Source organism: Cryptomeria japonica, chromosome 8 (genome assembly GCF_030272615.1).
Source record: "Cryptomeria japonica chromosome 8, Sugi_1.0, whole genome shotgun sequence".
Classification (NCBI taxonomy): domain Eukaryota; kingdom Viridiplantae; phylum Streptophyta; class Pinopsida; order Cupressales; family Cupressaceae; genus Cryptomeria; species Cryptomeria japonica.
The window spans coordinates 524603553-524747731 of NC_081412.1; the positions used below are offsets into that span (position 1 = coordinate 524603553).

Sequence of the window (144179 nt, forward strand, 5' to 3'; positions counted from 1 at the left end):
TAATTGAGCGCTATTGAGTTAAAAGAGTGCTATTGTAGTGGGGTTTTAGCGCTTTTATAGTTGTAGCGCTATGGTATAGCTGTTTGAGCGCTTGTGATATAGTTGTAGCGCTATTGTTGAAAACTAGCGCTTTTGTTTAAAAAATAACGCTTTTGTCTTAAGATAAAAAGATGCCCCATTTTGGATGAAGAAAATCTCCTGATGCCAATGATTGAGGGATGGCGAGGTGAAGTGGGAGTTGTTTTGAACCAAAGCAGCCTGATGAGACTTAGGTCATTTGTTAGGGTAAATGTCCGTTGAAGTCTAGGTGGCCATGATTGTTTACTTGTTGAGACTCGAAGATACTTGATCAAAGTATCTGATGATAGTCTAGGTTTAAACTTAAGAAAGTTTGAAACAAAACAACTGATGGTGATTGATGAATGTCTATGTGCAGGAGGATCTGCGCGTGTTGCAGTTACGCGAGCGCCATCCTGCGACACAGAGGTTGCGGGACCGATTGACTCGGGCAGAGATTGATTGTATTGCAGCGACTGGTCTTTATGAGGTGATGCACATGCCTGTGATTCGTATGAATCACGGTTTGATCACAGCACTGGCGGAGCGGTGGCACAGCGAGACGTGCACCTTTCATTTTGCTCGGGGGGAGATGATCGTGACTTTGGAGGATGTGTGGCGCATCCTATGGATTCCGATTCGAGGAGAGCTGGTTATCTACGATAGATCCTGGGGGACTGTGGCAGTGCAGAGGATATTTGATGAGGATGTATTTATTGATGATGGCTCCATTGCTTGGGAGGATATAGTGGCACTATATGAGCCTCTTCCAACAATTTTGTCAGGGATTGTGGGAGGACTGCTGTGTCCAGACAGGCGGTCACATGGGTTGGCGGTAGGATGGGGACAGGTTATCAAGATGATGATGACCGAGGGGACCCGATTTGCATGGGGGTCGTGCGTGCTGGCGCACATGTATCAGGAGCTCCATGAGGTAATGTACCAAAGGAGAGGTTCCTTAGCAGTGGGCATGACGCTGCTACACATTTGGGCTTGGGAGCACCTACCAGTGACTCGACCGGTGAGTCTGAGATTCCGTGCGGTGGATCAGCCGTACATGTTTATGTACAGTGGTATGATGAGTCAGCCCCACTTGGAGAAGTTAGAGTGGTGGCGACAGGCATTGGATGACCTGGATGTAGTGATATGGCGGCCATACTTGGAGTGTGAGCCATGGGATGATGACGCAAAGGCACTGCAGTATGTGTTCATGACTCGATTCCTCATTGGGAGGACAACATATCATGTGGAGAGACAGGTGCCCGGGAGAGTGATGAGGCAGTTTGGACGGCAGCAGGGACTGCCTAGTGGATCCGGAGAGTATGCACGGGTGATTCGGGAGAGGTATGCATGGGGTCCAGTGCTACCTTATGATCAGGCACTAGCAGAGTTTCGGACACTGCAGGCGAGGCCATGGGACCTACAATCGAGGGTCATTGATGCAGGGGTTACAGATGAGTACATGCAGTATCGGGCGGCGCACCCGATCCTACGGATATCGGATCCAGTAGAGCCGATCCCAGCTTTTGAGGATGAGAGGGGACGAAGATGGGGGAGAGCAGGAGGTCGAGGAGATGGAGGAGGAGGAGGAGAGGGAGGAGGTGGTGGAGGTGGAGGAGGAGGAGATGGAGGAGGTGGAGGAGGATTGGGGATGCGGAGTCAGCGAAGAGGGAGAGGTGGACTGCCTCTACAGATCTCACATGGACCATTGATGCCGAGAGGAGTGCAGGTAAGCGGGAGGGGGATGGAGAGGGAGATCCTGATGGATAGAGGGGAGGGGACTTCTGGAGAGGGAGGTGTAGGGGAGGCAGCTATGGACACCGGGGAGGGAGCCACTGGAGATCTGCGGGACCACATTATAGTACGCTTGCAGACGCGGATAGAGGATTTGGAGGCAGGGGTGGCAGCTAGGGATGTGCAGCTATTTGCACGTGAGTCAGAGTTAACGGTGGTGCTGCGGGAGAGAGATACTGCAGTGGAGAGATTGGCGGAGCTGCAGGAGAGAGTGCGGATTGGAGCACAGGGGCCTTCAGGGGAGGTGATGAGGGAGATGCGGCGAGCTCAGACTGAGATAGAGTACTGGCGGGGGTTATATGAGTAGGTGGTGCCAGTGAGTCAGCGAGCTCTCAGCTATTCGCAGATGCGGCAGGCGAGATCAGAGCAATCGCAGAGGATGCAGAGCAGTGGGGGAGTGATGGGTCCTTTGAGGCGGGAGAGATCAGGGGATGCAGGAGGGAGTGGTGGTTCGATGAGGCCTCCACGGAGAGATGGATCAGGTGGTGCAGGCACCAGTGGTGGAGCAGGGGGAGGTGTTGGGACAACATCTGGCCAGAGCGGCATTTGAGAGAGCATTCATGCATATATGTATTTGTATCATTATTTTGTGGACTGTATCTTGGATGGCTCTTGGTAGCCGATTTTTGTAGACTTCATTGTACTCTGATATATGAGATGAGATATATGAGGAGAGCCCATATTTTAATGATATGCATTTGATTATGTATGTACGTTTATGCAGGATGATGAGTTTATTGCTTAGATGGATATGTATATATGTATGCATTGATGAGTTGTTCCTTATATGCATATTTGGATGATGATACTGACATATGAAATGCAGGTTTATATATGTATGATTTGTTTAATTTTTGTTGATGTAATGCTTTTATGTATGTAATGCCATAATGATGAGGTATGCCCTATGATGATTTATGAACATGAGATGAGTTATGTGATGGTGTTAATGCAATGGTTGAATGAATAATGTTATGTATGAATATGCATCTAGATTTTTGTTTTAAATGAATGATTATGGATAAACAAAATGTAAAGTACAAATGTTTATATGATAATGTGTTTTAAATGAATGCATATGTATAATGGATCTAAAATGTTTATGAACCAATATTTTTGAAATGAAATTATGATTCTAAATACTTAAATATGTTTTTAAGTAAAAATGATAATGGGATTCTAATAACTGCACCGTAATGCAATTAAAAGGAATATAATGAATGCAATGCGAATGGATCCTAAAAAATAAGCATAATAAGATACTTAGGGAATGGATGAACAAACGCACTTTTTTACTGAATGAATGGATGAATGTATACAATAACAAATGATAAAGGATAATAAAAATGATGATGGATAATCGACACTATATGAATGCCTTATTAAATGATTTAAAACAATCAAAGACAATTTAATCCCATGAATGAATCTAATTGTTTATGATTGATGCAATGATACAAAATGATTAATGAAAACTAAATGTCAAGAAAATGAACTATATGCAAAGTTAAAAATGACATGAATGTTTAATGCAAAATGTAACTAAATGTTTAATGCAAGGTGCAACTAAATGTGAGGATGATGTGATCATGAGGAATGCAAGGTTTGTAAGACTTTGCATGATGCATTGATGATGTATCAGAGTACTCGATCGTGATTGTTATCCAAGACCAGCTTAACTTTCTCAGTTTTGCATATAAAACCTACATATGAATGAGTGAACCGATGGGTGATATGCAACGGAATGCAATATATACAGATGAGATGGAATGACGATCCATAGTGCTTTATTTTTCATCATTGAGCTTTAAAATGTTGTAAGAAAGTACAAGCAACTTGACATAAAGATTCAAGATGACCAGAGTATTTCTTACATGGATTTTATATAGCAAGTTAATACAAGCAACTTGATATAATGGATCAAGTTGACTTGAGTATTGCTTGCGGAACAGACAAGGATTTATCTCCTTTCATGTATGACTTGGATCGTCCTCCTTGATCTTAAGCTGATCATATCCTGAGACAAGTGCATACCGTACTAAGAGATAAAACCTTTATCCAGTTTGGATGAGGTAGGAGGAACCAAAGAAAGAGCAATGTACCTGCAAACAAACAGTATATACATAAAGAATAAAGAATAAGGATCCTTGGTAATGGTTCATGCCCATATGGTCGAGGTATACGATGTAGTTAGCAAGCCGTAGTGATCTATGAATGTATTTTTGCCTATGATCACGTAACTTGGTGAACTTCCCACATAGACACCATTAGTACATGCCCCAGTACTTCATCGGAAATAATGCACAAACAAAACAAAATAATGCTGAAAAGATCCCGATACAGATAAACAAATGATTGTACTCACAAATCAACCAAGTATTTGATAGCTTAACATAATTTTCTTGTCAAAGAAAACGTCATCTTGTCTTTGTTTTGGTAAGGAAGGATGCATCCTTGTTGAAGACAATTTTGAGTGTGTGGTCGATTGATAAATGGTCATTTGTGTGAGTATTTTGTCAATGTTTGTCTTGGTATCTGCACGGAGGAGTATGTACAAGGTGTTGCCATGTTGTTGTGTGTTTTTCGATGTTTTCTGATGTTTTTGGATTTTTGAATTGTTTTGAATGTTTTTGGTATTTTTGCGAGATATTTTTGAATGTTTTTGGTATTTTGACGATTGCTTGAATGAAGAACTTAATGAATCATAATACAATGTAGAATCCACTTCCATCAATAGGTTGAGGGCTTTGCCCCCAGTTTTAGACATGACTATAAACAAGCGGGATGCAAGATGCATGCAGTACTGTCACAATTGTAGATAAATAACAAGCCATGGTTGTGGATGGATGGATGTGTATATGAATGTGATCGTAATGAGCCTGAAAGACAATGGAGCCATAGCCTTTACGAGTGGTGCCTGTTTGTTAGGTTTTCACCATCGTACTTACCCAAGGTGCCACCGGAGTGGTTGTTCACCATTTGGATGCATGATCTTTCTTTACTCTTTTTTTTTTTAATGTTTTTGTATTTTTTTCAGGACATTTTTCTGAATGTTTTTGGTATTTTTTGGTATGCAGGGGAGCCTGATGCTCTATACACCTTAGGTATAAAACCGTTTGAGGTGCATGCTGTTGATTGGATTTGCAAGCGGTTCTCCTTCTGATGTAGCCAGCTGATATGCCCCGGACCCGAATACAGTAGTGACAACATATGGGCCCAGCCAGTTTGATTCAAACTTGCCCTGACGTTCTCTGTTTGGTTGATTGCGAGGATTCTCTCGTAGAACAAGATCACCTACCTCAAATGTACGAGGTCTAACTCAGTGATTGTAGCTTCTGCTCATGCGCTGCTGATAGGCTTTGAGATGGTTGTATGCAGCTTGTCGCTTCTCATCAAGTAACTCTAAGTCCTGAAGACGGGACACTCTATATGCTTCGTCTTCTATCAAATTATGCAAGGAAACCCGTAATGATGGTATCTCGACCTCAATAAGCAAGATAGCTTCTGCCCCATAGACCAATGAATAAGGTGTTGCACCTGTAGGGGTTCGAATGCTAGTTCGATATGCCCATAGCACTGGATTTAGTTGAACATGCCAATCACAGCCGACATCATTGACTGTCTTCTTTAGGATCCTCAATATGTTTTTATTGGATGCTTCGGCCTGACCATTGCCTTGTGGGTAATAGGGGGTGGAAAAGCGGTGTTGGATATGAAACTTCTCACAAAGTTCACGGACATCCTGATTTTTGAAAGGAAGACCGTTATCTGTGACGATGGACATGGGCACACCATACCGACAAATGATGTAGTTGAGGATGAATGAGGCGATCTGCTTGCCGGTGACTTGGGTAAGTGGAACAGCTTCGATCCACTTTGTGAAATATTCGGTGGCGGTAATAATGAATTTATGGCCATTGGATGAAGATGGATGGATTTTACCCAAAAGGTCAAGGCCCCATTGACAGAAAGGCCATGGTGTCGTGATTGGTTGTAGTTCCTGGGCGGGTGCATGTATCAGGTCGCCATGAACTTGGCATTTCTTGCACTTCCTGACAAAGTAGTAGGAATATTTTTCCATAGATGGCCAATAATATCCAGCTCGCAGGAGTTTCTTGGCTAGTGATGGACCACTTGAATGAGTCCCGCAAATTCCTTCATGTACCTCTTCCAAAGCCTTTGTTATCTCATCTTGTTCCAGACATCGAAGGAGAGTACCATCAAGACCGCGTCAGTATAGGGTGTCGGCAATAATGGTATATCAAGCAGTTTGGCGAATGAAGGTTTTTCGTTGGTTATTCGATTGGTTGGGAGGAAGGGTATGGTCGCGGAGATAGGTGTAGAACTCACCATACCATGGGGATTCGGAACCGACAAGGCGACATGTCATCTCGGTTTCAGGGATATCATAAGCGGGGATCCAAAGCTATTCTACCAAGAACTCGTAGCGTGTTGAATGTTGTGGAAGATCTAGGAGAGATGCGATGGTAGCCGTAGCATCAGCAGCGCGATTCTGATCTCTTGGTATCTGCTCAAAAGTGATAGTAGTAAATGATGTCTTTAGACTGTCTACCATTTGCTTATATGGCATGAGTTTATCATCTTTAGTCTGATATTCATCGGTTGCTTGTCGAATGACCAATTGTGAGTCGCCATATACTTGCAGTTCTTGTAATTTCCATTGTACGGCTAACCTGAGTCCTGTGATCAAGGCCTCATATTCTGCTATGTTGTTTGTGCATGGGAATGTGAACCTGTAAGACTTTGGAATGCTATCACCTTGGGGTGTGATAAACAGAATGCCTGCCCCCGAGCCATGCTTAGTGTATGACCCATCAAATTATAGTTTCCATGGATGTGCTGTTGTGATCATGAATATCTCTTCATCTGAAAAATTGGAAATAAGAGGATGATCGCCTGTGAGGGGTGCATCGGCCAACTGATCTGCAATAACTTGACCTTTGATAGCCTTTCGGTCCACATACTCAATGTCAAATTCACTTAGAATCATCACCCATTTGGCCAAGCGACCTGTCAATGCTGCTTTGCTGAGTAAATACTTGAGTGGATCAATCTTTGCAATGAGTTGTACTTTGTGTGTTAACAGATAGTGCCTCAGTTTAGTGGCTGCTAAGATTACTGCTAGGCAAGCTCGCTCAATAGGTGTGTAATTGAGTTCATAGCCCACCAGTGTGCAAGAGATGTAGTATACAACACACTCTTTGCCTTCTGCATTATGTTGTGCCAGTAGTCGTTCAGGTAACTGAAGAGAACGTCTGCTAGACATTTGGCGCCATCATTGCAGGAATACTGAGAATAGTTCACCTGGTTTTTGTTTGGTGTTGCACAGATCAGCCATGGTGATGTCGCGTTCAATGTTATGAGAATAATGAGCTAGGAACTTCTAGATGAGTTCCTCAAATGTTCTAATGCCTCCTGGTAGTCGGGAAAACCATGATGTGGTTGTTCCTCCCAAGCTTTGGGGAAAAAGGCGCATTAGGTAGGTGTCTTCATATGCCACTTCAAGACAAGCGGAATGAAATTCTCTGACATGATCATGAGGATCTTCCTTTCCTCGATATTTTTCAAATTTGGGTGTTTTGAATCCTCTTGGAAAGGGTGGCATGTAAAGATTCCTGTCAAAAGGATAGGGACAGATGTCATTGAGTGAGAATTGGTTAATCTTGACACCACTATGAAGATGTTGGGCGAGAGTCTCGACTTGTTGCCGCAACATCTCCATTTCATTTGGAGGAGGAGGTGGTGGGTTACCTTGAGGAATGTTATATCTGATGGGATCTCTACCTCTTTCCTCTTCATGACGACTTTGTCTTTCTGATGCTTGTCTTAATTGGGCAAGATCAAAGTCAGAGGGGAGTTTGGCTCCTTCTTGAGCGAGTCTTAAGAAGTGAGCATCCACATTGCTCCTGAGTATTTCGTCAAACAATCTATTAAAGAGAGGGTTATGCTGAGCCCTTTCTATTGTTGCAGGAGTGGGAGTACTTGGGTTTTCGTCATCTGCATTTCCTCCAAGTGCTTCTTGAAATTCATTGAGATTTTCCTCTTCTTCTTCTTCTCTTTCTATTTCTCGTTGTCTCGACTGTGATCGGGTTTGAGCCATTTTTGCTTTATGAGTCTTTGTTGAAGTTGTGTGAAAATGATGATGAGTTTTTGTTGAAATGAGAGATTGATGGTTGGTGAATTGTGTTGCACGTGGATCTCTAGCACTTTTTAAGGTAGATGTTACCGAAATTCCTTTTTTTGAATTGCTTGTTTGTTTGAGAAGATTTGATGTGATAAGGTGTAGAGAAATCTGAGATGTGTTACAAATTTAACTACCTAGTAATGAGAGGATTCACTCATGAACTAGTTTTAACCTGCGTAGATGTGTCTCTTAGGATGAGCTTATCCTAGATGTAGAAACAATCTAAAAAGTGATGTGAAGTGTTTGATTTCAAGCAATATCTAAAAGAGAACTTGGAACAATAACCTCTTAATGTTCTGAGAGTTGGGACGGATTGATGATGAAATGATGTATGAGTGAGATGATGGATGAAAATGTTTTCAACTTCAATAAAAACTCTGTGTCACGAATGGGACAAACTCTACCTCTTCTCTTTCAGGTGTTGGAGGTATTTCTCGAGCTGTGTTGTAGGTGATGCAGACGTTTGAGAAGAAATTGGGATTAATCTTTTCTCGATTTTTGTGATAACTCAGAGCTCTATATTGCATAAAAGCTCTGCGGTTCAATGATTCGGAATCAAATTCATTTGTTTTACCTTGAAGGTATAGACGCATGTGATGTAGAAAGACTCTATGGGAGACAAAGATTTGTCGATTGATATAGAAGAATTTCCTCTTTTTGATCGAAGCCTTTGAGCTCAATGGTCTTCTTTTCAAGTTGATATTCTGATGACACTTCTTCTTTCGCAAGATGTGAAGAATGGTCATAAAATTTTAACTCTTTGTTGTTTGTACCTTGTTTTTGATGTTTTGGGGTTGTTTTGACAGATGTTTGGTTGGATGAATACTTTGTTTTTGGGATTGACTTTCTGATTTTTCTTTGACAAGAAAACAAAGCAAGCACACAAACACAAGAATGTTGCCTAAAAGGCACAAATGAGTATGGGTCTAGATTAACCCAATCCTTGGACTTGTATATGACCCTTCCTTTAGATGTATTTTAAGGTGTATTTCCAAAGCCTGAAGTCGGCTCAATTTGCACTTGGTCTTTAAAACGAACACACTTCAAACACTTTTTATCCCTAAGGTCAAATGGCCAGTTGTGATAAATTTAGCCCACATCTTGATATTTCTTCGACTTTGGTACTACATACCTTATGAATCCTGCCGTGGCAGGTAAGGATGTGATATACTAAGTCTTGCACGAGCATAACAAATAGATGATCCCTATGATGGGGGAGTCACCACTTTTATCAAGCCACAAGTGACTTTTCAAAAAGCTATGTTTCTACTCAAGGAAATATGTATGGTGAGTATCTTGGGAGCAAAACCATCTATGCTCTTGCACTAAATTATATCGCAAATATCCTCAATCAATAGAACAGGTGGGCTACTACTTAAAGGTGTTTAGTCATGTTCGATGTTTTTGGACATAAGTTCATTATGCAGTGACTCACTTAAGAGCCTTGTAACTGGTGGTGGGGCCCATTTGTCCTTTCGGCTAGTTACACTGTAGGAACAGCTATACCCAAGGCTACAGCTTTCGCTCTCACCTGATTTCTATAGCGGCTCGAAGGATTTACCGCTCGAGGTCATTCCTAAGAGTATCGATCCCTTGGCAGGCCTCTCTTAAAAAGATAAAATTTGAGTGTTACTAACACTTTTTTCTTACACCTAGGACCACGAGAGCCAAGGGAGAGGATAGTGTGTGTTAAAGGTAGGACCACTCAACTGACTTTTTTGCACAAATGTGCCAAGCACAAAAGACACTTTGTTCTTTTTAATCCATCATTGCAATGTGATCTAACTATTTGGAGGTGTTGCTCCAGCAGTCATGGTGTTCTTTTTAACTTCAAAAAGCAATGTGTTTTGTATTCTAGAATTTGAAATCCTGGTCAACGTAATGAAAACACGTTTGCTTGAAGGAAAAATCGCTTTGCAAAATTTTTGAAACAAGTTGATTGTTATTTTTACTTGTCCAAAAATTGAAGTATGGATTGTGATTTTTAAGTTTGATGCAAGAAAGAAAATTTGTGTGTTGATTTTAAGCACCCAAATAAAGATGAATCCTAACTAGCAATGGAAGTAAATGTTTGTTTTTAAAGTGTTTTAAGAGCACCAAAGGAAAATTTGTGATTTTAGTGATGAGTTTTTAAACCTACAAAAACAATGAATAGTTAGTAAAATCTATGTCCAAAGGGGGGCTTCCATAAGCCTAAGACTTTCAATTTTTCGGTTACAAGGTGAGTTTTACAACATTCTGTTGCAATAGCGCTAGTCTGCGTTTAAACAAAAGCGCTATTTCACACAGAAGCGCTGAAATAACAAAACTGACAGAGAGTCAAAAACGCTAAAAGATCTTCAGTAGCGCTAGAAGAAGAACAGAAGTGCTAGAATAGTGACAAAAGCGCTGAAACTTTTACAATAGCGCTATTGTAAGGACAATAGCGCTAAAAGAAAAAGTGTCAATGGCGCCAGAACGTGTTCAATAGCGCTAAAGCGCAACCTGTGTGACACTTTCAACAATCAAACATGTTTGTTAGAAAAAAAATGAGATGTTTTTGGTGGTTCGATTCACGTCGGGTTCACCAAATGATGCCCTCCTAAATGGCACAAGGTTAGCAAATGATCAACAACACAAAAAAGACACAAAACCGTTAGATTGTTAGCGTTAGTCAATCAAAAACTAATCTAAAAAGGCATATCAAGAGAGATACTAAAAACATGCTAATATATCTAACTAAAGAAGCAAAGATAACGAGGCATCTCCAAATGCCTCTTAGCATGGTTTTGGTTCCTTTCTCCCTTGTTCCTCTCCTCTCCAAGTTCCAAAATAGTGTAGCTCTCAGCAGCTTTTTGCACTATGGATGCTTATGGAGGATTGAGATTGTAGTATTGAGCTTTGAATGTGAAATGAAAAGCTAATACTTATGCTATGGATGCTAAAATGATTTATTTTTAACCAAAATAACAATACATGAGTTAATTATGCTAAAATGCTCTCTTAAAATGCCTATAGCTTAAATGCATACAAGTTTTCAGGATCTGGATTATGAAGAAATGGGCTCTATTTATAAGAAAAATGGAGCAATGGATGGTTGAGATTGAAAGATTCAATCAAGGGTTGAGTTTGAAAGTTGGGGATCCATGTGCACAATTGGCACCAATGAAATGGTGACAAGTGTCAACATAGGGTTGGGTTGAGAAAAGGGGTTGGAGGCATTAAAGACCTGAGAAGACCTCATGGTTATCTAAAGGCTAAGGGTCAAGTCTAAATTAAGCTTACCCACTGGATTAAGAGTTAATCCAAGGATAAACCTTTGTGCAAATGTTTAAGAGATAATCATGGTCAAAGCATTAATGGCCTGATGAGACCTTTGGGTTGGATAGAGGTTGAGTCAAAACAAATGTTTTAACCATGTGGGAGGGTTTGAGTTAACCATTAATGGTTATTGGAGACTTTGGGGATTAAGTGGTTGAAGGTTGAAAGCCTTTAAAGGTTATCAAAGACTTTGAGCCATTTAGTGGTTGAAGACTTGAAGCCTTTAATGGTTATCAAAGACTTTGAGGTTTTGAGAAGTGACTTCATTTTGCTTAGGAATGTGACAATATTTAGGGGATGGATTAGGCTAATTAGAAAGGGGTTAGAAGAATCTAGAAGGGGATTAGATTTTGCAAGTGGATTTGGTGGGTGAGGAAAAATAGGATTTTATTTAAAATAAAAATTCATTTATTCCAATAAATGTGTGCAAGTTGCATTTGTAGGAAAATGCAAGTGGGGGGGGGATAATGATTTAAATAAATGTTTTATTTAATTTATTTAAAAGAGGAATAGGGGGATTTAATTAAATAAATAGATTTTATTTATTTAATTGATTTGTATTTGGTTTAATGAATTAATTAAAATAAATTGAATAATTTATTTAATTAATAGAAGAATGTTTGGGGATGAATTAATTAAATATTTATTTAATTAACTGATGGCTAGTGGATTTTTAATTAAATAAATAGCGTTTATTTATTTAACTAAGCTGGACAGATTTGTGTGACTACAGAAAAAGTAGAGCCCCGAAGGTGGAAATCATTAACGAGTTTAAGAAGTAGACTCTATTTAGTTTTTACCATTAATTTAAAATAATCTAATAGCCCTCTTTGTATTTTGTGAGATAAAATGTACCAACAATTTTTAATACTAGTGGGGCAAAAAATTGCGACCATTGGTTTTCATTGAGGTCAACAATTCAAAAGCAATTTCAACCCTCACAAGCATTACAACTTGTAAGTACAATTTAGCTCATGGAATACAATGAAGGTCATTAGATTATATTTTCAATCAATGGTGGCAACTAAATATTTTTGATATAACCCTAAAGTAACTAATAATTATGATATATTATTAGTGAATTAATTTAAATTTCTACAATAAATTGTAAAATTTTGGTGGTGAATCATATATTGAATATTGTGGTGAATCTTTGAGTTAAAAAAATTAATAAGGGTCACTTTAAAAATTGAAATTATTAGTAATTCCCAAATTTCAAAAAATAACCAATTGACAAATATTAGCCACTAAAAATTCACTAATTGAATACATAAAATTCCTCCTTTAAAAGAATAAGTAATATTGTTATCCCCCATAAAATTTAAACATTTGCTTTTTGCTTTTATTTGACTCCAGTAGATTAGAACTCGGAACCAATAATTGAATACATAAAATTCCTCTTTAGAAGAATAAGTAATATTGTTATCCCCCATAAAATTTAAACATTTGCTTTTTGCTTTTATTTGACTCCAGTAGATTCGAACTCCGAACCAATTCACTTTCTATGACAATATATTTGAAGCATATTTTACATGGGCTAAAACCCTCTGATAAATCTTGGAGCTGGAAAATAGTTCTGCTGATGTACTCTCGCTGAAGCTGCCAATTCCAGGCAGTGAGTCGGTGTAGGAGGGCGCAGTTTAAAATACAGAAATGAAGCGAAAGGGACACATAACAGAAGGGGACGTGGCATTGCTTTTGCGCAGGTATTTATTTTATTCTTTTGGATCAATTGGATAGTCACGCATTTTAATCATCATTTGTCCCTTTTCCAATTTTTTTGTATTCATGGACTTAGTTTTTTTCTTAAGATCGACAATGCAACGAGTCTGCAGGGTTTCCAAACCCTTAATATTATAGACTGTGAGAATCTTGTTAAGTAATTATATAAATATACGAGTTTCGTGCTTTTAATTGGTTCCACCAGAAAGTCTACATAAAGCTTGCAGGTTTTATACACCATCCAGAAACTGCATACAAGATTGGAATGGATTGTGGAAATCTTATAGCCTTGCAGGTTTTGTTTTAGTGCAATATTTATGATTTATTATATTTCTATATTAGAAATAGCAAAAGACAGATTTTGAGTAAATATAGAATTATAACAAAACGTACATGCAAAATTTTGTATTCGGACCACAAAAGGTACCGCGTAAACTAGACAATGAAGAGATCTGGTCTAAGTGAAAATCCTAAAAGAAGGCTCAATTTTATGCCATCAGTTAATTGTAAATCTTCTTTTTCTTTATTTTTTTTTGGAATATTTCAATCACATTGTTGTATATTACAATGACAATATTTTTTCTTCTGCCACTAGATTTGATTTTTCCTTTCATTAATGACAAATTTCTTACTTCTGCCTCTGGATTTGACTGCTCCTTTCATTAATTACAACAATTATACTTCTTCTGCTGGCTTTTCATTGTATGATGTATCTAACTGCTTCGTTCATTTTTCCCTCAATCTAAGGGGTTTGACTAGATACGAAAGCTTGTTACTGCTGCACCGCTTGAATCCCCTTTTTATCATATTATTGTTTTTGTTGATAGAGAAAAGAGGTGCGCGTTTAGGATCCTCGCCCATCGAAAGATAAGTGTTAAATGCACATTGGTGTAGCCTGGACATGTGGCCATCGGCTTCAGCTTATCAAAACAAAGCAAAACAATACATATCGAGGTTTATACATGTTATGAGCATTAGGAAATTACTGATAATCTTAAGAGAATAACTGTGCTGAATAGGTTATAGATTCCAAATGCAATGTAATGCCAAATCAAAACATGTACTCATAGAAACATTCGATTTATGTTGAGAAACCCTTTCAAAAAATTCCAGCAGCAGCAAAACCACTCTGATATATTATCCAAAGAACAAGATTACAATGTACAAGAGATTTAACTTATGCTAAGAGAAATCTTCACCCTATATTAAATCTACATACACCTTCAAAGAATCTGTCCTAAATGTAACATGTACTTTTAGAGGACCTATATCAATGCACTTTAGGAGTTGCTCTCCTTCTTGTGATTAATCCAACAACATTTGGAAACATTTTACAATACCATGTAACTATACATCCATTGCCATGTCTTCTTTGGATCCAGTCACAACAACATACAACTTGCAACCTTCTTGTGTTCTTAGAATACTACGGGCTTGTATTTATAGGCACAAAGCTCATAAGGAACCTGTTGTCATTTTATGACACCCTTGGTCCATTAGTGAGAACCGATTAGAGATATGTTCCATGGATCAGCGCTGCCCCAGTTTGATCCAAGAGAAAACGATGGAATCATGAAGTATGAAGTGTTGTCTTGTCGGAAGTTCCTTTCCCAAGCCTTCTCTTCCTCTCTCTTTCCCGGAACTAAGTTCCCTTCCCTGGTCTCTTGTTCTCTTGCCCCGGAACTTCGGAACCCCAAAGTTCCCAAGTTGCTAGTCTTCCCAACTTCGGTGACCCAGGTCTTCGAAGTTCCTAAGCCTTCTCTTTCTCTCTCTCTTTCCCGGAATTCCGGAACCCTGAGGTTCCGAAGTTCCTTTCCTTGGTCTCTTGCCTTAGAACTCCGGAACCCCGAAGTTCCCAAGTTGCTAGTCTTCCCAATTTCGGTGACCTAGGTCTCCGAAGTTCCTAAGTCTTCTCTTCCTCAACCCCGGAAACCCTAGGTTCCCAAGTTCCTAAGTCTTGAACCCCAAAACTCCGGAACCCCCAGGTTCCGAAGTTCCTTATTCCTCAAACCCGGAACTTCGGAACCCCCAAGTTCCCAAGTTCCTAAGTCTTCCCAACTTCGGTGACCCAGGTCTTCGAAGTTCCCCCAACTTCGGTGATCCATGTCTCTGAAGTCTTCCAAACTTCTTTCCGATTGGCGACACTTCCGGATGGCATGATCGACACTCAAGGCTTTAAATGCTCCAACAACTTTGGTGACTTATGCACCTTCTTTTGTGGAGCCACAGGGGTGCATTTAATGTCTTTGGCAGGATTTCCATCAAGGGAGGTACGGGGCCATGCTTGTTGTGGTGACTTATGTCATGTCTGCATACTCTGACTTTGGAAGGTCAGTCAATCCACCCTTCTCAGAATTGCCTTTTGTGGGTATGGCTAGGTTGCTTGCATGTACAAGTCAAGTGCATGCACTTCTTTGCACTTCCAGACTGACATACAGGGGTCATGATCACTTTTGTAACCATTTTTCTATATAAAGGCTGTTAAGCCTCATTGTAAAGCGTTCTCTCCCTGTTGGCTTGAGCTATTCTATGCTCTCCCACTTCTCTTGTATTTATCTTGCATTTATGCAACTGTAAGTTTGGCCTTTGGCCTTTGAATGAATTGGAATTACATTCTTGCCTTCCTTCAACTTATGCATGTTGTGTATGTTTCCTTCCCTTCATCATAGGTGTATGTTTTGTGGCTCTTCTCCCCATATATGTTGTGTTAACCTTTTTATTTTATGAGTGTGGCTTGTGGGAATCCTTCTCCCCTCTTGACACTTAGCAAATTCTAACCTCTATACATGCATTTGGGTCACTCATGCAACTGAAGTTTGTGCATCTCGTGGGTATTCAGTTGATTCCTTGTGCCATTTCGGGTGGGGAGAAGAACAATCTCTTATCTTGGTGCATCACCTCCTTTGATTTTAAGAATTTCTCTCTTCCCTTTACGTCTGCAAGTTGTTAGGATAGGCTTAGGAGTAAGTTTTGAAGTGTTGAGTTGGTTCAACACCTGCACTTGGACTGAGAAGGAAGTCGACCTTCTCCGGAGATTCAACCCCTTGCACAAGGTCCCACACTTCGGGGTTGTTTCCATGTTTCACAAGGTTGCTGTGTTGATGGCTCAGCAAGGGTGCGAGCTTTTGTGATAACATAATCATCAAGTGATTTTACAATTCAATGCATACAGGCTATGGACCAGAACCCTTCACATTCCTCTTTTATTTCCTTATGTGCTACACATGGCCTCTCACGTCCCATACAAGACTATATATTCCACAAGTGAATCCAAGTGCCCATGTGTGACTCTTGGCATGCCCCAAGAATCTCTTAACATTCCAAGGCATCCCATGTGGCTCTCTTTGCCCCATGCGACCTATCATAGTCTAATGCTTTGTCTCTTTGCTTGTCTTTTGTGATCCCCAACTATGTCTGCAATTTCCATGTTTGGGTTATCGAATTCGGGGGTTTGGGTTTGGGTACGAGTACAAGTTCGGCCCAAGGTTCGAACCCGGGTACCCAACCTTGGCGAACCTGGGTGTTTTCGGCACCTGGGGCATCCAGAAAAGGGCCCCACAAGTCAAAAAAACCATTTAAAAATTAAAAATGCCCCCCAACCCTAATTTCGCCCTACCTTTACTTTTTTTTGGTCATTTCACCTCATTTTTTCAACACAAAACTTGCATTCTCACCATTTTTTTCTCTCCTAGCTGGTTTTGAAGGTTGCTGATTTAGATGCTACAGTTGCACAACTTGCCCGAATCTCTATAGATGAGGCAACTCTTTCACTTGACATAGACCTAGCTAGTGGGAGTGGCAATCTAATGGATTATGGTTCAAATGAAGTTGAACCAAATGTAGACCTTGATGCTTCTAATGAAGATGAATATAGATTGTAATTTGAATTTTCGTTGTGTAACGGCATTTTGAGACTTGGATATTATCATTTTTGCAAATTATTATTATTATTTTTTAGATAAGAGCTATCATTGTGGGGATAGCACCCTTGTATTGCTAAAAGGATCTTACAACAACTGCTTTGGCAGAAAATACTAATCCTATCATATCCTAACACTGCTATCTATCATAACCTAACACTGCTATCTGCAGCGAATGCTAGTACTCCTACCATATCCTATCATTGCTAACTGTAGCGCATACAAACAGAGATACAAAATGTTACTACTGTTCCCCATTGAAGGTCTGCATGATGACCCCTGCATAATCTCCAATGCTGAGTACATTCTCTGTGGCTTCAGCTGAGAACCACTAGGTTTTGGAGTTAGTTATTCTGCGGAAGGGAGCCATATTGCCGTTTTGCATTGCACACCGAAACACCTCCCACGCGTTTTCCCCAAATGTTCTCATCATTTCCTTCAGCTCCTCCCTCTCAATGCGTCTGCGTTCTGTCTCACTGGCATCTGACTCTTGATTCCCATCTTCCTCACTCCCCTCTTCTTCTTCTTCAGAATCTGATGGTAGAAAGTAGCTTGGCTGAAAATACGTCTTGAGTATGCTAATCCATTCACCCTCCAGCAGACTTAAAATGGAGTCTGCAATGTGGTTGCCGTTAACTGGCTTGACAAAACCATTCAGAGCCTCCACCGCTTTTTCCCTGCACTCCATGATGTCAACCAATGGCATAAGGACGGCTTCATAAATCGTGCTGTCACACCAGTGGCGATCAAAGTTTAGTGTGATCCCCACGAGTCCTCTGATAGCGTCATAGACATACTCCTTTGTGACAAACAAACTACGAATTTGCGCGTCCAACGTTTCTTCACAGTTCATGCAACCGATGCTCCCAAAAAAGGCCATGGCTAAGTCGAAGTCTAACTCCTACATGACCTGCTTTGAGAATTTCCTGCGCCTTGCATACCATGCACTCCGCATATACAGAGGCCAATAAATAGAATTTTGCTATGCTCTAGAAGTTTCGACCTGCCTAATTTACCATGGCCCCAAAATCTGCTAGAATCTGACCTTCCATTATTTCAGCCCTTCCTCTGTAGATCGGACCGCCGTCACTGCACCTTTCGAGTATTCGAGCTGCCTAAGAGCTCCACCACTTGTCCTACATCCGCTTCCCTATTTCCAAGGACCATCATCCCACTCCGTCGCATTTCCTTATCCATAAGTCCTTCCTGCACAGGTCTGTAACTTCTGGACTCAGGTCCTTGGGATCGACTGTCACTTTCGCAACCTGTGAATTGACTCCTAGATTTACCAATAGGTCGGCTACTTTATTTCCCTCCCTATGTATATGTGCTATTTCGTATGGTTTAATTGCTTGGAGTAAGGTTCGAATGCGCGACAACCATTTGGCTAGTTCCCAATTTAGTAGCTTGTCATTGGTCACCCCGTTTACGATTATCTGAGAATCTCCTTCAATCTGAACATTGGTCAAACCTTTCTCCTTGCAGAGTAACAGCTCGGCCTCTAGAGCTCTTATTTTTGCCTCATTGTTTGTGGCGTGGCTAATATAGCCATACGTGCCAGACACCACATTCCCCTCCTTGTTTCGAATAACAGCTCCAAATCCAGCCTGTCCCGGATTGCCTCTGCAAGCCCCATCAAAATTGAGCTTTACCCAATTGTTATGAGGCTTCTCCCATCTGACCTCTTTCCTGTTGATTCTATTTTTGGGATAGTGGAATAAAGCATTTTTGAAGGACCAATTCCTTTCCATTTCCATATCCCAATCATTGAATTTGAACTTGCTGACATTCCGTGACCTACCACAGATGACTTCTTCTATGCTCGCCTTAATGTCATTTATGACTAGTTCCACTATTTTGGTCGATTCTTTGAATATCCGCTTGTTTCTTTCTTTCTAGATAGCCCAAACAATCATTGCTGGACCAGTCATCCATAAGACTCCCCACTTAGACCGAGTGGATTGTGGCCATGCGGCAAGGAAATCTTTTAGAGTCATACTTCTAGCTGTATAGAAGCTAACCATTCCTAGGAACCAATCCCAGCAGCAGCGAGCGAACCCACAATTGAAGAGTAGATGGTCCCCTGTTTCTTCCCCACTGTTGCATAGTACGCACCAACTTGGCCCTTGTATGCCTATAGTTTTCAGTCTATCTCCAGTGAGTATTCTTCCATTCAATGCGATCCATAAGAATGCCCCTGCCTTGGGCAGCACCCATTTGTTCCAACATAACTTGCTGGGCCAATTCGGATTCAGAGCTTTATGCCTTTGGACTTCATAGCCCAGCTTCACACTATACTCCCCTGACTTTGCTGCACACCAGATTACTCTGTCTTCTTCCTCTGACACCAATATTGATCTGTTGTAAAGGAGTTCTTCCAATTTCCTACACATCTGTGCATTGCCGATAGTTATCTTTCTCCAAGTCCTCTTGCCATGGAGCTCAATATTCCCAAAATAGCTAGCTACCTGCGAGCCTATCAGAGTTTCGATGGTGTTGACCCAATCTTTATCTTCGAAACAGTTTGCTAGCGGCGACTCCCCGTCCCATGAGTCCTGCCAGAATTGGGCTTTACCTCCATTCCCAATCCTCCATGAAATGTGATTCGTTATAATGCCCCTGCTGTTCCAGAGGAAATTCCAGGTGGGAGATCCCCTTTCCGTGTCTGCTATTGTGAAGATGCGATCAGGATCGGCAGAGTCTAGGTACTTCTTTTGAAATATTCTGCACCACAATTTATTGGGGTTTTTGTACATTTTCCAAGACAATTTCGCTCCTAATGCCAGGTTTTGTAGACTCATTTTCCTCAGCCCTGCACCTCCATCCTCTTTCCGCATACACATTGTATCCCAGTTTATCAGAGGTATCCTCTTATGCTCCTTGGCCCCGTCCCTCACAAACTTCTTTAGTAGTCCATCTAATTTTGCTCCCACTGAATTGGGCACTTGGTAACATTGCATACCGTAGATTGGAACAACGGAAAGTACAGACTTTATCATTAGCAGTCGTCTTGCTTGGGTGAGCCATTTGTTCTTCCATTGTTCCGATTTGATCTTGCAAGAATTAAGTACTTCCTCCCAAATATGTGTTTGTCTACCTCCCATGCTAATTCTGATCCCAAGATACTTGATGGGAGGAACATCGATTTGAAATCCAAGCAAATGCGAGATGCGATTCTGTAATAATCTTTCAGTATTGAAAAAGAAAATCTGCGATTTGTTCACATTCATTACCTGTCCTGACAGCTTCGTGTACTCATCCAATACTTCTTTAATTCCTCTGGCTTCTTTTATTGTTGCTTCGCCAAACAGAATAGTGTCATCAGCAAATTGTGAGTGCGTTATTGGCTCAATTGATCTATGAGCACGTCCGCCATTCCACTGCCTGGTTGACTGCTTGGTTTTAATGAGGTTGCTAAGAACTTCGCCATGAGTACAAAGAGGGTTAGGATAAAGGGTCCCCTTGCCTTAATCCATTAGTAGCTTTGAAGAAGCCACAAACCGCCCCATTTACAAGCAAGGAGAAATTGACCGTGGAAATGCAGAAACTGACACAGTCAATCCACTCCTTTGGAAAACCGTAGCATCTAAGAACCTTCACCAAAAACTGCCATACCACCTTATCATATGCCTTTGCCACATCAAGCTTAATAATCATGCCTTTTGATTTTTCTTTATGGATAGTATGCATGACCTCTGACACCAAAATAATGCTGTCCGCTAATTCTCTTCCTTGTGTGAACTCATTCTGATTTTCTGAGATGAGGTGGGGTAAGATCTTCTTCAATCTATTGGCCATTGCTTTCGAGATGATTTTGTATATGGTGTTGCAAAACGATATAGGTCTTAGATCATGTATTGAAGAACACTCTTGTTTTTTAGGAATTAGAGCAATGACCGTATTATTCATTTCTCTTACAAACTTCCTTTTTTGCCTGAATTCTTCTACTACCACCCATATGTCGTGACCCAGAAAGTCCCAACACTTTTGGTAAAACTCAGCTGTCATACCGTCCGGGCCTGGAGCCTTGTGGGGATGGAGCTCAAAGGTGGCCCTTTTAATTTCCTCTAAGGAGTATGATTCGCAGAGCATTTTAGCTTCCTCCACAGTTACCAACTTCTCAACAAGCTCAGAGAGCCTGTCGTCTACTGCGTCTTCTGTCTGACAGTCATTTCCCAGTAATTTAACAAAGTGTTCAAGTGCCACTTGCTCTAATTCAGCGTCGGTGCTTCTCAAAATCCCTCCATCATCCAAGATTGCATTGATTTTATTCTTATTCCTTCTGCCTTTTGAGGCTGCATGAAAGAACTTAGTATTACGGTCCCCCTTTGCGATCCACAGTGCCCTCGATTTATCTCGCCAGTAGATCTCTTCTCTATTTAATAGTTCTGCGTACTGCTCCTTAAGGAGCTTTTCTTTCAAATAATCATCCCTATCCATCCCTACTAACATGACTCATTTGTTGATTTCTTCCAGTTCTTCTTCTATTCGGAGCTTCTCAGAGAATATATTCTTGAATGAGGTCTTGGTCCAGTGCTTGACATTGTTTTTGATATATTGAATTCTCTTTGTGAAACAAAAGCTGGGGGAGCCCAAAAAGATGTCGCTTTCCAGCCACCATGTTCTTAGTAGCTCAATGAAATTAGGGTCCCTCCACCACATACTCTGAAACTTGAAATAGTTTTTGTTCTTAGGAGCCGTATGGTTAACAGACAAAGTGATCGGGAGGTGATCCGATCCAGCTTGCGGGATGATGCTAGTATCAATTGAGTAACTATCATTAAACCACCATTCCCCCACAAAAAGACGATCCAATCTTTCGGAGATTTTAGAAAAGTTAAGTCTTCTATCAGTCCAGGTGAACTTACCATTCTTCGGAATAACATCCACCACCTGACACTTTGATATGAATTCCCTGAAATCTTCCATTACTCTTGTGCTCTTCCGCAATCCTCCTTCCTTGTCGTCAATATCCATAATTGCATTGAAATCCCTAGCCAAGATTGCCTTCCTCTTTTCTAATAATGTTAGTTGCTCGTGTATTTCTGTCCAGACTCTTAGCTTTTCATCTGTTTTGGTCAGCCCATATATATTAAACAGGGGAAAACTGAAATCTCCTGGCTTGTACACAATGTTACAGGCCATCCCAAATTCGTTGGACTCTAATGGGGACACCTTGAAAACTTCTGGATTCCACAAGATACCCAGGCCTCCCGCAGATCCTCTGGTGTCCTGAAACAGTCCTTCCCATTTATTGCAGTATCCGATAAATTCCACCACCTTTTTGCCCTTTCAATTTGGTTTCCTGAAGTAAGATCAATTCAGATTCTAGCTTGGCCAAAGACCTTTTGACCAAGTGTCTTTTGTCAGGGGCTGTTAAGCCCCTGACATTCCATGATGTGATTCTCATTTCTGTCCAAGGGAGGGGCTACCTCCCTTGGAGTTCTTCATGTAATCCAGAATGCTCACAATACCTTTTTCTAGATGCTTTCTCCTCTCTAATCTGCTTATTGCTTTTCCTGCCTTTAGATCCTTTCGCTCTGCCCAAAAGTGTATTCGCTGATTGGCTAATGCATCTAGGGTCAAGGATATCCAAGATGTCATCTTCTCCTTCTCTGTCTGAATTACTCATATCCGAATCGCTTGTGCATTCCTCGATATTGTTAACTTCCTGAGGTCTTGTTATAGGTGACCTTTCCTGGCTTATATTTATCATCCCTTCTCCCTTATCGATATCTTTTTGATATGGTTCAGAAGGCTTATTTGTGTCAGGGAACGGTATGTTTGTCGCATTTGTTCCTCGCTTTTGCTCATTCATTTTCCTTAACCATACTGCTTTCTCTTTATCCTCTGTCCTTTGTTTCGTGTTAAATGCCCTGCCAACAAACATTCTGCACCTTTTTGCTTGATGAGTTTTGCTTCCACATCTTTGGCAGACAGAAAGTTCTTTTTCAATTTCGATGCCTTGTTTCCAAACTCCATTGGCTGTCCTAAGATTTATGTGAGGAGGGATTTGTTCAACCGCTGCTATTTTCATCTTGGCGTATATGTACGAATTGCTCTCAACAATTCCTTCATCGATCTCCAGAAGGGTACCGAGCGTGCGCCCTATTTTCTCTAGACACTGATCCCCCCAATACTTGACTGGGAGGTTGAATAGTCTGATCCAAACCGGAGTTTCATAAACTGCGAGTCTGGTCGGATTAAAGTTGGGTGTCCAAGGTTGGATGTAAAGTGGTAGGTTATCAAAAAACCAGTTCTTTGAGTTTAAAATTTGGTCCCTTATTTCTTTCTCAGCAAAAATGGCCACAAAAATACCTTTCGGCATAAATTTCACCACCACTTTATTACCCCAGTTCTCTTTTATCCATGGGTTAATGCTGTGCTTAGATTTCTTCGGACCAATGAATCTGGCTATGACTGCGAGATCCTCCCACATGCAATTGTCTTCGATAAATTCCTCTGTTAAATCTATTTCTATCAACCTCGGCGTGTTGCTTTCTTCCCTAGGGCTCTGTTTTGGGATGATGTCCTTATCCTCTGTGATTCTATCATTATTTCCGAGTGTCTGCCTGTCCTCTGGTTGTTCCTTGCTTTTCCCTTCTGCTATGCCTTGCTCGCTGTATTGTGATTGTTGCTGGAAATTGCCTTCCACCGAACGGCCGCCGAAATCTTCCTTCTGCACTTTGCCTTCCGACCCCTGCCTTTCGCACTCTGCCTGTCGCTCCTTGCTCGCCATTTTTTTTTTAATCCATTTTTGCAAATTATGAATGTGATATTATGAGGCATTTAAATTTTTTATTTGTTGGCAATTATGGATTTATGAGTATCACTCTTCTTATAGTTATACAGTTATAGTTATATTTTATAATTCTGATGTTTGAACATATATATATGGAAAAAAAATTCCATACCTGCATACCCAAACCCGTATCCCACACCCATACCCAAATCAGCAACTTAGGGGAAAATCAACTAAATAACTATGTGTGGCATCCAATTCTATGAGGACCACAAACATAACAATATTTAATGTTATTAGACAAGGTTTGAAGTTTGAACACACCTTCATAACAACAACAACAACATTGCAATGTCATTTTTTGAGGTGTAAAAGACACATTTGCAATGATGAGAAGTACTAGGAGTCCTACTTCATGTACAAAAATCCAAATAAATAAAGTGATAAATTTCATCCATGCAGCTCCAAATGAGCATATACCCATTGCATCAACATTCATGGCCTCTATTGGAGCCTCAAATTCAACATCTTGAATAACAACCATATTAGCTACTTCACCAACAATTCAATTTGCCTGCCCTTTTTGACCATGATTATGATCACAATCACCCACCTTAGGTTGTTGGCCTTGACCACGCCTTGTGTCTTCTTGGAACTCCATCTAGGTCAAATGGAGGATGTGGCCAACAGACACTGAAATAACTTAGATATTCTTTTGTTCCATTCAATCATATCCTCTCTCACTTCCAACACTTGGGTAAGTTGTCTTGCAAGGCTTTCCTTCACACCCATGGCAATTAGTTTTGCCTCAAACCTTGGCTGCCATTGCTACAACATGTCCACAAAATTTTTGTTTGCAATATAGGAAAGAACCTCGAGACAAACTCTAAAAAGATGGCTCCACTTAGTTCTTTAGGGTGGGGCAACAATAGGGGGAAGAGGAGGTGCCATGGGAAGGGAAGTTGTTGGGTGCTAGTGAAAGATTGGCCTTGCTCCACTATTAACAATACTGAGGACACAACTGTCCTCAACCACAATCTTCTTCCCTTTATCCTACTCAATAGATTCCATGTCGTTGACCTTTAAGGTATCAAACCTTGACTCAAGGATCAATAATCTTCGAGAGGAGGTCTTACCACCGAGCAAAGTGGCTTCTAAATTCATCTTTTCTTTTCTTGCCTATTTTGCAATCTTCTGTCCATTAGAAGATCCTTAACATTATACCTCCCACAAGAACTTTAGCTTTGTTAAGTTGGGGAGAGAGACATCTTGAATGAAGTACTTGTGAGCTTCACAAATATCAACCAACTCATACGTAAAGACCCTTAAATTATCACCAAAAGGTTGTGAACTCTTCCTCATACATATTTTGTCAAACACTTCGCGTGCTTCCTTAGGTTAAGAGTTTTTCTTTTGCAATTTAGGTATAAATGACATACATTCATTAATGAAAGACAAGGTAAAATTCTGATAATGAAATCTGCAACTGTAATTCTGAAAACAAAGTTATTTAAACAATCCAAATCTGACCTTGTTTATTGTCATGAAAGGCTTCCATACAATTACGGAAGTCTGAGAATGACTTTGAAAATTAATCTGAGTATTCATGTCTCTAAATCTGCTGGTCTGTCATCAGCCACAGTGCTTCAGAAATTACATCATCTATACGAGGGCATTACTGTTCACTCTAGCTTGCAAACCAAATAGAATTCCTGTCATTTAACTGGGACAATTCTGACCTTTTACAAACTAGGGCAGAACTGAAGGTAATCCGCCCCGATTTTTGCACCTTTGAACAGATTTCTGAACATAACCAATGACTGTTCTAAATCTGCACTTCTTCACACATTAATATCTCCAACTGGGCACCTTAAACTCATGCAATTACTTGTAATAATACTAAATCAGAATGTTAAGAAATCTGGAACTGAATATATCTGTTTGCACCATCAATTGGAATTCTCTTATTAGCAGTATTAACCCATAATGGAGTGGCTAGGGTTTGGCCTATGAAGCCTTCAAGAAATGACTGCAACTCTCCTGTAAACATCCAGATGCCTTCAGTTCAGGTTTGCAGATTGCACTCCTTTCTAAATGTCTGCAATAAGATAACAAGGTGGTGGGAACTGTAGCAGGTGCTGTAGCTGTACTGTAGCGGGTACTCTAGCTTGCAACCCTTTGTCCCTTTTCCTCCAAATATGCAAGAATAATATTTATTTCTCCTATATGCCTGAAACCTGCTTTTTGCCTTTTTGGAAAGACTTCCCCAAATTTCTAAAATCTTCACAATCTGACCATTGAAGTGCAACTGTGAATCTTGATATGGATTCACCAAGGATTGAGTTGGGTTTTTGTCCAACCAACCAAAAGACCAATGGGTTTTTGTCCTAGGGCATGCTGAACCTAGAGAACAAGCCCTCCAAAATTCTTTGAAAGAAATATCAAATCCAAGATGTCCAAATGACTTGCTCTCATCTCTTTTTAAAGGTTCAGCTGGATCTTCTAGAAAGGTCTTATTTAACCTCCTTAAAACTATTAAAGTATTTATTATATAATTTAATTGTCATTTAGTTTAAGTTTAGTTTTCTTAGATAGTTTCTATTACAATCACTTGACTTTGAAATTAAAACCATTTTTAAATGCTTTGCATTCACATTGTGATCCTCTTCAATTTTTTAAAACTTGTCATTAAATGCATTCTAGAGTTGCATCGTGGGAAACTCCAAGTTCTATTGCTTAGACATTTGCATTGCATATGTTTTGTCTCTCATTGGCCACATCCATTAAATGACATCCATCGCATTTAAACCAAATGTTTCTCATTAAATGTATATTCATCGATCTTTTGATTTTCATAATTTTGCCTTGAGAGTGATGCAAAAGATATGTCGTGCAATGCTCAAGTGCTAAAGTAATGCTTGCAAGGCATTATCGTTTTGATTCATTGCATTGATTTCATGACTTGCATTGCTTACGCCCATACCTTATATGGTTCTTCGTTCTACGTTTATTTCATGAGTTGTTTCCAAAGTGTGACTTCCTCTTTGTTGCAATCGATATTGATCAAAGCTTTAATGTGTGATGTGTGTGCAAGTAAGACATGACGAGCGCAAAGCTAATGCGTAGGCGCGAAGGCTTCACATGATGCATGTAAAATGAATTATATGTGCGAGAGCTCTGTACGACAAATGTAAAAAGCGATGGTATGCGTGAGAGCTACGCACGAATAAGTGTAAAATCAATGATATGCACGAGAGCTTCACACGGCGAATGCAAAAGCTTTGCACGATAAGTGTAAAATCAATGATATGCGCAAAGCTTCGCACGACGAGTACGAAAGCTAAGCGCGAAAGCAACGCGTGAAAGCAATGCGTGAAAGCAATGTATGGCGAGCGCGAAAGCAATGCACAAAGGCAATGCACAAAAGCAATGCACAAAGGCGATGTGTGAAAGCAATGCGCAAAGGCAATGCGCGACGTGTGCATCTTCATGCCTTAGTCAAATTTTCGATTTTTCAAAAAAAATTCAATTTTTTGGATTTTTGAATTTTTTTTGTATTTTGTATTTTGAAGTTTTTAATTTTTTTTGTATTTTTGTATTTTTGAATTTTAAAGACTAACTCTATTTTTGAATTTTAAAGACACTTAAATAAACGACATCTACAAAGCAAAGAGGGGTCCCTCATTTGCAATGGGGCGATGTGTGAAAATGACACAACAATACCTATGTATGTATATATACATAAGCACACATGTGTGTGCACAGACACATACACATATTTATATTTGTACCTTTATATATATACTATACACATACATAGGTATATGTGTGTAGCAAAAGAATTAACTGAATTTGCTCGATGTAGAAGCAAGCTACCGGCTTATCCCATACACATTAATATGCACACAAACACACACACATGTATATATATATATAGACACACACGATTTATATCTGTGTACCTATGTATATATATATATATATATATTATATAGGTACACACAATATATGTATACCCATGTATGCATATAGACATAAGCACACATGCATGTGCACACAAACACACACACACATATAATACAAATCTATATTCGTACCTTTATATATATACATACATATGTATGTATGTACATATGCATACCATACACATACATAGGTATATGTGTGTGTAGCAAAAGAATCAATCGAATTTACTTGATGTAGAGGTGAGCTATCGGCTTATCCCTCCATCAAATTAAATTAGCCAAAGGTGTTCATTCATGAGCCCATGCAAGAGTTTCAATTAGTTCTTGCCAATATCCACACCAAGAAATAAGAAACATAAATCTAGAAGCACAAACAAGATGCCAAAATAAGAACATCCATGCGTAGAGAGATAAACTGTTCATACCAAAACGATTGTATCCATTAATTAGTTGTGAAGAATTTAACCAAAAATAAATCTCTTAACCATCCCATTAAATAAGTGGAAGACTCATTAATTTGAGCTACATTTCCCTGCCATAAGGTGATATGCTTCCAATTCCAATTTATATGATGCATGTATGTATACATACATACATACTATGTCACAAGGTTTTCTTTTCGACCATAATTTCGGTGAACTTCAAAACTGTCCCAAAATAATTGCTGAAATTTTCCGAATGTTCATTTAATTAAAATATTTTCAAAGCGTTATTTCAACTTATTTTTGGCATTTTTTTTCTGTCTGTGTATGCTTTTTCCACTTGTGTATCTCTCATTTCTTTTATAGTTCCATGAGCAGAGCACAAAGTAGTGGGAATGGGCACAGTCTGTATAAATCTTTTCCAACTGCTCCACCACCTCCTCCTCTCACTTCCTCCTATACAAACACTGATAGCTACTTCAACCATGAAGCCCTCAGATTTATTATTTTTAATATGTTTTTAATATTATTTATCAATATCATGTTTTATTATTTATAATTAAATACAATATATTTTATTTATATATTTTTAATATATAATATTTTTTATATTATGTTTGATATATCTTTAATATTATTTTATGTATTATTTTTTTTTATTTTTTTTGATCGGTGACTGCTTTTGACTGGAGCTTGAACCAGTGGGGCCACAGAGGGGGACCCCATCCCCGAGTACATTATACTGAGGTATCAACACCTCCTAACATTTCTTCCTTATCACTTCGTTCTCCCCTTATCTCTCCATATTTCTCTCCTTATCACTCCGTACTCCTTATCGCTCCGCTCTCTCCTTATCACTCCTAACTCCTTATCACTCCGCTCTCTTCGCACCTACTGCTGCCAGTCTGCATGCGTGGACACCAGCCAACAGGTCCCGTCGTGCACCTCCATGGGCAAACAGTCAGCCAACAAGCCGCCAAACATGGCATGAACACCATGCACACACAACCAGTGGGAATCAACACAAGAAATGGTGCATTCTGCAGGGATTCGAACCGATGACCACCCCAAACTGGAGCTCATGACATTACCGTCACGCTGTGGGGTGAACCCCTATGTATTATTTATTTTAATAATATAAATATAATATTATAAAATTACATATTTTATAATAAAATAAATTACACACACACACACATGCACGCATGCATGCACACACATGCACGCACACGCACACACCTGTACCTAGGGATACAGGGAATGCTGTATCGATTTACTCAAACTTAATTATTTAACAATGTTAAACTATTTTATAATTTTGAGGATATTTTAGTTATATATTTAAAAAAATTATATTTATATAAGGCAAATTTAATCACGTTTTTGTTTTCGACTTGAACCTTGTGACATAGCATACATATATATGGATATGTGTATGCATGCATACACACTGTTTGTGTGCCCTTGCTGTATGCACAGGCATGTATTGGATGCATATATACTCACATGTATCCATATTCTGGAAATGCTGATGTTCCTTCTAGTTTGGGTTCCAACATCTGGCTTAAAGCCATCGATCATGGAGTACTACGATATTAGCTAGGGCCCTGCCTATATGTTTGATTTATGTGTATCCATACACTTATCACTGTTCATGTAACTTGGGATGTAAGTTCTAGTTAGTCAGTTTTATTTGAATCCATAAGCACATCTAGCATTGAAAATCTGGAATACGAGCATGAATAAATGGAATAACATTGGGATGTTCTTTCTAGTTTGTGTTGTTCAAAATCTTGGAATAAGAGCACCAATAATGGAGCAGTACGAAAATTCATTCCTCTAGAGTTCAATGGATAGTCAATTTTAATTGATTCCATAAGCACATATAACATTGAAAATCCCATTGTTTCTGTTTTTTCTGTTTTAGATGGTCCCAAACATATCCTTCTTTTCCTCTCAAAATAGAATTTGTCGTTCTTTAATTTTTCTCATTGATATGTTCTAATTTTAGTCTAGCTTTTCCTTTGGCTTCTACTGCCCGTTGTGCACTTTTAGGGATACGCTGATTCCTGCATGCTGTTTTCTTGCATTAAACCAACAGAAGCCTACTTTATGTTTGTATACAGGTATAACGCTACAACAGTGCTAGCCCTCTTACAAGAAGTTGCAAAATGTGCCAATGTGAAGATTGATTGGAATACTCTTGTGAAGAACACTACCACTGGCATTACCAATGCACAGGAATATCAAATGTTATGGCACCATCTAGCCTACTGCAAAATACTTCCTGACAAATATGAAGATGGTGCTCAGCCCTTGGTATGGTTAACAATTTGAATTTATGTAACTTATTGACCTCTACAATTTCATTCATACTGCTGTTTTTACCCTATTTTCTGGCATATCCTGATATAATTTACTTATATGGGAAGTGATTGCACTGCTGGGAAGTATTTCCTTTGAACTTCCAGTCGGCTTAAAAAATGTATAGCCTTAAATTGCATGGAATTAGTGAAAGATTGAATCCCAATACACTCTAAATCAGCAGTGGCAAATACACTAAATAGTCTTGAGGTAATTTTTGTAAATGTCATATAGGAAGATATACCAATAATTGAAACAGTTATTTGAAGACTTTGAAATTGAAGCCATCAGAAGCAGGCTGGCTACTTAAGAAAACGGTGGAAATGTTGGTGTAAACTTCTAAAGGAAATAGGGAATCAAAAAGGAATGGTATTCAATATGGCAGATGCATCTGAATTTTCTTAGAAATTGTATTGGAATATGTAGAAATTAATAAAATGGTATTAGACATTTAAGGATTATTTTGAAAAGCTGAATTCTAGTGCAAGAAATTTATGGAAACTCCTAGAAAATAGCTGGAATATGCTGGAAACATTTCCTAAGTTGCCAGAAATGTCTAATGAAGTTTGTTGTCCTTCTGGAGGAGTTTCCTGATATTTCTGTTGTGGGGAAATGTATTGGACGATTGCTAGTAGAATAAATTACCAGATTCAGAGAGAAATCAGTATTCTATTGTTACAACATAAGTCACTTGGCTTGAGTTTGTGTTTGGATTTGGTGACAATATAATTTGGAAATGCAATTATTTTCCATAAGTTTTATCATTAAATCCAGCAAATAGAAATAAGCAGAGAGTGTTATAACTTTATGGTTTCTATGAAAATAAAAAATAAAATTTATCAGTAAACATTCAAGACTGAGAAGGTGTCAACACAAGTTCATGCAAATACTTTGCAGTAAAAAGCTATTGATATTTTCCAAGAACTATAAATAGCACATGAGAGAAACATAGCAACAGAAGATGTTAAATATAATCACAATAGCTTCACTCCTTACTGAAAAAAACATTCCACATCCCTAAAATTTGTAAAAAGACAAATCACAGCTTTACATGTTTCTCCAATTCACATAGTTTGACTGGTATTGTCTGAGATCTTGGTAGTTCTTTGTTGCTTCTGTTTTAGAAATTTGGAATATTATCCTGCAAATAGAATTCATTATATAGATAATTTTCAAGATACAACAAAGAAAGTAAACAAAAGTTCTAGGGATTGAGAACTATAAAGTATAACAGAATTTTGGAGAATATAAGCTAATAAGAATCTCAGTTATTAGAACTATCCTACCATATAAGTAATCAAGGCATTTGGATGGTTACAGATAAAAAACCAGAGCACATCTGATGCAACTAATAGACGTACTTGTTGAAGATACCATTCATTGATGAGGCTTTTGTGCATTGTAGAAATTAAATTGAAATCTGCAAATAATTTAGTCTTTAAGGTTATTATTAATAAAAGTTTAGCTCTAAAAATAAAATCACATAAATTTAAAAGGATGCCTTCGTAGAAGAATGAATCATTACACAATCCACAACGGTATCATCAAATTGACCCCCATTAAGTTTGTTTCCTTCGATGATGTAGATGGTTGACATCCCCTTAACAATTTTTTGACTGGGGTGGTTAAGATGTGACTTACCTTCAGGATTCCTTTTACATAAAAGATATATAGATACCCCTTGGTTGATTTCAGTTTTCATCATCATTTCATTTAAATGTGCTTTATTGAGTTGTAGGGGCTAAAGAAGAGAGGAACTTCAACTAGTGAAGCATCTGCTTTCCTATATGAGAATTTTTCAATTTGGCATTTATGTTGTATTTGTAACGAGTTATATGATTATGCAAGGGGAGCAAATCTTTAGTCTTTTGCAGCGACATGCTCCTGTAATCATTTCCACACTTTAAACGAGGACAAATTACATGAATTTGACAATGACCCACTACAAGTTGTAAGAAAGGTGATGGCATTTATGTCCTGATTTTGGATTGTGGCCTTAAATTTTAAGACTTCTTAATATCCTAAGTTGGAATTTTTATTTGCTTTTTGCACTTTCACATCGAACAATGCATGGACCTGTTGGTGTACGTTTTATCATTCACCAAACATTAGAATAAAATATCCAAGGATATTCTATCCTCTCCTAAACAAAACCACTACTTGTGCCAAGATTGCGAGAATGACCTCAAGGCGACTCCAAAGTCTATATGTGCGAACGGCTTTATGTTGGATAGCTTCCTTGGTTATATATGCTGAAATACAAGGGGGACTTACGTTTGGCTGATATTGATCACAAGTTAGGACTTAGACAAATATGACAATGAATGCTCTCTCTTTTTTTTTTTCGTTTTGATTTTCAGATTTGAACTTCAAAAAAAGGATAAAAAGGATAAGGGTTAGAAGTTTTAAGCTACTCCTATGAACTCAAGAGATGGTAAAGACTGGATGAAACCAATAACAACACTTTTTTTCGCCACTCTAGGACAATTACACAAAGCAGGTGCAATCTTCTAAGGTTGTGCTTAAGATTTTTATACTTGTGAATAATACCATCAATTGAACCATATTTACTCCAAGTTAAAGTTAAAGCATCCACATCATAAGCTCAGGCTAACTTTACACATTGAACGAAAATCATCCATCCAAAGAAAGTATGAGCAAAAGTTTCACCAATCTAGACTATCAAATCCTTCATTCATCTAACAACTTTGAAAGCAAATTTACTCTAAGTAAAACTATTCTATTCTATTCTACTGTTGAAGAAAGTATGGAACCATGCAACCACTTAATAACAATAAAACTTCAAAGCAAAATCTGCAAATGAACTTTTTATTGTTCAAGTAGCTCTAAGCAACAATTTCATAAACCTCTTCACAACAATGAAATGAGAGAATGAGAGTTTATATAGAGTTCTTGAAAACAAATGAAAGGCCGAGATCGATCTAAGATCAACTACTGAGATTAAGACAACACAATCCTAGATAGAGTTTCCCAAAATAACACTAGAAATCAATGCATGCTAGACAAGTGGCGTGAATAGCCATTTCCTAGGAAGGCACATCCTAATCTTGTTGATTAGCAGTGTGTTCAATGAATGTGGACACGATCGAGCTGACCTCTTCCATAGTGACATGTGGCAACATATTGATCCTTTATTCCCATCCGTCCAAGTCGTCTGCACAAGCGGCAAATGCAATCTCCCATTCCAGCTCTTGTTTTTGGAAGGCATCTCAGATGGACAAGAATTCTGATACCTTGGTCAAATTTTGCTTCAAGACCGGTCCTGTGATGGTGAAGAAAACCTAAGTTCTAAGTTTGAGATTTTCCAGCCGCATATCACTTTCTCAGATGGTCTCCTTTTCAAGTAAACCAACAGCTACAAGGAGAATTTTGTTTTATATTTCTTTAATCTGCTCGGACTTAACACTTTCAGCCTTTACCTTCTCTAGGACTTCACCGCGTGCAACCAATGCCCAATGCCATGTGCTGAAGTCATATGCGGCTCCTGCTGCAATTATCCTTCCATCAATTAGTTCCTATTTAGGCATGCCTTTCAATACTCTAAGGCACGAGATAACTCTGTCCTGAATATCTTGGAGGTCAGCCCATGCTTTTGCCATGTTTTCGATTCTGGAAAGCAAGAAGGAGGTTTGTCCATATATTAGCATCAATTTATCCATGAACATGGCTGCTTCTTCCCTTTTGCTAGCCATCCACTCGTTTATCTTCTCTGGCTATCACCTTTTCTTCCTCAAGATTTTCAGATTCTCCTTGTGAAGGATTCAAAAGTAGAAGAGCTACTGTGTCGCCTTGGTTTAGTGGCTTGGTCAGGTGCTGAATGTATTCCTTTAGACATTCAATTTCCTTCTTATATTATCTTTTCTTTCTTACCTCTTTATCTATTCTCGCCTTCATGGGAGCAATTGAATTGTCCAAGTCTTCCACCTCTTGACCTTTGGTAGTTGCTCCCAAGTCAAAAGTGGTAATTTGATACTCTTGATGAGTTATATCTTCTCTTGACTTGTTCACTTTTGGTACAACAATCTAAACTATTCGACATCCTGTCTCATCTCTCTGGATTGTGGAAAACTTCCTGGCAGGCTTCTTTGCAACTTCTCCTAATTTGGCCAAGAAATTGGCCGTGTCATCTTCCTCTTCTTGAACTTCCACTGGTACTTTTATTTTGAGTCTTTCTTTCAGCCAATCAGGGATCGTAGGGTGCTCAATGCCTTCCTCCTCCCAATCATTCTCTTCACATGGCATATTCTGGCCCCCTCGAAGAGCGGAAATCATTCCCTCTTGAAATTCATTGCCCAAAATATCCATGTCATTATCTGACTCCAATATTTCTGTGCCTGTAGGAGATGGAGGTTCTTCATCTTCTTGTTGGATTGACTGTACATTTTCCCCATGGACTGGAGAAGGAATCTTTATCTCAGCCAATGACTCATCAATAATCAATACATTGTTAATGTTCGTAGATGCGGCAGATTGAGATGGTTCCAACCTTTGCTTCTTCTGAGCAGGTCCTTTATTTATAACTGTCTTGCTCTTTGTCCTTGAAGAGCTTCCAACTTCTTTATTCTTTTTCCTAGGTTTAGTGCTTTCAATGGATCTGGCATTTTGAGATGCCTCTACATTTGAAGAATACGCTTCTATGTCACTCATCAGGTTATAAGTCAAGGTCATATTCTTTCATCTTAGCCCATGAACCTGCTGATCGACCCACCACTTCAAATACTTGACCACTGGCTGCATTAAGGTGGCCAAATTTGCGTGCTCTGGTTTAGACCATCTCATAGGAGGAAGAGGTGCATTCTCATCAAAGCGAGGCTGAGTGTACTCTCCATTATTTTCCAACTGATCCGGCACATGAAAAAGTTCAGTTGTTCTGATCAAGCTTACTAGTAGTCGGGTCCCGTTGATGTGTTTTTTAGGCACAGTCTAACATAGAATAAAATACCCAAAAGTATCCTATCCTCTCTTGAACAAAGTTACTCAAATGCTGAAGATTGGCTTAAGGATCACTTGAGACAACTCCAAGGTTCATAAATGTTGGATCATGACGTGTGGATAAGCACAGTTGGTCGTTGTGATTGCTATTCCTTCAAGGGGCCTTACACAACTTCTTAGGATATGAATGCTTGATTCTCGAGGAATGGTTTCTCTAACTAATATTCAATGATGCTCTTCCCTACTACTGAATGTTTATTAAAAAAATCGCAAAAGATGAGGGTTGGGAGATGCTAAGCTATTCCTAAGGATAGATGGATGAAAGACGATTCAAGTGAAACTCTACTAGTCTTAGTATTGCCATACAAGAACAACTCCACCAAAGCTAGTTCAATCTTCTAAGGACATTCAAAGATTTTCAAATCGCTACTAAGCATTGACACCATCAATTGAATGCATATCCATGATTAAGCTACAATTGAATTTAAGCACTTTCAATAATTCCAGTTGACCATGCAAGGCGCACTTACAATCAACAAGAGGCTATTGGTATGGATTATGAGTTCCACAATAAATCATATGCAACATTCCATCATTCAATCTAAATACTTAAGTTAACATCAGTGAGTGACTTGAGAGGATGAAAAACCATGCAAGAAGCTTCAAGGATTGAATGGAAACACCATAACTTCAATGCTTTATTAACCCAATAGCAAAGTAGCAACAATTCTTCAAGCCCTTCTCTTATCTCTCTTGAACTCTAATATCTATCTCTTATATCTAATATCTATTTTCTATTGTCTAATAATTACAAATGAAATGAGTGGGGGTTTATATAGCACTCCCAAATACAATGAAGGGCCGAGATCAAATAAGGATCAAGGGCCAATATTTTGCCAACTAAACCCTAATTAGGATTTGATACAAATAAAACCCTACCAAGATATCAACTAGTGAGAAAATGACACGAGTTGGCACAAAAATCGAGGAAGCATCCTCCAATGAGAAAATGAGCTACCACGTAGGATCATAACAAATTGTCATCTAAAACTCTGTTCCCTTTCTCCTTCTCTTTTCTGGCATATTTAATGAATCTGGTTGTCATGCCTTCTATCTTAGTTATTGGAATTTCTGGTAGATTCTTCAACTGTTCTTCCAAATGAATGACTTCCTTAAAGGAAGTGACGATGGAAACTTCCCATTCAGGCTCAAGATCTTCTATCTTGCTAGCAAGTACCATGAATGTATGCATATCTTCCAATTGCTTTTCGGTGATCATTCCATCAGTCCCATGGAAGACAACTTTTATTCTTTCCTCTAACTCCTTGGCGTCTATAATCGTGCTAGGACCAATCTTTCTCTCCAAGATGATTTGTGCTACTTCCACTATTTTATCATGAATGAGATGCATAGCATCTTGAACTTGACTGCATCCGTTGCTAATATCTTCAAATACAATCTTCTTCGTGCGAAGTAGGCTACTCCAACGTATAAAGCTCGGCGTAGGTCCATCTTTCATTATCTTCTCTTTCACCAAAACTTCTCTAGATGTCTTCCTCATTTCTTGTTGGATGGGGATAGTGATGTCTCTAGTGTAGACAAATGTATCAAAGGCCTCTATGAGAGCATGAGTTCCTTCAAGAACTTTTATAACTCTACCAAGAGTCTTCATATGTTTCTTTACTAAGTATATTCACTATCTTCTAGATGGATTTTGCTATTGAATGCTATCGCTCTTCTTAATCACTGAATTTGCAACCTCGATGATTGAATTCGCTTTTTATGCTGACTGAATCCGCCAATCTTAATGAAATTTGCTGCTAAAATTCGCTTATTAGAGAGGAAGGTTTCGAATTGATGTCTAAATGATTGTTTTGATCCTCCTTATATAGGCACTTCAAGAGGGAGATGTGTCTTTTGGGTGAAGGCCGACTTAGTTTTAAGTAAATAAAATCTAAATTGTCTCCCTTTAGATAGCCGACTTACCACTTCAAAAATTTTTCCCCTTTTGAATTTTAAATTATAGTTTTGGCGCCAAAATACGTTTGAATAATGCTTGCGATAGACCAAAGAGGGAATTTGCTCCCAAGGTGGAGCAAAGGAACGTGATTTCGCTCCTCTCCCAAGGGAATGGAAATTCACTCTCAACTACAAGCAATGGCACACAATTTCGCTCCTAGAGAGGAGCAAAGGAAAATCTTTGGTACTTAGTCAAATTTTGCACTTCATTAACTCAAACTTGGGTGTTTTGTTATCCATACAAGTGGAGTCATTAAATCAACTTGAAGAAAACCTCTATAAGCAATTTCGCTCCTAGACTCGAGCAAAGGAAGGAATTTTCACTCCTAATGAGGATCAAAGGAAGTGTTTTTTGCTCCAATCAAGGAGCAAAGGAAATCATTGCACTTTGGATACTTAGCTCAATCTCCTTCAATTTCCTTCATTCCATTGACTCAAACCTTAGTCTTTTAGCCATTCATGTGTGAAAATATGTCAAATCGACCTCAAGGAAGGCCTTAGGAGGAATTTCGCTCCTAAACAAGAGCATTGGAAGTGAAATTTGCTCCTAAACAAGAGCATTGGTAGTGAAATTCGCTCCTACTGAGGAGCAAAGGAAGTAAATTTTACTCCCAACAAGGAGCAATGGAAGAGATTTTCTCTCCTGACAGAGGGCAAAGGAAGTAGACCTCAAACTCACCTCATTAGTTGGGTTTCATCAATTCTTTGCTTTTGCATCATCGCAAACTTTGATTTTACCTTCCTAGTGTGTAGATGTGTCAAATTAGCCTTAAGGAAGGTGTTGGAGAGAATTTCGCTCCTAAACAAGAGCAAAGGAAGTGGAAGTCTCTCCTACCGAGGAACAAAGGAAATAGCTTTCAAATTGAAGTTTCACTCACTTTTCCTCACTCACCTTCATTCTCTCGACTTAAATGCACCAAACCATGCTCATGTAGGGCTCTAGAGGCAAATTCGCTCACAATCAAGGGAAAAGGAAGTGAATTTCGCTCCCAAAGAGGAGCAAAGGAAGCGGTTTTCGCCCTCAATCTTGAGCAATAGAAATGGCTCTCAAACTCACCTCGAGCTTGGTCTTACTAACTTGCACCCTGGGTTTTAGTTCTCATGCATCAAAAGACTCCATTACTTGCTATGAATGTGATTTCGCTCTCAAATAATGGCAATGGAAAGGTTTTTGCTCTCAAAGGAGAGCAATGGCAGTGTTTTTCTCTCCTAGAGAGGAGAAAAGGAAGTGACCTCAATTTGCCTTCTTCCCTCCACTACTTCACCAAAATGATGATGTTCTTAGCTCCTTTTGTGCCCAATATGATGTTAGTGTTGAAGGGTGTGCTCGTTTAACCACAAGCAATTACATAGATCATTGTTGCCTTCCCAACCATAGACGATATACTGCTATCCTCTCCCCCGAGCACTACTTTTCTGTATAATGCAGATTGACTGTATATTCGATCTGCCTCTGTATCTATCTGCTTGTCTTCTACACTCTACCCCCAATGAGGATGAAATTAACTTATATATGTATACCCGTTACGGTGACTCTTCATGAAGAGTTGGCCTCTTTCAAAGTGAGGTGACTTATGGACTGAGTCGGCATAAATATAGAGTCGGCTTTAATAGTTATAGATGATTTCGAACTTAGGAGGTAACTCCCGCCGCTACTAACATCAACAGTTAGAGGCTTCAAAACTCACTTATCTCCATCAAATTTGCTCAAGAAGTGCTCATTGCTTCCAAGCAAGGGCAATGGAAGAAGATTTCGCTCCAATTATGGAGCAAAGGAAGTTGCATCTTCAACTATCTTAATTTGAGATCATTGATCATTCATTGCATTTCTTGCCCAAATTGAGACATCTCATGATGATTAGAGGTGATTCTAATGACTTTAAAGGCTTGAAGAGGGGTTTCGCTCCTGGAAGAGAGCAAAGGAAGTAAAATTCGCTCCAACTAGGGAGCAAAGGAAATTTTTAGGCCCTATCCCATTTCTCATTGGAATACACTTAAGTCACATGAAGGAGACACCTGCATTGTTGATTAGGCTTGATTAAGGGTTTCTCCATCAAACCTCTTTCTCTATTTGCTCAATTTGACGTGTCTTCTTCCTCATTTTGCCACTACAAACATTGAGCAACTAGACTAAAATCCATTCTTATCCACTCACTCAAACTTGCAAAAGAGACACTAGGCTAAGAGAGACTAGGACTTGAAGAAAAGAGGGGGTCCCCATTTTGATGGGGTGATGTTGTGAAATGGTCACAACAGGACCATAGTCTTTTCTTGATGTCAAACTCATCACCAGCATTTGCCCAAAAATCTTCCAGGTCTACTCTATGTCTGTACCTTTCTCCATTTATTGCTCCAATATTGTTGTGAGGGTCATAATCAGCTCTAGATTGGTAGAATGTGAAAAGGTACCATTGCATCTCAAGCCCGACACTCTCAACTGCTTGCGCCGTTGGGCAAGACTCTAGCATATTTCCAATAAAGAATGGGAAGGGAATAGCTGTCTTCTGCTTTGCTCTTTGGAAGCCTTGATAAGTGTCCAACTCTCTAAGGACCTCAAGCAGGACCATTCTATTGGTAGGATAGATTGGAAGTCGGTAAGGACAACCTAGTAAAACCTTGAACTCTTATGTATGTGAATTTTGGAAATTGGATAAACCAAGATCCATACTTGCTTATTAAACTCTTGGCTTCATGAGAAAGCCTCTGATGGGTTCCTTGCTGCAGTGTTCTTTTGATGTACATCAGGAATGCATCATTTACTCGCTTGAAGTGGGTTTTCTCACTAAGCTGCAGCCGCGGGTAACAGTCATAAGATTTGAACTCATTCTCTCCATTGCCTACTACACCTTTGCAAATCAATCCTGTGTATCTGTAATTTCTGCGCAACAAGTAGACAATGTAGGAGCTCATATAAAATAATTTTGTCCTTTCTAAGTTCTTTAGTTGTGCATCTAGATTATCATTGATTATTCGGGACCAGTTGAGCATTTTAACACCTGAGGTGATCTCATCAACAAAATAGTATTACTCTGTTCAGCAGTAAGATGATGTCACCATATTCTTCTTTGAAGTTTGTGCGCAGCAGCTTCTTTGGCACTTTCTTGAGGGAAGCCCTGGGCTTTTCTAACCATGACTTGTTGATATTTATTGCACAAAGGTTAGGCTAGTCCTCATAAAGTCTTTGGGTGTCTTCTTTGGTTTTATATGAGGTTTTGTTATAGTTTGGTATCCCAAACGCTTCTTGAATGGCTAACTCTCCAATATGATCAAGACTCTTCCATCAGGTGCAATGATCTCTCTTTCTTGGGTGTTGTAATGTATGGTGCTTTCAACCATTAGTTCCGCACATTCCATGGCCGGTGGAAATCCAGCTGCTTGGACGATGCCATTTCTCATCATCCGGTGGGCAATAGGTGTTGGTAGGTACCCATTGTGCCCGTACATTCTCTTTTTGAAATCTTTGAAATCTACATGCCCGAGGTTGGTATCTGTGACATTCTTCCATTTTGAATTGATCTTTGATTCCGGCTGCAACCCTTTACTGGCGAACTTCATTTGAACTTTCCTGGAAGGTACTCCTTTGGTGGTCATTAACCTGCAATACACATGAAAATTCGATATTATTTTCGAGAAAATTCGAAGGTTCTAACTCTGATTTTGGACCTTTTTACTTGAAACTTTCACTTTCAGCTTGTCAAAAAGCTAAATATCCGTGAAAAATCAGACTGAAAGTGGAAAAATTTGACTAAGTATTTAGCAGATTTCGAGAAATAAGTGTTTAAGATAGAATCAGTCAAATGTATGAATCTTTTGAACCTCCGGAATTTTCTTTGACTGATTTTGGTAAAAATTTGTCTTTAACTCTGAAAATTCTGTCTTAAACTCTGAAAAAGCACCTTATTCTCTTGAAAATTTTGTCTTCTACTTAGAAAATTTTACTTTTCCTTCAAAATTCTTCCTCCAAAACCAATTTTTGCAACCTCGAGAGAGAGAGAACTTCTTCCAAAAATTGAACTCCAATATCCAAACCTGATAATGAATTTGAAAGTGACAAGTTGAATAGATATAGAGTTGAGGAGTTTGATTTTTAGGAGCTTCCTGTTTTTTTTTTTTTGCTTAGATTCATCGAACTTAGCCTTGTTTTATTTTCTCAAAAATGGAAACTTTAATTCCTCACCCAAGGTGATTTAGCATAGAACCTTCTAAATGTTTCTCTCAAATTCCAAAAGTTTTCAAAACCCCTTCAAAAATAATTCTAAGTGTTGGAAAAAAATTAAAAATAATTCTAAGTGTTTGGACTTATTTTTCCAACCCATTTAATCTTGATTGATCTTCCAATGGTGATCTCATGTGCTTTATGTCAAATTTGCTTATTTCTCTAGTCGTTTTTCCTTCTTCATCATGGCAAGTTGGTTATCTTCGTGTCTAATTCCTATGCCATGGGCGGACTTTTCATCTTGTTTAGCCATCTTCTCTCTAGGGCGGAGTTCATAGTCGATTAGATATCTTTCACAAAGGGGGGTGGACTTTGAGGTTTTCAAGCCATCTTCCAACCTAGGCAGACTTTGGAGATAACTAGACTTTCCAACCTAAGTGCCAAGGCAGACTTTACCCCATGTTTGGACATCCTTCTCTTGGGCTAGGCGGACTTTGTAGTGTGTTTGGATGTGGTTTTAGTCTTGGGCGGATTTTAACTTGTTTTGGACAATCAGCCTTTGATCATGCTTCTCCTTGCTAGGCGAACTTCACATCTATCTTGTCAACCTCCTTGCTAGGGTGGACTTCATGTATTATTGGACATACCTTGGGCGGACTTCACCATCTCTCGGACAAGGCGGACTTTGATCTTCACATGCGACTTCATCTTGCTTCCCTTGGCAGACTTTACCCATGCTTTGGACATTGCTCTTCCCCTTGGGCGAACTTGGATATTGATTAGCCATGTTCTAGGCCAGACTTGACTATTCTTCTGCCATTTCCTCTTGACCATGAGTGGATTTTGCATCATGATGTATAGTGTTGAGAGGGCGGACTTTGCTGATGTTTTGGACGATCAACCTTACCTCGTCCTTGGTGGACTTTGATAGGCCAAAGCAAGGCGGACTTGGATGTTGATAGGCCAAAGCAAGGCGGACTTGGGGTTTGATAAGACATGGTGGACTTCAATGCTGCCTTGACTACATGCTAGGTGGACTATTTGCATGCTTGGGCATATTTTAACTTCTCTTCTTCCATTGCCATGCTCATCCTTAGGCAGGTCAGACTTTGAGGCTGATTGGCCATACCTTTCACCATGCTGGTCGGAGATTGCAGCTGCTTAGACATATCTTTCACCTTGCCTAGGCAGTCCTTGGGCATCATTGGACATTGAATTTCTTTTTTGCCATGCTGCCGTCCTTTCCTCTATTGCCATGTTCAAGTTTTGATCTGCCATGTTGAAGTTTTGATCTTCTGGAACAAAACCCTAAGTCCTTGCTTTTTACACTTGGAGACATAATTTTTTGATTTTGAAGACATGGGCACTGATGCCATGACCCGAGGGACCCAACCCTAGGTCTACTTTAAAAAAAAAAGCAGAAATAGCAAAAAGCAAGCCCAAAAAATTGCTTCCCAGATTGGTCCCAAAGTACCAAAAATAATAAAAGCATAAAAAGCAAAAAAGTAAAATTCTTAAAAAGTAGGAATGTGTCAGAATTGACCCTAAGCAATTGCGATCTTCGTCCTTCGGGCCTTATGAGTTCTTTGGTGATGCCCAAACACTGATTTGAGCAAGAATTCTCTATTTGGCTTGGGGTGACTCTTGGAAAAACTCTTAACTCTAAACTCTTGAAATAGGGACTTATGAAATTGCAACGCTTAGACAAAACCCTAAAAAACAAACAACTGGGGGTCCCCATTTGCAATGGGGCGATGTGTGAAATAGGTCTCAACAGGACCTTAGAACCTTTTTATCACCATGAACTTGATGTGGGCAAGGTGAGTGCACGTGGTGAAAGAGGTTAGATTGATTATTACACAAGAATGCTTGTTGATGGCAAGTCACATAACTCAATGTAGGAATTGATTGAAAAATTTGGAAGTAGTGCAATAATTTATGGTGGCAAGCCTTATTTAAATAAATACAAATATTGAATTTAACAGGGAACTACATAGATTATTGTCAGAAATATAAATGCTGGAAATGAAAGTGATTGTTAATGTTGTTGTGACGTAGCCATCCAAACTTACAATATTTAAATCCACTTTTTAACTTATTTCTGGTGTTAAACTGCACAAATTTTACAATGTAAAATATTACTTTTCTGATCTAAAATACTGATGATGATCAACAGAAATGTTAAACAACAGCAAGTACAACTGCCAACTAAGAAATTAGAATATCAGCAAATGATTACAAATTACCTCAATGTTGATTGTTAGAATTGAACATAATTAAGTTGACAGCTTCTGTAAGTAATTAACTTTAGCATGGTATGACTTCAACAATAAATTTTCATTTTATTAAACTGTTACCTCCCATTGAATCACACCAATATTAAATCGGTACAGCCACCTTTTTAACTCCAAACAAGTGCAGCTAAGCAAAAAAAAGTGCAATGGCTCTTTGTTTGAACTTTGAAGAGTATAGAGGCTGTGATTGGGGATAAACTGTTCCGATGAAACCTTTATTTTCAAAACCAATAACCTTCAGTAATAATAGTTAGCTCTTAATGATAGTGGACATAAATAAGAGGTTTGGCCAGCCAAGGAGATGGTCCAATATAATATAGAAATATTTAAAGTTTTCACACAATAATCTCATTAATGTAGATAATCTGAAATCATCTTATTTAGGTAGCCAAAACTGCACACACGAAACACCAACTGAAATATATTAAGAAAATCTCATACAAGCAAAATACTTGAAATTAGAAAACTTCTTGCAATTGCTTAGCTCAATGGTAATCCTTGAATTTATTCTTTGCCATAGGGTTTTCATTCTTGAATCCATTCTTTGTCAAAGGGCTTTCATCCTAGGGTAGGAAAAAGAACAATGTTCAATCTTTAGAGAAATGATTTTGATAATATGAAAATAGTCTTCTCTCCATTTCTCAACCTCCTTATATAGGCTTTTCAAAGAAACGTAATTTTTTTTTCCTCCTTTTTCAGCAAACTTGATATTTTAAAAGTGACTAGAAGAGCTTTTATAAAATACTAAGTTGCCTGAATCGGGTATGGGAACGGGAATGAGTACGTGGGTATGAAATGCTGGTACGGCAAAAGTATCTTTGGGAGTTGGGTATATTTTCGGTATGCTCATATATATAGAATTAAGTTTAGAATGCCATATACCAATACAGATGTTAAACAAAACCATTACAAATTTCAAATTTTGAAACATAACATACTAATTTAAATTCAGTTTTCAATATCAAAAAGATCAAACTAGAATCGCTAAACATTTTGGCATCTAAAAACACGAACCCCTGATGCACCCACAGGAGATTCATTTCAGAATCTGATTCCGGTAGTTTCGTACCTGGAATTGCCTGAAAAATTCCACGATTCAGCAGCTTAGATAAATACATTATTTTTTGACCCCATTCCCAGCGTCACTTTTGGACCCTCTTTTAAAACACTTTTTAATAATTTAACATAAGTTGCCCTTTTATGAATATAACTTAAGTTCATTTTTCAACAATTTAAGTCAAATTATTAAATTATTTTGTTCGCTCAAAGAGAGGTGACAGATTTATGCTGTTTATGAGGTGTTCAAATTTGAGAAAAAAATTCAATCTTTGACATCATTTGATTGTTAGGGAGCAACTTATAACCTTGGCACAAAATTGATTCATTTGGCTCAAATTATTGCTGACAAAGAATCAAGACTTGGGTGGTTACATGGATTATAAGTTTTTTAAGTTGAGGTTTATTGCATTCCACATCTTTACTTAAGCCTGGGGGGATTAGTGTGAATTCTTCTGGGAAGAGAGAAAATATTGACGAGGTTCTCATGCATGAAAGGAGTCAACAATAATGTACAAGTGAGTATGATAAGATTTTTAGCTTGTCGATGAAGCTTAAACATGAAAAAAAGGGTGGCACATAAACTTACAAATTATCACGATCAATTTTTAGACAATGCATAATAATGTAAACAAGCTGACCTCTAGCCACTTTTTACCTAAACATTATGCATAATGACTATGTTGTTAGTTGGTCTTTTGCTTGAAGAGGTGCAACCTCCATTATTGAGGCAATCATCTGAATTCAAGAGAGCTTTTGGGAATTATGACGATATGAGGGTCTAATTCCCCTATGTTGTTGTAAGCGGTTGCTTTTGTCATCATTTTCAGACAACAATTGAGGTTGACTGACCTAAATTGGGCATAGGCTTGCTCAATTGATAAATATTAAAAAACTTCATTCATAAAGACATTGATATGTGACCATGGCACACGATTGATTCATTCAAGTTGAATCTTTCATTGTTGATCCTCAAATGGGCGCCTACTTGGACTAGAAGGGATCCAATCCCATAATTTTCCTCTGGTTGAAGGATGTATGAATTCTTGGGTCATAAGTCTAATGACCATAATATGCTCTTCTATTATCAATGTCTTGTTATGGATAATTTATCATAATAATACATGGGGTCAGTTATTAAGATTGTAATTATAATTTTTTGTGATAGATTTGAAGGTACTCCAATTAGTTTTCTTTTGCCTATAGCTATATTGTTGAATTTTTGTATTTGTTTACCCATATGGATTGGATACTAGTGATTATGTGGTGTTAAATATTGGAGGGTGTTTATGGGAGGCTTGACTGATTATTTTAGTTCTCTTATTGATTCAGACGTGAAGTTTCAAATAAACTAGATTTTGGTATTCTTTGCGCCTAGGAGAATGTTATGTGATGTTTGGTTTGTTTCCTTGGTAGAGAGGGTGAGGTTGTTATTGGGTTATAACATTTTTCAAGTTTTAGGCTTCAAAGAGGATTTTGAGAGTCAATTGGATTGTGTCACGTGTTGTTATCTCGCTACCTGCTTACTTGCATATTACCTTAGGAAACTTTCTGTTGTAGTCCAATGATCAAATGCATAGGATTTATTTTGTGTTATGTTTTTGCTACTTTTGTTTAAAATGGTGGATTGGCTGAAGAAGCTAAATTGGATGGATAATGTGCTGGGTCCAAATTTTAGATTGAGGAGTTATTTGGCAACGATTGTGGTGTTCTTGGAGTTGACCGTTGATCTTTAACAAGTGTTCATCCAAATTGTGCCATGGGGCACACCTTTGATTGGATTAGACTTGAAAGTTTCGGCAAAATAGAGTGGAAAATGTCCTTGCATTTGGGTTTGTCGTGGAGGATGTTTATGTTAAATATAATAGTGTTCTTTGGAATTGGTTTGTGGTTTCATGTGTTCTTAAAAGTAAGTTCACATGTAGTTAGTTTTTGGAGGGAACAAAGGCGTCCTCTTTTTGCTTTGGTTGCTCAAAAGTGTCTTGGATCCAAATTGTTTCTTCTTGTTTTTCATATGATTGTAGTCCTATTCTTGGCCTTAGAGCATTGCCTTTGTAATTGTTTCTAGAGCATTTCAGACTTGGCAAAATATTATTCCTCAATTTATTTTGATTTTTTGGGTTTGGGTACTCTAAGGCTTAAGCAATTTGCGTTTGTATATCTTTTGGGGCACTATGATGACTCATCGTTAAGGTGGTGGAAAAGTGTAATGTCCCCTACTAGGAGGCTGCCATTTTCCAAATGAATAACATACATCACTATACAGTATTATATTTCTATTTATAATTCTAAATAATATTACATGAATTAGTATTCAAATCACATTAACATTCATTACATTAAGGCCTATCTTAGCTTCTTCCCTAATCCTAACGAGGGATGTGGATTTATTGTCATAGGGCACTGACACCACCTACAAGGAGGCTCCCTCAAGGCCTAGGACTACATCCCTACCCGCTTTGGGCTTACCATCACTTTTGATTGGAGGCTCCCTCAAGGCCCAGGACTACGTCCCTACCGTTTTGGGCTTACCATCACTTGTGATTGGGTTTACTCGCCTTTCCCTACACACACCAACCTATCCACTCATAGGACTTAGTAGATGATTTAAGACTAGGCCACTAATATAATAAACTGTCATGTATTATGTATGCACATGAAATTAAGTATGACTGTCATACATATCGCAGTCTATGTTAATATTACTACTAAATTCTGCATAAGAACATTACCAGGCTTCATATATTAAGCACATCCTCATGCGTACCACCAAGAACAAGGATATTACTTCCTGTAACTTAATAACTGTTCTGATCTGATCTTATCGACGGTGATGTTACTGGATGCTTTGATTCCTTTCCTTTATATCTCTCAATGTGAAGGAGCGTTCACACTGCTTCATCATGTATGCCGTTTGGCAAGAGACACACCCTTTCCACCGTTAGCACCATTTGAAAGAGTGCAACTCTTCATTATATCCGCCGTTTGAAAGGGACACAACCTTTCATGATCAGATCTGCACCTCTTATTTAAATCAGATCTGCACTTTGGATTCCCAAATTATCCCCCCTCAAATGAGGTTCTCTTCTCCCTTTTATATCTCATGTTTGAGGGTCACAACTTTTCATTCCATGTCTTTTGAACATTCATTAACTTAATTAAATTTTAATTAAATTTAATTATATTCTTTTATATTTTAATTTTAATTTTATTTTAATTTTTGTTCTTTTGAATTTTAATTTATTATATTATTTACCATTAAATTCTATTTCAAAGTGGGGACATTACAAAAAGTGGATGCAAAATCAAATTCAATTTGTTTTATCAAGTGGTTTTGCGTTCAAATATATTTTTAAGAGGATGTTGATGTAAGTTTTAACGTAAGTCCTAGACCTAAGTTATTTTCCTCTTTGGTTGATTGTGTTATCAAAGTTGGGTTTTTCAGGTAAGGTTTATCCTTAGGATTCTGTGGTGATGTGGCAAGATTTTTTGTCGTGGGGTTCCTCTAGTTATGAGAGCCAGCATGCTTGATGACATATTGTCTCCTAGCTGGTCATTTCCCTATTGAACATTTAGCCTATATTTCTATGACATGGTAGTTAGAGGTTGGTTGTTTTTATCAACTGAGAAAGGAAGGCAGATCGAAAGTCTTTTTATATCCGATCAAATCAGATTTCAGATCCAATATTGTTTGGTGAATTTTGCTGCTATCTTTTCATTTGAAGGTAGACCTAGAGAAGTAAAGTCCAATTGTGAGTGTTTGTGGACCTAGTTTTTAACAAAGGTTATTTGGTAGGGTTGTGTTGATTTGGTGTTAATTTCTCTTGATGGTTTCCAAGTGGCCTTCTTTCTTTGGTTTGTATTATTTCCAAGATGTCTAGGTTTTCATGATTTGTTTCTTTTGGATCGGGTGGATATGCCATTTGAAAGGGAAATGTGGCTTTTGTTTATTTGGGATGTTTGTAGTGCTTTTCTAGATGAATCTTGCACTACTAATTCTTCCTTTAAATCATCTAGACTGTTATTTTCATCTTAGTATTCAAAGTTGTAGTGCAGCTAGTTTGGATGTCCTTGTGTTGAATCTTGATGCGTTTCTAGTATCTCTATTTGCAAATTGTTAACCCAAAGGAAGTGTAGTTGTTCATAAGGATTGCTAGGGACGATTTCCTAACAAAATGGTGCCATTGTTTGGTTTTCCTTCTTGTTGTGCAGATTTGAAGCTTGGTTTTTGTTGCCTTTGCAAATGGGGACCCCCACTTTTTTGCTTAGTTTAGGTGCCTTAGGTTTATTAGTTTGCGTAGCTTGGCAATAGTTTCTTTAGTCGTTAGCCTTCGCTAGAGAGGAAGATGTGTATAGGCTGAGGTAAGGTTGTCGTCTTGCAAAATTGTAAAAAATGTCATGACTTGTCAAGTTTTACCATGTAGCGAGGTTGTAAGGAAGGAGTCAAGGTGAGCAAATTAGGAAATTTCCTTCTAGGGTTTGATTTTTCACCCTTGGAGAATAATTGTAAGTGACCATAAATTTGGGAATTTCCTTATAAAGTCTCTCCTGTGCATTTTAATTTTCATATTTAGAGGAGAGTGAAATTCTAAGGCAATAGAGTCGGGCGAATTACCTTGTGCATAAGGAAATTTAACATGCCTTGAACGATTTTTAGGAGTGAAGATTAAGCCTTCATCATTTTGAGCGTTTTAAATTTTAGTAATTTTAAGGGGCAATTTTGAGAAGTTAAGTTTGAAATCCTTAATTGAGTGGCTAAACAAGGAAGAGGGAGAAAATTAACCTTCATAAACATGGAAGAAGGTGCGCATTTACCCTCCCAAACAAGGAAGTCAATCAACCTTAAGAGCGAAAGATTCCAAGTCTATGTTATCAATTAACCTTCAAAATCGAGGAAGAGAAAAATTATGGTTGAGTTTTTGGATGCTAACAAAATATACACAGTTGAATCTAGAAACTCAAGCATAATACATCATGAACTGTGGAAATTTGATATCTTTGAAGAGAAAAATTAACCTCCAAAAAGTAGAAAGGAGATGCAAATCAACCTCTGTAAACAAGGAAGAGGATGCAAATTTACCCTTTCAAAGCATGGAAACTTTTTTCAAGAAAAAAACAACAATGAGTGATTTATATTCCTCAACAACATGGACTTCCTACTTAAGAGCGCACCATATTGCACGACCACTTAATGCCTAATCGCCTAAAGAAGGAAGTCAACTTAACAAGGCAAAAGGAGGGTGCGGATAAAACTCCCTAAACAAGGAAGTAAATTCAAATTCTACAAACATCAAAACTTGCTTTATGCAAGTTTAAGCTTCAAAAACATGGAAGAGGTGTGAAGCAATCTCCACAAACAAGGAAATGAAATCAACCTCCCAAGGAAGAAGATCACCCTTGTGCAAAATTAACTTCCAAAATGTGAAAGGGGGGGTGCGAATTAACCTTCACAAACGTGGAAGGCAAGCAAATTAACCCCTTGAATTAAGAATCAAATTTCAAAGAGGAAGAGGCCGACTTTGCAAGGCAAAATGAAAGGACTACAAATTTTAAATTCAAAACAAAGCAAGAAGGTGAAGACTGCTGGATTGATCGATGAGTATATGCGAGTTTACCTCCACAAACGTGGAAGGGGATGCAAGAGATTCAACCTCTACAAGTATGAAAACAAAACGAAAGGGTAAAGAACACTTGAAAATTTCAAGTCTAAAGTTCACATCAACCTCCAAAAACAAGGAAATTTTAATTGCCTTATAAAATTAACCTCCACAAATGTGGAAGGGAGTGTGAATTAACCTCTACAAACATGGAATGCTTATTAAGTGCTGCACATTGATTGGTCACCATTTAAAAGCAAAATCGCTATAAGGAGGGCTTCTATTAATCTTGTTCTAAGTGCCAAACGTGTGGACCTAAATCAAAACACGTTAAAGAAACGGAAATAGGTCCTTACCAAGCATGTGAACCAAAATTTAGGTCCTGATCTAAATGCTAAAACGTGTGAACTAGAGCAAAATGAGGCGACCTGCATTTGAATAAGTTAGGTCCTGACCTAAATCAAAATGGAGGCAAAGGTGTGAAGTTAGGTCCTGACCTAAATCAAAATGTGTAAAGGACTTGTATTAAAAGTGGACTTAAATGCTAAAACATGTGGACCTAAATGATGAAACATGTGGCCCATTCTTCATTGAACCCAACCTAAGACATTGAGTGAAGAAACGTGTGAAAGTGAGGACCTAAAAGGGTAGTGTGTAGATGGTGGTCCCAAACTGAAACGTGAGAGATAAGTAGGCTCTAAAATTGTAACATGTGAAAGGGATTGGTATTAAGGAGACCCTAAAATGAAATTCAAATTAAGGGAAGCCCAAACTGAAACTTGTAGACTCGTAAGGACTGACCTAAAGGCAGCGACCCAAACATGAAGCATGTGGAAGATTAAACATAGGGCTGACTTAAGTCTTACCCTTTTAAAGCATGTATAGATAATGTCAAGACTGAAAGGTTGAAATTACAGTGGAATTAAGTTAAAGAAGGGACCTAAATGGAGTGTGCAAGGTTGAAATTAGGCCTAGGCCTAAATGGGGCATATAGAGGATAATTCCACACTTGAGGAGGTGATTAATTTTGTAGAATTAAATGATTGTTTATGATGTTTCAATTCGAATTATGTCTCTTTTGCAGGTCTGATTGCAAGTGGATAAGGAGTGAAGCAAAAGAAAGGAGAAATTCAACATATGCCAGATGAGAACCAAGTGCAAAAGGATCACCAAGGCAAATCATTAGCAGAAAGGCAGAGAACTTCACAGCAGAAAATAAAGGGGAATTTCATCAAGTTTATACAGGAAATTGAAGATCAGACCTGAGCAAATTTTGAAATGAACTCAGTCAGCTTGTTGGGTGAATTTGTAGATCAAGCATTAAAGGCAGGTTATCTGGCAGACTTTTAGGTATAGAAAATCAGATTTAAGGGGAAGAAGTTCAGAAATGAGATTTCTCATATCCATCCCTGGAGGTGAATTTCCAGAACTTCTAGATGTCTTTACCAGCTTCTAGAAAGGGGGATTTGTCAATGTTGTTTTGCATCAAAGGTTTCATGCAAAAAGGTGGATGTATTTATGGCAAGCACAAAGAACTTTATGAAGTGAAGAAAGTGCAATTACGACAGAAAGTGCAAACACAAGTAAAGGAAATCAGGGAATCAAGTGTTAAGGAAAGAATTTCCTCCTAATGCCTAAGGAAATCTGCTCGAAGATGGATAGTATGAGGAGATCTACAACGTGGTAATCAATAAAGTGGAACTCATCAAGGAACGTTTGAAGGAAATCAAGAACTATGCCAAGAAAGAACAAATTCGAGACATCATGATAATAAGGGAAATGTTATCGCAATCTTGAATTTCCTCGCAATCTTGAATTTCCTCCGGAAATTCAAGAGTCATTGCTAGTACAAGGAAGTAATCCGGGAAAAGGAATTTCAAGATCAAGGAAAATCAATGAGGAAGATGTCAAGAAACACATTTGCAACATGTTCCACTATTCAAGTACATCAAGGGAAGAATAAATTTTTGGCACAAGGATGATAGCAAAATCAAGGACTATCAAGAGGGAGGAGTCAAAATATCCAAGTAAAATGCGAAGCATCACAAGGAATTCCAAACATCGCCAAGAATGTCTAAGACAAAAAATGTTTCAAGATTTCGAAGTTGAAGATGGAAATGCATCATAAAGAAGGAAGAAGGTTCCCATACATGAAAAGGAAAAGTGAAGCATGATAGTTAATCAAAGCTAGTGACTTGATCACTTCTAGATGATGCAATTTGGGAATATGCTCCATCTTCACCCCATTGAGCAACTGGATAATGTTGAGTATCAAGAGATATTGCTCAACCACATACTTTGTGATGATCTACATGGGAATGTTGGGGTGGCGTCCTAATCATTATCAAACCAATCAAGAGATTCCAAGTCAGCACATCCAAATGCATTGAACTTGACTCATTCAAGGTGGAGTAAGTGACACGTGGCAATTCATCAAATATTGTTTTATGTGCCGTTGTGACCTATTTCACGCATCGCCCCATCGCAGATGGGGACCCCCTGTTTTTCATTTTTTAGGGTTTTGTCCTAGCTCTACAATTTTATACGTCCATTTTCAAAGAAAGTTTTGAGTTTGAGTTTCTGAGATCATCCCGAGCAAAATAAAGTTGAAAATAAGCTAAGGCATGAAGTGTGAAGAAAGATTGGAAGATGATTGTCCAAGGTTCGTACAAGACAATGAAGCATGAGCACATGGCAAAGACTCATCCAAGTCTGCCTAGACACTCTCCAAACTCCGCCTTGGCAAAGTCTCATCCAAGTCTGCCATCCAAGTTGGCATAAACATGACAAGGCATCATCCAAATTGGCCTAAGTTTAAAGATAAGAGCAAAGTATGGAATAAAGAAAAGTTGGCGTGAGAATTGCTAAGTTGGCAAGTAACATGGCATGTGAAAGCAAAAAGATCAAGTTCGCTTGGAGTTTGAAGTAGAAACATGATGACATGGTGCCTTCTAGAAGAAAGCCAAGGCAAGACTTTCTTAAGGATCGCTCAAAGTAAGACAAGGCAAGCATATCTAGAACCTTTCAAGATTCGCCAAAGTTGAGAAAGGTTTAAAGCGAATAAAGCAAGTGACATGGCATTGAGAGATTTGATAAGCAAAGGGAAAGATAGCAAAATGGATAAAGCATGATGACATGTCTTTTGAAAACCAATAAAACTTCTTCAAGTTAGCATTCTAGAAGGCAAAGATAAAACTTTCTTAAACTCGCACCCTAGGAGAAAGCAAAGGGATGGAAGAAAGCATTCAGAATTCGCTAAGATTGAAGGAATTTCTTCTAGAAGAAAGCAAGTATGGAAGCTTCTAAACACCGCCAAGCAAGTATAAGACATGGTTTTCATTTCATTAAAACTTCTTTATTGCCAAGCGAAATTCGCATATTCCAAGAACAGCATAGGCGTATGTCTAAAATTTGCCAAGATTGATCAAAGGAAGCAACTTCCCAACATGACAGAGCCTGATCAGATTCTCAGACTTCAAACAGAGATAGCAAAATCCGCCATGGAGATAAAAAATTAAGCATGTCTAAGGGTTTTGAAATCAAACTCAAAGTTCACCATGTTCAAAGAGATCAGATTGGCATGAAAACATTAAAGCAAATTCGCTTGTGGCATGAAGAGAAATGTTTAAGTTTGTGTGAAAGCCAAGAAAGGCTGCCCAAACTCTGTCCAACCAGTCAAGAACAGAAATTAAAGATAGCAGATTGAATTCACCAAACACAGAAGATCAGATTGGCGTGACCAATTTCTCTCAAGACCGCCAAAATTTGAAGGAATAATGATTTGCTTAAAGGGAAACATAATGAGGTTCGCATGGTGATAAGAAGAGAAGAGAACAAACTTTCTAAACTTCTAAGCAATCAGGTTGGATAATTAGAAGAGAAGGCTTGGAGAATGATCTTCTAAGCACATGATATGGAAAAAATAAGCAAAGCCTAGTGATCAGACCTCCAAATTCGATCCATGAAGACAGGGCAATCCAAATTCGCCTTGGAAGGAAAAGATTTTTCAAGTCTACCATAAAGAAATACACATGTTTTGACAGTCTTCTAAATGATTTTCCAAGCACAAGACAAACATATCCAAGGACATGTAAATTCTACCCTACCATAATCAAGGCCTTGTCCAACCAGAGTATATCCTCAAAATTGCCTACAAAAGACCAAGGTAATAAAGCATTCATGTCTTAGCACGATCCAAGTTCGCACATCCAATGAAGTAAAGCACAAATTGAAACTTGTCCAAGGATGTGTAAACTCTGCCTTGCCAAGAGGAAAGCATTCAAGCATGCCCAAATAATCCAAAGTTTGAAATCTGTCCTACAAAACATGGTATAACCTCATCCAAGTCCACCTAGGGTTGGACAATAAAACATGACACGAGGAAATTTGCTAAGCAAGCATAAGGATGGCATGTATCCTTCCAAATTCGCCATAAAACAAGATCAAGGAAAATTGGAAAACAAATTGTATGATCATATTTCCAAATCTGCCAAGGACAAGAAGGCTCATGACTGTCCAAACTTTTCTAATCCACTAAATACAAGGGGATGATTGTCCGAATTTTGTCCAAGGCATAAAAGAGATTGAAGCATGAAGATTCACCAAAGGATGATTGTCTAAGAACATTCCAAGTCTAAGATCCAAAACCAATTGACATGAAGCATGCCAAGACATGAAGATTGAAGTAAATTCCAAGACTAAAACTCTGACATATCCGGTCAAGACATAAGACAAGATTGAAAACTTTTCCGAACCACTGTCCAGACACAAATTGATTCATCTAGACATAAATGGAATATGTGAAGATGCCTGACCAGAGACCTAAAATTGATCCATTGATCAGACATGAGAGCAATTAATTTTGATCAAAATCCACACGAAATCAGACCAGCAAGTTGGAAAATAAATTTGTCACATGAAATAAATTTTTTATTTTCCAAAATTAAGATCATTTTTCAAGGATTATTTTTCAACACTTGGAAATATTTTCAAAAATTCAAGAATTTTGGAATTTAAAAGAAAGTTCTAGAAGATTCCTTGATAAAGATGAAATTTTGAGAGAAAATTAAACTTCCCATTTTGGAAAGATTTAAAACAGAAAAACACAAAAAAATAATAAAATAATTAAAAAAATAAATAAAACTTCTAAGTTTAAGAACCCTAAACTCTATATATTTTCAACCAATTCATTTCACAATTCACTATTCAGGTTGAGAATTTGGAGAGCATTGAAGAGAAGTTTTCTCTCAAAATTTGTGATTTTGGAATTTTTGAAGATAAATTTTCAAGGAGTGAAAATCTTCTAAGTGTTAGAGGTCAAGAAATTGAGTGCTTTCTCTGATTTTAAAACAGATTTTCAGAGTAAAAGGTAAATGTCAGTCATTTAAAGATTCAATTTGACTGAATTTTCTTACCTTTCTGTCTTATTTTCCTCAATTATATCAATTTCTTGGCGAAACCCTTCACTTTCAATCTGTTTTTTCACAGAAATTTAACCTTTTAACAGGCTGAAAGTGAAATTTTCAGAAAAGAGGATTAAAAATCAGAATTAAAATATAAAATAACATTAAGTTTTCATGTGTTTTTTAGGTGGATGATCAAAGAAGCACCAATGAAGTTCGCCAACAAGGGAGCACAATTGAAATCCAAGATCAAATCTAAATGGAAGAACATTACTGACACATACCTCAGACATGTTGATCTGGAGGAATTAAGAAAAGAATGTACGGGCACGATGGACACATTCCTACACCTATTGCTCGCAAAATGATGCACAATGGAATTGTCCAGGCAGCTGGATTTCCACCAGCCAAGGAGTGTGCTGAACTGATAGTTGAATGTGCCTTGTACTATAACACACAATCAAGAGAGATAATTGCACCAGATGGAAGAGTCCTGGCTAATCTTTCAGAATTATCCATTCAAGAGACATTTGGCATACCAATCAATAGTAAGGCCACATACAAGACTAAGGAGCAAACCAAGAGGGTCTATGACAGTCAGTTTGGACTCTGTGCTGCGAATGTTAACGAGTCTTGGTTAGAAAAGAAAAGACCCCAAGGGAAAATTCCAAAGCATTTGGTATGTCCTTTCTTCAAGGAGGAGTATAGGGATATCATTCTACTTTTGAATTGAATAATGGGCAGCCCCCTTAGGGTGCACCATTTGAAACCTAGATGTATTACTTCATAGATGAAATCACTACAGGAGTCAAGTTATTCAACCGGTCTCACATGATCAACGACAATCTTCATGAACAGTTGATGGACTTGGAAAGGACAAAAACATTTCACTTGAGTTCTTACATAATTTATCTATTGGCTGCAACTTATAGGTATTCAAGACTGATTTGCAAGGGCACAGTTGGAGGTGGTGAGAATGAATTCTGGTCATATGCTTGTTATCCTCAGCTGTAGCTCAAGGAGAAAAGTTATTTCAAACGGGCAAATGATGCGTTCTTCATGTACATCGCAAGAACATTGCAAGGAGGTACTTATAAAAGACTTTCTCCTGAATCAAAAAGTCTAATTGGCAAGTATGGATCCTGGTTTATTTAGTTTCCAAAATTCACTTATATCAGAATCCAAGGTTTTACTAGTTGTCCTTACTGATTGCCAATCTATCCAACCAACAGGATGGTCCTGTTGGAAGTTCTCAGACAGTTAGAATCATATCAAAGCTTCAAGAGAATAAGACAAAAGGTTGCTATCTCTTTTCCATTCTTTATTGGAAACATGTTAGAATCTTGTCCTTCAACACAAGCATCTGAAACAACTAGATTGGAGATGCAATGGCACTCTTTTACCTTTTACCAATCTAGGGCAAACTTGAATCCCTGCGGCAATATTGAATCAACGAATGGAGAAAGATTTAGGCATGGGGTGGATATAGAAGACTTTTTGGCAGATGTTGCTAATGAGTATGCTGTCAGGTGGTCTAGGTTGCCAATTTGTTTAATCAGGATCACTAAACTTTTCCTTGTGCCAGATCAAGTGGAAGAAAGTGAAGAATGCGCTCAGCCACGCTTTGATGGGGATGCACCTCTCCCTCCTATCAAATGGTCAGAACCTGAACATGCTGACCTAGCTACCTTGATGCGACTAGTAGAAAACTATTCCAGATGGTGGGTTGATCAATAGATCCAAAGGCTGAGAAGAAGAAAATGAACTTGACATATGACTTTATGGGAGAAGCAGAGGAATGTTCCTCAAATGCTGAAGCTTGTCAAAGTGCCAAGCAAATTGAAAATACAAAACAAAAAGAAGTAGGAAGTTCTTGGAAAACTAGAGGAAAGGCAATTATGACTGAAGGACCTGTTCAAAAGAAACAAAGGGTGGAACCATCTTGTTCTGCCGCATCTGCAAACATAGATATATTGGCCATAGATTAGTCATTGGCAGAAATGGAGATTCCTTCCCCAGTTCATGAGGAGAATGCAGAATCAGTCCATCAAGAAGATGAACAACCATCGTCTCCTACTGGCACAAAAATTTTGGAATCAGAAAATGAAATGGATGATGAAGGAGAGTTTCAAGAGGGAATGATTTATGCTCTCCGGGGTATTGCACACAACCGAGAAACAGAAGGCAACCAAGAAATGGAAGGCATTGAGCAACCCACTTTTCCTAATTGGCTAAGGGAAAGGTTGAAAATAAACACACAAGTAGTAGAAGAACAAGAAGTAGACGACATGACCGATTTCTTGGCCAGACTAGAGAAAAATGTAGTGAAGAAGCCAACCAGAAAATTCTCCACCATCCAGAGAGATGAAACAGGATGTAGGACAATGCAGATTGCGGTGCCAAAGATAGACAAGGCAAAGGGAGATATTGGTCCCCATTGTTGAGACATGGACCAGCTAGGACTCGAACCTAGGACCTTCCATACACTGCTGGAGTGCTCTACCACTGAGCTACTGGCCCTTCTTGGACCAGTCCATCGTTGGTCCGGGTGTAGCTTATTTCCAACACCAACACCCCCCCTTAAGCCACACCTCTTGTGTGCTTGGGGCTTCTAGCTTGGACTTGGCTCTGATCCATGTTGAGACATGGACCAGCTAGGACTTGAACCTAGGACCTTCCATACACTGCTGGAGTGCTCTACCACTGAGCTACTGGCCCTTCTTGGACTAGTCCATTGTTGGTCCGGGTGTGGCTTATTTCCAACACCAACACCCATGAGTATGAGATTACTACCTATGACTTGGGCCCAAGCACAAAGACCCAAGTAAAAGAGGACTTAGACAATTCGGTTGCTTCCATGAAGGCAAAGTTGGACAAAAAAACAAAAAAGAAGAAAGAATATAAGAGAGAAGTTGAGTGCTTAAGAGAATATATTCAACATTTGATTACCAATCCGCTTGATCAAGCAAATCCAGAGGCTTTCTCACTTTTGAATTCACAACAGGTAGTCGAAGGGTTTGAGAAAGAAGCAGTGACAGCCAGAGAGACTAAAGATTGGATGGAAAGTACAAGGAAAGAAGCAGCGACGTTTATGGAAGGAATATCATTAGCGTATGAACAAACCTCTTCTTTACTTTCCAGGGTTATGAACATGGCAGAAATGTAGGTTGACTTCCAGGATATCCAAGATAGGATTATCCCTTGCCTTAGAGAGCTGAAAGGAATCCCGCCACAAGAATTGGTGGATGGAAAAATAATTGAAGCAGGGGTTGCCTATGACTTCAACAGTTGACACTGGACGCTGGTTGCACGGAATGAAGTCTTAGAAAAAGTAAAGGTTGATACTGATAGAATAGAAGGACGGATAAAGGCAATTCAGGATAAGATTTTCCTTATAGTTGCAGAGATACTTGGGAAAGAAACTATCCGAGAAAGGTATATGCAGTTGGAGAATCTGAAGGTCAGAACACAAGACATCTTCTTTGCCATCATAGGACCAGTCTTGAAGAGCAATTTGGCCAAGGCATCGAACCTTCTGTCTATCAAAGATGCTTATCATAAGCAAGAACTAGACTGGGAAATCACTTTTGCTCTATGTGCGGATGACTTAGAAGGATTAGAATTTAGGATCAACATGTTGCCACATGTCACAATGGAGGAAGTTGACCAGATTGTGTCCAGGTTCGTCGAAATATCAGAAGAAGGGGGTGCAATCCTAAAAGATAGCATCTTGTGCCACTTGTCTCATTTGTAGTTGATCTTGGGTTTTATTTTGGGAAACTTTTATTAGGATTAGGTTGTCTTGATCTGGACCGTTGATCTCGGCCATTCATTTGTTTTCAGAAATTCTATATAAACTCATTCTCTCATTTCATTTCAGTGTGGAGAGATTTATGAAATTGTTGCGTAGAGCTATTTGAGTAATAAAAGTTCATTATCAATATTGTCTTGAAATCTTTTTATTGCTAAATGGTTGCATATTCCCTTCGACACTTGGATTAAATTTGCTTAAGTTATTTGACTTGAAGATGTTAAATGAATGAAGGATTGATAAATTTAGATTGGTAAAATTTTGCTCATACTTTTGTTGGATGGATGATTTTCATTCAATGTGTAAAGTTAGCCTGAGCTTTGATGTGGATGCTTAACTTCCAATGTTGGTATTATTCATGTGTGAAAATCTTAAGCACAACCCTAGAAGATTGCATCCAATGTTGGTATTATTCATGTGTGAAAATCTTAAGCATAACCCTAGAAGATTGCACCCACTTTGCGTAGTTGTCCCAATGTGGCGAAACAAAGTGTAGTTACCAATTTCACCCAGTCTTTACCGTCTCTTGAGTTCCTAGAATTAGTTAGAATTCCTAAACCTTATCCTCTTTTATCTTTTTTTTGAAGTCCTAAATCAGAAAATCCAAAAACAAAGAGCAATCATTTAATAATTTGTCTAAGTCTGGCTTGTAAATGATACTAGCTGATAAGCGTAAGTCCCTCTTGAGATTTTCAGCATATACTACCCAAGAAGCTATCCCACTAAAGTCGCTTGTTTGCACATATAGACCTTGGAATCGCCATATGACCTTCTCACAATCTTAGCATAAGTGGTGGTTTTTCAAGAGAGGATAGAGTACCCTTGGGGTATTTTATTCGAATGTTGGGTAGATTATAAAATAGACACCAACAATACCTAACCTGAACTCTCATTGGTTAGAAATCAAGATGGACATGTGTCCAATTCATTGTAACTATTTCATTGGTCAAGGAGTTTGTTGTAACAGATCCTAATGAGGGTTTTATTGTAAAATCTTGGCCATTGATTTGAGAATCAATCCGAGCCATTGAAATGTAATGAGCTCTCTAAATAAGGCTCGGTCTCCTCATTTGTAAAGGTTAATGGTAGATCAATAGACATTAGATAGCAAGTAGCTAGAGTAGAGTAGGAGAAAAGGAGATTGTTGCCAAGACTACATTGCAAGAAACATTTTCATTGAAGATAGGTGAATTTCATGCATTGATTCAACTTTTTTTCATGGTCTCTACTTCTCATTTGTTTTAAAGCTGGTTAGATGAATGGAAGATATCATTGTTGATGAATGGTGCACCTAATGTTCATACTAGTAATTTGTTGATTGCAAATTGCAATGCGTAGTTGACTAAACTTGTGTGAAATCTTAACTTCTATTACTTCATGCATTGGTGATATTGAAATCATTTGTTTATCCTTAGGAGATTGCACCAGTTTTTTGTAGTTGTTCCTTGATGGCGAAACAAAGCTTGGTTTGGTCACACCTAATCAACAATTAGTTTCTACATTCTTAGGATTAGATTAACTTTCTTAACCTTTTATTCCTTTTGCTATTTGTTTTCCAAGTTAAGTAAGTCTTCATGTTCTAGCAACATTCATGGTCAACGTAAGTCCCCTTGGTGATTCTAGCAATGTCACATCAACACACTGAGTCTATCCACAATATAAAGTCGAGACCTGACTATCAAAACCTTGGAGTCTTTTCGTTTGATCACACATTTTAGCATCCGAGAGGTCTTGTTCAAGAGAGGATAGAATACTTTGTATTTTATTCTGTGTTGCATGGTGTCATAAAAAACACATCAACAGGTTTTCTATGTGGTTTGTTTTTGATTGTCTTTTTTCAATTGATTGGTGAACTTTTTAATTAGTAGTGGGCCTACTCAATTTGATTTGATCTTGACATGATTTGATTAACTGTTAAGGGGAAAGATTGGCATTCATCATCCCAATGGGTTGTGTTATGTTCACTTGGTTATAAATGACGACACAATTTCTTGAATTAGGGATCCTTTGGCCAAAATTGGTGTATTGTGTCCTATTTTTTGAGTGCTTTTTCGTGTTAAATTTTGTATTCAAGTCTAAAGTCTTATGCAACTCAACGTTAGTAAGTCTATAGAAGGTATTTACAAATAGATTTCCTCTCCATGTTGTGAATGTCTCTATATTTTAATAGGGAATTTTAGGGGATGAGAGATTCATCTCTAGGGCCACATTTGCTAGATTATTAATTTTTATTAGTCTTTTGTTGTTGCTAATGTAATTCTTTTTCATTAATAATATTATATATATGGAACTATCTGTTTATTTGTCGATCACTAAGAATGTTCTATCATGTGATGTTTCTTTATTCTATGAATTGCATTTTAAGTGAAATTGCAGCTAGACTAGTGGTATCTTAAATGTAATCATGGTTACCTTTTTTAAATCAATTCACATCAAGCTTCTACACTGGAATTTACATGTGTTTCTTGATTTCCTTAGGTCTTAACTCTAGCACCCATTGGATTTACATATGTGGTTATTGTACATGAATCTATCTTTAGGGGAATAAAGTAGGTTTTCATCCTTAGTCACACTATAATTTGAGTTCTATCTACTTTGTTGAGATTTGTGGGTTGCAAAACGGTTTGCACTTTTGGGCGGGGAGTGAAATTGTCACCAGTTTGTTAAGTCGTGTCTTGGCTCTGGCAAGGATTAATTTCCGAGACTGGAGGATCATAATACTTCTTGAAAGCAGGAGAACGACCCTTATCCCAACTCCTCGATATGAAGGGACGGTATCGGAGCGGAGTCTATGACTAACCACATCCGGGATCATCTTATGGGCAACAGCTGAGCTTGCTTGCAAATACCTCGGGGAGATAAGAATGTTGCCACTATGAAATATGAGGCGTGAATCTTGAAGGGGGATGGAAACCTCATCATTGAACACCTCGTAAGTGTCTTTGCCCAAGAGAGTCAACAACTTGTTTCCAACCTATCTTGGATTGCATAGCGGCTGGGCATCCTACCAATAAGCTAGTAGAAGTGGTATTAGAGACAATCTTTTGGTTTTTCCTTGTGCATAGGGTAAATTTATGCTAAATACCATTTTCTTTCGTCTTTATTTTGGTAAGGAGATCTCTAGGAATGTCCATGTTGGTCTTGTAGAGCCAAAAGTTTAGGGGTGCCTCTCACTCTTGTTAGTTGTCCCAAAATTACCTATGATTGGATGACAAGTTTCATCTAAACAAGTCTATCAGTGCACAAAAGAAAAGATAAATCAGGGAGGGACACTACACACCTTATTGAAACGACCTAGAGCATTACCTATAGCCTTGCAAGTTGATTTACACCAAAGTTATAGGGGAAGATAGGGAAGTCTTACCCTAGCAAGGGACACATCAATAGACTCCTTCAATGAGTTAAAGGGGGCGTCCAAGGATGAAGAGAGACTAAGAACTTTATTTCTAGTCCCCCACAACAAAAACAATGTCTCGGTCTTCAGGAGGACTCTAAACAAGCAACAAAGAGCCCATGAGCACAAGGGTAAATTTCCATCTACCCTTAACCCTATGAGTCTAATGCGCAATGATCCACTTATGCAAGTTCAACAACATTGGCCAAAGACGACTAAACTTGCAAGTCAAACCTTTTCTCTCAAAAAATGAGATATTGTCAACCACCTCTTGGCCTAGAACCACCACAAGGGTTGTGAAGGCATTGTTGGGCAAGGCCCTAATTCACAGGAGGAGCAACACTGGAAGGGTTGCACAAAAGGTTAGCGAAGGAGGTCCTACAAGGTGAGGGGTAGCTGACTAGGATGCAACAACACCGGGATCTGACTCAACCACACATGGAGCGCTCACTTCAATCACCATCAATGTTTGAGAGGCAGGAGCAGGCTCCCTAGACACGAGAGAAGCATTCACCAAAGTCTGAGAGACAGGAGTGGGCACACCCATCAAGAGCACAACACTACTAACAACTAGAAGATCCACAACTAGGTTGCAAGTAGGGGAGTCAAGAGAGAAACCGATTTTTGAAATCAGGAGAGAGCGAGAAGCTTAGTATGTTGATTTCATCTTTTATTTTGAGAGATAAATTTGGAGGATATTGGAGTACTTTGTTCATTTCATTATTAAAGGTCATATGTCTAAAGAGGACTAGTTTCACTTCGTTATTGGAGTTCATATGTTTGTATAAGAATCGTTACTCACTTTCTTTAGAGGCATATCCAAAGGATATTGATTCATATCCAAAGGATATTGATTTCCATTATTTTTTATTATCATGGATCATACTTTCTTGGCTTGACAAGGACTTTCAAGATTGTGTTGGAATTAGGTGTTACACTCATAGTTATTCCTAATATTCAATTTATTTATTATTTTGTAACAAATAAATGGTACCCACATGGAAAGTGGCTTCCCACTTGAGATGGAACTTCATACCACATGCAATTTGGATTATGATGTCATTTTAGATGCATAAGAGATTCTATAATGTATGTAAGAGGGAGTTAAAAGGTGGACTACAAATACCATGAAGACTTTTGACCAACTTATGATGTGTCATAGAGCATGTTTCTAAAGGAGGAATGAGTCCAAATTAGAGCACCCAAGTTTGTCGGATTACTTATTTCTTGGGAGTTGCATTTTATTTTAGTTTGTTGACTCATCGTGAAATGGGGTGTTTGAATTTGAGTCAAGCTCTTTGGGTGCCTTATTTGCCCATGGTTTGTTGGCTTATGATTTGAAAAAAAGCATTTATGATTTTTGGTTTGGACTTGGTTATAAATTTGATGCTTGGGCACTTGTATTTGCAAGGGGGTTATGCTATCATTAGAATGGATGTGGGAGCCTCTCTTGGTCCCTATAAGTTGAGTTTTAGGTGGGGATGTTGGATTATATAGATCCCATTGAGTTATTGTTTCTTGTGGTACACCTTTGAGTTATATACAATTTGTTTGGGTACAATGTAGCTTGTGTATGGAGCCTTCATGTGCTTGTGACCCTAGTCGTCTTAAGTGGGCTATATGTCTTAGGGTAAATTATAAAATAAAATTAGGGTTAGTTTCATTATTGGGTTAGCTTATCCTCATGTCATTTGTATAAAAGATGCATAAATATAGGTAATTGTATTCATCATTTTATTCAATTACTTCCAATTCTTTATTGTATTGCAAAGTCATTTATTCTCCTTGGTTTCTTTCGACAACTTCGCATTATAGGGTCAGCTTATCCTCATGTCATATGTATGAGAGATGCATAAATAGATGCAATCTTGCTTACCATTTTATTCAATCAATTCCAATTCTTTATTATATTGCAAAGTCATTTATTCTCCCTGGTGTCTCTCAACATCTTCATGTATATGTTGTCCTCTCGTTTACTAGTGGATTTCAATTTTTTATTTGATATGAACATGGTTGTGTAATCTATAATGTCATATGCATGAAATATGCATAAATAGAGGAAATCTTTCTCACCATTTTACTCAATTAAATCTGATTCTTTATTATATTGCAAAGTCATTTATTCTCCGTGGTGTCTTTCAACACCTTCACATATATGGTGTCCTCTCTTTTACTTGTGGATTTCAAAATTTTATTTGATATGGACTTGGTTGTGTAATCTATCATAGCCTTTCAGTAGTGCAGTATTCTTGCTAACTATAGAATGCAAAATTTCTTCTTTCCACGTGAAAAGTGTGAGAAGATATTCTATTGCTCTTTGCTAATTAAAGTCAGTTTATGCACAATGTGTCATTGAGATGCAGCTTTAACACAGGAAAAACTACCTTCCTGGTTTTATGTATGATTGAGAGATACACATCGGTTGCTTGTGTTGCTCTATCACACATACGGATTATTGAGGAATTGTGAGAAAGTCTGAGTAACTCTTTATATTTTGTATATATCTAACCTATCAAATGGGAATTTATAAAGTTGGATGTCTATAAGGTTGGCATTTACTATCAAATGATGACCATGCTACCATTCATGCAGAATTTGTTCCCATCTTGTAATGCCATTTTATTTATAGCTTGAAAATAGGCTTTTCTGTGGCAGAAAATAATTACTTCCCATCGTTTTTGTAATGACCAAAGTAGACACTTTGTCTGCATCTACTGCTTTATAATTATTAGGTCTTCTAAATTTCTTCTATAATTATGTTTGTTGTCTAGTTCAAACAAGAGACACATTGCATTAGGTTCCTGTCGACGTTGTAATGAGTTTAGTGAATTTTGTTGCATCTAATAAACTGAGTGATGTTAGAAATGCTATTTGAGGAGATAAAATAATTTTAAGGTCAACAATGTAATTTTATTAAGGTCAAAATTTATTTTCATATTGGTTTACCTTGCCACGTCACAATACAAAATGACTATTATGATATATATAATAGTGCTCATGTTATTCAAGACATTAATAGAGTTGAAATTTGATTCAATGAGATAAATGCATTGGGCATGTACTTTATTAAAAAAAAATAAGAAAAAATTGATTTTTGCTTTGACTATTGTCAACATGAACCAATAGATGAAAAGATAAATGTCATTTTTACAGTTATTTAAAATAAAAAATTAAATATAGACTATATGATTGTTCCTCAAAGCGTTTAATTCTATATGCACATTGGCTAGACAAACAAAATAAATTGAATACATTGGTACAAAATGACAATTATGATGTATATAATAGTGCTCATGTCATTCAAGACATTAATATAGTTGAATTTGATTCAATGAATCAAATGCTTTGGACATGTAATCTACAACAAAGATGAAGAAAAATTTGATTTTTGCACTGATCGTTCCCAACATGAACCAACAAACAAAAACATAAATGATAGTTTTACAATTTTTTAAAATAGAAATTAAATGTAGACTATAGGATTGTTGCTCAAATTTTTAATTCTATATTCTCATTATTATTTTTCTTTATTTATTTGGTTCCAATTATTTTTCAGGATGCTGATAGCGATTTGGATTTTGAGATTGAGCCCTATCCTCCTGTTGGTGCTGAGGCTTTGGCAGAGGCCGCAGCTTGTGTAAAGGTAAATGTTCTACCATTTCTAATGTTATTTTTGCATCTTGTTATTATCTTTCTAATCATTTCCAAATACAAATGTGAGTTTAACGTATGGAATTAGTTGAATGTTACTATTTGGCAAGAAAAATTATGAAGACTGAGCATGTGTGAGGATCTCTCTAAAAGATCCTATCTCCCATTCTTTACCTGTATTTATCAAACATTTTCAAAATATCATCCAATTTTAAGTATCTATAGGGTCTAGGCCATGCCATGACACAATTTTAAGTATCTATTGTGCTAAAATGATGAATATGTTCTGTCTGGACTTTCAAACAATAATAAGTTGTTAACTGTTTAAAAACTTGAGGGCATTTTTGTACCTATCTGTAGATGTTAGATGCCAATATAAATGGTACAATATTTTTGGTTGTCAAGTATAAAAAAAGTTGGCGTACATTGTCGTAATTATGAGATTAAATCTCCTACAGTGAAATCTGATTTTATACCATGTAGATTTGAAACTTATGTTGCCTGCAAACTTGTAAATAAACAACAATCCAAACTTGAATTCTTAATTTTGTAGAATATCAAATGCAGAAAATAGAATGAACAAACCACACTAAACTCAATTTTATGTGGAGAAACCCTTGCATGAAAAAGTCCACCTGCAATAGAGCTCAAGAAATATTATGACTTCAATATTTGAGTACAACAAACATTCTTCCTCAATGCTCAACAACCTGTAAAACAAAATAGCTCCTCAGACCTGTAAGATACACTTTGAATGATGACCATTGTTTTCCCCCAGTGCACATTTATAACTCTCTAACTTGGGCTCCCAAAAATGAAGAGTCACCATTGGGAATGCAAAATCGAACAGTCACTTGTGTCCTTTTATCTTCAAAAACTCACTCCAAAAATCCAAGATCTCACCTGAGAAGATAAACCTTTTATTTTAGGCTTTTCGATTCTGGAATATTAGTCATTTTATCCTGAAAGATAGGCACCACAATTTGTGGAACCAAAAAGTCACATTATTTGGAATTTCAACAGTCACTAGATTATGTTTTCCTTTCCCAGGCTCAATTTACAACATATTTAATATTCATTTAATTTACAGTTGCCTGTTAATCCCACTTTCCATGAAGATTATATTTACAATAATTCTGGGAAATAAACAATTATTTCTCCTCTGACACCGTATATGCCAATGTATACTTTGGAAAGATGTTGGAATACAATAAAATATTTTACAAAGGATTTATAAGGTGAATGGTACCTTAATCCTAACATACATGATGAAAACATATAATTATTATTATCGTTAGGCCAAAGGAATTGGCATAAATGACAATGATAATTAATTTACAAAGAAGATATAATGTTAAGGAAAATATTGTTAGACTCAATTTGTGAAACTTGTTCTCCCCTTTTATCATTATAGAAGTGTTGGTCTGTTCTTCACAATTTATACTATCAACAAGACTTGTCGTTTTTGTGTTATTATTGTTGGTATAATCCCAATCTTGCATGAATGCCAATACTTATGCCATCATGTAGTAGAGCAGTATAATTCAGGCTAAAGGAATAAGTGTGTAGTTGCTGGGAAATTTCACCCATCAACTGTCAAGTCAAAGAGATTGTAAAGTTTTAAAAAAACATATTGTTTTTGATTAAGTTAAGTGGGGAAGGGCCTGTTGTGACGTATTCACACATCACCCCATTGCAAATGAGGACCCCCACTTTTTCGCTTTCTAGGTTAGTTGTCTTATCTTAGCCTTTGGTTGTTGTCATGTCTTTGCTATTAGCCTCTTGCATGTAGTTGTGCAGGGCACAATCAAGTCTCTCTTTAGCATGAAATGAGGTGCAACACTACCTTTGCCCTCTAAAGCTTCAAATGGCTAGCATCCCTAGGATTAGACTCCAAATGAATAGTGTTGTCAGTCTTAGTAGCTGAAGATGAAGTTCATGAATTAGGAGGTATGTAGAAGGATTAAGATCATTGGAGTCGCCTAGTCTAGGTCAATTAGGGTTTGAATGAAGATTTGTCTCTATTGTGTTAAAATATCAAGACCTAGTGCAAAGGAGCCTTGGATGGCTGAAGGATGAAATATTGAATTAAGATTTGAAAATTTGCCAAACATAGTCTCAAAATCATGATGAAACTTTAGATGCAAATCAATTGCAAAAGTCACCTAATTGGTCGACTAAAGAAGTGAATTGCAAAGCTAAGTTAGGATGGTTGATCAAGTGCTGACTTGCAAAGGTTCAATGGGGTCCTGAAAAGCCGCCTTGGTCAATGAAGTGCATGGCCCCCTAAAATGCCGCCTTCATCAAATGTTGTAAAGGTAAATGTTATAGCCGATCTAATTACAAAAATCATCAAAATTTTTGCCTTGATCTCAACTGGCAATGCTACCTCAAAATTCCAACTTGATGCTTGAGTGGCAAAGGTCATCCAAAATTCTGCCATGGTGCTTGAGTGGCAAAGGTCATCCAAAATTCCGCCATGATGCTCGAGTGGCAAAGGTCATCCAAAATTCCGCCATGATGCTATGATGGCAATGGTCTCTCAAATTTCCTCCTTGAGCAATAGTGGCAAAGGTCTCCTAAATTTCTGACTTGATGTTAAGAGGCAATGCTACCTTCAAAAGCCGCCCAAGGGGAAAAGTTACAAAGATGCTAAGGAATGCTGCCTAAGTCAAGGGATGCAATGGCATGATGAAATTCTACTAAGTAAAAGACATGCAAAAGTGCTCTCAAAGGCCTATTTGATAGCAAATTGCAATGGTGTCCCAAATTTCCACCAAGATGTTAGCTTGCAATGGTATCTTGAAATGCCTCCAATGATGAAGAGTTGCAAAGGCACATGGAATTTCCGCCCAAGGGGAGAAGTTGCAATGCTCTCTCCAAATGCCGCCATCAACCTAAGTTGCAATGCTCCCTGAAATTTCCACCCAAGGTGAAATGTGCAAAGGTCTTCGAAATTGCCGACTTCACCTTAGCTTGCAAAGGTCACTAAAAATGCCGCCACTAGTAAATGATGCGATGCTAACAAGGTTGTAAAATTGAAAGATCAAAAGTGTGAACAAAATGCAAAGTCAGCCTAAGAGATTTGAATGAGGAGACACACCCCTAAAACCCAACGCCTGTATAAGAGGACATTCAAGTTCATTTCAAAGGCATCATTCAAGGCGAATACAACAATCTGCTCTGCAAATTGAGGAGATCAGCGAACTGTTTAAGGCGAATTTTCTGATTTGTATCATCTCCAAATAGCATCAAGAAAGGCAAACTATCTTTACAACAGCGATATGAATAAGGAAGAAGACATCAATTTGAAAATCAATATTCAGATTTCCATTTTTGAAGGCAAATTTATCCAGAGTCAGTGATTTTGATAGCAGCTTTGATCATTACATTGATCAAAACAGATTTGTAAGTGTGGCGAATTCACCTATATTGGTGATTTTGGAGAGCAGATTTGATTATCCCATTGATCAAACACACAAGGAGAGCGGAGTCAACTTGAAGATCATTATTCTGATTTTAAAAAGCATTTTCAGATCAAATCTGTGTATAATCAACCCTACATCTGCATATAAAAGGTGGAATGAGATTTCCAAGCATGTGACTCAGACCTTGCAGCACTTCAAAATCAGAAATGGAAATGAAAGATAGAATCATCATCTCATCATCGTCTTGAGGATTTATGGAATTGTAGGTTCGTGAAACCTATCCATGTGTGATTAATGCTATCTTTGTTTGTTTTGCAGGTGACAACAAGAGGAGTATAATACATTCAAAAGACTTTCATTGCATCGTGGCCACATGAAGAAGTTGGTTGATCAAGACAGGCTTGAAGACCTTCAAGTCAAGATATCAAGATCAACACGAGGAAGCCAAAACCTTGGAGCATGAAGGAGACAACTTCATAATGAAGGAATGTTTTACAAATCTTGAATTTCCTTTGGGAATCCAAGAATCAAAGTCAGTGCATTAAGGGTTCTAATCTAACTAGGTGCATCATTTATCAGGTATATCATGAACAAGGGAGGATCAATCAAGGTCATCACACAGTCTACATCAAACGTGATTAAGGAAGCAGATAGTTTCAGAAGAGTTAATCAAAGTTGTCAAATCATAACGATGCTTCTCATCATCATCACATTGAGCAAACTGGATAATGTTGAGTATCAAGAGATATTGCTCAACATTCCTTCATGAAAATCTACCAAGTCTACAAGCAGATTTAGGTGGCGTCCTAGTCATCATTTCAACAATCAGAAGGTTCCACATTAGCATGTCCAGATTCAATGAACCGAGATCATCCATGAAGGCACAAACTCCAATGTACCTACCCCCACTATCTATTGGTCAAACACTCAAGAAATGACGTGTCTAAATATTGTAATTATTTCATTGGCTAGAATTGAGTTTGTTGTAACAAGCCCTAATTAGTGTTTGATTGCAAAATCTCGGCCATTGATCTCAAATTAATCTAAGCCTTTGAATTGTAATGAGCTCTCTATGTAAGGCTCAAGCTTCGCATTTGTAAAGGCTAATAGTTAATAGTGAACAATAGATAGCAATTAGAATAGAAGCTAGATTAGGAGAAAGCAAAGATTGTTGCTAAAATCTTGTTGTAAAGAGCATATGATTTCATTGAAGCTATGGTGAATTAATGTGTTATTTCAACAAGTTGCATGGTCTCTACTTCTCAATTCATTTGCTTTCATGTTAATTAGATGAATGAAAGGAATCTTGTATGATTAATGGTCAAACTCCTAATCCATACCACTAGCAGTTTGTTGATTGCAAATTCGCCTTGTGTGGTCAACTGGAATACTTGAATGAGCTTAAGTTCAATTGTTATTTAATCATCAATATGCATTGCTTTGATGGTGTCTATGCTTGATAGTGATTTGAAAATCATCTAGTTTCCTTAGAAGATCGCACTAAGCTTTGTGGAGTTGTTGCTTTGCATGTCAAAGCAAAGCTTAGTCAAGTTTCATCGTAGATTGTTCATCATTCCTACATTCTTAGTCTCCCTAAACCCTATGTCTTTTGCCATTTATTTTTCAATCAAATAGTTAGGATTTGAGCTCCAGCAATTCAAGCATTCAATTCAACATAAGTCCCCTTCGATTACCAACAATCACATCGACTAACTGTGCTTATCAACATGTCGTGACCCGACATACAAGAACCTTGGAGTTATCTCAAGTCATCCTTAAGCGAATCTTCAACATTTGAGAAACTTTGATCAAGAGAGGATAAGATACTTTTGGGTATTTTATTTTGTGTTCGCATGTGCATGAAAAACACATCAACAAGGCCCCAACCTGTTATACATCCAAATAAAAAACCATCTATCAAAAATAAAACCAAGGCTTGGAGATCAAGCCTAACAAGAGCATTGAAGAGTTTATATAGAGTTTACATAAACATAGGAGTTCTGAAACAACAAACTAAAATAGCTAAAACTAGAGACAATAAAAAGAAACAGCAAGGGGCATTATGAGATATAGCCTCATCCATCCAACATGCCATTCAACTCCTCCCATGGGAATAAGGTGTTGTTCATCTTTCCCTTAGTCCGGTCATCCTTGGTCTTTGTAGGAGCTTTCCTCTTCTTCTTTTTCCCAATAATCTTTGCCATTGTCACAACCTCCATCACACTCTTTTGCATCAGACTTTTGTTAATTCTAATTAGGTTCTTTATGCCTCCAAACGTTTGATCCACTCCCTATTTCTCTCACAACCCAAGTTTTGAGGGGTTTTCAGGCTCTCGACCCTGATATTAAGATCCTCAATTTTTGCTGCCATCGCCTACCAAACATGGGGTTCATTCGTGCCTCTACCAACATCTTGTTCTTCCTCATCCCCGTAATCCTTTAAGCTATTTAGCCCTTCAAGTGCTTCGTTGAACTGAGCCTTTGCTGGGGAGGGATGGGAGAGTGAGTATTCTTGAAAATTAAGTGGTTCTTCTTGGGTCTCTTCACTGTTCTCGGCATCATTACCATTAAAAGTTGAGTCCTCCAATTCTTCCTCGGTTTTGTCATTAGGGGGGTTTTTCTCAATGGCCTCAACAATCATAGCGACAACAACAGTTAATTTAGCAAGCCTAGTAGACCTACACTCCTTAGAGGAAGTAATTCTAACATCTGTAACCAATTCACTGTTGGAAATATCGATAGTAGGGGAGGGGGAGACATTAGGGTTGTTCTCTGGGGACACTTTAATGCCAATGTCAATCACTAAAGAGGGTGTGTCACAACCAAGATTAGGTTTTTGTTTCTTGGGAGAGTAGAGTAAGGCTTTGGGCAAAGAAATAGCATGGGAGGATGACGACGCATCATCCTTAAAGGCAATTTTTCATTTAGAGTTGGATGGCAGTGGATGGTTTTGACCCTAGTCAGTTGGGGAATTGTGGGATGGAGTAGGGTTAACAACATGTGTATTCTCCAAATAGTTTCATGAATTAGTCCCTAGTGTAGTGGAGGATAAACCTCCTCAACAACACATTCATCCATGGAAGAGAAAAGGAAGAACAAATAACTTATAGGTTTGTGGTGTCTCAAATGATTCAAGAGGGGGAAGTGTTATCCGTGGATTGTTGCAAATCTACCCTCTAACATGAAATATTTAATCAAATGATAGTTGACAACTCTTATCTATTGAATCTACTCTGGCGCCTTTCCAATCCTTTGCCTTCTTCTAGGAAAGCGATATATAGTCTTCATAGGCTTGTTTTGGCTTAGCCAGGGAACTTTCTCGCCATCACATTTCAGCCCAATGATTTGTGCAATAAGTTCCTCCAAAACCTCGATTCTTACACCCCCTACCACCACTTTGCCATTCTTCCAACTGTTCATGAACTATGATGATAGGTCTTCGTCACTAACCTTGATGAGTTTGAAGAATGGAGTTTTTCCTCCCCTTTCGAAAATGTCCCAAACTTGAGTATTCTTCTTAAGAGAGGCATACGAAGTTGGTTCAACATGCAGCCTCGGGCCCCCCATGATTGCAATTCTACTACACTAGAAAACAAAGCACTCAACACAACCAAGACCTAGAACTAGGAAAGAAGATCTTTTGTTGGATCTTTATGGAAAGTGATTGATAATAAGTGTGAAGGCCGCCAAATTAGCTCTTTTCCTATTGCCATGTGAGAGAATTAACTTGTAATAAATTCCTTTCATTCTCTCTATAGTTTCCTTGTTTCTCCTCTAGGTGTCCTTTGATAATAATTGCAAGGTGTCTTTCTTTAGGGAGTACTTTTACACTTTCCACATGCTAGTATAGATATTATCTTTGTAAATCTCTTGGAAACAGACTTCAATGTCAAGTCGACTATCATTATCCCAACTCTCTTCATAGAATTCAAAATAATCATAGCTCTACCAAGTTATAATGTTCTTCCTTTTACACCTCAGCTCCAAATAACTAATGACATTCCACACAAGAATAACGATAAACACAAATTTAAACATTTCTTTCCCTTGCATAGTTAATAAGTCCTTCATTTCTATCATTGCATAAAATATTTTTGATGTGACGGGGAATCTTCACCTCATTAGTCCAATATTTCCAATATTTGAATTTTAGATCCTCATTAGCAAAGGCATCCGTGGCTTTATTGCCCTCCCTAAATGCATGTGTAGCCTTCCATTTTGGTAGCATCCCAATAATGTGCTTGCTATCTTCCATATAATTTCTTATTTTCCAAGATGGGGAAACCTTTGACCTAATAATATTTATATTATTGAAGAGTGATACTGCCAATCAAATTAGCTTGAAGAAGTTTCTATAAGCGTCAATATTCATATCGTAAAATGATTAATTGTGGCCATAGATTTAAGTGTGCCATGAACTAGAAATAAGAAGCTGCAGTTATCCTGGAGCAAAGCATGCACACTTCAGCTTGTAAAATAGCATCAATGTATTGAGGTATGTGTTGATGTGTTTTTTACGTACATGCGAACACAAAATAAAATACTCAAAACATATTTTATCCTCTCTTGAACAAAGCTTCTCAAATGCTGAAGATTAGCTTAAGGATCACTTGAGATAACTCCAAGGTTCTGATATGTTGGGTCACGACGTGTGGATAAGCACAGTTGGTTGATGTGATTATGTGGAATCACAAGGGGACTTACATTGAATTGTTGAATGCTTGAATTGCTGGAACTTGGATCATCTGATGTTGCAATCTTGTGATGCTCTTTTGTCCTAAACTAGCTTGAGTTGAAAAAAAGGAACAAAAGATGAAGGGTTGAGAAAGTCTATTCTAAGGCCTAGAATGTAAGAAGATGGATGAATGATTAGATGGAATCCTCCTGGGCGAGGTCTCACCATCAACTTGAACAATTTGACACAAGCTCAGTGCAATCTTCTAAGGACATTTCAAAGATATTTGAATTATTATCATCAAACATTGTTCACCATTCAAGTCAATGCACAAACAATGGATGTATAACAATTCAAAGTTAAGCTCATATCATTCCAGTTGACCATGCAAGGCGCATTTACAATCAGCAAGAGGCTAGTGGTATGGACTAAATGGATTCCACACAAATGCATTCAACAAATCCCTCCATTCAATCTGATAACAAGAAAGTAAATTGAGAAGTAAAGATCATGCAAGTTATTGAAGCAACAAATCAAACTCACCATAGCTTCAATGAAATCAATTGTTCTTTACAACAAGGTTTGCCAACAATCTTTGCCTTCTCCCAATCTAACTTCTACTCTAATTGCTATTCTATTCTTCTCTGTTTCTCTGCTACTAACTATTCACTATTCACTAACTATTAACCTTTACAAAATGAGGAGCTTGAGATTTATATTAAGAGCTCATTACAATGAACGGTCAGGATCAAATCTCCATCAATGACCAAGATTTTACAATGAAAACCCTAATTAGGGTTTTTTATAACAAACTCAATTTGGCCAGTGAAATAATTACAACACTTTAGCATAGCCAATAGATAATAAGGGTAGGTGCCTCAAAGTTTGTGCCATCATGGGCGAGTCAGGTACATTGAATCAAGACGTGCTGATGTGGAACTCCTTGATTTGGTGATTGATGACTGGGATGCCACTTCAATTTGCACTTGTAGACTTTATTCATCACCATGAAGGGATGTTGAGAGATGTCTCTTGATACTCAACATTTCAAGCTCACTCAAAGTAGTGGTGATGGGAAGCATTGATGTAGCTGAGTCATTACTCCATCCTTGCTTGCTTGCCTTTGGGTGATTGTATGACTTCTCCATCGCGCTCCCTTGATCTCTTCATGTCTTTATGGTGCGGTGAGAGTTGAGATTCTTCCTTCCTTGATATCCTTGTGCTTGCTGATGAAGTTTTCTTCTTCGCATGGTGGTGTAGATCTTACAATCTTTCTCCTTCTGCTCTTTGCAATCACCATCCTCTCTCGTCTGCAAAACAAAACAAACATGATATCAAATACATAATATATAACCTAGATAGTTCTTTTGATTTTATGTGTTTTGCAAGTTTGATAAGAGGATTTAGAGAAAATTCGCTCTCATGAAGGAGCAGTTGAAGTTCATGTAGTTCGCTCCCCTTCCTCTACTCATGAAGTTCGCTCCCCTTCTTCTATTCATGAAATTTGCTCCCCTCTCTCGGTTCATCAAGTTCGATCCCCTCTTCCAGTTCATGAAGTTCAATCCCCTCCTCCAGTTCATGAAGTTCGCTCCCCTCCTTTGATTCATGAAGCTTGCTCCCCTCCTTGAGTTCATGAAGTTCGCTCCCCTCTTTTGATTCTTGAAGTTCGCTTTTAACTCAAAATTATTAGAATATTTAATTATATTTTAGTCACCCATATTTAGTTCCTTGTTTAATGGTCATTTAGCTTTTTAGTTAATTAGCTTTTAAGTTTTATTTAGCATTTAGCTTTTTCTTTTTAGTTAATTAGCTTTTAAGCTTTATTTAGTGTTTAGCTTTTTAGTAGTTCACTTTAAACGACTTGTTCTTAATTTAGAATGTCGTCTTGTAATCTCTATTGTTGAATACATTATCCGATTATTGAATCATTCATTCAATTTATTTTTCATGATATCAGAGTGGGTCGATGGGATTCTTTAAAGTTTGGCGAATTTTTTAATAAAAATTCATGGCCTTTTTTCTGGATTATTTTTTAGATTTTTTTTTTATTGGTTTTTTATAAAAAAATGATTTTGTTTTTTTGAAAGCTTTTTGAGGGTTTCAAGGGTTTCTGGTTCGTGGATGAATTTCTTTGTGCAGCAGTTCATGTTTTTTTTAGGGTTCTGGAGATTTTCGGGCCTGCAACCTAGAGGTTTTTTTGCAGATTGAAAATTTTCCTAAGGTTTCTGCAATTTTCGACTAGGGTTTTAACCCTTCAATTCAAGTCGAAATTTTATTTTGGTTGCAGATTCTTGGTGGGTTTTTCGAGACCTCAACTGGGTCGTCATCAAATTTTTTTGGGTGCATCGTTTTTTGAGCCATCGGATCTGCATTCTGATTTCAAATTCTTGGTGGGTTTTTTCTAGAGATTTTCTAGGTTGGTCTCAGATTTTTCTGGGTGCCTCGTTTTCTGTGCCTTGAATTTTGTGCCAACGAATTTGCCTTGGAATTTAAAAACAGTCTGATTTTTGCTAATTTTGTGGACGTTGGGAATTTTGGTGTCTCTGGGCGCTGTTTATGTTGTACATCCGACCTAGGGTTTTTGCCCAAATCGTCAATATTTTTCTGGTTTTTTTACAAAAAAAATCAGAGGTATTTTTTAATTTTCTGCAAATTATAATTTTTTTCTTGATTATTTTCAAGAAAAATTTCAGGTTTTAAGTTTGCAGAAAATTTTAATTTCTAGGTTTCTTCCAAACCTCGAAATTTGCACCTTGGAATTTGTGCCAGAATTATCCTCCAAAGGTTTCAGTTAATTAGCTTTTAAGCTTTATTTAGCGTTTAACTTTTTAGTAGTTCACTTTAAACGACTTGTTCTTAACTTAGAACGCCGTCTTGTAATCTCTATATATACGCTTGTATATTGTTGAATACATTATCCGATTATTGAATCATTCATTCAATTTATTTTTCAAAAATCACTATTTCTTTGCATATGAAGTTCACTATTGGAGGTCATCACATGAAATTCTCTCTCATGAAGTTCGCTCTCCATCCACAAGACATGAAGTTCGCTCTCCTCTGCCCAAACATGAAGTTCGCTCCCCTATGCTAAAACATGAAGTTCGCTCCTGTTGGTTTGGACATGAAGTGAATTTTGTTCCAAAGGAGTTCTTGATGTGATGGCAAATCAAAATCATACTCACTATCCCCATTCATAAGCTCCAACTCACACTCAAACAAGGCTCCTAGAGGATTCGCTCCACGGGTGATGGTCATGAAGTACGCTCCTGAGGGTATGCACATGAAGTGAAGGCTTTAACTCACTCATTTCACACCTCACACAAGGCTATTTACCAGACTCCTGGCTTCCTGACCTTCTATAATTCTTCGATGCAAAGGCTTATAGCTAAGGACTCTAACACTATCCTAGAAAGCAGAAAAAAAGTGGGGGTCCCCATTTGCAATGGGGCAATGTGTGAATACCTCACAACAGTATGGATTCTGTGTACAGCATCATGAATTTGAAGTCGAACTGCCTATCATTGTGTAATTTTAAAACAAGGGTTTACTATGTATGCACAGTGCCACAGACCATAGTGGAAAAAATTAATCAGAATCAGTAACAAATTGAAAGAATTATTAGTAAGGGAATTATTGTTGAGTGAGCCAGAATAGAATAAAATAGCGTTTGTAGCAAAACACAATAGAATATAAAAATCAGAATATTGAGGAATAGATTGCAGAAATATTATAATATTACAATAATGATATAATAAATTGAATGTTTACACTTGTATGTAATAAGGAAGTGGTTAGTGATCGTTAATTTTTTGAATCCATATAATGCTGTACTCTCTCCCAAGGCACATGAAGTTCACGCAATCTCATTACTTGAAGTTTTACCAACATTGGTATCAAAGCCTAGACAGTTTTTGAAGAAGGTCAAGAAGAGAGAACACATTGGGAGGAAGTTGAAATCCCTTGTTGAGGTCAAAGGTCAAAAGGCATTGCATACCAACAATCTGATATGAAGGAAAATGTGAGTTTGCAGAGGAAAACATTTTTGCCAATCGTTTTTTTGTGTAGACCAAAATCGTGAAAGAAATCAAGGAACATGATTTAAAGGTCACGTAAGGGTAGAAAGAAATCGTGAACCCTACTTGTCACCAGAGAGATCACACAAATTCATAAAGGGTGTGAAACCAACTGCAAATCTTGAGGAAATCACCCATTTCCATTGTGATTTTCATTTTTCTAGTTGTGATTGTAACGTTGTGGAGGTCATTGTTAAGATGTTGTGAGTGTTATCCTCTATCATAAAGGGATTGCAAAACTTACCAAAAGGTCACACAAGAAACCTCAGGGCACAATCTTTCAGAAAGAGATTGCAGAGCTCAAGAAAAATCTAATCATGGTTTAATAGGTTTCATGCAACGCCAACAAGAAGGTCATGCACGTGCAATTCTCTAGCCATAATGCTAGATGAAGCTCTAATTTGCAAATCTCGGGATTCTTATTTGGTTCTATTTCATTTCTATGATCAATCACAATAATTTTGTGTTTTTGTATTCAAAATTTCCAGTCTGAAAATCGAAAGGTCACACAAATTCATAGTGTGAAACAAATTGCAAATCTTGAGGAAATCACCCATTTCCATTGTGATTTTTCTAGTCGTGATTGTAACGTCGCAGAGGCCATTGTGAAGATGTTGCGAGTGCTATTCTCTACCATAAAGGGATTGCAAAAGTTACCTAAAGGTCTCACAAGAAACCTCAGGGCACGACCTCTCACCAAGAGGCTGTAGAGCTCAAGAAAAACCTAATCATGTTTTAACAGGCTTCATGCAACATCAACAGCAATGTCATGCAAGTGCAATCCTCTAGCCACAAGGCTAGATGAAGCCCTAATTTGCAAATCTCATGTATCTTATTTGCTTCTATTTCATTTCTACCATAAATCACAATAAGTTTGTAGTTTTGTATTCAAATTTTTTAAAAGTCTGAAAATTTAGAGGGTTTTGGAAATTTTGGGATCAACTTTGAAATTTTCTAAATTAGTCATTTTTAAATGCAACTTAAGACATTAGTATTGCAATAGCAAGGCTTCACTCTGCATAGATAACATAAATAACTTTAAATAAACAGAGTGAAGCAGTTGGCAAAGGTGAATGCACAGCATTAAATTTAAACGTTGTCACATCCTTGGCTATAAATGGGATTATGAACAAATTAATAGCTTTCATAATTGGGGAAATTGCAAACATTAAGGTACATAAAATTGGAAAGCAAAAATATTTGCAATTGTAAACATGTGACTGGTTGTAAGGTTAATTTTAACAACCTCAGGGAAAGTCCATAATAGTAAATGAGAGATAAAACTATTTCAACCGAGAAGATCTCTCAAAGTATAGTTTGATAAATAATTCAACCTAGCAAACAAAATTGGGTGTTTACAAGCGGTTGGAGTAGAACAAAAAGGTCTCTTTCAAGATTCAATGTGTTGTTTTTACCTAAGAAAACAACCTAAAGAGAGCTAATTGCATTATTTGCCTACAGATTTGTATTTTCATATTTTTCTGTTCAGAAATCTTTTTTGCTAGTTTTTTTTTGGATTTTATCTGTTTTTCACTTAAAATCTCACCCTATAACATTTTTGGATGTTCAGAGAATTAGATAAGTGTACTTAAAGGGGTGCCTAAGATCACTAGCAATGGATTGGACACTAAAAATAATGACAACTTTTCTCACTTTTAGTTAGAATTTGCAGCAGGGGGACTTCTATAAGGCCACGGGGTTGGAAACATGAATGTTTATGATGGGAAGGGGAAATTTCTTGTTGGTTAGCAGTTGAGGCTCCACTGAGAAGGCACAAGTCTTCTGCAATCTGGTCTAGATCTCTCTGAGATACTTCCTCATAATTGACTGAAGCCTGGGCTACATTTGATAGGAAAGGAGAAGGTGATCCCCACGTTGGCTGGTCACTGTGATACTAAGGGGGACATTCTTTCCAGCAGGAGAAATGCGTAGCAAAAGGGAATGCATCTGTGGATCATACATACAGATTGTTTTACATCTTGACGGGGGGGGAGAATGGATTTTGCATAGCAAATAAGCTCTTTAGCTACAGGCAGAGAACACGAGGGTTACTGGTTGATTATTACATCAATGTTTCTCTGATAGTGCAATTTTGAGGATGTCTTGCTATTTTGTCTTTCTCGTTGAAGAGTAGGTCTTTCTCTTTTCTTGTTATTTAAGTGTGGATATGGATTGTAGGAGGTCCTCCTCTGTTGCAAAACATTTTATGATTGGCACACAGTAACCTGGTATTTAATTTAGAGGATTTTTGTATATGGTTTTTGCATTGGAGAGCCATGAGATTATCATTTCAAAGTTTAATAGTTTTTTGGTGGCTGAGCAGTGAATGAAAATACCCTAGGAGATTTCAAAAAGTTGGCTCTTTATGATCCCTTGATTTGATTGAGTGGGTTACACTCAGCTAAGCTGGAGAAATAGCAAAAGCCCTTGCCACAGGTGCATCAGACCTGTCTGATTTTTGCAACACATGACTGAAATCACACATGGGTCTGGAAATTTTGCCATGTTGAAATCAGAAGCCCTAGCTGTAAGTTTGAGTGGAGAAACAGTTCCATTGCCCTGTCAACTTTTGCTGGCTGGTGACCCCAGGTGTTTTTATTAGTATTTTAATGTTGCCCTGTTGAAATTTAAGTGACGAGGTTCTAATTTATAGTATTCTGATACATATATCCACCATTGGAGCAACATATCTTGCTTAAGTGGAATGAAGCTAGTAACCTTGCCTAAGTGTGGAAAACCATTCCATTAGCCATCCCAAAATGGCTGTACAGCAGCCATTTATTTTCCATTGTAAAGCTGATTTGATTAGAGTGTTTCTTGTTCCTACATGTTTCCATATAACTGATCCTTTGCGCAATCAGTTTTGAAAAAGTGATGAGTGTTTGCAAGCTTCTCTGTATATATTTGGATTGGAGGATTCAACATGGTGATTGCAATCTGTTACTCCTTGTACTACTTTTGTGCTAAATTCATGGCTAGGGTCTGATTGAATGTGGAAAGTTGGGTAATTTCAAATCTCCCTAACTCCTTTGAGCTTAGTGATTTACTGTAGGATGCTTGTGGAAATTCAAACTAATTATCCACACCATGCTACGAGAACCGTTTTTTCCATCTAGGTGATTGTTGTTTCTTAAGCTTTTGAGATGGGACTGGGTCTTAAAAAATATGCTGGCATTGCCTAAAAATTCAATTGGATTAAATTGATTTTGCTCTTAAAAGATGGCCATCTGCAAGTCTTATCTTTTATCTATGATGGCTTGTAGTTGCTAAGGAAAACCCAAATGATTGGGTGGAAGATGGGCCTTTCTACAGTCCATAATATTCATAATAGCCCATTGCCTGGACTTTTGGTTCATGTAAGAAGAATAAAGGAGACTTGTTGGCACTGAATATTCATCTTAAAGTATGTTGGTATAGATCAAGGAACTTTTTCAGCTGTCCAATGTCCTTGATAATAGTCTGCAGGGTGGAAGCCCTCCATTTGTGAACTGAAGCTTGAGTGAGAAGCATAGCAGCTCAACCATGTAACTTGCTCTGAATTTTCTTTTTCCATGGGCAACTGAATTAATATCTCACTCAAGATGACAAACAGATATGGGGATGGTGAGCCAACACCTCTGTTTCAGTCCCCTGGTTGATGTTATTAATTCTCCCTTGAAGCCTTTTACAGCAATGGTGAAACCAACCATTGAGACACAAGTGTATACCAAATAAATAAGCTGCTCTGCAGAGCCATTCGCACAATTTTTTTATTATTATGAGTTCCTAATTGTAGCAATCCAAATCTTTTGATAATTCTGGCTTTGTGATGATCTTTTGGTCTGATTGGATTTGGATGGAGTGTATTATTTTTTGTATGGCAATGCATTATATGTGGTTGTAACCTTTCACAAAGGCCGACTGTGATCTGAAATTCATGCTTCCAAGTAAAGATTGTACCATTCAGGTTGTTGTTTTTGTGCTAGTTTTGCATATATTATTGCATGGAGGAATGGGTTGGAATGCTTCCAGTTGATCAGTGTGTTGGAATTTCGGCATTAGGGACCACTTTGTAAGTTTGATGTTGCATTCATTCTCATCTGCAATATTCAACCCATAGATGGCACACTCGCAGAGTACTCGGCGAGTTTCAAAAACTTGTTGAGTTTTTGAGCTCTGCGAGTTTTTATGACTTTAACTCGCAGCAAAAACTCGGCGAGTTTCTTTAAAAAACTCGGCTAGACTAAAAAAAGAGGCCCAAACATGTCAAAAAATTATCATTTTTTGTTTTTTCATGTCAGTTTCATTCTCTTCATCAGAATATACACATGAAATATAACATTTAAGTATAAGTGGCATTTCAATATGTCTTTTTCCTTTCTTATACTTTATAACACCCGATGCCTTATAAAATAATAAAAGTAATAAAAGTTGGGGTCCTTGACCCTGCAAAGGGGCGATGCCCCTTGACCCCAACTTGGGGGCGCTGCCCCCAAACCCTCGTCGAAAAATATAGGGGGAAACTGCGCTGATGGAAGTAGGGAAAATTTAACCTCCGAGTCTGATTAGGCTCCATATAACAACATAATTAGCATTGAAGAAATCTTATACATTTTAGAGTTGAAAGTGTGAAACTATCAGTATGAATGATGAAATTTCAAATATTGCACGTTTGTAGATCTCCACCAAGATCTAGACCTATCTCTCTACCCCTCTTTTTCTCACCCTCAGAACTGGGAAGATCTCCACTGGGAAGAGGAAGAGGAATAGTAAATAGTTTTAGCTAGAGCTGGGAAGAGGAAGTTGTAGTTGTAATTTGTAATGATGTATTTACTTTTGGTTTTACAAAAACTATTTACTATTTTGCTTCCAGCCATCAGTATTCCTCACAAGGATGCGATTTTGTAGACACTTTGCATTTAAATAATACTAGAATCAGCTTGTTTCTTTTGTGTTATCATTTATTGACTCATTGGATGCATCTTCTCATTAAATTTTGCAAAATAAATGCATTTTTTACTAAGTTTAAGCGTGTTTTCAAGTTGCCGAGTTTTTCGCTGAGTTTTTACGAGTTTTTGCCGAGTTTTTTTCCCAGGGGCTTGGCAAGTCGAGCCGAGTCGCGAGTAGTTCAACTATGATTCAACCGACAGTAAATCTGATTTAGTTACATCTTAAAATTCAGAGTAGATCTGGGAGGGAAATTTCTCTGGACTTGGGGCTTTGGCCTGTGCAAAAGAGAACAATTTCCTTTATTTAATCTTTGGTTACAGGATGATTGAGCTCTGAATTTTATTCTAGGGATAGAATTCTTGTGATTTGAGCAAGTAATTTAGACTTGGCTGCATTTCTGTGCTTTCGTTCTGTAGGTATTTGCTTCAAGAAGTGAGTGGTTGCTAGGAAAGTCTCCTAAGAATCACAGATACTGCCGGCTGATAAATGCGCACAGTAATGAACTGAGATGTTGCAAATTGAGGACTACTTTGTGAAGGAATTTGGAGTTCTTTTCATGTCCATGTTATCGTTTGTTTATTTCATCAATATGCTTTTTCCTTTCCTTGCTGTGATTTAATCAGGGTGATTAATTGCTATTGTGATTTAATATCTTGACTAAAGTCCAGATCCTCTGATATGTCATTTGAGCAGCACCAGTTTCTTCTGGCTTTCAGTAAGTTGCTGGAAGATGTTTCTAAATACTACTTTATTTATTTGTTTAATTTTTTTCTTTGATTTTTTCGATTTCATGAGTTTGAGCTTGCTCTGTACATTGTATGTTCCCGTGTAGGTGGATTTGCAGTCACCAAAGTTTTACATTTTCCACAATCTTCTGGATATTTGGACATGTTAGCATATTTTAATGATATTGCCAGTGGGGATGGTAGGTCAGTGATTTGACAGATCTGAATGTCATGTGGAAGCTGCTATTTGGAAATTGGGTGAGACCCAGTCGGGTGATAGAAGCAATCTATTTAACATGCCCATGATGTATACTATTCCTTTTTTGGTTAAGCATCTAAAACAACCATCTGTGAAATCTGGGTTGTTTGGGTGATTAGAATCATAAAGACCCATAAACTGCCTGCTATATATACATTGGTGGTGTGTCCTGTATGATTTTCACTCACTAGTTTATCAGATTGAATTCTACAAAAATCAGATAACTATGCAAGCCTCTTTGCATCCTATCATGCATATCTTTAAGGGTAAGTGCCCATGGTAAAAAAAATGGTGGAATAGGGACAGAGCATAAAAAATTCATGATGAAATTGTAAGGAATGTGTTTCAGCAGCAACCTCAAGGAATAAATTTGAGATGATATAATTTTGTACTTACTGACTGCACATAATTGAAATTTTAGACAACCTTTGACCTGTCATGAGGTCACTTGGTGATTCAGTGATGGATTCCTCAAGGTGAGATGAGGGATCTTGCTAATGAAACCTGATCTAATGCGGTCTCTTGAAGAAGGATTATATCTTCTTTGCTGTTAGAAATCCATTTCCTGATCAAGCTGAATTTGTTTACAGCACCCTATCCTATAGTTTTCCATAATGCAACCATCAAAATGAAGCCATTTGTTTGGTATTACAGCTTTCACTAGTCTCCATGATTGCTAATTGTTCCATGTATGTTTTTTTTCTACTTTTATTCCAAATGTTGGCAATTTCTTAGATGATCTGGATTTGTGGAGTTTCAAGCTTAAAAAAATTTGAGTTCTTGTCCTTTCTATGATTTCCTGAATGTAGAGTGGTTTGAGGCTCCTATTTTTACTTTAACCTATTGGAGTTTCCTCCTGCTGATTCTTTCTGATTGCTAAATTTGTTGAATTTGGAGTTTATCCTATGGATGGACATTATTATGAGTACTCTGTCATTCCATTGAAACACTAATCCCGTTTCAGTTCATTAGAAATGGATGAACTCAGAGTTGGAGAATCTAATCAACTGGTGGACATCTAATCACATAGGTTTATACCTCAACAATCACTAAATTAAGAAATTTAGATCAGCAAGGGTAACATTATTGATCCTCTCATCCTTGGACTTCAACTATAAAGTGACATTTTGATCCTGGAAAGTCAAAATTGGATGATTTATGGCCTGAACCTCATGAGCAGTCCTCTAATATGATGTCTACTATATGTATCAGCCCAATATTTTGTGCCTGCTGCAAGTCGTAGAATGATACTTTTTGATCCATAACAAGCTATCACAACCTTGCGATCAAAAAGTTGTACCTGTGGATCTGTTTGGAACATGTCTATCATTGCTTTAACCATGATGGATAATATCTGTCAGAGGCTATGCCCTAAAACCTCTCCTCAGTACTCAAAATCTGAGTCTTGAGTGATGCAAGTGATGAAAAGATCAACTCTTCATCCTATAATCTCCGACTCTGAGTAATTGAAATCATCATAGGATAATTAAAAATAAAACTGCATATTGTAACTAAAAGTCCTTGAGAATTTGAGAAAAAAGTTCTTGAAGCTATAAATTTTTGGGAACATCTCAATTTCCTCAGTCCATGTAACGTTCCTTGCGATCAAAAAGTTGTACCTGTGGATCTGTTTGGAACATGTCTATCATTGCTTTAACCATGATTGATAAAATCTGTCAGAGGCTATGCCCTAAAACCTCTCCTCAGTACTCAAAACCTGAGTCTTGAGTGATGCAAGTGATGAAAAGATCATCAACTCTTCATCCTATAATCTCCGAGTAATTGAAATCATCATAGGATAATAATAAATAAAATTGCATATTGTAACTAAAAGTCCTTGAGAATTTGAGAAAAAAGTTCTTAAAGCTATAAATTTTTGGGAACATCTCAATTTCCTCAGTCCATGTAATGTCCCCTCTATATTTTTTAATGGTTTTATACTTTTTGTATTTATTGATTTTCTTTTTAATCAAGAAACTGAAACAGTGAATAGAAAATTGAAAATAATGATGGAAAATACTTGATCAAACCCCCAAACACTTCATAAGCCAAATTTGAACCAAATTTTGATAGATTCAATGGCTAGTACAAACATTAGGTCACTTAAATGCTCAAATCAGATTCAAAGATAGATTTGGAAACCCTCGAAGTCTGATTTTATTGATTTTTGCAATGATTACAAGCTGGAAATCGCTCTAAACCAAAAATAAGATCTCAAATTACAATTTTGAACTCACATAGACCTTATTGGGGTGATATGTCTGGCTGATCCAACTAGGTTAAGGTCTGTGCAAACTGGTACAGAAGCTGTATGGCCGTGGTAGGAGCTTACATGACGAAACAAACTATTTCTATTTTAACTTGCTGCTGATATAATGCAGGTAAAAACTGGGAAACACAAATCAGACTTCAAAAAGTGCCAAATAAACATGTTTGGGCTGTCCTCACAGCTGTCGTGAAGAGCACACAGAAAATGCTGAGAGGTGTGGGGAGGGGGGAGAGGGGGAAGGTGGCAATACAAGCTGGAAATCGCTCTAAAACAAAAATAAGATCTCAAAGTACAATTTTGAACTCACATAGACCTTATTGGAGTGATATGTCTGGCTGATCCAACTAGATTAAGGGCTGTGCAAACTGGTACAGAAGCTGTATGGCCATGGTAGGAGCTTACATGACGAAACAAACTATTTCTAATTTAACTTGCTGCGGATGTAATGCAGGTAAAAACTGGGAAACACAAATCAGACTTCAAAAAGTGCCAAATAAACATGTTTGGACTGTCCTCACAGCTGTTGTGAAGAGCACACAGAAAATGCCGAGAGGTGCGGGGAGGGGGGAGAGGGGGAAGGTGGCAAAAAACATGAAACTTCATAAAACATAGAGAGAAAATATCAAGACCAATTTTCTTGTGGAAAACCCTTTCAGGTAAAAAACCACGGCACACAAAAGCTTTCATTAACAAATGGGCACCAACCCAAATTACAAAAGTGAGCACCAACTTCAACATATGAAGCACCCAACTTCAGTTTTCCACTTACTCAGAAATACCATAGATTAATTTCATTTTTTACACCTTCCAATATATATTCCTTGCTGCTTTTGAATCATACTGAGTGCCATAAAGAAAACTGAATTTCTTCCTCATCCGAGATAACATTGCTTAACTTTCTTCATATTCTTCGACTCTACGTATGAAATCCTTAATCTGCTGCACACACTATCTCAGTATGTATTTTGCATTATACTATTATCACTTGGCTCCCCCACACAGACACCCAAAAAAATGAACTCCATCCTGCAGGTATATATTGATTAGCAGAAATTTACAAATCAAGGATGAAAACACCAATCGAAAAATAGTCAAAACATAAGTCACAAAGGGATATCTGCCGGCACTGTCAATCAGCGCCTAGAAATAGCATCCACGATGTCTGCAGCGTATGAAGTCTCATAGCCATGTTCACCATTTTTTAGCAAATATAGGTCGGTCATGACTCCTTAGTCCTTTATGAAACACCGTCTAGCATTGAATAGATACGATGATCCAACTTCCATCAGAAATACTAAACTTAGAAAAGTGTTACAAAGTAAACGCTATTCCCACTTGTAGAGGGCGATGATGCATTGAAGGGTGGCCACCAAAAAAAAAAAAAACTTTTCTATTTTTGGTCTGACATTCGTCAGTCATCATAAATGAAACCATTGCCAAAGGTACGCCAAGCATCACAAACTGAAACCATGGAAGATAAATTAAATTCAGACTACCGCACTTGAATATTCAACTAGTGATGTGACAAACTGACTTGGCACAAAGAATGGCAAGTAAGCCGCTGACTTTGACAAGCAACCAGCTTAAACTGACAACCAAGTAGCTCAAACATACAGCCAAGTAGCTCAACCAAGCAGACAAGTAGCTCAAGCAGCCAAGTAGGTGAAGCAGCCAACCAAGTAGCTCAACTTTTTTTGTTTTAGTATTAGTTTTGAAAAATAGTTTCTATTTTTTTTATATTATATTAATTTAATATTGTTAAATTGGCTCTTAAATTTGAAATTACTGGGCCCACTTAAAATATTATTAAGTATTTTCCCTGTTTATTCCTCTAAGCCTATGGGAAATAAGGATAGGCTAAAAGTCTTCTCCTTGGCTCTATTTCGAAAAAGGGGACATGACGGTCCAAATTTAATAGAAATCTGCAAAGAGGACAGTCCAAAGTGATCATCTTTGGATGATCTCAAAACTAGTATCTGATCCACTATATCAACACCAAGTCCCTTTATACAATCCATCTTATCAACACTTGTATCCAATCCTTTGACACTACTTGAAAACTGCCTTCTAACTTCTCTTTTGACAGATGAGATTTGGGGAATAGGCCAAACCATCTTATCTATTAAATATGTACATTTTGATCATCCTAAAATAATGAATACCATGCCCAATATGCCATCCATGATCAGTCTCTAAGTCATAGGGATCACTGAATTCTAGCCATGAAGTTTGAAAATCAGTGAATGTTATTTTTTTAATAAATAGTCATAGAAATTTTCTGTAAATTCATTAGAAAATGCATTTGAAGTGGTTGTTGTCAAGATCAGACTTCATCACGCATGCGGCTACTGCCAACTGTTTGCAAACTTGGATGACATCAACAACTGTCTTTAGATTTTTTTTATTAATGTTTTTTAAGATTGTTGTCTCTTAGTTGACATAGGATGGCTGTAATGTCCCTTAAAAATTGGACATTATAATTTAGTTAAATAATTAAAATTAAGTTGTCAAAAATAAATAAATAAAATTAATGACGACTTTTTTAATTATTTAATAAAGTATTAAAGTGACTTTAATAGTTGATTAAGTAAAATTTAATAATAATGTCACTTTATTAATATAATTCCCTCAAAGTTCAAATTAAAGGGGGGAATTTGAAAAGACATTCTGGAATGTTCCTCAAAGAATTATAAAAAGGCAGCTTGGGCTTCATTTTGAGGATGCTTGGTTTATTATTTTTCTCTTGGAGAATTTGGAAGCTTCTGCTTTCAGTTTCATGCCTTAGGATGGAAACCCTTGGGTTCTTTGGATTGGACGAAAACCCAATTCCATTTCAGAGGTGGATTCATTTCAGGATTCACAGGTGTGCTTCAAATTTCAAAATGATGGGGGTTTCAGCTGGAGATCTCTGAAAGTTTTAATAGATAAGTTTATTTAAATTTGTGAAGTCTTCATTGGAGTCAAATTTGTAATGTTTATTTTTGAAAAAAAGATATTCCTGAGGTAATTTATTTCTTTATATGATTTGAGGAATAAGATGAATATATTTAGAATATTTAATTCCTAGGAATCAGATGGTGAAGTTTTTAATATCTGAATCCACTTCATATATTTTGTGTCGGACTTCAAGTAATCGGCATCAACATAGACTTGAGCGATTAATAACCTTCTGTGCCATAAATGTTTATTAACTGCTGAGAGGCTTATATTATATTTGCTGTGTTAAAAAAAAAGGAATGTGATACATTTGTGCTGCTTTATAATATTATTCAAGGCTATAGGAAAGCGCCAAATCTATTTGATTTTGGTGATAAAATAAGAAGCTGTGGAAATTATTTGTCAAAGAATTAAAGAAATTCAAGGGTTGCCCAGAAAAGTCATCGTTCATTGGAGTGATTCATCTGTTGCTCATGGGAGGGGCCAAAGCGTGACCAAGTATATATACAGTATTCAAGATTCATTTGCTGCTTTTCAGTTCTGCCAGTTCGTGAGAGCTTGCAACCCGGCAATATCTCAGAATTGCATAATGGGAGTATGTTGCTGTATGGCTGTTGAATTGGGAATGTTAATGATGATAGCTCTGGTCGGTATCCTTAGCATAACCGACAGAGCCAATCTAAATGTTCAATTGGCCTTTCGGCCTTGAACATTTAGATTAATGATACCCGTCTACACTATGTGCATTGCATATAATGAAACCCGTCCATCATATGTGCTCAGAAATTTACTTATTCTATTTGCCAATTGCTGCCAAACAGTTTACTGTAGACACATGTATATATCCGATCATTAATTTACGATCGATATTTTATTGTAACCAGTCAACATCATAATTGCTATCACTGATTTGATTGGTAATCGATTGGGTTGTGTATTAGTTAAGTCTTAACCAATTATTAGTGAATTGGTTTGATAGAAACCACCGGGACTCTTGGAGTAAAGAGTCACGATTTCTCAGGAAGTCGTTTAATATCATATATCAATATGATACAGTTTTCATTTTGAATAGGTCAAGTTGATGATGATAGAAACAGTGAATACGGCTATGATAAGAGTTAGACTATAATAGACTAAAGGATAAATTAATCAGATAAAACTACTATAATTATCTGAGCATACATCCATGGCAGATTGAACAACACTCATCATCAATGGTATACTTTCAAGGGAAAGTGAACATTGACTATTATCCGCTTGCTGTCTTGTCACATTCGTGGGAAGTTAGAATAGTAATACAGTACAAACTATACACTCTTCTGATAAAATTAAAGTAAACTATATACTTCAGTCTGATCACAAACTTTAACATGGTATCAGAGCAGGTTTAAGGAAAGATCAGATCAGATTTATAGAAGCAAGGCTATCTTCCACTTTTGTCTTCAAGTTCAACTACGTATATCATACGCCAAGATGGTGAATGGAATTAGAGTTGAAGATAGACTTGAAGGAGTGTCAAACTTCGTATCTTGGAAGTTTAGAATTATGCTTGCCTTGGGAGAAAACGAATCAGACGAATTAGTGAGGGAAGCTATACCAGAACCAACCGAATTAAATGAGAAACTTCAATGGAGGAAAAAGAACCACAAAGCAATGAAGATGTTGGTTGACTCGGTGAAAGATCATATCGTGCCAGTTATCTCCAAGTTGGAGACAGCACATGGCATGTTCAAAGCATTAGAGGAGATGTATAAGATAAACAACACTAGCCGAGCCCTTGCATTAAAGCAACAACTTCACCATATCAAAATGACGAAAGAAGAATCCATCATCTCATACTTCATGATGAATATTGAATTGAGAGATCAACTCTCTACCTTTGGACATACCATAGAGAGTAAAGAGTTAACCATGTTGGCACTCAATTGTCTCCCTTCTTCTTGGGAAGCATTTATTCAAGGGATAAGCGCAAGATCAAAACTTCCCAAGTTTGATCAATTAAAAATAGACTGCATTCAAGAAGAGTCAAGATTGGTCACTAGAGGCATTGATCAAAGTTCTACAAATGAAGATATTCATGTTCTTGCCTCTCACTCAAAGAAGAAAGGTAAGAAAGGACACTTCAAAAGAAGGAAGGATATTTCAGAAATCCAATGCTTTAGATGTGACAAATATGGTCACTTCAAAATGAAATGTCCAACCGGGACTATGCCTCAAGCTTCCATTGCGGATGTTGGTGAGACTTCCACAAAAGGATGCAAATGGATTCATATTCTGATTTGAAAGAGATAAGTTTTATGGTTGAATAATGTTCATAAATTTCATATGTAGTTATTAATTCATGCAATTACATTATGCGTGTTATTTGTGAAACAACATTGTCAACAGATGTCCGCTTACGACAAGCTACATTTGGATATCTTGTTTTTTAAATTTCTTCAATTTCCTATGAGAAACTTGTCCCTTACATACAGGACATCTTTATAATCACAGCCTGTTGCTTTTCAGGTTATAGAGTTTTGAAGTTCTATTTGTGATGAAGAAATGGACCATGTCAAGATTGTTTCTCTAGTGACCAGTCAAAGGACTATGATTCATGAGATTGAGTCTCATTTATGTAGGCTGGAAGGTCTTTATGCTGACTTCTAGGTCATGATATTCCCGAATAGATGAATACTTGGTGAGCTTGGAATACACCAAGAGTGATGTAGACTCCAACCTTGTATTTCATGAAAGGTCAAAGCATGTTGAGATCAAGTATCACTATGTTAGAGACATGGTGGAAAGGTAGTCTATTCACTAATGTATTCTTCTTTTCAAAAGATGTTTTAAAGTGTAAACTCGTGTGATTGCATTGCTCTTTGAGAGAGACTTAAGGAGAAAGCCCTTATCTACACCCTCAGATATGGTTCATGGTGGATGTCATGTGTGTGACTCCATGACAATTTTGGTTCAGTGCTGTGTGAGCCCCTGTGAACATTATTGTGAGGTGACGATCTCTCAATAGTGAACACTTGTACATCTAATCATTATCATAAGGTGACAATCTTACGATATTGATTGATTAGACCATTATGATGGATATCATGGGACGTGATATCTATGGATATGTCATAATGGTTTATATCTCTAGTAGTTATATCTATGGATATGCCATAATGGTGGATATCATGAGATGTGATATCCATGGATAAGCCATAATGGTGGATATTACATAAAGAGATATTCATGATGGATTTGATGTGACGTGAAATCCGTGGACATGCCATGTAGTAATATCTTTAGATATACCATAATGGTGGATATCATGTGAAGTGATATCTATGGATAAGCCATAATGGTGGATATTACTTGAGGAAATCTCTATGGTGGATATCATGTGAGGTGATATCCGTGGATAAGCCATAATGGTGGACATCACATAAGGTGATGTCTATGAATATGCCATGCTGTTTGTTATCACAGCGAGGTGATAACTATGTGACTCAGAGATTAAAGAAGGATACATCCCGAGCTAAGAGGGAGTGTTAATGATGATAGCTCTAGTCGGTATCCTTAGCATTACCAACAGAGCCAATCTAAATGTTCAATTGGTCTTTCGGCCTTGAACATTTAGATTAATGATACCCGTCTACACTGTGTGCATTGCATATAATTAAACCCGTCCATCATATGTGCTCAGAAATTTACTTATTCTATTTGCCAATTGCTGCCAAACAGTTTACTGTAGACACGTATATATCCAATCATTAACTTACGATCGATATTTTATTATAACCAGTCAACATCATAATTGCTATCACCGATTTGATTGGTAATTGATTGGGTTGTGTATTAGTTAAGTCTTAACCGATTATTAGTGAATCGGTTTGATAGAAACCACCGGGACTCTTGGAGTAAAGAGTCACAACTTCCCAGGAAGTCGTTTAATATCATATATCAATATGATACATTTTTCATTTTGAATAGGTCAAGTCGATGATGATAGAAACAGTGAACACGGCTATGATAAGAGTTAGACTATAATACACTAAAGGATAAATTAATCAGATAAAACTACTATAATTATCTGAGCATACATCCATGGTAGATTGAACAACACTCATCATCAGTGGTATACTTTCAAGGAAGAGTGAACATTGACTATTATCCGCTTGCTGTCTTGTCACATTTGTGGGAAGTTAGAATAGTAATACAGTACAAACTATATAGAGTTCTGATAAAATTAAAGTAAACTATATTCTTCAGTCTGATCACAAAACTTAACAGGGAACACAAAGGGCTTAGTGAAGAAGAATAGCATACATCATCGTGGACATCTTGGCTACAGGTGATGAGAGCAAGTTTCACACAAGCAGAACTTCTCATTCCCTTCATTCTGTGAGGTCAGGTACTTCTCAAGGCATGAGTATGGTTTCTGGTTGTGGAATACTAATTCTAAAATACATATGCGGTCATTTTGGAGACATATAGCTCCTTATTACTCTGAAACAGTAGACCTTGCTGGGCTCTTTCATTGTGACATGGGTCTATGAAGGAGAAAGGGACAAATAGCAAGAACATAAGAGTCAGAGTTGAGCATATTTGGAAGGACTGATTTATGCTACAGCAAGTAAAGGTCAGAAATTGGTAGCCTTCTCTATCAATTCCAGCTGTATTTGCATCAGAAAGTTTGAGCACTATTTGATATAAGTTGAGAGGTTGCTGTGCTTAAGGTCAGTAAATAATTACAGTCCATGTCTCTGTACTTGGTCAGAATTCTGTTCTTATTTCTTGAGAGGTTTTCTGCCCTACTTGTCTGTTATGTATTAGTGAACTGCTGCAACTCAGTATTTATTGCTACCATTGCATTTTGAAGTGGTATTTGTAACTCTTTGGAGCAAGTGTTGCTGCTGTTATTAAAGGTTAGAGCATGCAAGTCAATTTTCAGTATATTACTCTCTCTGCTGTTTCAAAATTGAATATAGAATATTGTTTGTTTCTCATTATGCATAAACCTTAAGCAAACAAATCTACATTATCCAAGACAAATCTGAGAACTCTTCAACTCTTCTTTTCAAGAAAAGAGTGTGATGAATTAACTCAGAGTATAAAGGCAAAATTTATAGCAAATAGGGCTGCACACTACAATGGCTATGGCAGTTGTTGAAGGGCACACTTGAGGCTCTCATCACATGTGGTTCTACGATGGATTGAGCCTATAGTGATTTGTTCATAATTATCTGTCAGCTGTTTTATTGTTTTATTCTTTAATAATTTTTATTTTTTTAAATATTAACATTTATAAATTTAAATTTAATATTTTAATATACTTAATTTTGATTTTTTAAATTAATATTATATAAAATTTATCATATTCAAATATTTAAATTAAATTTAACAACTTTTAAAATTAACAAATTTAAATATTTAAACTGGAATTTAAATTTGTTAATATTTTAAATTTATTCAAAAATTTAATATAATATTATTTTATTTGTAATAATTTTAATTTCATACATTTATATATTAACAAATATAATTATTTAAATTAAATTTTTGAACTTATCACTTCATTTTTAAAATATCAAATTTATGTTAAGGCAAATAATAATGATTATTTTTCTGATATTTTTCCTCTTATTGAACTTCATCCAAACTTTATTGTTGCTGAACACAAACTTGAACCTTGTGACACAGATCACTCTATATTCAATGTCTACATTACTTTCCCCTGAATAGAAAAGAGATACAATCCACATAAATTTGAATATATATAGAACATGATAGACCATGTAATTCGCTGCATTAAATTGACAACCAATCCGCTTAATTCAGTATCTCCTTTACAATGCAATAGCATATATGGCTGAACCTGATAATTGTTCTCTAAAAGTCTAACTTATAAAGAGCCAACTAAAAATGGAGCTGTGGTCTAGGTTTCCTAGAAAACTTGCTCCTAAGACAATTGTATAATGTTTAATTTGTCTTTCTATAGTGGGGACATGGATGTATATAAAAAGTCTGATTCCAAACCAATCATGTTGATAGATAACACTTACCATGCTGTCTGTAACAATGCCTCTTGGTTCGACCTCCACAAACAAAAGTAATGGGTAGGGACAAGTCAGGATTATGAGTAGTAGAGCCATTTTAATTACTCATATCCCAGAGCTTTTCCTAGTGAAGTTGATTTCTTCCCAAGTTTTACAAATTTTTGAATCAAGCAACTGCATTAGCAACTATAGAGTTGTATTAGAATTTCTAGAGGAAAGTTGGTAGCATCCTAATGCACCTATGTAGAGAAACTCTTTCATTTTCAACTATTGGTTTTGAATTTGAAGGGGAGCAACTTTCAGATTCAATATTATTATTCAAAGCAATTGTATTACCATGAGAATCTGTGTCAAGCTCAAATGTCATGCCTTGTGTAGTACTACTGAACGTTCAGTGGAGATCAAATTATTCACTAGCTCTAGATATTGGCCAAATTACTAGTGGAAAAAAATCCAAGTTGCTAATTTAGTACAGGAAGAGAAGGCTGGGATACGCTGGGATGGCATTGATGTATGTGTATGTGTATGTGTATGTGTATGTGTATGTGTATGTGTATGTGTATGTATGTATGTATGTATGTATGTATGTATGTATGTACATGCATACATATATATACATACATACATACTCTATATATACGTATATGTACAAATGTACATATGTATATACATATACATACATAGATACACACACATACACACATGTCAGCTGAGACAACAATCAGTTAATAAGTTATACCAGTGTTCCACGGAAACGCGTTTCCCCCCCTTTTGACTCACGTTTCCGGGACGGGGACGTTTCCGGGACAGGGAAACGGGGAGGTGGCGTCTCCCGCCGTCCCACCACCGCCACTGGTGCTCTGCCAGAGATGGGGAAATGTCTCCAAGGATTCTTGGAGACGTCTCCAAGTCTCCTTGGGAGACGTTTTGGCGTCTCCAAGAATCCTTGGGAGACGCCCAAACGTTTCTCGGGGGGCGGGGAGACGTCCAAAAGTCTCCAGTCGCCCAGCTGTAAAAAGCAATAATTTTTTTTTAATTTTAAAAATATTAAGCTATTTTTGGGGGTTGGGGGGTAACCCTAATTTGACGTGGGCCCCACTCCTCCCCCCAATACAACACAAAACCACCAAATTTGATGATTTCATTCACATTTCTAAGTCTGATTTTATTTTCCAGCAAGCTGAAGAGGAGAAAAAACTTGGTGAAGTCTGATTGAAGGAGTGAAAAGAGTGAGTGCAAGTTTGAGAGGAGTGAGAAGGAGGAAGAGGATTCTACAACATTTTGGAGAGATTTTTCAAGCACAAGGTAGGGTTTTTCTTGTTTTTTGTTTGTTTTATTTTTTTATTTTCAATCATTTGTTTGTTTAAACTTGTTTTTTTTATTCATTTCAAAATCAGATTTGATGTTGGATCTTGAGGGCAAAATGATGAATGAATCAATGAAACATTCATCATTTTGCCCTCAAGATTCAACATCAAATTTTAAATAATAATAAATATAAAATTATAAATTATAAATTTTGTAACTTGTTTTCAAAATTGAAATTTCAAATTTGTATTTCAATTTGTTAAACTAAGCTGAATTTATATTTATTTATATTTTGTGAAATGCAGTGTCACTATCACAAATGAGCTCCCATGACATGAGTGAGGATGAGATGGAAATCCATTCTCATAGTGAAAATGATTCATATTTTGAACCTGAGGTTGAGGGGGGTGACCATGGGGCTGATATTGGAGCCCAATCTAGTTCCATGGTGAGTGTAGCAACTAGTACAGGTTGCCCTTCAGAGTTGTTGGCACAGTACGCTAGGGATGCTTATGATCCTAAATCTCCTAAGATCGTTTGCTTTAAGAATACAAGGCACATCACGTATAGGTTGGGGAACAAGGAAGTTGCAATGCAGCATTTGTGGAGTTGCATGGTTTGGTAGCATCACTAGAGTGAATGCACACTTACTTTTTTGGAAAGGAAAAGGTGTGGATCCATGTAAGGTTTTGGCAAAACCTAAAAATAGAGTACAAAATTGAGATGAACAAGCTTTGCGGCATTCCAGATGATAGAGAAGTTTCAGTCCCTACTACTTTGTTTGCTAGGGCAGCCCTTCAACAGAGCCAACAAGTGCAACATACTTCTCATTTATCACAGACGAGAGGAATGATATCAAGACCTTCACCCACTTCCACTTCTACTGTCATGCCCCAATCACAAGAGGCTAAGGGGACAGGGAAACACAAGATGCAAAGTAAACCCATAGCTGATTTGTTTAATGTGCAGCTAAAGGATGAAATAGATGAGTCCATTGGCCGGTTCTTCTTGTCCAATGGCATCCTATTTCATGTTGCACGGTCTCCTTATTATAGGGAAATGATGTCTGTGGTGGTGAAGGGAGGACCATCATATGTGCCACCAGGTGAGACGAAATTGAGGACCACGATCTTGGATAAGAGCTATTCCAAGATCAATATTTTGATGGAGAAGATGAAGGCATGTTGGGTGGCATCTAGGTGCAGCATAGCTATTGATGGGTGGACGAACATTAGCCATCGTCCACTCATCAACATCATGGTCACATGTGCAAAGGGCCTATACTTCCTTAGAGTAGTTGATTGTACAGGGCATCACAAAGATGCTGATTTTTAGTTTGAGGTCCTCAGGGAAGCTATTGAGGAGGTTGGGCCACAAAATGTGGTCCAAGTAGTGACAAATGTAGCTCATGTGTGTAGAGAAACAAGGAAACTCATTGAGGCAGCCTATAGACATATTTGGTGGACCCCATGTTGTGTGAATGCCATGAACAATGCACTCAAGGACATGGGGAAGATTAACTAGATTAGAGGAGTGGTCAACGATGTGAGAGATGTGCAAATGTTTATCTGCAATCACCACACTTCACATGCACTCTTCAGGACCCTTGCGAAGGAGTTATTGAAACCAGTTGAGACCAAATATTCATCCTATTTCATTCTCTTGGAGAGAATGATTGAGTTGCAAGAGGCATTGCAACTCATGGTTATGACTACAGAGTGGAATAGGTGGGCCGAGGCCAAGACAGATCAGGGGAGAAGGGTGAAGGAGATAGTGAAGAGTGATGTGAAATACATTGTCTCCATTATTTCTCCAGTATTCCAAGTCATTAGATATAGGGATGGGGATGCACCTAACCTTGGAGAGGTGTATGAGTGCATTGACTCTATGCTTGACCAGATGAGGCCTGTTGTTCGAGTGAAGGATCCCACTCTAGCATTCTACAATGAGCACATCCGGCCAATCATTCAACGCAATGGGACAAGCTGGACACTCCTTTGCATATGGTTGCCTATGCCTTGAACCCTAAGTGGTACAAGGCTAGAGCGAGTAGAGTGACATCGATTCAAGATGATGAGGTGAAGGTCGGGTTCTTTAGACGCATAGAGAAGATGTATGATTCTAGAGATGCTGGCATAATTCGCACTAAGTGGGGAAAATTTGCCACTCTTATAGGCTATTTAGATTCGGCAAAGATGGATATAGAAACTATGGCACAGGAGGACCCACTATTGTAGTGGAATTGTCATGGCCTGAAATCTTTGACCACCACTCTAGCTATCCGTATGCATATAGCTTCATCCACTATCTTAAGAGGAACAAACTTACCTCTAAGAGAGCAGAGAAGCTTGTGGCTGTACATGGTGCTTTGCGTCTCATGGACTGCAAGACACTTGCGTACAAGGAGAGTGCAATGGCACGTGGGATGTAGAGCCAAAGGAGCCATCACAGATTGATGAAGATGATCCTACCACTTCAGATGCAGGGCTGGTTGGTGTGAGCTTGAGGGATATTGGCCGTGGGGAGTGCAACAGTTCTAGTGATGAGGAGTTTGCACTTGCAGATGATTAGAGGCCTCTCTTCACTAGATTTTGAGTTTTGACATTTTGGCATTTTGTAGTGATGAGGAGTTTGCACTTGCAGATGATTAGAGGCCTCTCTTCACTACATTTTGAGTTTTGACATTTTGGCATTTTGTCTTTTGTAATGCTATTTCTATTTGCTACTCATTGTAATGATGTATCATGTAATCATCTTTATAGACTTTGTGATATCTCATATCAGATATTCATATTTTCGATATAATAGAAATCTCCAATTTGACAATTTCATTTTTCAAATTTTATTTAGCAATTAGCATTCAGGAAATCTTCGGATTTAGATTTAGCATTTCAAATTTTGCTATTTAGTATTTTAGTATTTTACTAATTTGAAATTTCCTATAGTTTCATTTGAAATGTAATCCTTATACTGTTATACATCTTTTCACAACTAGCTATTCAAGTACTATAAGTATATGTATAACTATATCAGCACCACCACCCCGCCACCCCCTGCTGTCCCAAACTTAGGCTCTTTGACCCCCCGTCCCCAACGCCCATGGAACACTGAGTTATACTAATGTTGCATATTAAGCAATGATAATCAGTCATAACAACTATTATAACATTTAGTGACAGCTGTCTAAAATCAGTAAAGTTATTACAGAGCATATAATAATACGTATTTAATGTTAGGGGTACTACATCATTTCATATCAAAGTTGATTTCCCCTTTTGCTAAGGCAGGCATGCTTTAGTAACATTAATAGTGTGATCCTTCTAAATTTTTCTTGGAATTGAGTGCCTGATTGTCAGTGTTATTTTTTTAGTGTTTGGTATGATGTAAAAGAAATTTATATCAAATATTGTATATAACATTTATTATTGACATTAAGGATATTTATTTACCTCTTCGATTGTTTTTCAGGTTTTAGAGGCATCTGGGATACCAAAAAGTTCTGGTCAACCAAGTCATTCTGTTGTAGAAGCTCCGTTAACTATTAACATACCTAGCTCCACTAGTGTTTCTGATGTCCACACAAACAATCAGCAGTCAGTGATTTCCACACAAGGAATGAATATTACTGTGCCAGTTTCCATCCAAAAGCAACCTTTTCCAGCTGTACCTTCCTCAGATGGTATTGAAGGAAATGTATTGATGAGCTCTGTCCATCCAATAAGAAAGAAGAGAAAACTATGGACTCCAGAGGAGGACAAAGAGCTCATTGCTGCAGTCCAGAAGTGTGGAGAAGGGAACTGGTCAAGTATTCTGAAAGGAGCTTTTAAGCATGATCGAACAGCATCTCAGCTGTCACAGGTAGATATCGTATAGAAGTCTGTCTTAATTTCTAAAATATAAATTGAAAATAAATGAGCTTTCATGTCTTGATACCAGGTACTTTAAAGATATTGTCCATTATGTCATTGAATAGATTCCAAAAGAAGGGCTGACCAAAGATTTCTGGCAGTCAATCTCATTATCAGGATTTACATGTATAAATGTATTTTCTGTTTAGGTATCTTAAAGAATTAAGCACACGTGTTCCATGTTCTTGAATACATCATAGTCATAAAATTGATGGGTATTTTTGCATGTCTATCATCGGAGGCCTAGGGATACGCATGATGCATTATTTGAAGCCATTTATTACTCAGACTGTTGATATTGATCCATCATAGATGAATCAGTTTATAATGCTGTCAAATGCATGTGTAAATACTAAATAGCTTCTTCATCCTCTTTAGTGGCAGACAACACAGCCAAGTATCCTCAAGCTACATTCCTAGACAGAAAATGGCAAACAAATGGGAAGGGAGATCAAGTTGAGAAAGAAACAGGGTTGAAAGAATCCAGAGATAAGAAACACTATAGGGTTTTCATATATTTTTACATAGACATACAAGGATTGTTGTATTAGAACTATCGTCATATGAAAAATGAAAATAATGCAAGTTACTAGACTTTATGCAATAGAGTATTTGAGAATAAAAATAAAATATTAAGAACTTGGCAATAGTTGACTACTTGATATTATTTATGTTCTTCGATTTTATACTAGATGGGATTCTTGGAAAGCACATGTGTAATTGAAGCTGCAGTAGTCAACTGTTCATCATGATATCAATAAACCAAAAAAAAAAAATCACACCTATAAGAATGCACTGAGCTATCCATAAAGAAATTTCTTAAGAGTCTTTATGGTTATAAGGTCAGCCTAAATAAGGACTAAAAAATTAAAAATCCACAGCAGACACTCAGCATATCAACTGATTCAACATGCAATTACTTCCACATATAAGGTTTTTGTATACTGTATACAATATAGGTACAATGTGATATCTTGGATAGATATGAATGAATCAAAGATCCTATTGCAATCCCTAATTATACACTATTAGCTTGGTTACACAGAGCCTGTTTGTCTCAAATAGGAGGCAGAAATTTTAGAAAACGTTAAAATCTAACTTGGCAGTAGAAAATCTTTCATCATTGCAATAGAAAATCTACCAACTACATGGCCATCCATGTTACCAAACTGAGACTCTGAGAAACTTTCAACTTACAGCAAACCCTAGGCAGCAATAGAAGGATAGCATGAAAACAGAGGAGCTAGAGACATTTTAATGTTTTAGTTGAGAACCCACCTTTTCTGTGTTGTTTACTATTCTAATGAGTTTTTTGGTTATGTTTTTAAGGATTCCTGGCAAAGAAATTCCCCACCAGGAGTGGGAACATGTTGTAAGTTATTGTTATCTATCCTAAGTGAGCATTTATCGTTAGAATTCAGTGGTATTTTGTTTTTTTATTCTGAGATATTGCAATTTGCCCTTGTGCTTAGAATCAAAGGTTAATCAGCTGCAGTTTTTCAATTCCTGATAATTGTATCCACTGTATCAATGTTCATCGTTTTATGTCTTTTGACTAAATAGTCTTGTTTACAACTTAATGCTGCTTTTCTATTGTTCCAGAGATGGTCTCTTATCAGAAAGCGCCATGCTGTTTCAAATCAAAGTAATCTTGGAAATTCAAGCACTTTCTCCGGATCTGTAGATCTGCCACATTCTACAGCTCAGGTAGTTCCAGTAACTGGGAGCATATCATCAGGTGCTAGCGTAACTGTGACTGCTGGTCCAACAATGGCTGGTATTTTAATCTTGTCTTTTAGCTTTTTGCAACTTAGTTCTCTATTTTTTAACTGGGATATTATGTTTTAGCTGCACATTATTGAGTAATTTGTAGGCACTTAGGTTGAACTATGAATAAAATAAAATGAATAAACAATTTTCATGCCCATCAGTTACTGGAAATACAACTGGCACAACAGCTGTAACAATACCTTCCAGCTCATTGACACTGCCGACTGCTTCAACTGGGTCAGGGAGCTCTTTAATCCATTCAACTGCCGGAGCAGGATCAGACAGCACTGCATTGCAGTTATCTCAAGGTCATCAAGGCCTAGAGCAAGCACATCTTCATGGAATTGCTGGTTCTTCAAGTGTCTGTGCCACACTTCCCTCTGTAAAGTCTAGACCTAAGAGCAAAAAGCAGGCAGCTAATAAATCAAGTACAGGTCGCTTGATTAGTCCTATGCCACCTCCGGCCACAACTGCAGCCATGTCATCAGTTTCAACACCAGCAAAAACTGCAGTCTCCATACCTGGTGCCAGCCCTGGTTCTGGAAGATATGGGATCAATCCAGCCACTCAACCTGGTATAAGTGAAGCATTAGGTCATGGGAGCTCAATGCCATTGAGTGGTCCTCATCCATTGGTCCAAGCTGCTGCAGTTGCAGCTGGAGCACGAATAGCTCCTCCATCAGCTGCTGCCTCTTTGCTTAAAGCCGCACAATCTGGGAATGTTGTGCATTTTGGAGTAGGAGGAATTCAATTGGCGAAATCAGGATATGCCACTCAGGCAGGGACTGTATGTGGAACGGCAGATAGCATTAGGTCAAGTAATGGTTGTATTAGTAGCAGTGCAAGGGCATCATGTGCTGCTGGTAGTAATATGAGGGCTTCCAATGTGCATTACATCAGAACTGGATCAGTCTCATCTCCACCTGTTTATACAGGTGGAATGCCAAGTGTTCAGAGGTTGCCTGCTTCACAACCAAAGGGTCATACAGTGAAAGCTGCTACAACTGGTCCATCAATTCCGCAATCTTCTAAGGTTAATCTTCTAACGGGAACGACTTTGCCATCAAAACAAGCTTCTGAAAGCTGTGGTGCTTCTCAAGCACAAAGCAGTGGTACATCTCCATCCAACATATCCGTTGTCACTAGCAAAGGAAATTTGAAGTCTCAAATTGCCCCATCTATTACAGAGGCATCACAAACTTTTCAATCAGATTTACAGTTGAAACCTACAGTGAGTGATACCATCTTATCTGTACCTCCAATATTAACTTCCACTTCCAATCAGATGTCTACTGAGCAAGTTGCATCTGTTTTACCCCCAGCTGTTGAAATCTGTAGTGGAGCATCAAGTTCTTTATTGACATCCAATTCCCCTTGTCCAGAGATTGACCCTTGCCAATTTACTAATGCCCCTGCTGACATAAGTTCTGTCCCAACTTTATCTGAGAATGTTATTGTAAATGACAATGTAACAATTCAAGAGGATAAAATCATTGAGCTGAAAAATAATTATTCGTCATCTACTACGAATGGAAGTTCCCAACATCAGGCATGCTCTGAAAGGCATACATCTGGGGAAACAGCAGTTAGATCTGAAAGGCATATGCCCGCGGAAACAGCAGCTAGCTCTGAAAGGCATATTGACGGGGAAACAGCAGCTAGCTCTGAAAGGCATATTCCCGGGGAAACAGCAGCTAGCTCTGAATGTGCTGATGTCAGGGCCACAATTGAGGTACATAATGAGAATGGAAGTGAAAAGATTGTAGAAATTGAATGTATGCCAGGATCACCACCTATTGCTTCACACCAAAATGTGTCCAGTTCAGCACAAAATGATATTCTGATGACACATCTGTTGTAAATGGAAGGTAAGGTAGCTTATGTGAATTCTTGTTGTTTGCAGATTGATGTAAGTTCTAATAAAATATCATTGTGAAGCTTATTGAATAAGCATCTATCTTTTCATGCAAACACCGATGAATGGTTGAAGTGAAACAATGGACTCCCTTGACATATGTGACCTAAGAAAAAAAATTATTTGTTGCTTTACAGGAATAATTTTCACAGTAACTGACTGGTGCAATAATTTGTAAAGTATAATTTGCACTGGGGATATTTATGTAACACTACTGATTCCTATTTTCTTTCTCAATTTTAATTCCATTTGGGATGTTGTACATGTTATATGAAAATTTTAAATCCTTATTATTACATAATTAAAATTGGAAACCAAAGCATGTCAAGCTCAATTTTCAGATTATAGAGGTTTGATTTAATTTCATTTGTCTATCAGTTGATCACGTTAAACATGTAAGCGAATTTGATGACATTTAGGACCTGTTAACTAATCGAGAAAAAACTACGTTTTACAAGAAAACAGTGCCATGCAGGAGAACGCCAAACTTCTGCTTGTAATGGTTAAGTACTGCTCATTAATATCTGAATTTGCACTTTCAGTGCATATGATTGTCGACCAATTCCCACTAAAGAAATCAAACGGAATAGATTTTATGATTAATAAGTTTCCTAGAAAAGGAAGTATATCCAATAGTTTTGGCATATATGGTTATTCAGTTATTTTGGATGCAAACAGAGACGGTGGATTATTATTTGTGATCACATTGTTATGTACAAAGATAGGAGACATTGAGCAAGATAAAAATGATAAGATTAGATCGTCAGGCTTTGTATATATTTGTGAGATTAGTTCCTAGTATAGATGTAATAACCCTTTCTAATATTTTAAACCAGATTTGGGTATTTATATCTTCTATCAAACTTATTAACAGCTAGAAATATATCAAAGATTGCCAATAAATTGTTTACAAATTCACTCACAGAATGCCAAAGAAATCATCATAAACTGATATATAAATGCATTTTTAGGTTTGCAACATAATAAATAAAATGATATCCTACAGCAAATGACTTCTGTATCAACTCGTGCAACAATCCACTCAAAACTGAGAGCAAACGGTGCTAGAAGACAAAATAACTGTTTTAAACATGTAATAACAGCAATGAACAGCCACTATGCTGTTATCAAATGTAATGTCCCCGTCCTAGTCAGAGACATTGGTTTGAGGAGTTAGCCTATTTTTGGACCCTTGTAGGTGTTTGCCCTCTCGGGTGAATAACTTAAAACATAAAGTACGTAACACAGAATAGTAACTTCATAGATATCAGACAAGTATAAGAGATGTTATTCCATTCATAATCGTTCTCCTGTCACAAGTTACATTCGGAAGTATATAAAGATACTGAGGGGGTGCGAGTGCCAACCGTCGCACCGCAACTGCCACCCCTCGGTTGCCAACTAACCAACACAATTACAACTTAATTAACCAGTTTTATTTCTATGTACAATATTGCCGCCAACATCATCCCCCCCAAAAGAAAAGAAGTTGTCTCCGGATGACTTAATACAAAATAGAGATGACATTAAACAGAACTGCTGACGCCAGTCGAGCCCAAAACTTATACACCTGCTGCGTCCTCGCTTAAAAACCCTTTTCTGCCACCATCATATGCTCAAGTGCGGATTTCACCATTAGTGCTTCCTTTGACATCACAATCCTCCTGTACTTAAACCAAACTTGTCTGCAAAACATGCTTTTCCGTCTCAGCCTCCACCAATTGCTACTCAAATGATATTGTCTCCCTAGCCAATTTGTCCTCGATAGCCACCCACGCTGCCCTCTCGACATCCAACTCCTGGGTATGCTGAGCTAAGTCTCACGCTACTACTACCTCCAACCTGGTGGTCAGCTCCTCCCGAGCCCTCTGTGCATCCACCAAGGCAACCTCACATCTAGCTGAGTCATACTTCGAGTTCCTCAAAGCGTACCATTCATGCTTGGAGGTGGCCACAACCCTCTGTCACAAAGGCTACAAGACACCTCAAATCCTCCATCACACTCCCCAAAGGCTGATAACTGAACTAAATAACTCTCTGGTGTCGTAAGACTTCGCGTTCTTGCAATGCCTTCCTTCAAACTCTGTTTGCTTGCAACCTCCAAATCCGTCTCCCTCTACGGCTTATGGCTTCCCTGTCAATGCTTAGCTGTAGGCTTATTTCTCACAGTACAGAACAACCCAACACTTACCGTGCTTTCTTTGATGCCCTTCGCCCAACTCAAAAAATGTATTGTAGCTCAAAAATAAACTGGGGGTCTGGGGGCAGCGGCCCCAGCGGGGTCGAGGGGCAATGCCCCTCGCGGGGTCCGGGGGCAGCCACCAAGACCAATTTACAACCTTCAAAACCAAACGAAAGTCCATGGCACACATCATTTCTGTGATATTTTAAGATATTAAAACCATTTTTCTCCACTCTAATATTTTCAGCGTCCTGGCTCCACATGTCATCAAATGATTTTTCAATCTGGTCGTCGGCCTTTTTTTTTAATTTTCTCCGATGGCACCCCCGGCCATACAACCTTCCCGTACGCTCAACAACACTACTGACACCTCCAATCATATGGCCACCTTCCTGTGCCGTCAACACCCCTCCACCGTATGACTGTGTTTGTTTGTGCGGTAACTTTATGTCCGTGGCGCCTTTATTCCTTGCGGCGGCGGTGGTATCCACCGCCGGTGGTCCCACCGTCAATGTTGCCACCACACGGTGGTGCTACTGTACGGTGGTTCCACCAACGGTGATCCCACCGCTAGTGTTGCCACCGCATGGTGGTTCCACCAACGGTGGTCCCATCGTCGGTGGTGCTACTGTACAGTGGCTCCATCGTGGTTTTTAAAAAAATATATAAATTTCCAGCCGTACGGTCAATTGTCATACAGACCCATACGACCGTACGTTTTTTAATTTATAATTTAGTTGTCTAGAGAGTCTTCGGCTCGAGTCCCCTGTCTCTGGGATCGCCCTTCATCCTTCTCGGTTTTCTTCACCCAACAATCTCTCGCGTTGGTCCCGTGCCTCTCAAGTCGCCTGCCCGGCCTCTCGAGTCCCCTTCCATCCTATCGGGTTCCCCTTCGGACGCTCGGGTGTCCTTCCGGCCTCTCGGGTCCCCTGTGAGCTTCTTGTGGTAAGGTTTCAATTTAGACCCATTGGTGGCAAGTCTATTTTCAATGGCCATCCGAAGACTTGGAACCACAAATTCTACAGGGACCACGGTTTCCTTCCCATACATAAGAAGAAGAAGAATAATAAAGATTTTGAAGGGTGCGGCCTTCCACACAGGGTTCCAATTGTTGCCGACACAAATGATCTTGGGATTATCTACGTCACCGAGGTTTGGGGCGTCTCCCTTCCAATATTCTCTGTATTCTGGCAGGTACACCTCTGTTACTTGCTCTGGTTCCTCTACTTCGAGCCTATAGCTCTGGAACATTTCGTAATCTTCCATCTGCCAATGGAAGAGCCCGTTCAATGACCCTGTCTCATCCTCGGAGCACTCTCTTAGTTTGAGAATCCCTTCATCGTTGGGCTCCTTGCGACCCCGTCCTTCGTCCCTCAGGTCGCCTTTTCCTTCATCCTCCGATTCCGAAGATGATGTCAGTTCCTCGCCGACAACCTGGGTCCTCAGATCAATGGTGTACTTCCGCCCCCCTTTCTCCATAGAAAGGGTGTTCTTTTTCTAGTCATGGTTCATCTTTGCTGTAACCAGCCGCCCTCTGCCTAAGATGGCGTTGTACCCCTTCTATTTGAGTGGGATTACCACAAAATCTAGTATGAAGGGTTGTGTGCCAATGGTGACCGGCTGGGCCATCAAGGTGCTGAGTGGCTTGATGTCGTGCTAGTCTGCACCTACCAAGTTGAATGTGGATGGCCATAATGTTGGCTTCCCCAGCTTCTTCCACGTATCCTCTGGCAATACATTCACCCCCGAACCTCCGTCCACGACGGTGTCCTTGAGGATAGCCCCAAGAATTCCCATCTCTACTACAGAAGGATGCTGACCACTATTTAAGGCCAACAACATTGGGTCAGCCGAGGGGCTGACCGGAACTTCCGCCCGTGTTGCATGTAAAGGCGCCTGCACAGTGGTTTGTATGGAACTAAAAATGGTGGTTCTTAACTGTGGCATTGTTTCTAGAAGGTCCTTTACCCTTATAGGTACTTCCATCTGCAGTACTTGCCCAATGATGTTATTTTCAGCTTCCGTACGGGATGATGTACTCACCACCTCATTGTTCCGTCGTTCGGCCGTCATCTCACGTTCAATATTGGCCTTTGACTCCCGTAATCTCTCCTTCCCCGTACGGGGGTTGGGACAAGTGGCCTTTTTCGTTTGAGCACGGGTGATCGCTAGTACTTCTTTCTCACCAGTCTTCTCAGCCTTCTCAATGTTGAGGAGATTAATCCCTGCCTTTGGGCAATTTGCGTCTTCATGGTCGCCTGGCCCACACCATCGGCAGAGGTGTTGAGGGGTGGCTTCCTTCGTGCAATCACAGACGAAGTGCCCCCACTGATTACAGACCCTACATTGGATCATTGGCCGGCCCTTGGCGTCATACTGGATACGGCTTCCATTATTGTTATTGTTGTTATTCCTTTCGCCGCCGTGTCTGTTGTCCTGGTAACCTCCAGATGATGTCATTGTGTTGGTTTGTTGGGTCGTACCCGCTGGTGCGGATGTTGTGGCCTGCTCCGTGAACAACACTCGGCTCATTTGCGTACTTTGGGTTTTCATGTTGTATGGGCATTCCTTGATGGAGTGTCCCATCACTTGGCAAATCTCACAAAAGGCCTTCTTCGGGCAGGTGCCTTTTGTGTGGCCTTCTTCCTTACAATCAGTGCACCACACGTCTTCGTTTTTGCTCGTGCTTCCTTTCATGTTCTTAAATTCCTTCAACATACGGTGCATATCCTTTTGAAGATCTTGCACCTTCTTTCTTGATGATTCGTCACTACTGCTTTCTCCAGAGGACTTGCCCTTTTTCTTCCGCGATGTTTTGTCTTCACTTTCCAAATCCATCGCATGATTGTATACGTCATCGTATGAAGTGGGCAGTACAATTTTTATCTTCCTCTGCAGGGATGACCGCAACCCTTCCATGAACCATCTCTTCTTTAGTCCGTCAGTCGGGTGGTTCTCCATCTTCCCTAATAATTCCTTTAATTGTCGACTGTATGTTCACACTGTTTCGTGCTTTCCCTGCTTTGTGCTTAGTATCTCCGCCACGATCTCATTATCATCTCGAAGGAGTCGAAACTCCTTCTCAAAATCTTTCTGTAGGTCATCCCATGTTCCCACCTTTGTTTTGTCCACGTCAGAATACCAATCAATGGCTACTCCTCTCAGGGTGGCAGGGAACTGCACCACCCAATCCGCTTTGTCAACTACCCCTTTGGTTGACCATATTGTCTCACATGTACAACAGTGGCAGACGAGATCTTCCTTCTCGTCGCCGTTGAACTTCGGTAGTTTTTGTTTACTCGCCATTGATGGGGGTCGTCTCCCCTAAGGTGGTTGTGGCTGTGTCTGAGCCCCTGCGTCGCTCCCTCCGACGCTGGTGGTGTGTCATGCGTGGGTGACTGGGGGTACTGTGTTTTGCCTGCCGTGTGTAGCACCTACAGCCGTACGGTTGTCTTCCCCTTCTTTCTCACCTGCGCCCACTCCTGGCTCCCTTTGGTGGTCCTTACTCCGTGGTGTAAGGGATAAGTTTCTAAACTGATCCCGAGTCTCCTCGACTAGATTCCGCCGTAACCTTGTTTCCTCCAGAAACTCTTCGTGGCTCCGCACCCTACGGTGTTCTAGCGACGTGTAGAAATTTTCGTCGACTTCTGCACCCTCCGTGACACCTCCTTGGTTCCCCTCGGGCCACCCTTCGGCAGGTCGTCCTTCGGCAAGTTGCCTCAACCTCCGTCTATGTTCTACTTGCTGCTCCAAAATCAAGGCCCTCTGCACGGCCTCCCACTTGTCTGTTTCTGCTTTTTTATTTCTATCTTTATTCAATAGGTTGGGCATTAAGTGCCGTACATTTTCATAATTCACAATACATAAACCAAAACACGTCTTTATTAATTCATTTTGTCAGATACAACTCGTGTCAATGACACTTTTATTTGAATATAGAAGATTCAAGGTTCAATTCCTTCCTGGTCTGGCGCCATCCCATTCTGCTTCCCGTCGGCTGCTATCTTCGTACTGCTGAAGGATCTGTTGGCATCGCTCTTCCTGGGCAATCTCCTCCAGGCGAGCTTGTTGTGCCAGCAATGCCTGTGCAAGCAACCGAGGAAGATGGTTCATCAACCGATTTACTACTGGGCTAACCTCCAGCGCTGTCCACACGACACTTGGTGGGATTTCTGCCTTCGTGGCCTCTCGTCGGATGTAGGTCTCGATGGCTACCTGGAGCAGAATTGAAAATTCCCTCGCCGCAATGTCTTCTCCGTTGTAGAGCTCTGTTTGCGCGTCGTCGGCCTCTGGGTTTATCTCACCAACGAGTAGGCCCATCGTGTCCGCGCGCCATCGACGTCTTCCGTTCCCGAGTACGTCTAGGCAACGACGCCAAATGTTTGCCCTCTCAGGTGAATAACTTAAAACATAAAGTACGTAACGCATAATAGTAACGCCATAGATATTAGACAAGTATAAGAGATGTTATTCCATTCATAATCGTTCTCCCATCACAAGTTACATTCGGAAGTATATAAAGATATCGAGGGGGTGCGAGTGCCAACCGTCGCACTGCAACTGCCACCCCTCGGTTGCCAACTAACCAACACAATTACAACTTAATTAACTAGTTTTATTTCTGTGTACAATATTGCTGCCAACAATAGGCTAACAGGGTATGGATAAGGGGGTCAGTAATGCAGTATCTTGAGGAGTGGTCTGTCTCTTTGTTCTATTTCAGTGTTGAGTTTAGTTCTGGTCTTCGTTTCATCAGTTTCTGACATTATATGAGGATTTCCTAATTTTTAGGGAAAAACTGCTAAAAATAGACATGGTCCTATTTTCATTGGCGTGGCGAACTGTCACTCCAGCTTCTGATAGATTCAGTTTCCGAGCAATAATGAGAGAGATATGGATTTTTAAGTGGTTCCACAGGCAATCAATATTTTAATGAAATATTAATATAAAATCACAAAGTGCATCACTTAAATTTATTTAAGTGATTAATTTATATCTCCTAAGCTAGGCGTTGCTTTTAGGGTTAAGTTGGGAACCTTAAAAGCAAGTTATGATTTTTAAATCCCTCATTGCCAAAAATTGTACTTTTTGGGTATTTAGGCAACCAAGATGGAAATTAAACCTCATTCATTGATATTGAACATTTGACATTTCTTCTGAGCACTTGGCTATGGCGGCTAGGGTTTGGACCTGTTTTGGAGAGCATGCATTCTTCAGAATTCAATAGCTTTGAGATTGTGAAAGATCAATCGAATTTTTGCAGCTTGGTTGGCTTCATTCAGAAGTGAAATTGAATTGAATTGAATTGGGACAAATTTGGCCTCTTACAAGGTAGATTTGTTGTAGGTTTCCTATTTACTGTTTGATGTTAATTCTTCTTTGGTTTGGAGACTTATTTTCCCAAACACACAACTTGCTCATTTATTGGCGCTATCTTCCACTGTTTGGGTGTCTTAGTATTAAATAAGAGTAGATCTGAATTGTTTCAAAATAAAAATCAGAACTTTGTAAGTTGTTGATTGAATTCTTTTAATTCAATAAATTGGCTAAGGATCTACGGGTATGCTTCTAAATTCTCCAGTTTATTGTTTCAATTGATTAAGATCATGTATTATAAATTAAAGAAACCCCCTTCTGCAACTTCTGTCTATTTCTGAAAGACCATCTTAATAATCAAAATTACAAAGAAGATCTACCAATTACAACATGTTGAAGAGTTGAACCAGCAAGGGTTCATCACAGTGGTATCAAAGCTTTGATCCTGCCTTCTTGGAGAGTTAGAATTTGTTTTATGCATCAACAACAGACTGGGCCTCACAGGTATTACACATGTAGGAGACCTTATTTACAGGGTGATCCTGATCAAACTTAAGAAATACCCTTGGAAATTATGGGGGAGAGGAATGATGGTGAGCCACACAGAGAGGCTATGAACAATGAGGACCAAGATGCCGAAGTTATTATGAGGGGTTTAGTAACAGGGCAACGACAGGTGACAAATGTGTTGCAGCAGCTGACTACAGCCATACATTAGATCACTGTGCCAAGGGGGCATAATCAGAACCAGGAGGAAAATGGTAGTGTTGTTGGTCGCCCAAGGGCAAGACTGACTCCCACACACACCTATGATAGGCCTACATGCCCAACCTTTGTTAGAAATGAACCTGAAGAAGAGGACGTGGCTGAGGAGGAAGATGAGGTGGCCTTTATGGTTAAAGTGACCACACTTCATGATGAATGGGATGCATTACCACCAAGAGTTAAGGAACATCTTAACTTTGACAGGTTTATGAGTCAAAAGAGGGAACACAACAAGAAGTGGAATTGGAATGACATGAAACCTTGGAACAAAACTAATGATCTCAAATATGCAATCAACAAGCTCATACTTTCTACTTTTGATAGCAGCGGCAGTGTTACAACTAGAGCTTGGATTAGCAAGTTGGATACCTTCCTGAACCTACGTCCTATGTCAGAAGAAGATGCTATTAAGTTTGTAGCTTTGCATTTGGATGGGGTAGCCCATGATTGGTGGCACCACAGGATGGTGACTTTGCATCATGACCTTATTACTACATACCAAGAATTCACTGACAGATTGGTTGAGTGTTTTGATAAAAGAGATACAGAGTTGTATTTCAGGGATTTAGCTCAGTTGAAACAAATGGACAGCTTGGAATCTTATATTAGTGAATTTTTTAAGCTTTCAGTTATGGTAACTAACGTCTCAGAGAGAAGATTGGTCATTTTTTTTGTTGAAGGTCTTTATGAGCCTATGAAAGGTTGGATTAAGGCTTTTGATACCCCTACTTTGCAAGAAGCCATGAGGAAGACACGTAGCATGGAACTTACCGCTCCTCGTAGTAAGTTCACTCCAAACAACTCAAAACCATCCTCATCATTTAATGACAACAAGTCTAATAAAAAAAAATCCAAAAATGTGGACCAAGGGAAGAAGTTTACAACGCCTTTGGAAAGGGAAACACTTAATGTTTTGCGTAAAAGGAAGTTGTGTTTTCATTGTAAGGGCCCTTATGATCAAAACCATGATTGTCCCCTCAAGCCTAAGGGTCAAAATAGAAATATGGAGTGGTTTTATGAGGGAGAAAACATGACTGATAACACAGACTAGCAAGCTAATCAAAATGATTGCGAGACTGAAAATTCAGAAAAGGAAGTTGAAAATGAAGGAGAATTCGATCTACGGGAAGCTCATATGTCTAGCATGCAAGGAGAAGGTTCTTTTAGGTTGCATGGATTGTTGGCTGGGTAAAGAGTCATTTCTCTACTTGATACATGTGCAACTCATAATTTCATAGATGCACGGTTGGTGGAAAAGCGTGGGATTCAAACTCAAGAGTTTGAAGGCATAAAGGTGAAAGTTGCTGACTTGTGATAGAATGATTTCAGACTTACCCATGAAACTCAATAATTATGAATTCAAAGCCGACTTTTATGTGGTTAACATGGGAAACATGGACGTGGTCCTTAGCATGACGTGGCTTCATGCCATAGGTGAATTTACACTCAACCTCAGGGATATGGAGATGAAATTCAGGGTTGATGGGACTAATCATGTGCTTAAAGATATCAAGCACAACAACTTGAAATTAATCACTCTTAGAAGAATGGAGAGACTTATCAAGCATGACATGGTGGATTGGGTAGCAAAGTGTAAACTAATGCCTACTTATGAGGAGCAGCATAAAACACCTTACCATTCAGATATTTTGGAGCTTGGAGTTAAGCATACAAAGGTGTTTAGTGACATACCTCATGGTAGGCCTCCTGATAGAGGCATATAACACATTATTGAGCTTGAAGAGGGCACCAGGCCCATTATGATTACACCTTACCGACACCCCAAGCGGTTGAAAGATGAAATTGAGAAAACCATCAAAGAACTTCTAACAATGAGACACATAAGGCCAAGTAAATCTCCTTTCGCTTCATCAGTTGTTTTGGTGAAGAAAGATGGTACACTCAGAATGTACATTGATTACCGTATGCTGAATAGAAGGACTATAAAGAACCGCTATCCCATTCCTCACATCAATGAGTTGTTAGATGAGCTTCACGGAGCTTGTTATTTCTCCAAGATTGACTTGAGAACAGGTTATCATCAGATTAGTGTCAGGGAGCAGGATATTGAAAAGACTACATTTAGATGTCATTGTGGACACTATGAGTTTTTGGTTATGCCTTTTAGGTTGACCAACACACCCGCCACCTTTCAGTCCATTATGAACAGGGTCTTCCAGTCTCAGTTGAGGAGATTTGTTCTGGATTTCTTTGATGACATTTTGGTTTACAGTAGGACTTGGGAGGAGCACTTGGTTCACTTGGATAGTGTCTTAGGCATACTTGACAGGGAGTCCTTCTACGCCAAAGAGTCCAAGTGTGTATTGGGAATGGCATAACTTTTGTATTTGGGTCACATAATCAGCAAAGAGGGAGTTCGCATGGATCCCGATAAGGTTCGTGCCATTTTTGATTGGCCTACGCCTGAGACCCTGATTCAACTTAGGGGATTTGTTGGTTTATGTGCCTTCTACTGTCGGTTTGTTAGTGGTTTTTCATGGCATGCCGCACCTCTCACTGATTTGACCAAGAAGGGTGCATTTGTTTGGACACCTCTCGCACATGAGTGTTTTGAGAAGTTCAAGCAATTGATGACTACATGTCCAGTTCTTGCTTTCCCCGATTTCACGAAACCTTTTGAGCTTCATTGTGATGCATGTGGAGAGGGTATTGGTGCAATAATTATGCAGGATCCTCATCCTATAGCTTATGAGAGCAGGAAGCTTCAAGGTCCGGAGAGGAGCTATAGTATTTATGATAAAGAAATGTCGGCCATCATGCATGCAATGGGCAAGTTCAAGTAATATTTAGTTGGCAGCAAGTTTTGTGTCAAAACTGATCATAATAGTTTGAAGCATTTTCTTGGACAACGGGATTTAAATGAGCGTCAACAGAAGTGGGTCAGCAAGTTACAATCTTATGATTTTGACATTTCCTATGTCTAAGGGACTCAGAACATTGTTGTTGATGCTTTATCTCGCCGCCCCCAATTGAGCTCCATGGAAGCTGTGTCGGAAGATTGGAAACACTTGATTATAGTAGAGTATGCCAAGAATCTATGGGCATCTAGTATTATTCATGGAATAGTACAAGACAACAGGTACTCTCGTGGATGACCTCATCATTTACAAAGAGAGGATATTTTGAGTCCCAGGTTTTGAGGTGAAGTGCATAGTATTGAGGACTTTCCATGATTCACCTATGGCTGGACATCCCGGGTACTTTAAGAACTATAGGCAGGTATGGGAGAGATTCTCTTGGAAGGGTCTCAAGTTTGATGTTCTTCAGTACATCAGAGAGTGTTCTGTTTGCTAGCAGAACAAGCAGGAGCACAACTTTCTTGCAGGGTTACTTCAACCACTTCCTATTCCTGATAGGAAGCGGGAATGCATGTCTATGGACTTTATTACGGGCTGGCCAAAAGCCCAAGGAAGAGACAACATCTATGTGGTGGTTGATCGGTTGACTAAGTATGCACATTTTTTTTTTTGATCACGACTTCTTATTCCACTGGTTAGGTGGTTGATATTTTCTTTTGTGAGGTATTTAGATTGCACGGTTTACCTCGGAGTATTGTCAGTGATAGGGACAACAGGTTCATGGGTCACTTCTAGTAGGAGTTATTCAGACTTTGCGGGATAGAGCTCACTCTGAGTACCAGTTACCACCCCCAAACTGATGGACAAACATAGATTGTCAACAAATGGGTGGAGGGATACCTGCGGAACTACATTTCAGGGCAGCAGAAGGCTTGGGTGAAGTGGTTACATTTGTGCGAGTATTGTTATAATTCCACTCACCACATGACTATTCAGATGACACCTTTCAGAGCTTTGTATGGGTATGATGCTCCTAGTTTTTTGGATTTGTTGATGAGCGATTGCAGAGTACCGAGTGCTGGGAATCTGCTATAGGAGAACCAAGATATTATGAGAGCACTTCGTGATAATATTCAGAAGGCTCAGCATTAGCAAAAGCAATATGCTGTTCAAAGGAGGGTTGAGCGATCTTTTGAGATTGGGGATATGGTGAATTTGATGCTACAGTCCTATAGACAACCCTCTCTTAGGAAGAAGGGCTCAGAGAAACTCAAGCCATGTTACTATGGTCCTTTCAGGTTTTCCAGACGAGTTGGCCAGGTGGCTTATGAGTTAGATTTACCAGCTGATAGTAAAGTTCATAATGTGTTCCATGTGTCACGTTTTAAGAAGGCATTGGGACAACAGATAGTTCCTTCTGCAGTTTTACCACCCCTAGATGATGAGGGGAAGTTAGTGCTAGTACTTGAGGCCATTTTGGAGTTTAGAGAGCATTGTTTGTGGAGAAGTGTTATCAGGGAATTTTTGATTAAATGGAAGGATCTACCGATAGAGGATGCTACTTGGGAGTGTGATAGCATTTTACAACATCCAACATTGAGTTTGCTTGAGGACAAACAAATTTTGGGAGGGCAGACTGTAATGTCCCCATCCTAGTTAGGGACATTGGTTTGAGGAGTTAGCCTATTTTTGGACACCTGTAGGCTAACAGGGTATGGATAAGGGGGTTAGTAATGCAGTATCTTGAGGAGTGGTCTATCTATTTGTTCTAGTTCAGTGTTGAGTTTAGTTCTGGTCTTTGTTTCATCAGTTTCTGACATTATATGAGGATTTCCTAATTTTTAGGGAAAAACTGCTAAAAATAGACATGGTCCTATTTTCATTGGCGTGGCGAATTGTGACCCCAGCTTCTGACAGATTCAGTTTCCGAGCAATAATGAGAGATATGAATTTTTAATTGGTTCCACAGGCAATTCATATTTTAATGAAATATTAATATAAAATCACAAACTGCATCACTTAAATTTATTTAAGTGAAAAATTAATCTCCTAAGCTAGGTGTTGCTTTTAGGGTTAAGTTGGGAACCCTAAATGCAAGTTATGATTTTTAAATCCCTAATTTCCAAAAATCGTACTTTTTGGGTATTTAGGCAGCCAAGATAGAAATTAAACCTCATTCATTGATATTGAGCATTTGACATTTCTTCTGAGCACTTGGCTATAGCGGCTAGGGTTTGGACTTGTTTTGGAGAGCGTGCATTCTTTAGAATTCAGTAGCTTTGAGATTGTGAAAGATCAATCGAATTGTTGCAATTTGGTTGGCTTCATTCAGAAGTCAAATTGAATTGAATTGGGGTAGATTGGCTTCTTACAAGGCAGATTTGTTGTAGGTTTCCTATTTACTGTTTGTTGTTAGTTCTTCAATGGTTTGGAGGCTTCTTTTCCCAAACACACAGCTTGCTCATTTATTAGCGCCATCTTCCACTGTTTGGGTGTCTTAGTATTAAATAAGAGCAGATCTGAATTGTTTCAAAATAAAAATCAGAACTTTGTAAGTTGCTGATTGAATTCTTTTAATTCAATAAATTGGCTAAGAACCTACGGGTATGCTTCTAAATTCTCCAGTTTATTGTTTCAATTGATTAAATTCATGTATTATTCAATATATGTTGCAAATTAAAGAAACCCCCTTCTGCAACTTCTCTCTGTTTTTGAAAGACCATCTTAATAATCAAAATTACAAAGAAGATCTACCAACTACAATAGGTTGAAGAGTTGAACCAGTAAGGGTTCATCACATCAAACACTACAAAAATCTCGAAACACAATCTAATTACAAACCCACAAACTACTAACAAACCCTTGCAAAATATGCATAGTGAAAATTTACGAAATCTGAACTCCTTTAGCACATTGGCGACCCTTGAGTGAGATTGCTCTTGGAGACCCTTCAAACCATGACCTTTGAGCCTCAAATATCCATGGTTTAACATTCTTGAAGATTGGTCTTCACAGGTTTACCAGCCTCTGAAGAGAAAGCATCAGCTTGTCAACATAACATACTCCAAAGAAAAGGAAACTTTCCCTTTTCCAAGTGCCTCCAAACTCCCACAACTCCCAAGGAAACTTGCCACTAATCAAAACTGTCAAAAGCCATGGATTTCTTAAAAGACAAACTATGGGAGATTTTCCAATTTCCAACGGCTCAAACGGGGTAGATATATAATTTAAATATTTTTGGTGGGAAAATAATATCTACGACTTAACCAAGTCACTAAATTTGATATTATTTCCAAAGCTGTCAATTACTCTTGATTTGTTATTGTAGTGTCACAAATTGCATTTGGTGCATTTATGACAATTCATGATTGAAACTTCACCATTCTGACATCATGGATTCCTAAGATGAAGCATTGGCAACCCTTGGCCCAAATTTGGGATTGGTTTGGTTGGACAAGCACACGGTGCACAAACATCCCAAAAAGATTGCAAATTCAAGCGGGTATATTCCGCATCAGCCCTCTTTTGGCGCGTGTCCCTTCGCTTGGGCACATTCAAAACAATTATTTCTTCTCATTCTGAGCAACAAAACCCATCTTTTCTCATTCATTTCACACAACTATGCTCTTGGATCTCTTGCTCGCACATTTATAGCGAAACTCTGCCAAAATCTACACAAAATAGCACAAAATAGCACAAGCAGCCAAGTCTTCTCTTAAGCATTACTACTATGCCATCTCAAGAGAGGGGTCTTTGTTGCGCAACACTTTTCTTTCTCTTATCTCTTGCATCTATTGCATCATAATACAATCTTGTTTGATTAAATCTCTAAATGCATTTATCATCTATTTGCATTTAATTGTTTTATTGTTTTATCATTTTATCTCTTGTTATAGGGGTTTGACTGAGGCAAACCCTTGTACAACCCCAACATTTTTCCTCGTCCGAGTGTGTAGGTGGCAAACAAGTTTGTAGAGATCTTTTTGGTGTAGTTTCTAGTACTTATTTGTCTTATGTCCATACAGACGACAACACGACATGCAAATGTCCCCGTGGTCGTTGGCATTCAAGACCAAGACTTTCCCAATTCACTGGTAAAAAGTACATTTTGTAATCTTTCTATTGTTGCTGCTAAAATATCTTTATCACTTTGTATATTTATGTTATTTATTTATTTTTGTTCATAGGCATAATTTAGCTAGTTAAATTTATACTTTTTTATGTTGTCCTTCTTAGCCACTAGAGCACTAGTTAAGTGAGGTAGCGTTGGGTCATCTACTTCTTGAGATCTTGTTATCTCAAGATTAGCAAATCCCCTCTACATTTTAGTGAACTTGACATGAATGCCTTGTGTCGGATCTATTCCTCCAAAGTTTTGATGAATTCGATAAGGTGTTCTCGAAGGATGAGTTTGATATGTTGGATGGCATCTTGGATGATTTCTTGGATGCATCTCCTTCCATTCACAAGTCTACCAAACATAATACATGTCTTAGACTCTTCTCCCATAAAGGATGAGAAGTTCGTAAATGTTATCGTTGTCTCTGCCACCCCTGAAAGGCCTTAAAGACTAGTTATTTACGTGACTGCAGTCAGTCCTTCTTCGAAGAAAGTTAAGTCTATTTGTGGTAAACCCTTTGAAAGTAATTATGTTGACTTGTTTATGAGATTTACTCAATCTAAAAATACTTCTGACAACTTTGTTGCTCGTATGTACAATGCAAGGGGAAGCAAGCAAAATGTTGATCAATCTAATACCTCTTTACCACCTTCTCAACTAGATCTTCCTCAAGCCCCTAAACCCATAGTTAAGCAACCTAGTGACTACAATCTTATTAAGTAGCTTTGTGTTGTGTTAGGGGTCAATAACACATGTTAGTAGGGATGATGGTTATATTTATGTTTATTTTGAGTCGCCGAGAGGTTCCCGTCAGGTAGTTGGGAATTGGTGACAGTTGGCAACTTGGCCAACCGTCGAGTCTATATATGGTTTGGATGGAACCTCGACAAGGATGGTATTGTACTGACATATTTTGGAGAATTCAATAAAGATATATATCATTCTTCAGGTATAGTTGTTTGTTATTGTTACTTATGCTTTGATATATGAATGTTATGTTACATGAATAGTTGGTACGTGTGGAAAATACTTGTTTTATCTGTGAGTTTACCAACCTCACATTAAGGATTAAACATTTTGGCACCATTGCCTGAACGAACCTGGAGATAATTATGGCGACAGGCGGAAGGAATTGATGGGCCGACCATTCAACCAACAATTAATTGTCGTGGACAACAACATACACGGAGAAAGTACCACGGAAGAGACCTGAGAGGATCAGTTGATGGTAGACTAGGTAGAGTTGTCAGATGTGTTGATCACACAGTACGTGCAGAGAGAGGCTCGGGAGAGAGTCGTCTCTGAAGGCACGGTATGTGGTGAACTCACCGTCAGCACTATCGTCTTTGACCTGCTCGAAAGTATTTGTAAGAACCTCAAAGGCCCTTAACTCTGACAACTGTAGTTTAGTTGACCCTGTTGCATTTTAAGTTTGTACTTTGCAAATTTTGAACAAGTATACTCTAACTATTACAAGCTCAAAAAAAAAACTATAGAGAAACGCTAGAAATCAATAATAATTCAGTGGTAGCCTGATCAAACCCTTATTACATTTATTCAACCTTAATCTACCCTCAATACATAAACAAACATTATTAGATAGGAACTGAAAAATACCATGAAATTCTGGAAACCCTTATTCCTTCCTTGCTGTCACACACAATCCATAATGACAGCCTGTTGTAACTCACTCCAGACTGACCCGAACAACTAACATGATGGCTCAATAGATGATTCCAGGCTAAGCGCACCTCCAACTATTTTTATAATCTTTTTTTTTATTCCTCCACATGCAAATCATAGACCCTTAGGTGATTGGCACTACTTCCCAGGCAGCCGTACAACCACCAATAAATATCTCCTTTGGGTACCTCTGTTTCCCTGTTTGTTGCTGCAACAAATACTGAAGAATAACAATGCCTCCCTGACTAATAAGCACAAACTTGGTCCCTGAATGAAACCAACTGGAAGAGCAAGATCAACTGATATTTCACAGCCTCTGATGCTATTGCACAAGAATCCCACGTTTTCCTGTACCGATACCTTTGATCACTACAAAAGAATCTTCTGCTGAAACCCTTGGCCAAAACTCCTCTTAGAGCTCCAAACAAAATATCACAACTTAGCATAATGAAAATAAGACCAAAAATCTTCTTTTATCTCCTCCTCTTAGGGTTTGACACGATTATCAAGAAATGTACGATTTTGGCATTAAATGAAATTCTTAATTTTAATTATTTATTTTTTACTATTGAAATATCAAAAATAAATCACTTTCAATTTAATATAAAAATTGGCCCCATCTGATGAGAAATAGATCCTCACTTAAGTTATAACTTAAAGTGACTTTTAAAACATTAAAACATTAAAGTTCGCCATTTAATATCTGATTAAAGTAATTAAATATTAATATATCTCTAAGTATCCATCAGAATTGTCTGCCGTCAGAACTAGAGATTGCCAAACCATATTCTGCCCCTGCCCAACCCACTGGCTATAAATATCGGGACTGCTAAAAATAGAAAGTATCTCAATCGGAGTCCTGGAGACCCCAAACGAAAGCCAGTCCTGGAGTGCTTACTCTGAAGATGAAGAACAAACTCCGAAGGACCCTCTAACCAACCTCATCAGCCTACGAGGGTCAGTGATAGGCTAATCTACTCAGCTGACAAATGTCAACTAGAAGGGGACATCACAGTCCACCCCTCCTGAAATTGCTAGTTCTCAAGCAATCTCAACGCCGGATGCTGTAAAATATCGTCGCTCTCTCATGTAGCATCGTCTATCAGTAAATCCTTCCATTTCACCAAGTACTCTGTGATAGTGCGTCTCCTGAAATTCCTCTTCCTGAACTCAATGATAGCCTCAAGTACGAGTATCAACTTCTCCTCATCATCCAGGGGTGGTAAAATCGTGGAAGGTACAATATGGTGTCCCAATGCCTTTTTGAGATGTGACACGTGAAACACATTGTGTACTCTACTATTTGCCGGTAAATCCAACTCATAAGCCACCTCACCTATGCACCTGGTCACTCTGAAAGGGCCATAATATCATGGCTTGAGCTTCTCTGCTCCACTCCTCCTGAGAGTAGACTGTCAATAAGGCTGCAACATCAAATACACCATGTCTCCTACCTCAAATGACCTCTCTGTCCTCTTCTGATCAACATATTGCTTTTGCTGATTTTGTGCCTTGGCTATATTTTCCTTAAGAGTCTTCACAATGTCCTGGCTCTCTTGTATCATGTCTCTCGTACTAGGCACTCTACTGTTACTCAACAATAAGTCAATGAAACTAGGAGGCTCATACTCGTGCAATGTTGTAAATGGTGTCATCTGAATATACATGTGATGCGTGGTATTGTAACAATACTCACAGAGGTAAATCCACTTCACCCACGCCTTTTGTTGTCCTGAAATATAGTTCCTGAGGTATCCCTCCACCCATTTGTTAACTATCTCAGTCTATCCATCAGTCTGGGGGTGGTAACTGGTGCTCGGTGTAAGCTCGGTCCCACAGAGTCTGAAGAGCTCCTGCCAAAAGTGGCTCAAAAACTGAGTGTCCGTATCATTGACAATAGTTCAAGGCAAGCCATGTAATCTGAATACCTCTTTGAAAAACAACTCTGCTACCTGAATAGTTGAATAAGTGGTGGTGATCGGATAGAAGTGGGCATACTTCGTCAAACGATCCACAACCACAAATATGCAATCACGTCCATGTGCTCTCAGCAACCTTGTGATGAAATCCATAGACAAACATTCTCACTTCTTGTCAGGGATTGGAAGTGGCTGAAGTAAACCAACAGGGTATGTATGCTCCTGTTTATTCTGCTGACAATCAGGGCACTCTCTAATGTATTGTAGAACATTCGCCTTGAGCCCTTTCCAAGTGAAGCGCTCACGAACCTGTCTATAGGTTTTGAAAAACCCAGGATGTCCTTCCATTGGTTCATCATGAAAGAACCGCAGTACCCTACTCCTCAACTCTGATCCTAGGATCAAGTACACTTTGCCCTTGTAAATGATCAAGTCATTTACAACTGTATACCTATTGTCCACTACCGATCCCTCTATCAAACTTGCAGCCCAACTATCTTTGGCATATTCTGCCAATATAATATGTTGCCAATCCTCTGCTATCTGGACCATAGAACTCAGGTGGGGACGACATGATAAGGCATCTGCAACTACATTTTGTGTGCCTTTGATATAGAAAATATCAAAGTTATAAGCCCAAAGTTTGCTGACCCACTTTTGTTGCCCTGTCATTTAAGTCACGCTGCCCAAGGAAATGTCTCAAACTATTGTGGTCAGTCTTAATGCAAAACTTACTACCCACTAAGTATTTTCTAAACTTGGCCAGTGCATGCATTATAGCCAACATTTCCTTATCATAAATGTTGTAACTCCTCTTAGGTCCATATAGTTTCTTGCTCTCGTATGCAATAAGGTGTTTGTCTTGCATAAGCATCGCACCAATGCCCTTACCAGAGGCATCACATTGTAACTCAAATGACTTCGAGAAGTCAGGTGTAGCAAGTACTGGACATGAAGTCATGAGCTCCTTGAACCTATCAAAACACTCCTGGGCCTCAGGAGTCCATAAGAAGGAACCCTTCTTCATCAAGTCTATCAAAGGTGTTGCATGTCATGAATAACCGTTAACAAAACAGTGATAGAAACCACATAGGCCCAAAAAACCACGCAACTGAGTAAGGTTCATAGGAGTAGGCCAATCTACAATAGCACAGATCTTCTCTGGATCCATCCACACTCCCTCTGCACTAATAATATATCCTAAGTACAATAAATCAGTCATTCCAAGGTCACATTTGGATTCCTTGGCATACAAGGACTCCCTATCCAAAATGCTCAAAACTGTATCTAAGTGACTGAGGTGCTCCTCCCAAGTGCAACTGTAAATCAATATATCATCAAAGAACACCAATACTGATTTCCTCAATTGATGTTGGAAGACTTTGTTCATTGTGGACTGGAATGTAGCAGGTGCATTGGTTAGCCCAAATGGCATAACCACAAACTCAAAATGTCCATAATGACAACGAAAAGCAGTCTTCTCGATATCCTGCTCGCAGACACTAATCTGGTGATAGCCTGATCTGAAATCAATCTTTGAAAAATAACAAGCACCATGTACTAATCTGGTGATAGCCTGATCTCAAATCAATCTTTGAAAAATAACAGGCACCATGTAACTCATCTATGAGCTCATCAATACGTGGAATGGGATATCTGTTTTTGATCATCCGCTTACTAAGGACCCTGTAATCAATACACATCCGCAATGTGCCATCCTTCTTCTTCACCAAAACAACTGAAGAAGCAAAGGGGAACTTACTAGGCCGAATATGTCCCATAGCCAGAAGCTCCTGTATGGTTTTCTCTATTTAATCTTTCAGGCACTTCGGATGTCTATATGGAGTAATCATCACTAGCTTCGCACCCTCCTCTAGCTCAATGATGTGCTCAAAACCCCTATCTGGTGGCCTCCCTGATGGTATGTCACTGAAAACCTTGTTATGTTTGGTTCTCAGTATCTGAATGTTAGGATGGTATTCAACTTTCTGAGCATCTTGCTGTATGGGCATGATCATACATTTTGCTGCCCACTCAGTCTGATCATGGCGTACAAGCCTCTCCATCCACCTGAGTGTAATCATCCTGAAGTTGCTATCCTTAATAGCTTTCAGCACGTGTCTTCCCATCAACAGTGAAAGACATCTCCATCTCCTGCAAGTCAAGTGTAAACTTGCCTAGCTCATGCAACCACCTCATACCAAGGACCAAATCTGTATCTCCCATCTGAACCACATAGAAATCAGTTTTAAACTCATAATTGTTTACACGCAATGGGAGTTGTGTTATCATTCTATTACACTTTAAAGTGTATCCATCTGCCACCCTCACACGAATGCCCTTAAACTCCTCCGTTTGGATTCCTCTCTTCTCCACTAACCTGGCATCTCTTCTCCACTAACCTGGCATCAATAAAGTTATGTGTGGCTCTGGTATCCAGTAGGGTAATAACTTTCTAACCAACAAGTACTCCTCTCATTTTTAATGACCCTTCCTGCTGAATACTCGTGAGAAGTGTCTCCTTAAGGTGTTCATCACCTTCTGCATCCATCTTGTCAAGTCTCAGAGGACCCTGTGTGTCATTTTCAGCCTCTAAATCAACATAACCAGCAGGCTGACCTTCATGATCAGATTTTGAATCTTCAAAATATGCCCACATTACTCTATTTGCCTTGCCTTAGGCCTCAAAGGACAGTCATGGTTGGCGTCATATGGACCCTTGCAATAAAAACATAGTTTCTTCTGCGTTAAGTCATTAAGTGTCTCACGATCTTGGGGGGGGGGGGTTGCTGGTTTTGGTTTGTAATCATTTCTAAAGTCTGATTTTTCTTTCCCTTTGCTGAAATTCCTACTATCTTTGAAAGATGTTGACCCCTTTGACCCAAATTTATTCTGAGTAGCTGTCACGTCCATACTCCGTGCCTTTTTAATGGCAAGTAGAAGTGTTGGGGGATCAAATGCCTTTATCTAACCTCTCAGAGGCTCCATGAGTCCCTCTATAAACAAAACTACTAACCGCTGATTTGACATGTTATTTACCATGCACGACAGTTTCAAAAACTCTGAAACCTATTTGTTTCAGCTGTGCTAACTCTCAGAAGTAAGATTTAGGATCTTTCTTATCAAACCTCTCTACTAACAAATCAACGATCTCCTGGTAGGTGGTAATCTCGTCATGTTGGAGAGTGATGAGTCTGTTATGCCACCACTCATGTGCAGTATCGTCCAAGTGTAAGGTTGCAAACTTAATCGCATCCCTTTCAGTCATGGGTCTCAGTGTGAAGTATGTATCCAGTTTATGGATCCAGGATCTAGCTGTAATTGCACCACTGCCATCATAATAAGGTAGAGTGAGCTTGCTTGTGGCAAACTCAAGATCTCTATGTTGGAAACATGGCCTCCTCTCTTGCCTGTTTCTCTCTACTTCCCGTTTTTACCTCATGAACTGATCAAAATTTAGATTCTGCCTAACATTAGGGGGAAGAAGACTCCACTCATCATGTATCGTCATAACATTATCAACAAAGACAGGCTTTGCCTCAGCTCTAGCAACATCCTCAGGTTCTTCTGCCAAGAAATTAGGCCTAGAAGGCCTGTCAACTGTGCGTGTAACTGCCCTGTGAGGTCCAGGAATATTAGCTACACTCCTATTATCCTCTAGTTCCTGATTGTTTCGGTTTGGAGGATTCGTACGCTTCATCATGGTGGTGAGTGCCTATAAACTGAGCAACTTGTTGCTGCCCTGTAGCCATAGTCCTGAAAAACTCTCTAGTCTCTTCATCCTCAGTTCTGTGGCCTTTGGGTGCTCTATGCCCAACCCGACCAAGTCACATTGCCAGCGACACCTCTGAAGCTGACAGCAAACTTTGACGCCTCTCTTGGAGGGTACAGAAACAATCGATGGGGTAACAACAGGTCTAATAATAACATGCCAAGGAGTAGAATTCAATATGACGCAAAGGGACGACCCATGATCCAATGCAAGAAGTGCAACGAATGGAGTCACTTTGCACGGGAATGTCAAAATGGGGGTGAGGCAGGAAATTTGTTGTGCAAATGGTGCGGTCCAGAAAATCATGAGGACATAGATTGCCCAAAGCAAAAAGGGGTGAATATGCTAGAGGTAGAAGGACCGAGGGAAGGTGTATTGGAAATCACAAGATTGCAAAACAAGAAAGCCATGTATCCTGACCCTCGCACGGAGAAGGAAAGACTCCAGGACACCAGGGCGGATATTGAGCGGGCGATGGCAAAAGAATGGAGGGCCTCGCACCCGACTGCCAGTACCCCACTCCAATCAGGACTGAAGAAAACTATCATTAAGCAGATGTTACAGACCACCATACCCGTACAGGTATCCGAACTTCTATAGACCATGCCACAGTTGAGGATGGCCCTGACAAATGCAGCTGGTGACACCACCGTCGGCCAGGAACACCGAACGATGACGACTCGGGTGAAGGAACTTGGTACGGACACCATGGACCCTATGCTACTCACGGTAAGTATTGGAGGAGAACCTGCCGTGGTGGAGATGGACATAATGGGACAAAAGCTCACAAACACCATTGTGGATGGCGGGTCCAGAGTCAACGTGCTACCGAAGGAAACTTGGAGAAGTCTCGACAAGCCTACTCTTTGGCCACCAACATTCCATCTCGTTGGTGCAGACCAACACGGTATCAAACCCCTCGAGACTCTCATGGCACAAAAGGTGGTGATTGGGACACAACAATTCCTTCTGGACTTCATAGTCATCCCACTGGAAAGAAAAGCGTACAATGCCCTCCTGGGAAGAGGATGGTTGATCATGGCTAGAACCAATCATAACTGGAAGAAGAATACACTCTCAATCGAGAGTGAAGGTCATAAGTATGTGATTGACTTGAGGAATCAGTCCGTCAGTGAAGAGCTTGCGTCGTCTGACTCCGACTCAAAGGATTCAAATAGATGGGAGTGGGCTTCCGAAGGAGACAAAGGAGGGAAAGAACCCAACGAAGAAGGAGTGTTGGAACTGGACGGATTTTCTGAAGATGGAACTAGTTCGCTGGCCGGACTCTTCCATTGGCAGATGAAGGACTACAAGGTCTTCCACCCGAAGTGCCACATGCTGCAAATATGCGAGATTAGGGAATCAAGTGGCGGTTTGGAAGAACAGTCATTTCCCCCGGAGTACGGTAGGTACCAGGAGGGAATGGCACAGATGAACGACACGCCAGCCCACCAGTTTGAACGAGACAAACCCATCAAGTACGAGGAAAGAGATGTGAAGAAAGTTAATTTGGGTAAGGATGAGGACCTACAGGTGATACTTGTAGGGGATGACTTGAATCACGTATTGAAGACAACGGCTTTCAGGATATTTCTGGAATATAAGGACGTCTTTGCCTAGACCTACAAGGACTTGAAGGGGGTACCGCCGAAACTGTGTGTACATCGCATAACCCTCGTACCAAGAGCCCAACCTATATGAAAGAGACCGTACAGGATGAACAAGAACTATGCAGCCAAAGTAAACGAGGAAATCAAAAAAATGTTGGAAGCAGGGATCATATTCAAAGTGGAAACTAGTGATTGGGTTTCCCCAATAGTCATTTCTCCTAAGAAAGAAGCTAATCAAATAAGGATATGCGTGGACTTCAGGTACCTAAACGTAGTAACCATCAAAGATCCATTCCCGATTCCATTCACTGACAACATCTTGGAGGAAGTAGTTGGGCATGAGATATACACATTCCTAGATGGGTTCTCGAGATACAACCAGATAAGTATTGCGGAAGAAGACAAGGTGAAGACCACATTCATGGTGGAGGAAGGGGTGTACGCCTATAATCGCATTCCCTTCGGGCTATGTAATGCACCTGCAACTTTCCAAAGAATAATTCTACACATCTTTGACAAAATATCCGTAGGAAACTTTTGGGCATTCTTGGATGACTGGTCAATTTTCAGCGACCAGGACACCCATCTGAAGGCTCTCAGAGAATGTATGGAGAGGTGTCGAAGAGTTAGGTTGGCTCTTAACCCAAGGAAGTGCAGGTTTATGGTACCGCAAGGGAAGCTTCTTGAAGACAGACCCAGATAAGATAGGAGTGATTGTCAACATGGAGAGTCCAACGATTGTGATAGGGGTGAAATCATTCCTGGGCCACGTCGGCTACTACCAAAGATTTATCAAAGGCTTTGCACAAGTCTCCTGGCCCCTAGATGAGCTAACAAGGAAGGGAGAGTCATTCGTATGGGGTGCGAAGCAGGAAGAAGCCTTTAAAGAATTGAAAGATCGGCTGGTGAGTGCACCAATACTAGTATACCTAGACTGGAATAAGGAGCTTCACATACACGTCGATGCCTCCAACTTTGCAATTGGTGCTACCCCTGCACAAGTAGGGACGCAATAACTAGATCATTTTGTTTTCTTCGCCAACCGACTTCTGTCAAGGGATGAACGAAACTACATCACAACGGAGCAAGAGGCACTGAGGATGTTGTACGTCATACAAAAGTTTCGCCACTACCTGTTGGCTATGTCGTTCACATTTTATGTGGACCATCAGGCACTAATGTATCTGGTAAATAAACCAATTATCTAGGGTAGGGTAAGTAGATGGCTACTGCTCCTGCAAGAATTTACCTTCACCATTATTGTACGACCAGGAGAGTCCCATGTAATAGCCGACCAACTGTCAAGGATCAGATCAGGGGAACCAGCCGAAGGGGTGAACGAAGACTTTCTAGATGCGCACTTGTTCCAGATCGCAATACTACCATCCTGGTACGAAAAGATCGGTCGATACCTCTCTACTTCAACATTTCCAAAGGAGATGCCTCCAGGCGAATGGCGGAAGCTGGCACAGAAGAGTAAGACCTTCCAACTAATCAATGGGCTGTTATATAAAATGGGTCCCGACCAAATCCTGAGGAGATGTGTTATGGAGGAGGAAATTCCCGGTGTGTTGAAGGAAGCACACGACAAGTTACAAGGTGGACATATGGGACCAGATGCAACTGTTAGGAAAGTACTTTTGGCTGGCCTATGGTGGCCAACTCTACACACTGATGCCCGAGAGTGGGTGACGGGTGTGACACTTGCCAACGTGCGGGAAAACCACTCAAGAGGGACTTCATGCCCCTCTTTCCCTTGCAGCCAAAGGAGTTATTCAAATGGTGGGGTCTGGACTTTGTAGGACCCTTGAAGCTGAGGAGCATGCACAGGTGTAAATATATTGTAGTAGCTACGAAATACCTCACCAAATGGGCATAAGCGAGGGCCTTGCCATATAACATGACTCTGAGTATGACACATTTCTTGTATGAACAGATCATCACGAGGTATGGGATACCCCTTCAAATCACAAGTGACGAGGGAGTGCACTTTGTCAACCAAGTAATTCGTACCATGACCATAGAGTTCAAAATCTTTCACAATCTCTCTAGTCCATACTACCCTCGAGCTAATGGACAGGCAGAAGAACCAACAAGGTGTTGGTGTCAATAATTTACAAATCATGTGGGGTGGAGCAGGAAGACTGGGAGGAAAGACTACCAGTCGTACTGTGCACTTACCGCACAACATACAAAGTCACCACAGGGCATAACCCGTTCCAGATCATGTATGGGCAGGAGGTAGTAGTACCAGCCGTGTACATCATACCTAGGCTTCGGTTGGTGGTGGATAATAGACTCGGTGATGAAGAAAGCTTGAGTGCAAGGCTTGGTAGCCTGATAACACTGGATGAACGAAGAATAATGGCACAATGGGCAACAGAGGTGGCACAATGCCGACAGAAGTGCTGGCGTGACCAGCACCTACGGCGGGTCAACTTCTGGTCGGGGCAGTTGGTTTTGAAGTATAACGGTCGGAACGAACTTCGACCAGGGAAGTTTAAAGTTCATTGGATCGGACCCTATAAGATCAAAGAGGTCGGTGAGAATGGGGCAGTGAAGCTATCTACTCTGGATAACAATCCAATCAGGGACCCAGTGAATGGTTCCAAGCTGAAAAATCTACAAAGAACGGAACAAACCTGTAATTGAGATTAACATGCTGGGATATGCTACCAAAGGGCACTGGACCATTGGCCAGAGCAAGGAAGTCAAAGAAGACCAGGTGGTAAAAGAAGAACCCTACTGGAGAGATGAAGAGTGGGCAAAGCCTTTTGCAGCCATGGAAGAGCGGCTTGTGTCGAAGCGGGTGGAAGGTGTTGCGTTCCCCAGGATCCACAAGCACCTCACAAATGCATATTTTGGGGACCCAGCTATGTGGGTGCAGGTTTCAGGATATTGGAAGAAGCGGGCCCCATATGAAGGTCTTTGAGAAGGGTACGTAGCATATGATATTGATGAAGAAGTGGAAGCTCGAAGGAGAGTAGAGAACGCAAATAAAGAGGAGGAACCAGTAGACCTGGAGGCGAAACTTGACTTAGAGGAGTATGGGGAAACCCTAGGTCCTTGTTTAAAAATGGTGTTGAAAATAGAAGATTTATTCATCGTCGCCTCCCAGCCAGGTGAAGCAGAAGCCGGACCCATTTCATTATACCGAGTAATCCCTAACCCCACGGGACCACCAGAGGTTGATGGAGAGCAAGTAAAATGGTACCAACAGTATGGAGGTCGTTACATTGATGGGTGATATAAGGGGGTGGGACCCACTCTGTTAGTTGACAAGATATGGGACCTAGAGTATGTAGGGTGGTGTTGTGCACAAGAATGCTATAGAAGGATGCCGCTTGTCTGTATGTGGTTGCACGATTCAGAGATAAAGCTGAAGACAATGAAGAGAAGTGGGGAAGATGAGGACACCAACCAAGGGTCAAACAAAAGGTGAAATGAATCTAGTACGAATGAAAAAAGAAGAGCAAGGAAGAAATATGGTACCCGAACAATAAGGAGGAAACTAAGGGGGTTGGAAAACAATTCTCCAATAGTGGTAGAGGCAATGAGCTACCCCATGGAGCGCAAATGGCCATCCGAACGATGCAACCTAACTTTAGGATACCGTAGTAAACTAAAGGTAAAAAGAATCACATTTAAAAAGTGTTGTCAAATAAAAGAATTAAAGCAATTGATAAGAGACGATATGGTAAAAATAAAAAGAAAAGAGTATAAGGAGGGGGTAAAAAGGCGAGGGTTGGCGAGTATAAAAACATTAAAGTACCAGGCCAAAGTAAGAGAAATAAGTAGGGCAAAAATAAGAGTGATAAAAAGGCAATTATTTTGTAAAAAATTAAGAAAGTATCTAAGCCTAACCCTAACCTTGACAAAAGAAAGTGATTATAAAGACCCCCAGGAAGCCCAATTGTATACAGCGCAATGAAAAAGTCTAAGAAAACCTGGCAACAAGACGAAATCAAGAGGAAGAAGACAGGGATTCGTATGGCCAGGCACAGAGAAGGAACTAAGTTCGTACAATGTACAAACCGACTGTACAGACGAGCGAGAGGAAGTGTTGAAGGGGTTACAGGTTGGTATGTACGGTGTACAGATTGCTCGAATGCAAAAATGCAAAGACCAAGCACCTAGTTCATACGACGTACGGAGTGTACGCACGAACACAACAGGCAAAGCATGACAAGACACATCGTACGACAATTGTAGCGCGACACGACGTGCGACGTACAACAATAACACCTAGTCCGTATGGTCTGTGTTGGCTCCAGCGAAGTAATCCGTACAATGTACGGTGTTCACTACACAACGTACGACATAGTCATTCATACAGGGTGCAGCGCAGGACGTACGGTGAATTGGAAGGAGTGTACATCATCGTATGACCATCGACACAAAAGAAGGGAGAATCGTACGAACGAAAAGATCACTATCGTATGGTACTGTACGAAGGCCAGCACATGATAGTCCGTATGTGCATGAAATAGGTAGGTATAAGAATTAAAAGTGTTGTTTTGCAAATCAAACAACAAGAGCTCACTGTGCGGCCAGGAGGAGGGGTACGAAATCTGTACAATGAGGAGGCAATGAACAGTACAATGGCTCGTACAAATTGGCGGAGCACAATTTTAGACAGTTATAATAACGACCAAGGACGAGACAAAGGCAAGAGAACAGAGCAAAGCAGTTGCAGTGCAGCCATGACTGCCATAAAGCCAACCAACAACAACGAGAAGGCCAGAAACATGCCAAAGGTACAAAAGGATTCAGAGGGAATCACGACGAAGAATGTAGCATTTGAGAGCATGACTGGCAGCGAATGTCGTATCTGGTGGGAGGAAACCCCCCCAGACCATGTGATAAAGGATTCCCTCAGGAAAGCTCAGGTAGACCATGCCATCCAAATGCCCACATTCAACATCAAGGATTTTGAGCCAGTATTGCAGACTATGGTATTCGGACTGATAGGAACGAGCTTCCATCATTCAGTTTCAGGGATGCACGATGCGAGTTTCTTTCAGACCAGAAGACTTCAGGAGGGTATTTGGTATACCCAAGAAGGGGGCATCTACAGCCAAACCAACCAAGAAGCTCACCAAGGAAAAAAAGAAATGGCTGATGGATTTGGTATGCAGGGATGACCTCACAGTGGAAAAGTGCCTAGTCTGATGGTTGGGGGTTGAAGTGTGTGTTTATCGCACCAAGAAAATGGAGAATGCTAATGGACTTGGTAAAAAGTCGTGTTATAGGAGCCAGTCGTGCATTTGACATAGCCGTTTGGATGATAGGGTTAATGAATGGGATTAAGTGTGGTAAAGTATACAACTGGGGGCAACTTCTAGCGGAAAGAATCCATGATTTTCTCAAGCTGGAACACAAGACATTCTACATGTGCCATCATGCCATCAGCCTATTCCTGGACGTCGTATGCCTGCAACTACCACTAGAAATGTGGGGAACCTTCAACCGTGCGGATAGGTGGAACCGAATAAGCTGACCATGTACTACTATGCCCACCTGGACACACTAGGTGACACCGCACAACTGGCAAAAAGGAGGAGGAAGTCGGATGCGTCTATAGAGGTCGAAGATGCCAACAGCACCAAGGATTTTGAGGAGGAGGCAGAAGAGACTGAGGAGCAAGAGAGTGGCGATGAGGGGTTTCTTATGGCACCACACGCAGCTGTAGAGGATGAAGGGGAAGCAAAGTCGCAACAACAAGAAGAGGAGGAAGATCAACACAAAGGGCTACGAGCACAATGGAAGAGCATGAGGGTGAAGTTCACACCCCCAAAATTATCTTTGGCACACTTGGTAGCACAGGAAGCACTTACAATGGCTAGCCCATTGGGGGATGTATGACTAGTAGGGGTCCTATTCCATAAAATTAATGAAGGGGAACCACCGACACAATGATGGGTATCACTACCACAGATCAGCTTGGCTGTACTTGCGTCGGAATCCGCCGACTGTACCACTATGGCAGACTAGACAATGGTAGTGGAGGTCATACCAGGGAAAGACACGGTGGCCGAATAGGGAATTAGTATTGGTACAACATATTCAGGTACTGGTACGCTAGGTGCTAGTACAGTTCCAGTGGAGAAGGATGAGGCAGGGAATGTACCGGTGACTGGGGATGGTCTAGAGGAGTTGGCAGTACTGGAGACACTAACAGATGAAGATATAGATGCATCACTAGATGGATGGTTGGGATAGTTTGCACTTGCACCCCACCCTCCCCCCTCCCCTGCACCACACAACATGGCTATTGGGGTGCACTAGACACAGGACATGACTACTCCTATCACAGAATAGGACGTGGGGATGTCTGTTGATAGAGAGCATAGGGCACTAGGAGGTGGTGACCAAAGCCAGAAGATCAACTATGATGGGGAAAGTGGGCTAGAGGGATCATTGGCAGGACTTCACCTCACTCCACCAGATCCGACCGATCCAACAAGCTCACTTCAGCAGTTCCTTGGAGAGCTATAAGGGATCTTCAATGTTTCACATGGAATGGCACAGTTGACTGGGTAGATGGAGGTCGGCAACTCCGCCGACGCTGCAAAACTGTGCCACTTCATGACTTCGAGGTGTGCAGACAAGTTTGCCCGCCACTTCGAGCAACAGGGTTGGTCAGATAGTAGTACGCCGGAGATGGTACAGGAATGGATGCGTAGGAGCCTGGTGGAAGGAGGGGACACCTTGGGCACCACCTTCCGCAGCATGGAGGGGGCCTTCCGGGATGTGTACTTGTAGATGCGACGACACCAGATAGAGCAGGAGGCCCAACGACTGTATATAACAAAACTAGAGAAGGAAGGGAAAAAGCATGCACTACTAGTGGTAGTAGAAAAGAACCTGCAGAATGAGCTAGAAATGAAGGTGACTACCTATGAGGCCCATTGCAACATGCAGAAGAAGGAGGTGCAAGTATTGGCAGCCAAGGTAGCAGAGCTCACCTCACAGATGGAGCAAAAAGATAAGAAATTGTTGGAAGCTGCCCACATGGTGAAGAAGGCATGGGAATGACAATTGATGGCAGAAAGGAACCTCAGACTTCACACAGGGCAACAACCTCCTTCTTCGACCACTAAAGGGACGTGTCCTCCCTCTTCTTAGTCCTAGTTTGTGTTTTGTATTCCAACTCTTATTGTCTTAGTCGTCTAGAAGACGACTACTTTTTTCGGGGTCTAATGTTAGGGGTCAATAACACATGTTAGTAGAAATGATAGTTATATTTATGTTGAGTCGCCAAGAGGTTCCGGTCGGGTAGTTGGGAATTGGTGACGGTTGACAAGTTGGCCAACTGTCGAGTCTATATATGGTTCAGATGGAACCTCGGCAAGGATGGTATTGTACTGACATATTCTGGAGAATTCAATAAAGATATCATTCTTCTGGTATAGTTGTTTGTTATTGTTACTTATGCTTCGATATATGAATGTTTTGTTACATGAATAGTTGGTACATGTGGAAAATACTTTTTTTATCCGTGAGTTTACCAACCTCACATTAAGGACTAAACATGTTGCTCTAGCTAAGATCTCACTGTGGGATCTGCTTCAAACTGCTTTGGTTTATCACGGTATGCTTCAAGAAACTCTTCAAAAGATTTTATTGTCTTCTTCAGCTAGGCCTATGGATGTGAATGCGTTAATGGATCATATTGGTGAAAATATGTCAAATATTATGTTCTATTCACACGAACACCCACCTCTGGAAGTAAGAAATTCATCAGATTCATTAGTGATAATTGTTTATGTTAATGGTGTTGGTATTAGGTGAACTCACGTTGATACTAGATCGACACTCAATATTTGTAGTTTGGATTTACTACCTAAGATCAAGGTTGATTTGAATTCTCTTGTTGCATCTTTATTTGTCTGTGGTTTTGATATCACTAGTAAAACTGCTTTGGGCATTGTTATCTTGCCTTTGAAGATTGGACCAGTTGTTATTCCAACCTTGGTCTATGTTTTTTATTAGAAAAGTAGCAAGACAAGGGTGTTGGCTCTTAATACAACAGCCCTAGGCAGAAAAAGAGAAAACAAAATAGGGGCGAGACCCCCAAACAAGACAAGATTGGACAAGCCAACATAAAACCTATCAAACCAACAACAACCCAAACCAAATGCAAGCAAGGGGAAAAACACTTGAGCCTTGACAAGTAGGAGTTTGGGGGAGAGGTGAAGGCTTTCCCTTCCACCTGCAACAAACCATAGTCCAGGCAATACTATCATTAGGACCATCAAAAGAAGGATCAAGCGGGGAAGACCCTGCATGGAATTCATCAGCAACTTTAGCATAGTGCTACTGTAAAACAACAACAAGGTGTTGCAGCAGAACAACATTAGGAGAAAATTCAGTAGAGGCAGAACTGAGTTGTAGAGTAGGAGTAGTAGGAGCAACATGAGAGGGATCCTCAAGGATGAAAGGGGCCACACCAGTGGCAGCAAGAGGATCGACAACAACTTCGACAACAATGAGGCACAACTTCATCCCAGTGGGAGATACCATCCTCCCAAGAGGAGCTAATAGAATCTGAGTCAAAAGCATTGACAATCAAGTGATCTGTAGCATCCTTCCACTAATTTGCAACACCTTTGTGACATGGCAATGAGCAATCCAAAGCTAGATGACTCGTTGAGAAGCATCTCTGGTAGCAAAAGGGGAGGCTCTCATAATTCAACGGTTGAGTCCAAGGTTTATCCTCGACCATAAGAACCACATCCCCAGGGAGAGGCGCAAAGATGTCAATATCGATTAAGACATGGGCAAGGTAGAGTGACCCATGAAAGGTGTGGCATCATTAACCTTCAAGAAACAACCAATCGAGTAACCAATGGTCTCATAGTAAGAAAGCTCCCAAAAATGAAGGGGGAGATTAGGGAGGTGGACCCAAATTGGATGCACATTAAGTGGTTCAGTAAGGGGGTTAAAAGAAGTTGTCTAGCATATAACAAAGAGAGAGTGATCACCGCAAGCCCACAACTTACCCAAAACCAAGTCACAATCAGAAGAAGAAGCGAAAGAAGAAAAAAAAAAGCCTTTAGCACAAGGAAAGAGCTCAATGCTATGAGCAACCAAAGGCTTCTAGGATTCAGTCACCCAGTGATGAAAGTTCGAGAGTGAAGGCCAAAGCCCAACAAATTTGCACACCAATGCATTGCATTGGTAGAAACCAATATTGTCCACAACATCCTGTCCACAGACCACCACAGGGGAGGACTTGGTGCAGGGAAAAGGACGAGTCCCCTTGGGGGGAAGAGCAACAAATTTGGTCACACGAGAAAAACTGTGTTTACTAGCAAAAGAAGAATGTATGGGTGGGACCTTGGCACCCATAGTAGTGACACCATCAACAACAAAAGAGACAAAGGAAACACCACCAGAATGAGTGTCCACAACACCAACAGGTAGAAACCCTGGTGTATGTTATGCCAAGGCCTTTCCCTTACAATCTTCTTCTGGTTAGGCCTTGGCTGCATGCTTTGAGAGTAGGTTCATCTACCCTTAATGGTTCAAGGTTTAGGACATAATGATTATGTCATTATGTCCACTTGATCTCCCTTCTTATCACAACATTAGTGACTGGGGAAATTTAGATAATTGAATCCCACATTAGTGAGTACAAAGTAGACCCAATCCACCTGAACATTCTTAAGATCTCATTCATCATGTCTAAAAGAGATGATTCTGAATCTATACAGCTAGGTGATACGTGTCATGTTGATCATTTTTTCTACACCAATCCCCCGGCTTCTACTTCATCTCCTATTAAATCATTTTTCCTACACCAAGCCTTGGAAGAATTGTTGGGTGTGTATATTAATCTCCCTTCTTATCACCACAATAATGACTAGGAAAATTGAGATTTCACCGAATCCCACATTAGTGAGTACAAAGTAAACCCAATCCACCTGGACATTCTTAAGATCTCATTCACTGTGTCTAAAAGAGATGATTATGCATCTTTACAACAAGGTGATACTTGTCATGTTGATAATTTTTTCTACACCAATCATTTTGTTTATTCATCTCCTTCTAAAGTGAATGCATGTATGGGTGATGGCTAGGGAAATTTAGATTTCATAGAATCCCACATTAGTGAGTACAAAGTAGACCCAATCCACCTAAACATTCTTAATATATCATTCATCATGTCTAAAAGAGATGATTATGCATCTATACACCTAGGTGATACTTGTCATGTTGGTCATATTTTCTACACCATTCCCCCGACCCCTAGAGAGCTACATTGTTTCGATGGACCAAGGTATGATCTAGTTTCTAGATTTGCATATGGAGGTAGAGGTTGTGGACTTGGTTAGCAAGGTATTTGAGTTCCTTCAGAGCTTGAACTTTGTCACTAGTAGGGCTCGAATACTGCACCACATTCTGTAAGGCAAAGCCATGGTTGAATGTCAACACGAACTCTATTGAATCTCACCCTCTTAAGCTAGTTCACCTTGAATATATTGAAGATGTTACAAACTCCAATGCAGTTCCTTTAGATTTTTTCTCTTTAGAGGAAGCTTTGGAAGGATTGTTGGGTGTGTATATGGATCTCCCTTCTTATCACAACATTAGTGACTAGAGAAATTTAGATTTCACTGAATCCCACATTACTGAGTACAAAGTAGACCCAATCCACCTGTACATTCTTAAGATCTCATTCACTGTGTCTAAAAGAGACGATTATGCATCTATACAGCTAGGTGATAATGGTTTAGTTAAGTTTGTTGCTAACAATTAGGTAGTTATGATGAAGGGTAACCTTGATGATATGCATTATGTCAAATGGTAGCAAATTAGTTGCATTATCTCTTTTAGACACGGTGACGAAGATCAGTATACACAATCAAAAGATGATTCAACAAGAGATGAAGTAGAAGTCGGGGGATTGGTGTAGAAAAAATTATCAACATAACGAGTATCACCTAGCTATATAGATGTATAATCATCTCTTTTAAACATGATGAATGAGATCTTAAGAATGTTCAAGTGGATTGGGTCTACTTTGTACTCAGTAATGTGGGATTCAGTGAAATTTAAATTTCCCTAGTCACTAATGTAGTGATAAGAAGGGAGATCAGTAAACACACCCAACAATTCTTCTAGGGCTTCCTCTAATGAGAAAACATCTAAAGGAGCTACATTAGAGTTTTTACTATCTTCAATATATCTAAGATGAACTAGCTTAAGAGGGAGAGATTCAACAGAGTTTGTGTTGACATTCAACCATGGGTTTGTCTTACGAAACGTGGTGCAAAATGCGAGCCCTGCTAGTATTATGGTGATGAAGTTCAAGCTATGAAGGGACTTGAATACCTCACTAACTAGGTCCACAACCTCTACCTCCATATCCATATCTAGAAACTAGATCATACCTTAGTCCATAGATACAATGTAGCTCTCTAGAGGTCTGGGGATGGTGTAGAAAAAATGATCAACATGACAAGTATCACCTAGATGCATAGATGCATATTCATCTCTTTTAGTCATGGTAAATGAGATCTTAAGAATGTTCAGGTGGATTGGGTTACTTTGTACTCACTGATGTGGGATTTAGTGAAATCTAAATTTCCCCAGTCATCACCCATACATGCATTCACTTTAGAAGGAGATGAATCAAACGATGATTTAACAAGAGATGAAGTAGAAGTCGATTGCACGGGGGTAGACTTTGAACTTTCTACTTTAGGAGGATCCATCTTAGGAGGATCCTCTTTCGGAGGATCTTGCTTCTTAGATAATTCTTCTTTATGGACAACTTTGTTTTAGGTTTCCTTTCTAGGGGAAACCACAGAAGAAGACATGTTAGAAGATAATGATGGAATATAGTTCTAAAAGGAAGGTGTAATCAAAGCTTGAGCAACTGCTACCATTTGACATAATGCATAGCATCAAAGTTAGCCTTGATCATAACTACCTGATTGTTAGCAACAAACTTAACTGGACCATTATCACCTAGTTGCATAGATGCATAATCATCTCTTTTAGACATGGTGAATGAGAACTTAAGAATGTTCAGGTGGATAATGAAACCTACTCTCAAAGCATGAACCTTGAACCATTAAAAGTAGATGATAGTGCTCTCAAAACATGCAGCCAAGGCCTAACCAGAAGAAGATTGTAAGGTAAAGGCCTTGGCGTAACATAGACCAGGGTTTCTACCCGCGGGTGCTCTTCTTGTGGGTGTTGGTGTTGTGGACGCTCAGTCTAGTGGTGTTGCCTTTGTCTATGCTATTGTTGATACTTATCATGTTGATTATATTGACAAGGGAAATTTATATTTCATTGAATCCAACATTAGTGAGTACAAAATAGACCCCATCCACCTAAACACTCTTAAGATTTCACTCACCGTGTCTAAAAGAGATGATTATGCATGTATATAGCTAGGTGACACTTGTCGTGTTGATCATTTTTTCTACACCAATCTCCCAACCTCTAGAGAGCTACATTGTATCTATGGACCGAGGTATGATCTAGTTTCTAGATATGGATATGGAGGTAGAGGTTGTAGACTTGGTTAGCAAGGTATTCAAGTCCCTTCAGAGCTTGAACTTCATCACTATAATACATTATGGCTCAAATATTGTACCACGTTCCATAAGGCAAATCCCACGAGGGCTTCACTTAGTGAACTTGGGTTATATCGCGTGCGTTCGTGGCATACTAAAGAATCCCCCTATTTTCAAAAAATATTACCCCTTTTTTCACCCCCTCCCAATGCACAACCCGAATTAAAAACTCCCCTATTTTCACCAGATATTGTATTTTCTCATATCTTGAATTAAAAAACCCCCTATTTGCACCAGATAGGCAATATATTGTTTTCTATTTTCAGGATATTAAACACCCCACTATGAATGCATGTGATATAATATTGTGTAGCCATTGAAGCCCCCATGGCAAAGTCATGGTTGAATGTCAACATGAACTCTGTTGAATCTCTCCCTCTTAAGTTAGTTCATCTTGAATTTATTGAAGATGGTGCAAACTCCAATGTAGTTCCTTTAGATGTTTTCTCTTTAGAAGAAGCCTTGGAAGAATTGTTGGATGTGTATACCGATCTCCCTTCTTATCACCATGGGCGTTGATTCCCCTATTGTTTGAATAGTCAAGCATACTATGGAGAATCTGTTGACTATTGATAAGGACTCTTTATCTCATGATGGTGAAAATGTGTATATACCACATCCTGAGGACAATAGTAAACTCCTTAAAGGAGATACTATTGATGTTATCATGGATCCAAAATCTTCAGTGAAAATAATTTAGATTGGAAAATGTCTTTCCTTAGAAGAATCTAAATCACATTTTGATCTCTTTCATCATTCTTATGATATCTTTGCTTAGTCATATGAGGATATGCCTGGTATTGATGAAGCAATAGTGGTTCATAATATTGTCATATGTCCTTATGCCAAGCCCGTAAAACAAAAGTTTTGAAAGATGAATCCCAAGGTTGCTTTGTTAGTCAAGATCGAGAGAGAAGCACTTCTAAAATCTAGTTTTATCCATCATGTTGACAATTCATCTTGAATATTGAATATTGTCGTTGTTAGTAAACCTAATGGTTGTTTTCGTGTTAGTACTAATTTTTCGTACCTTAATAAGGCTTCTCTCAAGAATGATTTTTTCCTTTCTAATATTAGTGTGATTGTCAATTCGACTGCGGGCCATGCTTTACTTTTCTCGATGGATGGAATCTCGGGTTACAATTAAATCCTTATTAATCTAGAAAATTAGTATAAGACAACCTTTACAACCCCTTGCGATACCTTTTTCTTTCTAGTCATGTCATTTGGAACACTGGAGCAACCCATCAACGTGCAATGACTCTTACTTTTCATGAATTTATTCACAAAATTCTAGAAGATTATGTCAATGATATCTTGGTGAAATTTGTAACCCAACAAGATCATGTTAAGAACCATCGTCTTATCTTCAAAAGGCTTCAACTCTACAAGATGAGACTAAATCCTCTTAAGTATCTTTTTGGCATTGATGGCAAACTTTTTGGCTTTATGGTTTCACATCATGGAATTGAAATTGATATGAAAAAGATCGATCCAATTTCTAACATGTCTACACCTAAGAACATCTCACAACTTCATAGTTTGTAAGGGAAGATTCAGGCAATTCGTAGATTTGTATCTCAGTTAGCCAATTGTACTCTTCCATTTATATGATTGGTGAAGAAAGATGTGTGTTTCAAATGGGATGATGAGTGTCAAAGAGCTAGTTGGCCAATCCTCCTATCTTAATGTCGACTATGAAAGACGGACCCTTTCTTCTTTACATCTCAACATCATCCAAAGCTTTAGTGGCCTTGTTGGCTCAGTATGATGATGGTGGTAGAGAGAGAGAGAGTGGTTTATTACATCATCCATATTCTAGTTGATTATGAAACTTGATATTACATGATGGAAAAGTAGTGCCTTGTTCTTGTCTTTACAACGCAAAAGTTGAGGCACCATCTTCTGCATGCGAAAAAATGAGTGATTGTTGAAAACAATTTCCTTAAACATCTCTTTTCTAGGGCTGATCTTTCTGGAAGATTAGTGAAGTGGTTAATGTTTCTTTTAGAGTTTTACCTTAAGTTTGTGACTCAAAAATTGATCAAGGGTCAAGTGGTCATCGATCAACTGGCAGAAGCTCCTTCGCTAAGTCATTTTCTATTTTAGATTTGTTCTCATATGAGAATTTGTTGACAATTGACCATGAGCCTATATGTGAAAAGTACTTCAATGGATCAAGATGTCAAACTGGTTCTAGAGTCTATGTAGTTTTAATCTCACTTCAGGGAAAACCTATTCCTCTTTCCTTCCAACTAGAGTTTCATTGTACAAATAACATCATTGAGTACAAAACCCTTATTGTTAGCTTACCTATTGTGATTTACTCCAAAGTCTCA

At 38.9% G+C, this 144179-nt stretch overlaps 1 protein-coding gene across 3 annotated transcripts; it reads left to right on the forward strand.

Moving 5' to 3' along the window:
• The first annotated feature begins 12795 nt into the window (after positions 1-12795).
• On the forward strand, positions 12796-105322 carry LOC131055408 (uncharacterized). 3 transcript variants are annotated; one of them, XM_057989866.2, is made up of 7 exons: positions 12796-13062; positions 66730-66816; positions 84349-84647; positions 84765-84930; positions 100934-101323; positions 102976-103150; positions 103305-105322. In XM_057989866.2, the coding sequence occupies exons 4-7, from the start codon at positions 84889-84891 to the stop codon at positions 105002-105004; spliced, it is 2307 nt and encodes a 768-aa protein (XP_057845849.1). In that variant the 5' UTR covers positions 12796-13062; positions 66730-66816; positions 84349-84647; positions 84765-84888; the 3' UTR covers positions 105005-105322. The 3 variants fall into 3 exon arrangements, with proteins under 3 accessions (XP_057845849.1, XP_057845848.1, XP_057845850.1); XM_057989865.2 differs by lacking the exons at positions 84349-84647; positions 84765-84930 and adding an exon at positions 30254-30446 and having other exon boundaries at positions 12797-13062; XM_057989867.2 differs by lacking the exons at positions 84349-84647; positions 84765-84930; positions 100934-101323 and adding an exon at positions 30254-30446 and having other exon boundaries at positions 12797-13062.
• Positions 105323-144179: the final 38857 nt, after the last annotated feature.

Bases quoted from the DNA above. Each gene is read 5' to 3' on its own strand.
- LOC131055408 (XM_057989865.2), top strand. From the start codon at position 13,010: ATGAAGCGAAAGGGACACATAACAGAAGGGGACGTGGCATTGCTTTTG. The intron at 13,063-30,253 runs GTATTTATTTTA...GTTTGTATACAG, and splicing joins GTGGCATTGCTTTTGCGCAG to GTATAACGCTACAACAGTGC. The intron at 103,151-103,304 runs GTATTTTAATCT...CATGCCCATCAG, and splicing joins TGCTGGTCCAACAATGGCTG to TTACTGGAAATACAACTGGC.